The sequence below is a fragment of the Barbatula barbatula genome (assembly GCF_947034865.1).
Source record: "Barbatula barbatula genome assembly, chromosome: 3".
Lineage (NCBI taxonomy): Eukaryota > Metazoa > Chordata > Actinopteri > Cypriniformes > Nemacheilidae > Barbatula > Barbatula barbatula.
The window spans coordinates 14,828,480-14,972,658 of record NC_136764.1 but is presented as its reverse complement, the minus strand read 5'-3'; the positions used below and the strand labels follow the sequence as shown (position 1 = coordinate 14,972,658).

The following is a 144,179-nucleotide window of genomic DNA, read 5'->3' as shown; positions in this document are numbered from 1 at the left end:
TAGACAGAGGTGTGTAAGCAATGTCCAAGATTATAGTGAACACTTGAAAACTTTCAAGATCCCTCATTTCACACCGAGAGTTAAATTGCTGGCGGTTTCATTCTGTTATTTGGTGGGCATACAGGTAAAGAATGTATAAAGATTTCACAAGTCTTGCTCCTGGTGTAAAAAATAAATTAAGTTCTTTGTAAAACATTTGAAGAGTTTAGTTCCAAAAAGAGATATCTTCGGGTTATAACAAGTTAAAAAGTAGAATAAATTACTTTTAACGACTTATAGATATTAAAAAGGGTGGCCAAGGGTTCCTGTTTTATTGTCACATAACACTTTCATGGAAACTTCTCCAGGTTGACATTTTTCACGAGGCTTTGTTCTTCCTTATCATAACAGGAAGGAAATTACAAGTTTTTTATTATTATTTTAAAGTTTAGAGTTTATTTTCAAAAATTATGTTTTTTTATTGTGCATTCCAATTAATATAAATTAAACTGCAGTTGGTTTGTTTTGGTTCAAGCCATAACAACTAAACAAAATACAGCTAACTAACACAATAAAAACATAATAAGAACATGATAACATAGAATAAATTAATCTCTTTTTGGAAATAAATCTTCAAATATTATATATATATCTATAATATTTGAAGATTTATTTCCAAATATATATATACATATACATACATACAGTATATTATGGCTAGCCATTCAGGAAATTAAAGTATTTATTATACTGTATGATTGGTTGAATATATGGAATGAAAGTCTGAATATCCGGAGTGAAAGTCTGAATATATTGAATGAAAATAAAAATATGAAAGTGCAAATTTGATAATACTTAATAATGTAAAACTATTTATTTCGTATTTATTATTGTTATCAGAAAACAATCTTCTGAATTTGATGACTTTTAAATGGCTACCGCGATGAAATAAGCAAACGTGTTGCTTATTGAGTCCAGATGCCAGCATTTTGGCCTGAACACGCTTTTGCCAGCGTGTTTATTAATTCAAATATCTTGAAATTGCTGCTCACTTATTGTTCAACATCTGAACAATAACAAATAGAAACACAAGATGGCTTTGATGACGTCAATTTCATGTATTCATATTTTCATTACATATATTCATACTTTAAATTTACACTATATTTAAGCATTTGGCAGATGCTTTTATCCAAAGCTACTTACATTGCAGTATGCATTTGTTTCTAAGTACAGTATGATGTGCAATGCCCTGGGATCCAACCCATGACTATGGCATTTTTAGTGCCATGCTCTAACCACTGAGCCACAGGAAAGATAATTCTATATATTCTATTTTTATTCCATATTCTAGTTTCATTCCATATATATATTTAACCAATCAAATACATACAGTATATTCATACTTTCATTCAATAAATTCTAGTTTTATTACATATATTCAACCAATCATGTTATAAATTCTTTAATTTCCTGAATATATATATATAAACTTTAGGCGAGACAAAATGAAAACATGATATGTGTTCATGAAAAAGAAATAAGAATCAGATTTTGTTTCTACAATTCTCAACAGGTTACTTTGCTTTAATTCCTTTCAATATAGCCTCGCGTGAAGCCAATTTGAATCCAAAACATTTTGTTTTAAGATATTCACGATGACAAACCCAAGACAGAAACACTGAAAATTCCCATAACATTTCAGACTCAGGTTTCATGTGTTCTGTTATTATAGAATAAACACTCTCATAAGAGCTTTGTTATTCATTATCAAAATTAGAATTGAGACATGAGTTGTAAATCTCTCCTATAACACACTCATTTGTCACAAATGACAATTACAAAATGGAAGACTGTTCATTTTCTCACAGTGATGAGTAGCCAAGAGATACAGTATATACCTACTGCGTCATGGTTCTGCCACAACTTGTTAGGTTTTCTAGTCTTAGGGCAGGATCATGACAGTACCACGTGTTTTGTGTGGAGAGAAACACATTATTGTCGGTCACGACGTGCTTTCTCTCAGGTCTCGTCTTAGGCCCCACCCCTCTTGTTCTTTCGTTAGCTTCCCTTTACTGTTTTATTCCCCACACCTGCCTTGTTAATGATCCTTTGTTAGTCTCCCTATATTTTGCCCGTGTGGTTGCGGTCCTGTGCTGAATTGTTTTGTATTACCTACCTGTGTTCTTGTGTCGATCCCTTGCCTTGGACTGTTAGTTATTATTTGGTCTTGTCATTCTTCCCCTAACATATCGTGACATACTGATCAGTCGAGAAGCTGTATGAGCCTGGCTTCTGGTCCTCATTTCATCATAAAACATTTTTTATGTCAGCCCCTGTATGTCATTTGTCAGACGCTGGTGGAATGTTGCCGAGACACCATTGAATTAAAACAGCCCTAAGCAGGGGATCCAAACATATTATCCAAATCTATTGTCTTTATTCAAACATATGACATTCACTGGTTTTCATGGTTAAATAATTAATACAGAAGAAAGGAGAAAATATGCTTACAGCTTGCTATGGAGGAGATGGTCTAGACCCTGCTTGGCTTTGAGACCATCACCAGTGGCAAAAGTCACAGTTTTATCACAGTATCAGATGAGTTACATAAAGGCCTGGGAAATTTCCTGTGGCTCAGTGGTAAGAGCATGGCACTAGCAACACCAAGGTCATGGGTTCTATCCCAGGGGATTGCACATAGCCAGAAACAAATGTATAGTACAATGCAATGTAAGTTGCTTTGGATAAAAGCGTCTGCCAAATCCGTAAATGCAAATTAGTATTGGAACATGATTCATTTGAATGTTGGTTTAAAAAACCCTAACCACGCCAAGCTGTCGTCAAGAAACAAATGAGCTTTTTAGTAAATAACACCAGAGTACAAAGAATGAAGGAATGGTTCTAGTGAGGCAGCACTATACTCTACCGTGACAAATGTGCATATAAGGACAAAATGAGGATTTACATTTGTTTTGAAACCATTCTGCTTAAATTTTTTGCTGGTAAGTCTTGAAAAAACCCATTAAATGGAATGATCTTTTCCATGTCACTCTTTTAAAGGGTGGGAGACTTGGTGAAGTAATACTATTCAGGCAAGCAGCCCAGGAGAATTTTAAGTGAGCACATTCATTAAGCTGGAAGTTAAAAATGATGGTTAAGAGGCATGTCTGAAAGTAGAAAATACATTTGAAAGGCTACATGTATAAGAATTGTGATGGCTGTGACTACCGTGCATTATGCATGGTCAAGAAATTCAATACCTAATGTATATCACTGTTATGCCTCCATGTAAAGATTTAGTTCAGTCTTTGTTGCTGTGAAGTGGGCTGGGCTTGTGCATGGATCTTAAAAAACAGTCCACACACCCCTGAACTGTGAGAGTTTTGCATAACCCGCAAATCTGTCCAATTGCAAAAATGTTGGTTTGTTTTTATATTGGATTTATTTGTCAATTTCCTCATTTAATTTCAATTTGTTAATTTCCCATGTTCTTCAGATTACTCTTGCAACCATCAGGGATGAGTCAATAAACTCCTTCAGAACAGAGTTCGGCTCTCAAAGACAATAATATTTTAACAGAGCTTCCCTCTTGCTTATCGTTCGTTGAATGGCATTTTTAGCCAGATGGTCAAAAGATCAACTGATATATAGCCACCTCTGATAAAACTTCTATTCTAGTTGCACTGTTGTCTACGGACTCCTGAACTAAATCGCAAGGCAGGATAAGGTCCCGCGTTGCGAGTAATCAGTGCCTGAAATAAACTTTCTCAGGCAGATGTAACTGCTGAAAGCCCAATTAGGTTCACATCAAAGCAGCGTTTTCAATACTTCCCGTTGGCATTTTAGTTGCGCCAGTGCTTTCATCTCATCCTGTGTCCCAACTGGTCTCAGCTCATAGACAGAGTCAGGAAGTCATCGGGAACGCCTGACACGTTAATGTTACAGGGACGTCATGGCTGGCTGCGCTGAGCATACCAGCGGCCCGGGAAGATGATCCAAAGTCTCCACCAGATCTGCTGGAGCCTTCACCACTGAAATCAAAGGCCAAGATGTGTTTCATTTGACATACATTGGAATTCATTATAACAAATCTTTATTCATTCTTTTAGAATATACCAGTAAGGCTGACAGTATATGTAAAATGGCCTTTAGTTTTTGCTAAAAATAAGATATCTGGATTGTTATATATTTATATATACAGTATATTTAAAAAGAAAATTCTATATTTAATATATATATAGTTTTCTTTCCTGGTGACTCTTGTGTTTTTTCAGCTTATAAAAGCAGCAGCTTCCTCTGGTTAGACTAGCAGCAGCAGCCATGAGAAAATGCTGATGTGGAGTGTTTTGGAAAGTGCTCCGGCGTCGCTGTCACACGTCTCCATCCATTAGCCTGGCCGAGCGAGGGGAAATGATGCGGCCCGCCATTCTCTATCCGCGCCGAAGAGAGATTGCGAGGTCGGAGGAGGTGTTAGGGAGCCTTTGCGGTGCAGCGGCAAAGGAAAGCGTCGGCTCCAAGGGGCTTCCCTCCTCCCTGTGGAGCCGTGATAGGCTGGGTGGCAGGAGGGTGGGTCGGAGGATGAGGCTTCAGCCATGGGGGGAGGGCGGCAGCTGCGGCGGGCTCCCTTCTGCCCTCTCTCTGACAGGATCTGGTCAGTGTCCTGCTGCGGAGGGTCACGGCCCAGCTTACGAACACAAACTTATCTCCAGTGCATCTGCCGGGCCGCCTGCGCAGTCAGCCTGTCTCCATAGCAGGCTGCGCTCTCTTTCCTGCAGGGAAGGTGGGGAGATACTTTTTCGTTAAGGAGGGTGACAGAGAAAGAGAGGTCTTGGGGGAGGAAGGGGGGATAGAATGGGAAACCGAGGATCTGGGCCCTGCCAAGTCACTGAGCTACATGGAAAACACAAGCTGCCTCCAGGGTAACAGGCCCACTTTTGAATTTCGACAAATAAAAATAACTCTGCCGACCGGACCCAGCCATTCCTCAAGTGTCGTACGTTTTTTTCTTTCTGACAGACAGAATTCCCAGAAGTGGAGAAAACTCTAGAACCTGGAATGTATTTGAGGGTTGCTAATTCATTCTTGTGTTACATGCGAAGAAACTAAATAATTATATTTGCCCGAGTTATTTATCATTCTTCCCTTCACATATGATGACCTTTGAGCAACCAATAGTGCAGCTCAACTCTTGCACTTCTGGTATCTTTTTTCATCATTTGAGCGCCGTATGATTAAATTCTCATGACCTAATGCATTGTAGAATGCTTTGGAACTGGAGTTAAAGTTTTTTTCTTTCTTCCCCCCCCCCTCATTCTACTCCCACCCTTTCCTCAGCAGAGCAAGGGAACGCTGTCTGTGTCTGCCAGGGAGAAAATGACAACTTCATTAGAAGTGCATGGAGAGTGAGAAAACAAATGATTGTTAGCAGTGCTGATGGAGTGCAGTGAAGCTGGCTAACACAGAGAAGTTCTACCTGCCAAAGTCATGTCTACCTAACCCTAACTCAGAGAGTTAGGAGATGATGTATGGCTAAGAGAGTGCTGTCTGATACTAGGAGCACTGTGAGAGGAATGAAGTAGGCTGTTCTTTTTTAAGTATATTTTCAGGTTTAAATGGCTGGTTTTGGGAAAAATGTTTAGCAACATATGAGCTATATTGGTCATGAAGATCAACAATTAGTCTTGAGATGATACTGATCATATGAAATGTTTATCCTCTTAAAGGTGGAAGAGAGAAAAGGGGCATTTATTTTCACATTTCACATGAACATTTATTCACATTTCTTGTGAAAAGAATTCTGTGTTCTTGGAACCCGTGTGGGGTTTTTTTCTGTGTTGATGTATTTCCTCTTAAAACAGGAATATTCACCCAAAATATTGTATTAAAAGGATGGTTTAACAAAAATAAAATTTCTGTATAAATATCTTTGTTCTGATATTTGAAAGAATACTTGTGACCAAACAGTTTTGAGACCATATTGACCAACATAGTTTTATTTTATTACTTTATATTCTATGTTCTATTGAACACAAATGAGATATTTTGAAGCATGTAGAACTGCAAACCGTTCTGGAGCACTTTTGACTACCATTTTCATTGTTCCTATGGTACACAATGGGGTCCAAGAACTGTTTGTTTACAAGCATTTATCCACATATCGTTCTCTTTTTTCAACCAAACCAAGAAATGTATGCAGGTTTAAACTAGAGAGTGAGTAATTCATGAGGGAATTTAAATGTTTTGGTGAGCTATCCCTTTAAGCAGAGGGAATTCTCATTGAAGACAATTTGAATGTAGAAATCTATAGACCAAAAATGCACAGTGCAAGATGAGTCATCAATATTTCAAGCACTTTTTTTCTGAAAGAGAAATTCTGTACATTTGAAGTGTATACTGTATATGAATGCTTGAATATAAATAACATAATAACTTTTATTTGTTATGTTACGCAGTGATGCTTTATTATATTTAAGAAAAACAAGAATAACTGTCAGACTAAACAGACATGTCTGAAACACTAAAAAAATTTAAATTAAAAGGTTGACTGATTATGAATGACCTAATTTGTGATTATGTTCATAACATTTTCAAAATTAATTCTTGGAATTGTCAAAATTTTCAGAAAGAATCCTGAAAACACTAAACTTCAAAACTAGCACAGATTTGTTCGGCATGTTTCTGATTGTTCCATTAATTTACACATACATTGTAGGGATTAAAATAATCCAGAATACAGTTTTGTATGAACATATTTTTCAGCACATTTGTTGCTGTCACAAGAAAGACATACTGACTTCAGTTGATCTTTTTATAGTGAATAGGTATTATAATCCATTTTGATTTCTTCCTTATTTTTATATATTAATTCGGTCACACTTTATTTTAAGGTCCAATTCTCGCTATTAACAAACCATTAACTACAACTTTTGCCTCAATAAACAACTAATTTGGTGCTCATTAATAGTTAGTATTATAGTTGTTGGTTTAGGTATTGGGTAGGATTTGGGATGTAGAGAATGTGCTTTATAATTACAAATAAACAGCTAATATTCTAATAATATGCAAAGCAACTTGTTAATGGTGAGAATTGCCCCTATAAACAGCCATTAATTCTTGTAAATGTTTTATAGAATTCCTTTCTGTCCACTTATAACATTTAACATAAAATGCAATTCTACTTCACAAAATATTGGTTTTAACATTGATCTAATTCATGACATATGCCATCAACCTTTTCAAGGGTGAATAACCTGGATTTCGCTGTACAGGGCTCAGGAATGCCACAAACAGGGCAGAAAAGGTCATTTGTTTCATGTTTCATGATGTGAAATACAAGTTGGATAAGGCTGAGGATCAGGCTGTGTCAGAAAAGACCACTAAGTACAGACAGTCCTGCATTTCATAAAGCCCCTCGGACAAGACATTGCAGACAGAGCCATAAAATCACTCACTGTTCCTCTCAATCCACAAATCACTCCTATTATTACCAAACACCAAGTACTGTAGGTCTTCCTACATTCCACTTTATTCAACTTTATGATGCTGTATGATGTCACATCAGGTGATCATGACAGTGCAGCATGTGATGCTGAATATAGTGAACACTTGAAATACAGGTCTGTTTAAACATTTTACAATACTGTATAGAGCAATAACTCCAAAAAACTTTGTTTGTATATCTAGGGGTGGTTTAAGCCAGGACTATAATAAATTGGCTACATTTAAGTAATTTTTCACTTACATTTTCACTAACATGATTTGTGCATCTTGAGGCAAAACAATGGCAGTGTCAGTGCAAGCAAATTTCAGTTAAGACATCTCTAACATTTCTTTTAGTCTAGGCCTAGCCTTAAGCCCTGTATGGGAAACGTAAACCACTCCTTAATGTTTACTTTTAGGCATTTATGACATTTTTATCCAAAGCCATCAGTCCTTATTTTCTCTGGAAATCAAACGCATGATTTTGCTGTTGCTAACGCCACGCTCTAGCAGTTGAGGAACACCCACACCAAGTAGTCAGTATAATGGATTTCTTATTGTTCTAACTGCGTATCAGTGGGCTTCGTGAATTATTGTGGCCATTAAACATGACTTGATCTAATTTGGGGAAGCTTTAATAAAAACGTCCAACCACTTCACAGTTTATGACTCATCACGGTGATTTACGTCTCCACGCACACATTAATTGTGTACGCTAAGACTCCTTACCTGCGAACATTACAAAAACTAAGCACAGGGTTTCCAGCACACATTCCCTAAACACTCTTCATTTGTAACAAACTAAGAATTGTGTGCCATGATGACGGGGGAGAGGCAGAAATGAAATACAAGGAGCTCAAGCCCAGCGTACATTCTGTCCTGACTGGCTCCTCACGAGGCCGGTCGGGGCGTGTGCTGCATGGTTTCCACCTCTGTTCGTTCCAGCAGGTACCAGGCACGGTGAGAGGCTTCAGCCCGGCAGCGCTGACCCGAGACGCCCTCAGCCAGTAGTGATGGATTCTCTCCTCCTCCAGCTCTGGGCCAGAACCGTGAGCTGTTATGGGCTGGGCCCACACATTCCTATTCATCAGTAATGTGCAATAAATGCATACATGTGCACAAACACAGAGAGATTAACACAGTGACCTTATGTAAGTTTATACTGCAGAGGCTCTCTAATAAATGGCGCATAGAGAGTATGGGATTTTCATTAGTGGTTTGATACAGACTTTATAGGTTTTTAATACGCTTGTGCAAACTACTGTAATAAAGATTGAGAACAGTTTCATCGGATGCTGGCTCAAAGTTAACTTCCGGTCTGTGTTTGGTTATAAGAATTTATTTTATATTTATTTCATATCAATATTCATTTACGTATTAATAATTTATTGTTATTGTAATTATGTAAACACATAACGTTTGTTTACAGCAATATAGTTTTTTTCCAGAATGCTACATCTATGGAATTTGGGCTGCGATTCCCAAATGCATCGTAAGCCTACAGTACGTTGATCGTAGCTCCTTTGGTGACAATGGTTCTGAGATCTACTTAAGGTTACGATGCTGTTTGCAAAAGTAGCCTTGATCATTTTATCAAGTCACATTTGTCAGTGTTACACAGTAAAGTTTGAAAACAAAAATATTATTGTTATAGCAGCCATAGACAAAATCAGGTTAAGATCTCACAATATCATATAGAGATGTAAATAAATGAATCATTGACACTTCACAGTGTTTGTAGCAACGTCTGGCCGAAAGTTATTTTCTCGTCTGTGTCTGTAGATCGGTCTGGCAAGTAGCTAATAATACAACGGTTTATATTTGAATCAACTTATATTCATATTAATTTCTAGCATATTCATTTTTTTAAATAAACAATTTGTTGAATGGGTTTGTTTAACTTTGTGACATTTAAGTATAGCCAAGAAATGGTTCGTCTAGTAGTAAACCAAAATAATACTGGCTAGACATACTTTTAACTTGCTAGCTACTGTCATTTACTTGTTATTTCTTTTGCTTGTTATCAGAAATGATCTACATCTACTCTGTTCTCTGCAAATGTGTAACGGAAGTTAAGTTAGGGCCAAAAAGCGTGCATGCGCAGTAATGTTCCTTTAAGTTGTTGCTTTGAAACTGTCTATTCACGCCTGTAATAATGATTGACACTCCTTCCAAATGTTAGATCATTTGCAAGACCTATCACAGACATAGATTTTACACATACACCCATCATACAAGACCTTTTACCAGGCTCTTCCTCTTCACATGCTGACTCATAATATGCTTCTTCCTCTAGTCTTGGACCGCTGTACTTGCCCGCTCACTGTATAGGCTGCCATTACAGTAGGCTAAGAGTCTATAGACTGACCTTCCCTCTGAACCTGCTGCTGCAGTTTCACCTCACACTTCCCCCATAAATCCTCCACAATGTTTCCTCTCAGCCACACAAATGTGGCCCCATTTGTGGCCTTTCATTGTTTCATCCAGTTGACCCCATCCTGCCAGGCTTCTTGTTACCTGAAATCAAAATATTCTCCAAACAGTTATTCTGCAAAGGTTCTATGTTTTCTTTCCTTCAGAAGAAGTTTCAATTGAATGTGATGTGTTTTTGTTTTACAAGTGTCATCATGCGTTTACATATTTCAAATGAACGGATGGTAGATGTCGTTTTCTTGAATACTGAGCAAAAGCGGATGCCAAAACGTCTTTTCTAATGGCAATGCATTGGATAAACAACTTAAGCCAACATGACAACTTGCACTTGCGGAGCAAGTGGAATTAAATATGGTTTCATCTTTGTCAAAGTAGCATGTAAACGCACTTGGCCGATCACTTTATTGCAGGACTTTTTTTAACACAGTCAGACAATGAGTGCCAACTTGTGTCTCCCACCCCTGCTAAAGCTCTCTGCCGCTGACTCTCTTCAAATGAATACAAATGAATGTTTTCATTTTGAGCTGAACAGAAAAGTATGTTATCTCAGGCTTGCTTTCCTCTACACAAGAGTAGTGAAAACAAATACTCAAAATCTTTTCAAAAATGCAATCCCATTATGACTAAATTGTTTTAAGGGTGTGCGTAAGAGTGATAGTATGATTATTACAGTCAGTCTGACAGGTTTAATGGTGCGTCAAAGGTCAGAGGTCACAGCTTCACATGTGACACATGATTAATACATTTCTAATATATTTCACTGAGTGAGAATCGTCTCAGTTTGTTTTGATAAATAACACAGATTTTTTTATCGATTCTCTAATTGTGAAATTATTACGTCTTTACTTACAGAATATATTTAATAGATATTTTGAAGATAAATGTGAACATTTAGAGAAACTTGGCAGTTTGCTTTTTAAAATGATAATCTCATTTCTGAGGAATTCTGACTCATGCCAGAAACAGTTCAGACATGTGTGTGTGTATCAAGGGGAAGGGCTAAATAACTGTTGTGCGATCACATTGGGTTTTTAAATATATGGTCATGTTTATCTTGCCACAAAAAAAAAACATTGTGCATGACAGTATTTCTCCACTGCTTGAGTAAATAAACACTTCCATTTTTGTCCTAATTTAAGATGTATTATTCTGTTTTTTTGACCACTGAAGTATCTGACTTTTTCACAAATACAATAATTCTATTTTTTTTTCAAATGTCCATGCATGATTATCAAATGACCTTTTTTACTATTTCGGACTCATCTGAGCCCAAAATGGCTACCATGTGTCTTCAGCTGAAGTGTGCTGATATAAATCTCTCCCGTGTAAGGGCCCAGTCTGACCTGTATGGTTGGCCCTCGTGAGCCTTTGTTTGGCAGACGCCTCTGCTTCTCCTTTCATCCTCCCCTGAGATAAATCCCTTGATGGACCCATCTCGACTCTGGTTGAAAGTGCGGTGTAGCCGGCGTCATACATCACAGAGAAGCTGGCCCGTTTGATGTGGGCCTGTCGTGGCCCACGGGTGGGCTGGAGATGGGCTTCCTCACAGTTCCCCCTTGAAACACGCACATCAATCCTGCGGTCCGACCGCAGATCTCTAGCTTTGCCCTCTTGACCACAGAAAACCAACAACAAGAACATGAGTATCAGTCTGTGTGACGTTGGAGAGCTGATTCCTCACTTGCAGAAGAAGCTATCCGTCACAGCAATGGACTCAGATTAGCTCCTGACAGTATATAAATCACAAGCTAAATTGGTATCTGATAAAAGCCACCTTTACTTTTGAGGTAATTCCACACATTTCTGGAATACATGAGTGACGTTATTGGATTCCTTGTGTTCTCAAGTAGTCCGAAAAAATAAAATATAAAAGATCATGTTTAAAAAAAGATTTAGTCAAGTCAAATGAGTCACATTTTACTCCCTGAAGTCAGCTGATAAATAGCATACAACGGATAATTCACTTTCACTTTCAGTTCCACTAGATTCCATCTCATATTCTTTGCCATCAGAAAACCATCAACTCATCAAAAAATACTATTGCGAATTCATGTCACTTTCCTCCAGCACATAGCAGTAGCCACGCCGCGTGCTTCATGACTCACAATGAGGTGCCAAAATCACTGGGGGTAAGGAAGTCCCACACAAACACAGGAAGTGCTGCATTTCACACGGAGGGACAGAGAGTCTGAGGTCTATGTTGTGTGCCACTGATCTGGAGATGAGATTAACCTGGCTGAGAGTCGCTTCATTGTTGCTGGTGACAGCATAGGCCCTGAATCCGTTGTGAAAATGTTTTATATTTCGATCTATTAAGAGATTACGGAAGTAATAAAACAGCACGAATGTGCAACCAATTGAAACGCTGTCAAATTAAGAGCAAAAGTAGTCCTTGTTTTATTTGCTGTGTGATGTCGAAATACTTTAGCTGTCCAACACAATACTCTTTCAAACGTTTCTTTGCTTTGGTTTTATTTGGAATAAACCACAGTGAAAACTAATATACCATAATCTCACTGTAGTAAATATAGTTTAACCATGATATCTGTAGTAAAACAAGTAATGTAGTAATGCAAATGGTCATTTACACAAAAAAAACACAATTACTACACTTTAAAACAAAACCCTTTTTCATGAGGGAGTGACTGATATGCACATGTTTCTGGCTTTAATTGAAAGAATTTTTTTATTTTTAAATGGTTTCCATATCCATGGAGTTCCTCATCTGAGCATTTGTCATTGCCACAACATAGTTAACTCGTGTTAGAATAATGTCATTGACCCGAGTGCTTCTGACCGTGGAAGGTTATCAGTGTGGAAGAATTCTGACCAGATGACAATGCAAATGGACCACCCACTGTTACTGAAGCACTGATATTGTAGTCCACATTACCTTAACTTAATTCCCTTTACTCCCTATAAGTTAATAGGGGACCATTTAGCAAGTTCAGCACTATAACACCACATGGTGAGTATTTACACTGTAATCAAATGAGCGAATGACAGCAGCGACATAAATGATTTATTCTTACTGAAATACAACCTACATTTATTGGAAGCACCATTCTTCAGCATAATTTTATTATCAGGTGTTTTACATTTATTTACTTTTTTAATTTGCTTTGTTTACCTTTTCTTGATTACGCACTACATAAATAATACACATATTTTCCCCAAAATATATGATATATGGGTGATTTGCAGTTAACTTGAATAACTGCATGATCCTTAAACTGCCTGTATGATAATTAGCCTATACAAGAATCAACCCAGCAAATAAAGTTTTAGATGGTGTATAGCTTGTAATAGATCTCCACTGTCAAGACAATTCACTATTTGCAAACTTCTTCCTCCTACAAGTCCTCCTGTGAGCTCAGAGAACTGACTGAGTAAGAATTCCGGAGTATCTGTTACAAATGGTAAATGAACTTGAATCCTAAACATTTCATCACTTTATATCACCTCCCTCATTGGGTTCATCACAGGAATCTTTCACACACCTAGAAATACTTTCTTAGGCGCCTTGTTTAAACTATAGCGCCATCTGGTGGACATCGAGTAAAATGCTTAGTACAGCATCGGAAATTGTGTATAATTGTAAATGCGAAACACTTCACAGATTGAAAATGCATCTTCAAATACAGTAAACAAAAAGTATTTCATCTCACTTTTATTTTCTATAAATGCGCCCACTACTAATATCTGTAGCGTTAGAAACTCAATACAAAACCATGTATTTCATCCTCATGTGTTCCATGAGTATGTAATTAATTTAATAAACCACTAGATGTCACTATCTCATTGGAATCATTGCGATCAAATATGCAAACTTACAGTACAGTGACAGTTTGTGTTTGTGATATATTGTGGCAGCATGTGAAATTTCATCACTTATTGTCTCGCAATGCTGTTAAGAAGACTGAAAACGAAATGCACTCTAGTTTTATTATATGAGTTTGCTATAGGCCTAACTATAATTCCTACATGCAATTGCGTGATTCGTTTTGTTTTAAATACACTATTAAATGCTAAACATAAGGTACACTAAATCATTTTTTTGAAAAGTTAAAAAGATTTTCACAATCTCCACCTACCCAATTGCAGCGAACCTTTGAGCGACTCGTTGGAGCGTTAAGTTTGGGTAAATTGCCATTTAAATAACTAAAGATGACAACAGCATTCTCCGTGCGTTAAATATTTACTTTTATGTAATTTAAAAATGTCCTGTCCAAGTTGCCCAAAAGGGCGGAACAAGAAAACATTTTTGACTCGGTGTTTCAAAATGTATTGAATGACCTAAGTAGACAGCATAGAAAGGATCACACGTAGTTGCTCTTAACAACTTTCAAACTACGGTTGTATTTCTTTCTGATATACCTACCAGGATCGCATTTTTTTCGGGAATTTAGACGGTATAAAAACTTGAATAAAATGATAAAACAAGATATGACGCTGAACTAACATGCTGACTAGCTAGGCCACTCACTCTGTTTAGCAGCACCGCCTAGTTCTCATGAGTCCCCATTGGTCAGACTAGCGCTTCCACTGCCACAATACTGCACACACGTGACCCTGCTTTTCTGTACACACACAGTAAAACACACAGCTGGCAGTTAAAAGACAACGCCATGACGTTTTGACCAACAATCTTACACCACGTTCACAAAAACACCATGAACCATCTCCGTTGACAAACGCACGTTGTTTGGACCCGCGATGGCGAGCGCGCTGCAGATGAAACACTCCAGTCTGGAGCACACACGGAAGCCCGAGATAGATCCACGGAGGAGGCAAGCCGCACTCTCATTCCTCAGCAACATCTCTCTGGACGGACGACCCGTGGCGGACGACGGGGATATTCGGACGGAGCAGGATGACAGCTCGGTTTTGGAGGCGAGGACTAGACAGAGCCTGGTTTCTGCAGTGGGCCAGCAGCAGCAGCAGCAGTCTTTGGCCGCAGCAGCGAGCCAGGCTCTCATCGGTGCCCGAGCTGCGGGCTTCGTGAGCGCTACCGCTGCTGCTCCTCCTCTTGCGTGCAGTGCGGATGTGGAGGGGGATGCATGCAGCGCTCAGGTGGTCCATTCTGTGTTCAGCTCCCCTTTTTCTGCAGTGCCACCGGCTACGAGGGGGAGACTCCAGACGTTTACTCAGGGAATCCTGCCTGTGTCTTACGCCAGGCAGTCCAGTCAGAACTACTGCTGTCTGGAGGGGGGGCAGATTGCCAACTCAGCCCTGGAGCTGCAGCGATCCAGGTAACATAACGCATTATGATAATGCAGAAATACACTGCCGTTGATATTTTGTAGCACTTAACAAAGAATTGATTCAATTATAATGGACCTTTATCAGAATTAACATAACTTTTTTGCCATTTTGCTTTATTGAAGATTTATTCAAATCGACTTATGGTCATTTATAGTGGAAAGCAGCTGTAAAGTTGTCCTCAGGTTCACTGTTGTCCCTGCAGGGTAACCACGGGTTTAATACATCACATCTATATGTTTAACTAAATTGCACTACCGGAAAGTCTCCAAGTTTTTTATCCAACAACAACAACATTGAAATGAAAAGACAATGTATTTTTGCTTTAAGGGTTTACGTATGCTATGTTAATAATGAAACAACGATTATGCATACATTTTACATTGGTCGTAAGTGTCCAGATATTTTTTGGTGCCACTGTATTTACTGAAGGGATATTACTAAAGTAACATAGAAAAAGTGTTGCTTTTTAAAGTATTTTGTAGACAGAGATACAGTACAGGAAAGACCTGTACAGTTCATTCATTAGAGATGCTATAGAGGATACAAGACATGTGGAGAATACATATAAGCTGTCCAGTGGGGGATTGCCAACTGACTGTAGTGAAACACGATATAAGCTGCCATTGAACTAATGGCCCCATTAGAATCAATAAACACAACCCATGAAAAACTAATCAATAATCTCCATTCAGCCCATCCTGCATCATTCACTAAAATCCTGTGTTACCTGCATTCTGTATGCATGAGTCTGATGATTAGTGTGCGGCTTCCAAGGGCCTCTACAAGTAGTAAATGTCAGCAGCAAATGTCAAGTCTTCTCGAAATCATAAATAAGTTATTTTTATGAAGTTGTAGAACTGTCTTCAGCTGGCATACGTCTTCAAAGTGTGTCCTCTGCAGAAAAATACACTAGTATCTGGAGAGCCACTGAATTATATTAAGCGGGCTCACTCAGTGACAACTGTCTTTAAAACGACATGAGGTGTCAACTGCTGCGTGTTTGCCAGACACATTATTTTCAGTATCAACTACTCAAAGAACCAGCCTAACTACAATATTTTAATCATAGCTAAACAAGCCACATGCATGCTGCCTATAGTTTTAACGGTTACTTTAGAGCCATGCCAAGCCAAATCATGTTAGTGTAAAAGTCCCTGTGTCTCGGTCAGCTCCCTTGCTCCCGAAATCGTAATTCAGTATATGTACACCGCTCCAGGCACTGGTAAGGATGCTGGCTCCCTTCTCATTGGGACACCGTTCACTTATTTTCCTGACGTGACTGATTATACTTAACAGCTGGTATTAATCAACTACCGGCAAATGAGAGAATTGAGTCACAGCCTGAAACTTTCTGTGTAACATACAAAAAACACACACAAACACTGTGTGTACATCTTTTGCATGAATGTGAACATACAAATAAACTACAATTTAAGACATTGAAGGGATAGTTCACCCGAAAATTTAAATTTGAGTTGTTCCAGATGTCTTTAAATTTCTCTGTAAACACAGAGGAAGATATTTGGAAGAATGCTTGTTACCAAACAGTTCCTGGCCACCATTGACTACCATAGGAAAAATTGCTTTATAATTTTTGTTCTTTTGAACACAAATGAAGATATTTTGAAGATTGTCGCAAAACAAACAGTTCTGGGGCACTTTTGACCACAATTGTCATTTTTCCTACTATGGTAGTCAAAGGTTTCCAAGAGATGTTTGGTTACAAGTATTCGTTCAAATATCTTTCTCTGTGTTCAACCAATGAAACAATACAGGTTTGGAACCACTAGACTTGTGAGTCATTGACAGAATTTTCATTTTTGGGTGAATTATCCTATTAAGAGCCACACATCCAAACTGAATGTCAGTTTATCTTTGTTACAGTATTTTCTGGAATAGTGATTCTATTTTTATATATTTATTTTAGTCCCGGGCAATGCTTCCATTGTTTTTGCATTAATCGCATGACTTTTCTACGATTAATCACGATTAATCGCATTGTTAAGCATAAAATTCAAATGTAGTGTATTGTTCACTTTTATTTTAAGAGTGCTGCTATATGAACAAAAGTGCAATAAGATTTGGTTTACAAACAAATTATGTGCTTTTTTAAAACAAAATATTTATCGTAAATCTCAATTTAAACATTAATGTAATCAAATTAAATATAAAACCAAAGCTATCTGCCACTGTCAGGGCATTAAAGTTCTGTCTTGTGTGATAAAGAAAAACAAGTTATAATAATTATTGATTGTATTGCTTATACATAAACTCTCTTTTAAAACTCTCTCAACACAAAGTGTAAGGTGTACTGTATTTAAAGAACATCTTTCCGAACTCAATTATTGTACGCTACTTTTTTCTTTATCTTAACAATTCATATAAGGAGAACAAAATTCCTTTAGTATGAATGAGTGTCTTGGGTCTTTGTGAGGTGAGGGCACTGATAGATAAGCGCATGGCTGAAGGAGCGAAGACGAAATGGAGTGGTTTGTTCTATCAACTCCTTTGTCTGGAAGAGATATATAACTATATGTCCATGTAAGAGTTTGGTACCTTTCTCCATTGGGAGGCTCAGAGATGACAAGTTTTTGTTTGCAAAAGTAAGAAAAAAAGGCCTACAGATCTGTATACTTCGCAAAACGGGTCAGCGTTACGTTAAACCTTAGGGGTTAACAGTAGAAATCAAGCCTGTGCTGATTTTAGTGTTAATACTGTATGTAGAATAGGCTGTAATGTCAAATATGCTCACACACCTTAAATGTGACATAACTATTTTGTTGATCTTAAACTGAACTGTCATTCTTACCTGCAGATTACCGTAAATGCACAACACAAACAGGCACGCACACACATACTTTCTATTAAACAGTGTTGGACTTGTTCTAAATGGGCAGCTGCTGGAAGCAAACACAGGTTCCAGGCAGGATGCCCGGTCTGTACCCTGACTACTGTTCCCCTCCTTCCTCTCTACTCCCTGCCTCTGACCTCCACATCCTCCCTGAGACTCCCTCCTTGCCCGCCTGCCACTTTCCACCAGGAAGATCAAAACCTTCAGATGAGCTGCCAACAGCAAGAGAGAGTTGAGACTGTGAAGAGCAAGGGTGTCTCTTGTGTGCTGACACGTGCCTCTAGACCAACACATACAGCCTACTGTATGGTCTACCTTCATTTGGGCAGCCCAAACAATAGCATTAGTAGGTGTAATTGTTAAAAACTAACGGGTGGCTTTACATCTTTTTAAATTGCCTGTGTCTTTTTGGTGCCGACCTAATCTTGCCTTGCAATCGAATCACTCCTACGAGACAGCTAAAATAGAGTATGAGGTCATGGACAAGAAATGTTGGAGCATTAATGGAGAGAGAAACAGGAAAGAATGGGAAGTTGTCAACACAATGTTTATTAGCTTTGGTGTTTACAACAGCAGTATTGTAAACTACGTAGGCTATTTCTTTTAGCTATATATCGTGCAATTCTTATGCTCAGTTTCCTCTAAGAATTGCGGTTTAATGCCGCAACACCCGAAAGCCTTAGGGCGCTCTCGTGCAGAAACTCTGAATATGGGACACAGAAGAAGAACGATTTACACACTCACACAGAAGCTGTGCCTCATTTCGTGAGGTTGCGTCCTTGTGTCCTGCGGATGAGGTATACGGAGAATCCTCAACTTAGAATTAAATGAGACGTCCTTCGTAGGACATACTGGCAAAAATGGAAACAGGAAACACCACTTTGCTATGAGAATACATTTTACTCATAGACCTGTCAGAACATTATACATGATTTTAAGAGGTCAAAAGTTGGTAACTTTCTCCCCTAAACAATGGCAAAAGAGTTAAACAAATAAACAATTGTTTGACTTACTGTTTTAAAATGTTTAAAAATCATTAAACGTTTGTAAACCTAATTATTACATATGGGTGCTAAGATAAAAAAACGTCACACAAATTGTAAACTGTTAACATTTAAACACCATATATTTAATTGAACGAAAGGATACACCCCGGGAGTCCTCAAAATATTTGTGAAAGTAGGTTGCATCAGAAGGGTACATACGAAGTGTCCTACCTGCTTTTATGAAACGAGACAGCCTCGATGACGTAACAGGCTTCCAATGAGACTAGACTCGATTTAGACATGTATAATTAGTATGAATCGCAATATATATGGCCCAGCCCATTGTATTATATTTCTCTGCCAATGAGAGTAGGTCCAAAACAAGCCATAAATTCAAGCTTTGGTTGTTGGTGAGCAACAGCCTGGAACAGAATATGCGAGTGGAGATCCTATATAATCACTCTGTAATGTAAGTTATAGGGAAAGTTCTGTTATCATTTACTCACCCTCTTGTGATTTCAAACATGTTTGAAATCAACACAGGACACAAAAGAAGATATTTTGAAGAATGTTGACAACCAAAAAGGGCTGGCACCCATCCATATGGATGTTTTTTTGTTTAAATGTCATGTTTTATTTTGTGGCGTTTTACCTTTATTTGGACAGCTGTTGTGTAGAGAAGACAGGAAGTGAGCTGGGACTCGAACTCGGGTCGCCCGGAGCGCAACAGCTCTATATGTCGGAGCACGTTACTGCAAGGCTATCGGCTCCGACATCCATATGGATGGTTAAGAAACTACAAGAACATGAGGAAATCCTGACAGAATTTACATTTTTGGGTTAACAATCACTTTAAAAGAGAAAACCACAACGCACTGCTGTAATAGCCTTCCTGATAATATTCGAGGGTCAGACACACTCTCCCAATTTAAATCTAGATTAAAGACACATTTTTTTCAGCCAAGCATTCACTTAATGCAAAATAAAAAACCAGGAGACTGCATTTATTAGATATTATTTACTAGAATAATCTTGCTTGTTCTATAAACACCATGCACTGTGCTGTGTTAGGGCTGCTCGAATCTGACAAAAATTATTATCGCGGTTATTTTGGACAATATTGAGAAACCGATTATTTAACACGATTATTCATTAACCTTTAAAACAACATAGGAAAAAAACTTTGCTTTTAAACTTTGAATTCAACTGAAAAATTAATGTAAAGAATAAGCACTGCTGAACCACTGTAAAGGAAAGGGTGCGCTGTGGATTTATACTACAAGAAAAGAGAGGATGCTTGCAAAATGGAATGCGGCAAAATAATCGATTATTTTGTTTTTGTAATTGATGAAGGCCAAAATGGACGATTACGATTAATGTTCAATTAATTGCACAGCCCTATGCTGTGTTGTACCTTTTTACTTTTGTAAGTTTTTCTTATTTTTTCCGGTAAAGCTGCTTTGGTACAATGAACATTGTGAAAAGCGCTATACAGTTTAAATAAAATTTTATCGAATTATTACATAATTAACATAATCTTCATTGTATGAAAGCTACAATGTTCTTCTTTTTCCCGATTATTTATTATTTGAAGTCTAGCTTTATTCCCAACCAAACCAAGTTTCTTCTTGGGCCATTGTTGAATCTGTTTGTGTTCCATAACTAGAGAAACAAGAAGTGCTTTGGATGGTTCAGGTATTTTCCCTCTCCATCATGTGGATAGCTGGCGTTACTGAGAGATTGCGTTAACATTCTATCCCAGTGAATGAGTCGGGATAAGGTATTAAACCAAACCTTAAAACCAGTCTCGGATGTTGGGAAATTGCAACCAGGCAAATTTCAGACGGAGCATGATAAAAAAGCAGAGGGCTGCCAAAACCTTGTGTCTCTGTGCTGGGTCCTGAGAGTTTTCAAGAACAAAGGAATTTTGCAGGATTAGATCCAGTCAGACACATAAAACAATGAACAGTGCTATTTTAAGAACTGTTGTAAGGAAAATGCTGTTGTGTAATAATAGTAAGCAGATGTGGTGTTTAACCACCAGTTTAGGCTTAAAAGAAAATGAAATGCAAGCATATTCCATTCAGATTCTGCTACCAGAAGTGAATATCATACATGAATTGAGCACATATATAAGACACATTTAAAGTACCAGTGTATGACATTTCCTTGGAACCAGCGGCTCACTCCACCCCTACGAGGCACTACGGCGGCTGACACAGAATTAAGATGTCATCACGTTTTTGCTTCTTTGCCGAAAGAGATTACTATTTCACAAAATATGCCCAGAGCAGTTTGTTTGTTCAGGGCTACTATAGAGCGTTTAATTGGATGTGCACGTGCCTGAACTTGTAACTTCCGGTTTGTGTTTGGCTCGTTTCTAATAATATAACTATTTGTATTTTATTTGTATTAATGTCAATATATATTTGTAGTTATTTGTCTTGGTTTCTTTAATTGTTATCAGAAATAATCTATTGTTTGTGAATGTGTACCAGAAGTTAAGATGTGGTCACAAAAGTGCTCATGCGCAGTAACGTTTTTTTAGGTTATTCAGATTAAACCGACTATGGAAACAATATGGTAAATTCCATGTATGGGGACCCACGGTGTATTTAGATAGAAATAGTCCATTCAAAGGTAATAAACACATAATGCTTCATTATGTAAGGTCTTTATAAACTGTTTCATCCTAACAATAAATCATTTCTTTATTTAATACAATTATTATTTTATTATTAATTAAATAATAATATAAATTTATATTAACTATTTATATTATTAGACATTAGCCGAACACATACCCAGTCATGCGCGCACACGTCCAATGAAACAGTCTATACACCTCTGAACACATAGTTATGTATATTATATATATATATATATACACAATTTCTGTAAATAGATCCTCCAAAGAATTACACACACAGCATCTTTAACTTCTCGTTTTTCAAAGCCGTTCATTGCTAAGTGCTCAAAACACGTCTGTGCTTTGACTATCAGAAGGTATTTCCAAGTCTTACTGAATCTTAAGAGTAAATGCGAGCCCTTTAAAAACGTGTGTGTTGATGTTTTGACTAAATAAGTTTGGTCAGGAGTCAGGACTGTTTAGGACATTGTTTTGCTTAGCATTCAAATGGTGTAATTCATAATCGTTCAGAATACACAGGCCTGTTCTTCATTTACTCCTCTAAGATCAAAGTCTCATGCGTCTTTGAAATTGAAATGTTCTTAAAGTTGAAAGGGGTCTTGTGATGTTAAAAGACCATAACAAAAGTACAAGCTTATGTTGTGTTTTGTGCTGTGAGTGTGACTTCTAGGAGTTTATCAACATACTACAACCTCTGTTCAAGTATGCAAATGCAAAACTCCTGCAAATACAGTCCAGTTAATACTTAATGCTACATACTTTCAAAATGCAACAAGTAAAATCTCATGTGCATGTAAGTTCAGTTTGTTTTATTCTTTAATGTAGCTAATGAAGTCCTTCAGTTTGTGATATTTGTTTGTGGGTAGAATGTGCTAAAGAAGTTGACGCTCTCTGGTGTCATTGTGCAAAGCAAGTGAGGTGAATCTGACATTTGTTGCTGCTTGACTTCTCATAACACACTGTAAAAGACAATAATACCCTGTGGGAGTCAAGGTTCATCTGTGTTTCTTTTTGCCCTCCTCTTTAAGGGGCACCGTTCACAGATAGGTGTCTTGATTTTCCACCTCACCTGTTCAGGTTCTCTGGAAGCTTTGGGGGTATTACTCTTTATTACACTTATAGAAAGCTTTTGTCTCTGTAACATGCCGTTCTCATTGAATTTTTATCGCGTACCATGATGCACTGCTAGTGTGTGGCGTACCTTCACATTAGAGAAAGGTGATGGCAAGTCCATGTCCTTTCAAAAGCTCAAATGAGAAGTTGTTGTTTCCAAGATAATAACTGTTTAACATTTGCTGAATTTATCATTGCATACTACCTGCTAAAAGATTATACTTGCACAGTAGGGAGCTCATAGTCCCTTTCCAAACATAACTCACATCTTTGCAATAGAACCAGGGTTTTACCTGTTTTTGTGAAGAGCTATACACCTGAAAAGCAAATATAAGGAACCTGAGAACTGAGAAGAAAAAGGCTATGTTAGCATCTCGAAATAGATAATAGTGCAGCTTATGAGGCTTTCTGTCAAACTCCCTGGTGTATTGTACGTATCAGCGGCATAATGTAGGTTGCTCATTACCCCAACTTTCAACAAGGAATGTGTTATGTGAAAGTGTAACTGAAATCCTTGCCGTAGCCGTGACTTATCCTCTTACAGGGGCTTTATTCTGGAACATTCTGTGTGTGATCTCATGTTACATCAGGAAAACGGCAAAGTTGAGCAGTTGTTCTGTAACAGGTTCAGTAATGATGGAAACCTAGATTTGAATGTAATACTTTAAACTGCAGATGTCTGTGCTGTGTTTAGAAATGCTCCTATTCATAACAACAAGTTAACATGGAAAGTATTGGAAAAGAGTTCCAATGTGATTCATAAGTTATGTATTGTAAGTAATGTTTGTGGCAGCATGGTGATCATCAGTTAGTGTAGAGGTTTAACACTTGTTAGACTAAGAAAAAGTAGTTTTTGTCAAGTCTATATATAAATAAAAAGCTATAATCCATTTTTAATGAACAGCTAATGTACACAGACATATGTTAGGTTTGTAGTTCAGTAAATAGGTATACTTAAAGATGAGGTAATACACGCAGTTTCTGCCAATCTTCTATTAATCCACACCTGTCAACATTTGGGTACCAAAATCTGGGAGTCCCGTGATGAGGTGGAGGTTGGAGGGTGTTGCAGGGGGTTGTACATTGCAAATTGGGCTCTAGGGTTCTTCCAATTGACACTACCCTGTGTATCGAGAATAGCAAATGTTTTGGCCAGATCTAATTCCTAAGACGATAGTTGGTGGTTGGTCAATTGATGTTGGTCGATTAATGTTGCAAATTAATATTACAAAACGCCTTGCGCATTTCTTTGCAAAAGAGAGATTGTAATGCATGTGACTCTGGCTTTTCCTCATGCCAGAGAGAGTTTACAATGTGCAGGGTTTAAGTGAGAGAGCTTGTAAGCGTGGCTCTGGCTTTTTCTTGCAGGAACGACATCGACTTGAAAGTCCAGTCAGTAATATCTAGCGGCAAGTTTGCGAATTGCATCCAACCGCTCACTCCACCCCTCCCTTTCAAACTCTATGACGGTTGACAGAACAAGGAGAATTTACATGCAAGGGGACCCGTGGTGTATGTAGATAGAAATAGCTCATTCTAAGGTCATGAAAACATAACGCTTTATTGTGTAAGCTCTTTATACTCCTCTGAAGACATAGCTATTTATATTGTATTGTATTTCTATCAACAGATCATCCCAAAAATGATACACAGGAGCTTTATAGAAATAGTTTATTTTCTCTCATTTAAAAGCGACATTGATGGCAGTGCTCTTTCAGACGCTGGATGATGCGTGGGCATGCTTTTCCGGGAGAATTGTCCAATAAGGGACTAAGTACCTTCTCTGGATCTGTTTCACATTGGTGGAATGATCTACCTGCTTAATTCGGTTGCCATCTTTAATAAACGCCTGAAAACGCATCTCTTCCGTCAACACGTCTCTGATTGATTTATCCTAATTCTTTTCCCTTACTTTCTTCTTATTAAAAAAAAATTACTAACCTCACTATTCTTAGCTTTGTATATTGTGCTTTAATGGACTAGTTTTTGATGCACTTATGTATTTTGTTGCCTATGTTGTTATAATTGGTTCCAATGTTTCCTCATCTGTAAAGCGACTGCTAAATGACTAAATGTAAATGTAAGAACCCTTGAACGAACCCTGCCTGGGTGAATTGAGCACAGAAATACGTCATACGGTCAACTAGTCTTTTGATAAGTTGACCAAGTTTAACAGTGTAAAGAAGTCAGACTGTAAAATGCCATGTTACCTCCGTTTTAAGTGATTTTTATCACTGAATCAGCAGCACATGATATTAAAGTGATAGTTCACCAAAAAACAAAATTCACTCACCCAAAGTTGGTAGCCGACAGCAACGGCCCCCATTGACTTCTATTGTATGGACACAAAACCAATGCAACTGAATGGGTGTCAGTAAACAACATTCTTCAAAATACTGTATCTTCTTTTGTGTTATGTGGAAAAAAGTCATACAGGTTTTGAATGACCAGATGGTGAGTAAATGATGACAGAATTTTTATTTTTGGATGAACTATCACTTAAAGTATTATTAATGGATTATAATATGCCAAATGAAATACAAGAAATACAACATGAGATTATTATTAGATTGTTGCAACAACATGACAGTTTATTCTTTTGATGTTATTATACAGACGGAGACTAATATCCCAGAGGTCTTCACTGGAAACTTTGGAGGATATTGAGGAGAACGCTCCTCTACGCAGGTATGGACCATACGTGCTTCATTTTGAAACTTCCTATCTCCTGCATGCATCCTGTGCATGCATCCTTAAACTACCACTTCCCTAACTTCTTCCATTGTCCCTCCTTCTCCTCAACTTCACCTCACTGTATATCTTGTTATTGCTAAACCCCGTTTCGATATGTAATTTTGAAGGATAACAAACAAGAAACTAATAAAATAGATAAAGAATAACATAACTACTGAAATATTTTCATAAGCTTTTGCACTGTCCTATTGAATGTTTCTCTGAAGAACAGTGTTGATGCTATTGTCTTTCATCTAGATGCCGAACCTTATCTGGTTCACCCCGACCAAAGAGTTTCAAGAAGGTCCACTTCATCAAAAACATAAGGCAACACGATATGCGCAATGGAAGGTATGTTTACATCTACGCAACAACCCACACGTAGACATCTCCCAGAGAGCATCAGCCGCATGTATCAAGTGTTTAACAGAAAGACTCCCACTGATTTCATTTCAAGATAATCCTCTTAGTTTAATTTCTGATTATTAAATTAGTTTTTTTATGAGTAATTCCTCGTTTTGCTGTCATTTTTCATAGTGTTCTTCAATGTAACTTGAACTTATTTGGATAGGGTTGCAATAAAACAAATGCCATAAAATAGTGCAAAAGTATAAATGAGTGGCTTTTATTTCTTTAAGTCATTTGTCTTCGTGTTACATTTTTATCCCAATCTCACTCCCAAAATGTTGATTTATGTAGAAGATTCACTTTCTGAATGAAACTAAAACATTTGGATGTGCTATTGGTGGTTTTTATTGTTACTATTATTTAGCCATTTTCTTTGATCATTAGAGGTTTGTTAGAAGTTCTCTTTTGAGGCATTGTGAATGAGTGGGCTAGAAAACATGCCTAGTTGATGGAAAAATGCATAAATCTGGAATTCCCAAAATTGTTTTGTCATTGTTTGTAAAGAATCTGCCGTGAAAAGGCAGAACGGATGAGGCTGTTTAGCTGTTTTCGTTTTCCAGCAATATTATTTACTCTTATGCTTTTGATAAATTTAGCTCCTGATGAGCTGCTGCAAAAATATGGACACTTGGCGATAGTGAATTCTTTGATGTTTGGTTTTGACCTTAGGTAGATTTTTGATGTACTTCAAAGAATGTTTTTCAAGTCTGTTTATCTTTATTCTTCTTTTCTTTTTTCTTATCTGTGTTGAGTATTCTTTCAAACACATTCCCACAGTAAAGACTGACATACTATTTCATATTCATCAATTACTGTGTTAAATCTCTCCATCTTTGCCTTTGGTCCTGACCTCTACATTGACATAGTTCACTTAAATTAGTTTATTTATCATTTTGTCTTTATAGGATAGTCCTTATCAGTGGCAGAAGATCCTTCTATAGTGTTTTTTCTGTCCTGCCCTATCGAGATTGTAGCCAAACGGGGTATGTATTCTTCAGCATCCAATTTTTGCATCCCTTCACTTTCCTCATATCCCCTATTTTATGGTTAGAAACAATTATTCAAATATTTAAGTCATTTTAGGAATAATTAGGAAATAATGGATTTTAGATAACATCAATTTCTAGAAAGTGAGCAAAATGGCCATTAATTATCTACCTATTATTATTATCAGACGTTTTGAGACCGTATGCACGGATCATTAGAGTCAGTATTTGTATAGGTGTCCATTTTTTGGGAAAAGGTGGGTGTGTCTCAATTCTTTGACTTGTCCAGCATGTTATGGCATGTATTGCACCCTTAACTTTATTGCCTGGATTTATTTAAGAACAGCATAGCTTTGTCGTGAGTCTGCAGCTGTGCAGCTTATTTTCTTAAGGTGTTTTCTTGTTTAACTCACTGTATCTTTCAATCTGATGACATTTTCTAAATGGGCATTCGCTTACCTGAGCATTGTCTTGCTTTCTGCCAGTTTAACACAATCTGTGCTTTTAAAGTAATCCCTCAGCATGTACACTATTGAAGAACATGGCATTTTCACTTATATTAAAAAGGCAAAAGAGAAATTAAACTGCTTTAAGTATATTAGCAGAGACTTGTGGCTTTTGGCTTGTTTTTTAAACAATGGCAATTGAAGTTTCAAATCTCGGTCAATGAATTTATTATAGACATTGCAGATTGTGAGGTAGGGTTTGGATAGGACCTTGGGCCTTGTTGTATCTGAATTTTATTTATATATTGTTATTAATGAATGACTGCAGATAAAGGAATTTGTGCATTATTTTTTAAATCACAAGAAGCAATTCATTAGAAAAATCTTTAGGGTCAAAAAGAGTGTGTATACGGTGCCCTGTACTGCATATTAACCGCACAAGGGTTTAACTTGGCCAAAAAACACATGGATACTACACTTTTACTACAGATATGAATAGAAACCCTAAATCTTAGTGTAGTGCAGAAACTATATTTCTTAAATTTACAAAAACATTTGGTTTACATTCATAGAAATCCTTTGTTTATTTCAAAGATTGAAATCCCATGCTATCAATGTGTTCTCAGACCTTTGGACCCCACTGTATAAAGTGTTATATAAATTAGTTTGCCCAGTTATGCAGACAGTGATGAACGCCGAATGGTAAGATACAGCAGGATTTTCCTGCTGTACAGACATCCTGTTGTTTTCCCGATTCAGTGCTAACGTACTGAAACACACACGTACAGTTTATGTAAACAAACACGGAGTGTCTGGGTAAGGTTATCTTATAATTAGTTGTGTGATGGCCAAGACTGTATCTAGTATACTGTGGCTGTAGCAGTAGCCACTGTAAAACAGAAAACTTTGTTTTGTCTTTATATTTATTTATTTACAAAACTAAGCACATACTTGTTCATTCTTGCTTAACGCTGTTCTATTCACTGAACTGTTGAATGTGCATCGTAACTGCATTCTTAGCATTTTGGTGCTTTGCTAAAACATCTCACAGATAGATTGTGCTGCAGTTGAGGGTCATTGCTGAATCTCTTTCGTCTAATAAGACTATTCTTGTATCCGCTGTAATAAGTTATTTATCAGTAAGTTTTTACAATTAACTAGTTCAAATAATGTTGCAGTATAACATTTTCCTTGTTAGATGTACATTTAACTAATTTCTTCTCCCTAGTAATCACTATAAACTGATGCACTAAGCTAGATATTGTCGATGTAGTTCTGCTTCATAAAAGCACAACAATTCAAACACTTTTAAATGTATAATGTAGTGGTGAAAATATGGCTTCTTCAAGCTGCTAACATTTTTTAGCTTTCCATTTGATATCCTTCCTGTTATTTAAGAAATAGAAATAGAAGGAATTCCACATATTTACAAGTTGATTATGGCTGGTCAGTTAGTTGACCCTATTAAGAAGATCAAAATCTTGACATAGGTCTGAACTGTTGATTTTCTCTATGGGGAAAAAATATAGTTTATTCATCTATTTATCCATCCACCATACAAATTATTGTGTTATGATATTAGTTTTTCTTCCATATTTTGTGTTGTGCAATTTTGTACCATAGTTTCATCCTTTGAAATGTAATTTACATCCTTTTATTAATTGGGGATTTGGTAAGTAATTCTGATAACTGTTAAGTATTTTTTAATTTAATTGAATACAATGAATATATAATAACTTATTCATATAAATTAATACTAAATTTGTATAGTATATCCAAACACAGACCGGAAGTTAATGTTGGGCCATCGCATGCATCCGATGAAACCATCTATATAACGCAAAATAAATTATATTCATGGAATATATGTGTACAGTTTATTGAAATAAGCTGTAAATCTGTAAACTAAGAAAATAATTTTCAATTAATTGAAAAGGCATTTAGAAGAGGTGCAGCATGTTGGGAGGAAGAACTGTTGTCTGTGACAGGCTGAGATCTGAGGTGTTGTCTTGCCCCTGCAGGGATGTGAAGGCAGAAAGCGGACGCCAACGACACCCATCAGGCGGCATGAGTGCCAAAGAGCTGGTGATCGGCCTGGAGGGTGTAGAATTGGGTGCAGATGGAAAGGTGACTGAGCAAATGCTTTTGTCGCTTTGTTTAGTTTGTGTCTTTAACTGCCATTACAGATACTGCTTTTAATTACAATATCTGTTTTATTTCCACCTTTTCTATTCATTTTTACTTAACCTTTAGTATATGAGCAATTCATGGCTTTGTTTATATTGCATCAGTAATGTTGATGTGTGAATATACAATATATCTCTCTGTATGTCTCTTTAGACTGTTTCGTACACACAGTTCCTGTATCCAACCAATGTCCTGGGTCGTCGAAACACCATTGACTCCACATCGTCCTTCTCACAGTCCCGTAATGCCAGTCACCGAAGCCTCAGTTTGGCACGTGCCAACAGTACCCAGAGTAGCCTTGATACAGGTCCGTCTACAACTTCTGTCAGAGCCTTTTCATTTTCAAATTTTCCCTAATATGCCTTGACAAGGGGCTTGTTGTTTGTTTTTTATGAAGATTTTGGTAAGACTTGAGTTTAATAAGGCCACATTTCTGGGGAGGGCTTCCTGTCTGCTTCGACAAGGTCATGCGATTGATACAAAGGATTAAAAGTGTCATAGCAAAATAAGCTTTTTCTGGGAATACATTTGTGTATAAAAACATTGCTGTTCCAGACATGTTGCATTGTATTTTATCAGTGTACTTGTTTACAGGGAATGAACTGGGAGATTTCAGGGAGTACGACCCAAAACTTCTGGATGACCCACAATGGCCATGTGGAAAGCACAAAAGAGTTCTTATCTTTCCCTCATACATGGTGAGTTATCGCGTAGTATAAAGCAGATTTATGTTTGGTTTGTCCCTACTGTGTACTCCGAGGACATCTCTATTGCTCAGGTGCCTTTTTAATACAGCAACTCAAAAGACTTATTTTTTAAGTGTAGTGGTTACATTATCTCATTTGTTTTATTTAGGACAATTGAAAATAGTTACACATTGTTTTACAATTGTTGACATTTTTGTCAATGTATGCGTTAATTAATGTGATATATGTATGATTAAAACCTACATTCCTGATATGCTGCCGTTTGCCTTTTGGACAAATAATTTTGTCTAATAAATTCCACTAAAGGTTTAGTTTTGTGGCTTTCACTTCATTTTTTGATGGTTTAATCCAACCTGAGCGGGCATTAAAAGCAAATATTGTAACAGTATGTCCCCGGACAATACTGTTGGCCACAACTGTAATTCTAAGTACTTGGGTACTTTTATAAAAAGGATGGGGCGTGTTTGTTTGAACTCACAGAATTATTTGACTGTTACTGCAGTGTGAACAGTATGATCTTCAATTGTTAGTAATGTACATTCGGAGAAATACGAGAATGGTCACCTGGAAATAGTTGTCTTGCTTCCTAACACTCTACATGAGAATGGCTCTGAACCGTGCTGCATAATTTAGCTTTTTTGCATTGTTTTATATCTGTACATTTTGTCATTATTTTCCTTATTCTATTGTTGGCATCTGCATTCAAATAGCAGCAAGTGATTTTATCATGTTTACGTAATGGGAGTCACTCTGTTCACTTACTATTTCCCAGCTCTGGTTTTGTTTTTGTACTGTGGATCAGACACATACTTCACACACATACAAACAATTCCGTTCTGGCTTGTTTTTAACCTCCCCTTCCTTGAATGTATTATTTAATGCCCAAGACAGTTGCTGTTGTGTTCTAACAATAAAACGTCACAAGCAGGAACGGATACAGGAATAAAAATGGAAATTTCATGTCTGTGACCTGTTTCTGTATAGTGAAAGCTCTATTGGCATGTGCTTTGACAGCAAGCAAATGATTCAGAATGGCCTCAATGTGACTTTGACCCGTGTTATGTCTGTCACTCATATGTGAAGGTGATGACCAGTCTCAGTGAATATCCACCATGTCTGTTTCTTCACAGACCACGGTCATTGAGTACGTAAAGCCATCTGACCTCAAGAAGGACATGAATGAGACTTTTAAGGAGAAGTTCCCTCACATTCGGCTTACGCTGAGCAAGATAAGAAGGTAAGGATGTTTGTATCAACAAACAAAGTCTAATCTTCCTCATATCTGTCTGATTATTGCTTAACGTTGATAAATTAGTGTACATGTTTAGCCTTATACACACTTTGAACAGGGTGTATTCCAATGTTGACCTAATTCGAAAAAAGTTTATAATATACAGGTACAAAAAAAGGTTTTGAATTTACCATTTACAGATACGCGAACAAGTACAGTTATAATTTTTCCTAATGAAAACATTGTTTTTTACTTGCATTTGTTTGCACTCAATTTGAATTGTAAAAACTTGACAAAATAACAAAAAAATTGCAATGTTTTCAGATCTTGAATACTGCAATGCTACTTGTTATTTATATATAAATAAATATATATTTTTGACAATTTTCTAACATTGCATTTAAGTACAAAACACTTATTGCTTGTTCTTTGGCCAAGGAAAACCAACCATAATGATATCAAAATAAAAATGCTTCATTTACCACCAGGCAAAAATCATCTGATAGGATAGAAAATTAACCTCTCTCTCCAACAAGCCACACGATCTGAGGTATCAAATGAGGTGTCTAGTCTGGACCATAACATTACCAAAGGTTAATGTAAATGTATTGCCTATGTTGTTATAATTGCTTCCAATGTTTCCTGTGTCTGCTAAATGACTAAATGTAAATGTAATACTTTAGGGGTTAGGGGCTTGTTCAGATCACTAACCTGTGTGTACTGTATGAGTACTGTATGAGCAATGTCAGTAATGCTATCTCTTGGCAAGAGGTAAAGTATTGGCTGAAACACTTGTTTCTGATTCTTATATTGACTCACTGTCCTTACTGGCACAAACATAATAAAGACATGAAGTAGACATTAAAAGTGTGTACAGTATTGCATAATATAAGTTATATGGTTATATTATATGGTTTATAACTCAATTCAATGTATTAATATAGCGCTTTTCACAATGTGCACAGGAGAAAATAAGAAAGACAGAAAAACAAAAGCGTTATATATAAATAAATGCATTATACCTTTTTCATAGTCTCAAGAGGGAGGTCCGTAAGCTAGCTATGGAGGAGTGTGGATACGAGGAGTCCACGGTGGCCATGGCTTTCGTTTACTTTGAGAAGCTGGTGTTGCAGGGTAAACTCCACAAACAGAACCGTAAGCTCTGCACAGGGGCCTGCGTCTTGCTTGCAGCCAAGATCGGGGGAGACTTAAAGAAACACGAAGTCAAGATTCTCATTGATGTGAGTTAATTTTAATACACTGACTCTCCCACCCCATACTTTTGATGATTTCAATTTAACAGACACTTTCAAGACATTTTTATTGTTCAGCTTTTTACTCCAGTTGGGTAAAAAGGGACAGTGAGCTTTCTTTAATAGTTCATTGTGTGTATTTTTAGATGTTTCAGTGTTGTGTAATGTCGTGGAGGGCTGTTACGTAATCAGATGCTGTGATCTCTTTCCATCCAGAAACTGGAGGAGAGGTTTAGGGTGAACCGACGAGAGCTGATCGCCTTCGAGTTCCCCGTTCTGGTGGCCCTGGAGTTCAACCTGCACCTCCCTGAGCATGAGGTCATGCCCCATTATAGACGCCTCCTGCAAAACTCCTAGCAAAAGCCCCCCATCAGGGGAGTCCTCCTCTCCTGATCGTTTTATTCTGAGATCTCCTTGGCCCTATGCACATCACCAACATCCACGATCATCTGCAGATGTAGGAATGAAGACACTATTCCACTGTTTCCAAAAACATCTTTTTATTGACCATTTGATTTTACCTCAAAAAGCTACTTTCTGAAGGGAGTAACATTTGAGATTATTTTAAATGTTTTAGTCTTTTGTTTAATTTGGCTGTTCGTAGGGTTATGCTATGGTGCAATTGCATTTTAAACCTGTATGCTGTTTTTTGTTTCAGTAGAACATAAAAAGGAGATTTTTTTAAGATCTTCACACAGACCTTTGCTTCCAGAGGCTTCATGAAATCACACGCTCCAAAAAGAACAAAAGATTATGTGAAGCCACCATAAATTCTAATACTTGTTAGACCATGTTACTCCTGAAGATGTTGGGTACTTTTTCTTTTTGGAGTATGACAAATGTGGTCTCTGTGATTTGACTGAAAAGAGCATTTTTTAAATATCTTTTTTTTGTATTCTAGAGAAACAAAAACAGCATATAATTTAGAAATTTGTTGTGTTGTGCTCAACCATGCACAGTACCTGACTACTTGTATTCTGAACAAATTTTAGCTGTTTGAGTTTGCCGTTATGTCCACAGATTACAGTATTCCTGTATTTTCCCATTCGGAATGTTCGCATCGTCCTTCATCTCTGCCAAGTTTGAGTCGTTTCTCTGCACTTGATCTCTTGGTTGAAAGCCTTAAAGAGTCGAATGATCTTAAACCTTTACTCGTACGTACTACAAGTGCACTTTTGGGTATGGTGGACCTGTATGGCACCTAAAGAAGCTCTAGGTGGAGGGGTCTTCATCTCATTCCTTCATTTACATTCATTTTACCAGCATTCCCTCTTTTACCATCACTACCACTGAAAACGTGTCGTAGGGAGTAACAGTGGCGTCTTTGGTGGTTTTATACAATACTTAAGGGGCAGGTTGACGTCCCCCTGATGTTTTTCTACTCTTGTGTGTTGATTTTGCCAATGTGGTGGTGTGGCTTGCTGCACTCTTGGATTAATGTGTTGGTGCTCTATGTTAGAGTGTATTCTGAGCACATTCGTAGTGCTGCACTATATGAAGCAACATCAGGTCATATGGCTGATAATAAATGCTTACTGTGTTGCCTAACTGGGAACAGCAGAGTGGAAAGGTCATCTTTGTGACTAATACGCTACGGTGTTGACTAATGCATGCACACCAAAGCAGTGTTTAAAATGACTTTCAAATCATAATTTCTTTGATTTGATTATTTTAAATCGGTTTGAATCAGTTTCTGTTTGACTTTTTTGTATCACAGTTGCTGGTACAGATGTTTGTGTAAGCTGGATTTCTTTCACAGCACAGTCTGTGTTAATACGTTCGCCTGTCTTTTCTTTAAGAAATGTGTGTTAAGTGTGTTATGTTCACTATGCACTACTCAGTTCCACAAATCAGTTTCAAGCAACCGTTATAGACAGAAGCTTCTGAACTTCTCAATGACAAGGAAATAAACACTTTTAGATTAACAATGGAAAACTCGCATTGTCACCTGCATTGTAAGATAAATAATGCGTAGACTTATAATTGACTTTGTGGCAAAGTTATTGCAAATAAGATTTGGCCTTTTGAAATGCACTTTCGGATTTGTTAGCAAGATACATGGATGCCCAAAACCGATGAAACGTTTGTAAAATGCAAAACCATTTTTGTAAATATGCTGCTTTGCTTGTTCAATTAAAAAAAGACTTTATTGTGAGACTGATAATTTTGGAAGTCTTAACTACATTACATATTCTTATTAATTCTCATATTATAGATTTTATCTGTGGCCTTATATTTTAACATTATACCTGTACTAGTTGAACTGCAGAAAAAACATCAGCATCATAATGTGTCATCTGATCAAATATGTAATCATCTTACATTTTAATGAGCTGTCATGAGTTACAGGCTTAATAAAACAAAATTGAAACCCTTCCAAGTACTTCCTGGAACCTGCTTATACCGTTGTGGAAACTGGTTCTACAGATTCATAAGGAAGATCAGGTTGTTCCCCAACTATTACTTACCTCCCAGTTGGTAACCAATATTACCTCCCGGTTGCTAGAAGAATAGATGAATAAGCAGTTGCTTTACACTAAAGCCAAAGTCACAGGTACACAAATAGTTGGGTAAACACATCCACTCGGTTATGGAGAGACCTAGAAAATGTACAGATAGAGACCTAGCCTCTTTTCTCACAAATCTGCACTACAATAAAAGTTTCTCACAACACTTTCCCAATTTCAGTAATTTGTCTTGACCTGGTGAAGAAACGCAACAGTGCACGTTTTTCATGTTCTGTCTGGTTCTTAAGACACACCCTTAACAGTTGACTTGTATTTCTATCCTCACGTTTTGATAAATGTCACTGATATGGTGGGCATAATTCATGAGTGCAAAATGTAGAATAATTCTAATTCTGCTTAAAACAAGTTTGTTTTGTTTGAACCCAACCACTGTGTATCACGATTGGCAACATAATGTTGATACATAGGCCCACTGTATTTTCAAGATTATAGGCCAGTTATTTGACAGGTTAGCAAAGTTTTTTATCAGCAGTTAATGTCTGTGGACAACTGACATGTCTCGATTAGCGAAAGGCGTGTGATTTGTTGGTATTCAATCTAGTCTATAAATGCCACATCTATGTCACAAAGATCTTCATTTTTCAAATTCAATAACATGCTTCATCCATACCTGTTTTCACACCTTCCAAGAAAAAATGAACCCTTACTTGTCATGTTTCAAACCTTAGAGTTACTTATTTAAGTAAAATAGATACATTTGTCATAATAATAACTTTAGAGCAGCAGTCAAAACATCACACAGGCCCTGAAACTGCTCCCTTGGCTCGGATGCAATCGAGAGAAAGGCTTTTGAACAGAGAGAAAATTCTGACACAGTTCCAAGGTAAACAAGGCCAAGTAACAGCAGCGCCACGCTGCGCTGAAAACAAACATGCGGGCCTGACCGTGGACAAAGTGCACGTAGCTTAGACCTCCACATTCACTGACTAATTCCCCCTTCAGTTCGCAATAAAAGCTCTTTCCTGAACTGAAATTCCTGAATTTATCTGGACGCACACCGGCCGTCCTCATTGTGGAAAACTCTGCGTAATTCGTCCTGTTGCTTTTGAACCTGTTGGAATTTTGGCTGAGGTGGCTCTCTTGCTCCAGCGACTGAGTGTTGCCCACTTGGTTCTGCTCCATGTGCCTTTATGAGGCGGTTTGTAAACAAGGAAGTTGTTGAAGCCATTTTGAATGGACCTAATTGAACGTGGCATTGTGCGGTTTGGCTAGAGGTGGCTCTGAATGAAATGACACACTCCCTTCCAAGCACTGCCGATGAATCTGATCCCGTCCTCCGACACTTGAGATGAGCTTATTTTATTCGCTATCTAATTCCTTGCACTCCTCTCTGGACCTGTTCTCCTGTCAAATGACCCCAGTAACTGTAAAGCAGTGACACAAAAGACGACACTGAATTCCCGACACTTATTTAGTAATGGTCATCTGAAATCGATTGGCTTGCACGTTACATGTGGCTGATTCGATATCAATTGAAGAGGCTTCTAGAAGAGGAAAACAAAGAAACACACTGCATGTTTGCTGTTTGATTTTCGATTAAGGAACAGCGGGGTAAGATGAGCCATTTTTTACTTATGTGGTCCTCAAGATGAAAGGCAAAGAGGCATAAATGCAATAAAATAAGCTTTTGAAATTTCAGGATGTTTCCTGTCAATCTAAACAAATAAAACACATCTATGATATATGGTTTTAAAAATATGTCGTCTTATAAAGAAGTGCTCCTGTGGCTCAGTTTGCCCCATGTTAGGGGTAATTTGATCCGATTCAGGAGGTAAGTTGAACCATATGGAAATATACTGAGCATGTTTTTGAAGCTAACTTAAACAAAAGACTTACCAAATAAACTTTACATTTCAATATCTTTCTGTTTGCATTTCTGAAATAGCTTGTCTTGTAAAACACCAAAGTTATAACCTTGTGAGAGCATAAATTCCTCTATTTTCAATCAACAAACTCTTTGTGTCTGTTTTTGTAGATTCTTGGCATTATACCTTGCTTTTTAATGCCAAACATGTTAGGCCATTTGTGACTTAAGTTGGAAAGATATGCAGTATACTGTATGAGTAAAATGCTTTTCTTAATCAGTGAATATATAAGTGTACTTTTGGTAAACACAGTATATTAAAGTAAACATGAACTAGAAAGTTATGTTATATTTCATTGTAATTATACAGGTTTAAAAATAAGAAACTGATGTTAACTTAAGTGTTGACACTGGCTCAATTTAACCCACAGCATGTGGCTCACTTTACCCCCATAGCGGCCACTTTGGACAAAACTATAGATTACAAATTCAGGCTACTACCATAGTAGGTGTTTTGTTGAACACATAAGAAGATATTTTGTAGAATGAAGGAAAACAAAAAGTTTTGGGCCACTTTTGTCTACCATTGTCATTTTTTCTATAGTCAATGTTCTCTGTGTCAGTCAGAACAAATTTATACAGATTTTGAACAACTTGAGGGTGAGTAAATTATGACAGATTTATTTTGGGGGTAAACTGTCCCTTTAACAGAAAAACATTTGGTATGGCTCTTAAGATTGTTATCTTACAGTAGATGTTCTTGAGAAGATGGGTGTGATTGCTTATCATTGCCTGCAAGAACATTTATATAATCATCCTAGGCAGGAGCGGTGAAAATTTATTTATCTCTTTCAACCCCTGGTGTGCCACCAAAACCAACAACACTCTGTGATGTTATATATTAAAACTGGTGTTTCAATGCCTAAATATGTTGCCAATATCATTCCAGTCTTGGAAGAATTCCAGGCATTTTTAGAGATGCAAGGAAAAAAGGATGAAAGCTTATATGCAACATTCATGTCATGAAATTAAATATCAGATAGTGGGAGGCCAGAGACTCCTACATCCCATTTCATATAAACAAAAACTTCTAATCACTTAGCTTTCTGTGAAAAAATAGACCCACTAAGGTTAACGTAAGCTAAACATCTGATTCTCTATCCACTGATTCTGTCCAGAGAGGGCCCCAGAAAGGACAAGTCAAAGTGCTTACATAAATAAGGAAGCCGTATCTTCAGTGCTGGCCCAAACCAGAGGAAATCAATATTTCATTGTCTCTCCACCACATGGGGCGAGATAGAAACATATTAATAAATGATGAATTGGCAGCTACTATGACAACAGCCCCTGAAGTAGTGAGCTCAGGTCAGACTTGGCAGTTTTGTAGAGAATTACATAAGAATCTTTTATCTGGATAATCATTGTTTTAGTTTGAACATAATTCTGTAGATATAAAGCAGTTTGACGCTCTTGACCGTGTGCATTCCAAAATGATAAGATGTCTTAACCCTAAGATTATCTTTCCACAGGGAAAGTGAGAATTTTAGAAAGTTTTAGCATACAGGTGGTCACAGAATTTTAAAAGGTTGAACTTGACAAAATGTTAACATTAACATTAAAATGCAAATGCTAACACCATCCAGAATCACAGAAGTGAATCTGTGCGACTCCTTTGACCCATAATGTGTGCTTGTGGCGCATATTAAAACAGTGCCTGGCGCCACCGTATGGTTACAACAAAAACAGCAACATTACAAAATCTCATTAGAAAGCGAATTTTTCCTAATAACTCTTCAAATATTTCTTAATTATTAAAAAACATTTCAATGTATAATTAGATTTTATTACAAAAACAATATCCTTAAAATAAAAATTAAACCTGTTATCCATCAAGGAAGCTGTTATAAAACAAACATGCTACAATGCAAATGTATATTTTGAAAGTATATTTGTTCATTTCAATTTTCTTTTTCTCAACTTTTCTATAACCTATTGTTTAATATCAAATCAAAATATCTCCATAAGTATTTATTTTTGTGTATAAATAGGCTACTGTATATGTAGAAACCGTTAATGTGGTAAAATTACGTTCCCCTCACCAAATTGAGGAAACAGACATTTATAAGCATATCTAAAATTACACTGTAAGTAACTTAGATGTGCAAATTCAGAGAATCATTTCTTTTAAGCCAAAACAAAAAACAATATGTCATTGTGAGGTGAGTTTTGGTTTAAAAAAATCTCAGGTCATTTCATTAATTTTAGATCTCCCTTCTTAGCACTTCAATGCTAAATAACACAGCAAAACCCTTTTTTAAGTAAACATTTAAAAACATACACTTTATTATTTGTCCCCTTGTAAAACCATCTATCCCATTTAGTAAATTACCTTAGACAAAGGTGTTTCTACTGCCTGAAAGCCACACTTGAGCCAGCAGGTACACAACTAACAGTTTTTCATTCTTAGCTTAGCATTAATCATCGAGAGATTGTCCACTGCGGCTCATTTCCTTTGACGGTTCCTTCATTATTTGACTTCGACAGTAATTAAATGAAACTAACAATAAAGGAAAAAATGAACAGATAAATAAAAAAGGATTAATCTTACATTACACGTACGCATTCAAACCATACACATTTAGTTTTTGTCTTTTTCATCAGCTATTAAACCACATATCAACAAGACTGTCTGGTAATATGTGGTAAGAGGATATAGTATGCAATTGACGGTTTTGTGCACCCGTGAAAATGACTGCAGGCTCATCCACACACAAACTGTCTTCAACACTGAAAGGGTTTTCAAGTCTGTCCTTTTTTCTGTGTGGAAAAATAAACACACAGCGAGACAGTCCAGATTGAGGAGAAACGATATGGAAAAAGGCTTCTGGCATACCCAAACTGCACAGGGGTCTTGAGTTAGGTCAGTCAGTTAATGTGTTACTAACATATAAAAGGAGGATGCAGCAGTAGCGTTTTTCAAAGTTCAATGTTGTTTAGTTCTTCAGAGCTTTTAGTAGATGAGTCGCTCTCTTTCTGTGCCAATAAGTCTGTTGTGAGCAGCCATAACTTTTGCTTTATTTACAGACGGACCTGTGAATGAAAGATAGCGAGAGGTTAAAGTACATAAATTCAAGCACCATTTTAATGCTTCTTCTTAAATGCACAAATTGCCAGGCTAAATTCATTTGGAAAAATATTCAATGAACTTTATTTGGGTGAGTTATGCCTTCAAGAGGTTTTGTGAATGTTTGATATTGTGACGTACCTGCATAACTGAGTAACACAGGCAGGAAGATGAGACCATGAGCAGCTCCAAGCAGAACCATAGACAGATACATGCGGAAATAGAAGATCTGGAAGATCTGGGATTTGGACAGGGCAAGAATCAAAATCCCACCGAATTTAGTGAGAGTGATTCCGCTGAACACCTGAGGACAGAAACCACAATGGCTAGGTTTCATTATGCTGTCACAGATGATGTAATCTTCACATTCAAGAATTCAATGTTTGTTCTGTGCACCTTAAATATTGTCAATAGTCCCAAAATAAATGTAAACTCAAATTGATACCAAATGCAAATTACTTTTACAATGTTTGCATATTGGTTGGGGTTCCTATTTACTGAAATAAAATGAATGGATGAACAAAATCTTTTGCATTAGGAGGTGTGTCATAAATAATTCTATCTACTGATCAAAACACTGAAAACAAATGAGGGCTTGAAGAGTGTAGTAGTGTGAAGTGGGTGAAAATGTCACTTACAGAGCTACCCATGTGTGCCAATGCCTCCTCTGCCCGCTCCACCCTCGAGCTCTTAGTGCTGACAGAGAAAGCTCTCACGATATGACTGCAGAACTCCACTGATATACCGCAGCTCTGCAAAACACAACACGACATGTCATTCAACTCTGCATTTTAGATTCAAATCATGGCTGCTGTACTGAAAATAATCAATTTCTCCAAAACATAAAAGGAAACTGAATTACTTCATACAAAAATAAACAAAAATAAAAAAGGAATGCTATTATGTAAATAATTATAAACAAATTGTATTTAGTGTACAATGAGTCAATGTTTTGGTCTGGTTTAATAAAACTAAAAATAAATAAATAGTATATAAAACTTAAACTTATAAAAACAAATAGCCGTCCTGGTATTTAACAATACCAGGAAATGTTATTTCTACGGTTCATGAACTTACCATTACAAGGTTGACCAATGACACAGCGTTGAGACTGATATTCCAAAGCCACATGACTCCAAACATGTTGATCAGGATCATTGCAATAGTGAAAGACACCAGTACTGCCGACCAGAGCTCAAAGCCCAACAGCACCGTAGACACCAAAAAGATGGCCAACAGCGACACACCAAGATTAAAGGCAGTGTCTGCAATGATTGTGAGGTACTGCTCGTAGAACACGTAGAACACACTGTTCACAAAGAAAAAACCCACATCAATGCTTGCAGTAAATACAGAAGTAAAAACTTTGTATAAAATTGAACCCAGTGACCAGGATGCGTGTCTTATGTTTATGATATATAAGCACAATTTTAACACCATTTATGGAAGCAGGCTAGTAAAATTGACCTTTCTTGAAATATAAGCAGTTTAGTACAATTGACCTTTGTTGAAATTAAATTTAAAGTTTAGCAAAGCAATCACAAACATATGTTGGTAAAAACACCTGCTCAGCACCTTTCTCAGAACACAGAGTACAGTCAAGTAAATAGCAGGGAAGTTTATTTACACTAGTACAAGCACAGATCTTGGTTGAAACTGTGTGACGCTGTAAAAATCAAGTTAGGCTTACCTGTAGGCGAAGATGCGGTAGCTCTTGTCCTGTGGTCCTACTGCTTGCGTGATGTTGTCTGTAAGTTCTCGTGCCATCCTCATGGCATCAATAAAGTCAGCCGATGTTTTTAAGATGCTGTGATAGGTCATGAAGTAGGTGGCCCCGACATCTGTGTTGTTGTTTTTGAGATCAACAGCAGTGCTGTATGCAGCATGACCACTAAATAAAAAGAAACATAAAAGCCATTGATAACTACCACAATATTAATTTGCTTTTTTTGACTCGGCTCCGACAACATACATGCAGCTCTTTTCACAGACATGAAACCAAATGCTATACAAAGAAATTTATTTATTTTAAAGATTTTGCACCACAAATACAATTTTTTTTTATTGCATGCACATTTTGGCAAATTCAGTGATGTTTTCTTAGTTAAAATCAAGCATAACTGACTCAGGCATTTGTTATTTTGTGTGGAGAGTCAACAGGACACATGATGACCAAGCTTATCAATCAAGATAGCTGAAACTCACCCTTTTCCACACTTGATGTTTGGGTTGTCTGAGAGAAACATGGGGAGGAATCTCATGAATTCAGTACCATTAGGCCTCTGTTTCCCACTGGAGTTCATAGGCCTGCAGTGAATGCAGGTAATATCCACCACTGATGGAGATAAACATTATAACTCAAAGACCAGTCATTAGAAGACAAATAATTGCTGGATACATACAATGTTTTCAGTACGATCAACAGACCCCAAGCTGAAATACTCTGAAAGTTTTTTATTAAACCTCTCTCCATTGAATTTTTTCTAAACATGTTCCAAGAACAGTGCATTCTGCCCTGATTTTGTTAAAACTCAAAGAAACAAAGTGCCCAGCACAAAAAGTGCCCAGCACAAAAGGTCTCGCAGTGGCCCTGTGGAGCGGTGTGGGTCAGGGTTTGTTGATCCACTGGCTAATGGTTTACCTGAAGCGTTACAGAAAGCTCCAGTCGAGTTATAATATCTGCAGCAGGAGGACTGCGGCTTCACCCAGTCGAAATAATCATCCAACCAAGATGATGGAACATTATGGATCTTTGTGCTAAAAATCACAACACCATAGTCATTATATCAATCTTGTATACGGTTGCTGAAAAACTGATAAAACTATCACAAGCAATCTAAACATGACCGATATTTAACAGGAGTGTTTACGTGAAGGTATTGACATAAAATATATATATATATATATATATATATATAGTAAAATGCAAAGAATCTACTTAATATTAAACGACATAAAATATATATATATATTGCAAAATAAAAAGAATCTACGTAATGTTAAACAACACAAGTGAACTCACTAGTTGCTCATTAGAGAGGCGGAGTAAATTTGCTGAACTAAAGAGTTGTTATTGCAGCCCACTCCGCCACACACAGCATTTTGGCCCTCCGTGGTTTTATAGTCGTGTCCATCCTCTACCACAAAGTAAACCGGCGCCCCCGTGTGCAGGTACTCAGTGAGGTTTCCAAAGTAATTTAACACATATGAGTCCTATAAGAAAAATGCAATGTTACTTAATGTAAACAACATTGACTGGACTGCTTTTATTTTTATGTCTGAGAGATCAAATGGCAAGGTTGCGAATTGCAACCAACCGGTCACTCCACCCCTCGCTTTCGAAACACTATGACGGCTAACAGAACATGGCAAATGACATGCAAGGAGACTGGTGGTGTATGTAGATAAAAATAGCTCATTCTAAGGTAATAAAAACATAACGCTTCATTGTGTAAGCTCTTTATACACCTCTGAAGGCATAACTATGTATATTATATTGCAGTTCTTTCATCCCAAAAATGACACACGGGACCTTTAAGGAGTAGAATATACTGCGTTATATAGTAGACTTTTTATAATAATAGAAAAAATATACAATCTGCACAAATGTGTGGCAATGGTATGCAATTCAATGAATTGCTCTCAAACAGCGTTTTACACATACATCAGGCATGGACAGGGTCTGGTCGAGGCCAATCTCCACTTTGTTAATGACAGCTATACTAAAGGAAAGTATTCCCACAAAGACAGCAACCTACAGAAACAAGGACACACAGGAGAAAAGGGTTTATAGTAGATCCAATGGAAGGTCAACAGCACTTTTATTTGCTTGTTCATAAAGTCTTACCACCAGGGGGCGCACCCAATCCTTCAAGATGAAAGGAGCGTATATTTTCTTGAAAAATTGGAACAGACAGCCTTCCGATTTAGCTTGCTGTCCCTCAGGCAACTTCACACAGCAGAAGATATCCACCCGATTAGCCTGTGAAAAACATACATGAATAAACAAACAAATAAATAAATGTGCAACTATTTCATATTTCTTAAATGACAAAGATAGTGGCCGTATAAAACGGGAAGCAAGTTTAGATCTGTTACTTGTGAAAAAGGACACTGTGCAACAGGTCATTTTATAAATAACAATCGCAGCATTTCTCTAGTTTCACTGTTGTGACAAATTACCTCTTGTCTCTTAATGTCCAGACCCAGAAGAGACACAAAGCAACTGATCTGAAGAAGGAAATCGATGAAGACGGCCAGACCGGCAAACAGAGAGAACGTCCTCACTGCAGGCATGGTAGAGAGAGCACCTACAGCACAAACATCAAAGAGGCAGAAATCCAGTTTAACTTTCAATATATTTGAACAGGAAAATGAGAATCACATGAGCCGGATGTCATTCTGTGAATGGCTCTTCTGTCACATACAATACTGTCCCCACAAAGTAAGAAAACATCTGGAGAAAAAATTCTGGAGATAATGACTCAAAGATTAAATGGGGAAGAGAATCCACATGACAGGAAGTAATAGGAATAATTACTTTAGAGAAAAAACATATATAATGGAGCAGATAAGTAAGGAAACAGTTTTGCCCTTCAGAAACAAAATGCTTGACCAATATACCTAAAAAGAAAGCCACAGTCTCAGAGAACGAAGAGAGGAACATGCTGGGTGCCACATCTCCGAGAATACGACCAATCTGTTGATGCAGTTCTTCCTCAGACATCCGGATATCTCTCTGCATAAGCAACCAGAAAACATATTTATTTGACAATGAAAACAATAACACAGCAGCACGCCTAAAGACACTGACAGCAAAACATCTACTGACATCAAATAATCCCAGAAAAAAATCTCACGTCTATCAAATCTAGACCATAAACATCAGAAAAGTGTCTAATTTAAATTATGTAAATAATTGTGTTGGGACTTCCGAACAGACCTGGTATGTCTGTACGATGATGAAGATGTTGTCCACTCCAACAGCCAGTACAAGGAAAGGAATGACCTCGATGATGATGAGTGTGAGGGGGATGCCAATGTAGCTGAAGATACCCAGAGAACATGCCACTGAGCTCAGGACGATCAGGATACCTGCGATACCCAGAGAGATCTTTGAGTCCACCTGTGTCACAAATGCACACATGAAAAAAATTGAACACTGCTGCTGAATATGAAGCTGCAAGAGTGCTGTTCAAGATATTTTAACAAAGAAAACATAAAATACTGTAAAGTATTGTAAGTAAATACAAATGGTCTTGTCTAAGCTACACATACAATTCAGTCAAACTTGTGATTATCAACAAAAATGCCAAAAGCAAATCATTAAAAAAAAAGTATTCCATGTTTTGTGATTTTTTTGTCCCTTTCTATTACCATACGTTTGAGGGTATATATCTTGTGTACTTCTAGGAACAAAAACATTGAAGACTCAATCTTGCGTAACAGTATACACATTTTCTCACTTTTGTGTTTCTTCATCAAGGTCTTACCAGTAGTGTCCGAAAGCTGTTAATGTGGCCCAGAGCCAATGAGATGTAGACAAACATGATGATGTAGCTGATCACGATGGTGGTGACATCACTGCTGCTCTCCCGGTTGATCTCATCCTCAATGCTGCGCTCTGCGCTGAACGAAATGGTCAGGTTTGGGTTGTTGTAGTTCTTCACAAAGTTGAGATACCTGTGGAGTAGTGAGTTCATCAACAAGATCAATAATAATTTTTTGCTTTATGCACCATGTTCATTTATTATAAATTCACCCACATGCAAACAATACTAAGCATATGAATTTATTAAACGTACTCTTTCTCCCACGCGAGAGCTTTGCCTAACTTGTCGGTGTCATTCAGGTAGTTGGTCACAGGAAAGGTGATGACAAGAGCGGTAGCGTTTTTGTATTCAGTGCCTACGTTTTAAAAAATACATTTCATTATAAACACCAACTGCCAAGGAACATGAATAAATGAAAAAAAAACCGTTTCACTTTGAGATGTTTTGTTTCTAGGCTTTATGTTTTAAAGTTAACTCTGTTAAAATAATTTCTTACTCCTGTTTTATGACAAGTTTAATACTACTTGCAAGATATGAAACTACTGTAACAAAAACGACATCTTTATTCTGGTGTTTTAATCTTTATTCTGTTTTTTATTCCGTCCTACTAACCTTCATATCCACCGAGAGCTAACCAGGGGAATACTGGGCCTCCAAAAGTTCCCATGCAGGGGTCATGATTTTTGGGGTCTGTGCTGTCATCCAAAGCTGTAGGCGAACTAGTGTATAAAGCAAAGAGTGTGAACACACCTGTAAAGATTATTAGCAATAAATACAATAGTTCATGAATACAATAATGTAACTGACAAGTGCAAACAAGCACAGTAAGTAATAATACATAAAAATAAGTGAACAAAAAACAAGCTCACCTGACACAATATAGAAAATGAGTGAGGTAATTAGCATAAAGAAAGAAATCATCTTTAAATTCATCGTCCAGGACCTTATGGCTGTTCTGGTAGTAGTTTAACACACTCAAGATGGTACAGTTGTCATTGTAAGGAGACAGAGGAGAGACACAGATGTCTTTAAAGGTCACCGTTTCTCCTTTATATTCAGCTGTTAGATTTGTGATTCCTGTCTGGAGATCCAGCACCTGCAAACACAGCAAAAACATGTATTAATACATCTTTACAGACAAGAAAGAACTAGATCCTCATACCATACTAAACACAGGCTTCCCATTTTAACTGCTGTGATTTTTCCTTGCCCACTCACCTGATGGAGCAGTTCAAAGTTAAAGATGGGGGAGAAGTAGATAATTGATCCAGTCATTGAGTCAAATTGAACTGTATCATTTAACGGAGTGGTGATGATGAGCTGTTCGGTACGGAAAAACGGTCCAAAGTGCTGGTCAAAGTAGTCCTTCTCCTGCCTGGCCCTGCTGCTGGGGGACGACCACAGCTCCACTGGGTTGGTGGTAATTTGCATGTAGACCAGACCAGCCGAGCAGGCCGACACAAACACGACACTTGTCAGGATCACTGTCAGTGGGTGACGCACACACAAAGAACCCCAGCTGCTGAAGAGCATGCGGAGAGCGTTCTCAAAACGCTCGCCCAATGTCTCACAGCATGTAGCTTCACCTGGAAAACAAAAAGACAGGCTGTTCAGACAAACAGAGCAACCACAGACACACTGTTTTTTATGGGAACAAAACTACAAAAAGTTGGAACAGAAGAAAGTTTTTAATAAAAGAGTTAAATTCAAGTACCTAAAATCTCTGTGCCAACTGCATTCAAGGAGAGGGGTTGGTTACTGTCTAGAATTGGGGCATATTCAGATATGACCGTCTTCTTTCTGTAATAAGATAAAGCACAACAAAGCGACTTTTTGATTTGTTTTAAGCAGTGTGAATGAAATGATCTGTTTGACTGAATCTGCAACCTCTATATTTTTATACAGACATTTTGCCACCTAATTTCCAGACGGATTAATAGAGGAGACTGTCATAGTAAGTTGAAATGGAATTGATACTGAACCAATCTCGATTTTCAAGATAATGTTTTATGTAAACAACTGCAGTGGATGTTCCCCTTTTTTTGACGCATACCTCACAGATTTCCTTTACTATGACTTACTGTAATTCATATCTTACCTGTAACACCACATGCACAGAATTACTCCAAAGAATAGGAGGATGAAGGCTATATAGAAACACCACATAATAACAGCCATGGCATCCAACCCAAGGATGGTCCAGGGTGGAGGGATAGGGGGCGGGACAGGGTTTGGGCCACATGCTTTACTGCAGTCCTGACATGAGCAGGGCCCGGAGCCATCTTCCAGAGACTCGGTGCAGTTAAATGTCCTGTTGTTCATGGGAGTCATGTCCACCGCAGGTACATCTCCTGGCCAAAAGACAAATATACATATATAAAATAATTAAATATTTTAAATGTCAAAATATATTACAGATTTATATATTTATACTTTATATATATATTACATGTTGCAAATAAAGTTAATTCAATTGACATATAGGTGAATACAAAAGCCTTAAATATAAATAGGCATTTTAAAGATTATAAAGGCATGGGTAATTAATAACATAACTGCCATTTAGAAAGTATTAAAATAATATATCTTCATTCAATGTTGAGGACTAAACAAGTTCTCAAATGTCCAAATATAACCCAGCAAGCTCTTGTGATTGTTCATGCTACTTGCAAACATTTCCAAAGGCTACTATAACAATCTCAGCACGCACTTTGTTTGTTTAAGTTTGTGTGTATACCTTGGAAAAAAGGGTCAATAGCAAAGGGAACCTGGCCATTGTGGATATCGAACATGTACTGGATCCAGTTGTCGGGTGTGCACTGACTGGCGTCTTTCCCACACAGCAGACTTAAAGCTTTGACATTACTGGAAGGAGCCTGAACATCACTGCAGGCATTATACATGGCTGTAAAGAAACAAAAATGTAATAAAACTATACTTTAATTTATATCATAAATCTATCAAGTATATTAAAGCATCCACCGATTAAAATACATGCAATGCGTTAAGTAACATGAACGAACAAAAATGTTTACCTTACATTTTAATGTTTTTTTACTATTGTTCATGTCAGTTCATTTTGCAATACAACTTTTGATTTTAAGAATCTAGTAATAAATGCTTAAATACATTTGTAAATGCTTAACTTGAACAGATGAACATGAACTAAGATGAATAAATGCTGTGAAAGTATTGTTCATAGTTACGTAACAGTGGATTGACTAATGTTAACAACCTTATTGCAAAGGGAACAGATAAGGTAATCAATATAATATACTATACTTTAAAAATACAAAGAATGTATTCGGTATGAGAGGAACTAAATGGAACGTCATAATTTCAGATAATCGGTTATGTCAAAACAGTGTCATTATAATTTGAAGCATTTCTACATTTGTTATCAGCGTTCCTATTCCTTACCATTTGCAAAGGTCTGGCTGATGTAATAGGACAGTTTGACCACATTGGTTGTGTTTTTCCCCGTGTCATCTGGTTCTGTTTTGAAATCAGTAGCATTGAGAAACAGGCTCTGTCGAGGACTGCAGGTGAGCTCACAGAACAGGGTCATGAAGTTAAAGAAGCACGCTGGACACCTGAAACAATATTGGAGCGGATGTTACATTACTGCCATAAAACAGGGGATTCACATTTGTAGGATGTGACGGACCAGTATGGGTCCTAGTTCTCATTCCATTTAATATTCAGCCTCATATTGTATGTTTTTCATTTACATTTTACCCACATGTTTTAATGAAAAGCAACATACAATTAATTGTATACATTTGGGAATCAGACCAATGTGTTGTGCTTCACTTTGAGCTACTTTACAAGAGTGCAGTGTATGTTTGCCATACCTGGACAAGTACTGAAGAGGGATCTGAATATTGCCCTTTAATGTCTTGAGCTGCTGTGTGTCACAGCAGACGCTGTTATCTCCATAGATGTAATTTGGGCATAGTTCCTGTACACATTGTGAGAATGACACACTATTACGAACATGATTGGAAGTGGATAGTTCACCCAAAAACGAAATTCTGTCATTTTCTCACACCAGATTTTTCCAAACCGTTTTTTTTTTATAAATGTCTTTGCACTGCTAAACACAGAGAAAGATATTTGGAAGAATGTGTAATAGATACATATTAAGCAATGCATCTTACATTTGAAGCATAATCTTTGATCCGATACAATTGTATGATTCTTGTTTGATGAATATAAAAATGTGCTAAAGGATACAAAAGTAACCGGTGGAAAATATTTAAAAAAATAGGAAAAAGAAATATACAGGTCTATTTTATTTATAATAAAATATGTTTTTATTATAGTAATTCTCATCATTTATTAAACAAAATATTGATAACCATTTGTTTTTGTATGACTTTTTACATCTCTGTTACATGAAAGATATCAGGGATATTGATTTATCACTCATCTCTGTGGCCTAGAGCCTGTAAACCTTTAAATGAAACTGAAAATGCGAGGTGTGGTGATATTCTTTGTTTAGGCAATCTGAAGTTGTGTTTGTTGTAAGAGAACACTAAAAGCATATCTTAGAGGTGGGGTTTTGGAAAGTGTATTACATCAGAACCAATCAGATTTGGAATCTGTATAGTCTGATTAAACACTGGACCAATAGTGTGACTTTGGGGTGGGAATACCTGCTTTTCCAGGCAAAGGTAAACAGGGGGAGTGTTTGAAACTTCTATACTTTTGAGTACAGAACACATGAAGCGTGAGGGTCACACATGACAGCTCTCTATACATACTGTACTGATTGAACAGACTCAAATCTCAGTTTGAAAAAGACGATTCAATCAATGTGATCAATGTGTGATTTGACATTCAAGATGTGAAGAAGAATTCAAAGAGAAAAGGTAAAACTGTTCGAAGTAGTGAAATCTAAAGCGGAGTACTAATGCATTTCCTAAATAACACATAAAATGTCATGAATGGAACAATTCTCTTACCATTAATAGTGCTTGCCCATCCTCGGGTAAAGGTTTAGGAGGGCCAGTGTAATTGCAGTTGTACTTTTTCCCCAAGACTTCAGTAGAGTTACCACATTCTCCATACCAGATACAGTGCTGGCCATACACCTGCAGAGAAACACATAAGCTCACGCTAGTCACAAACTTCTATCTTTCATTAAAGCAATCTCACATCCCCAATTGTCCTGGATAGCTGCCTGCCACGAAAAACACGTAACCACATAGGTTTAAAATTATATATTCGTTTCCTTCCCTTTCTCTAATTTTATTTTTGATTATCTGCAAGAAAACCCTCTAATGATGCTTCACACAAAAAAACAAGGGCAACTACAAAGATGCCAAAATTGTGTGGGGCGGTTACATGCTGTTATCTGTTTAGAAAAAATCAAACAGAAGTATAGATCTGTGTGCCTCACTTATCTTACGAGCGTCCCAGTGAAACCAGAGAAGTGTGCATTCCTCAGCTATTTCATCATTTTTGCAGTCATGTGTCTAGACTCTACAAGCACACATGCTGAATTTGGGAGAACTGCGTCTCCACCCAAGCCGGTGGGGTGAGCGTTCAGGTGATCCAATCAAATTTAACTGACGTTTTTTGCATCGACACCTTTGACATCTGAGACCATAGTTATGTAAAGGGACTATCACGCATTTGTTTTGTTGAAAACAAAAAAACTAATTTGACAGGCTGGGCAAGTACATGTGACTGAAGCTTACAAACAGGAAACTCAGGGACAGTGGAGTCATCATTTTTAGCCATATACTTTTCCCATCCAGTGTGTTGAGTGGGTGGATACAAGGTTATTACTAATAATGTATTAATGTGAGGTTGGGCCCATGAAATTTGTAAGAGAATTTCAGTCCTGGCCATTCATATAAGAAACTCTGTCTGTCCTTAGCAACGATTCAAGATGTTTAAACACAATATAAAACTGGTTGGATTTTCCTTCTGTACCAATACATTTCCTTTGCAATCAAGAAATTATTGAGATTCACGTTCATAAACGGTAGTTATACAGGTCAAATCATTACAGGATTATACACCATTGTTTACAAATACGAATGGATTTACGGTTTCTAACCAAACTAAGCAGAGAAGAGAATGTGCAAAGCATTCTTAAAGAAATAGTTCATCCAACACAATAAGATTTTCTGTCATCGTTTATTTACTTTCCTATTGATCAGAACTTGTATATTTATACAATAGTTTTTCTGCATTTATGAAGCACTGTGGTCCTGTGAGGCATGACATTTCGTTCCACTGTTTGTCCCCACATGAAAGCTCAACTTGAACTTGAACAATACGACAAAGGGTTTTTGGTTTGGAATCCATACAATGGAAGTCATCAAATGTTGTCCGTTAACCAACTTTTGGGTTCTACAGAAATTAGAAAGTCATCAAGGCTTGGAATGACATGACGGTGAGTCGATGGAAGAGATTTCATTTTTAACATTTCTAAAAACTAGACAGATTTATATCTGATGAAACTGACCACTTTCTGGCTATTAGCATCAGTCATAACCGTATCTATGGAGCACCTATTAGCCGGGGTACCATCTAAAGTTGCGAATTTAGCTTACGCACAAAATTGGAATATCGCATAAAACATTAGCGAATAAGCACAGTTTCCATCCAACTAGTCAACTTCCTAATAATCTGCCACTAAATATCAGTAATAAAAGTAAAAGAAGCCACCGAATATAATACTTTTCACATATAATAATACTTGCGAAAGCAGGCGATTACGAAACACAATATATGCTGTGCTTTTGTTAATGCCTGCTGTTTGGGAAACGCAGTCGTGACAGTTCTAAGAGGCAATTACAGAAATACTTTGACAACTTTGATCAGGCATTTAAGCACCATAACAACATTTCTGATGCTGTGTAACAAGATCAGCACTCTGTTAGGTTGTGCCGTCTCATTGTGCCGAACGTCCCTTTTTGGAGGAATTTATTTGGCAAATGCATTTTCATCTCCCATTATTCGTATGAACCCCTTTTTCTCAAAAATGTCAAACCACCTCAAGCGAATTAAGGTTTTTTTAATTCCAAATTTGGCGTTTCCGAAACCACCCTAAATGTTTCAATACTAACAAATTACCACAGTAAGCGTCTCAAACATGTTTTAAGTCAAAACTTATTTTACCATACAGAACCCCAAAGGATGTTCAAAGGATATCATACAGAGATGATCACATTTTGAAGTCTTTGTCAAGCTCTACGTGGTCAGTTGTGGCCTGGGGGTTAGAGTGTTGGGCTTTGGATAAAAGCGTCTGCCAAATGAATAAATGTAAATGTCTACGGGCTGAGTAAGCACAATAAAGTTCTGCTGATGACACAGTAGGTATACAAGAGGAAGCAGCAAAGGAGTTTTCTGTTATCGCCTGGTTACCAAACACTTGCGATGTGTGTCAGTTTGCTGCAAAGAAGGAATCTCAATGTGACTCACTATCATCAGAATGAGTCAAAAACATTTGACCAAACACAGTCAACAGAAGAGAAGTGACACTCATGTGACACAAACACATATATTAAGAAAACAGCATCAAATGTTAGACAACATGAGATTGTATTAGATCGTGTCCCCATAAATTAACAGGTTAGCGAGTTTAAAACGTAATTTCATTGGCGGGATCTAAATGAAAGGAAGATTACATGGTTAATCCCCCTTTCTGCGCCTATTTTTGGTCAACACGGAAAGAGTGGATGTAAATAAAAGTTTAGTGAGGTGCCTTGCAAGACATCCTATAAACCAAAGGACTATCCAGGCAGACAGCTCTCTATATTACGAGATGTCGCAATGGAAAACGCACTCGAATAAGGTTCGTCTTAACATAACTTGGAAACAGTTGTGGGAAGAAAACTAAGCGTTTTCTACGGCGTTAACGCTGACCTTGCATGTTGGAACATGTGATCCTTTGTAAACATCCAAAGGGTGACAGAGGATTCATATGATAGGCAATTAGTTTCCTCTGTATATAAAGAGCTTAGACAGAGAGAAAGAGGCAAGTTTCACTTCTACACAGATCAAAGATATCCGACGAATAAAAAAACAAGTTTACTCTAAATACACAACTTTTCTTTTGAGATCTGACCAGAATCAGTTGATGTGAACCGATGACTAACGTTGAGTTTGTTGTGCTAGGCTACATCAGTACACACAAACACTCGTTAACGTCACAGCCCTAGTGACACAAATAATAAAGCAGCGATCGACGTACTTACCCAGTGTGATAATAAAATGACGGTACATAAAACGTACAAAACGTGCTTTCTCCCCCGTGGAAACATTGCTCCTCTGACTCCAGAGCTCTTCTCTAGAGTAACGTAAACTCTCATCTGTTGAAGTGAAGCTTTCTTATTTCCTGTTTTCATTCACTGTCCTGCGTTTCTTCTGACTGGGTGTAATTGCTACCACCTACCGGCCCAGAGTGTGTATTACAGCAGCAATAGCGGCAGCACAACACATTACATTACTCGATGTAATGATGACATCTAGCGGTTAAAACTTCGCCTTTAAATAAGCCAGGCTCATGAATATTAATGACGCAACTTGACGTTTTCACAGTAGGCTTAGCTGATTTGTTGTTTATTTGCATGAATAATGATCAACTCTGGATGCGTGACCTTGATTAAATGAATATTCAAAATATTTAATATGTTTACGCATTAAAATAACTTCATTAAAGTAATTATCTGTGTGCGTTGTGGATGTGCGTGTTTGACGTATGTGAGTGATTTTCTCCTCGTGCACAGGACACCTGATTAAAAGATGAATCAATAAATGTCTGTGCTAGGCTGCAAGCAAAACACAGTCGTTCATTCATTCATTCATTATCATATAAACTAGGTTATTTGACATTTTATCACATTCAAGCAGAGCTTGAAGTGATGATGAAACAGTATGATTTAATTCTCCATGATTAGATTACAGGTAAAACATAATACTGATGACACCAGATGCATTTAACAAGTACAGAGTACATTTCGTAAAAAGACATCTTTATTGATATTACTTCATAGAGTAATAATCAATGTCAACAGGACAAAAGGAAAAAGGACTTTGCCACCGTACTGAGGGTACAAAAGCGAGTGCTTGATCAAAGGAACAAAGACGTGATTTTGTGATATCCAACCACATTACTTTGAATTGTAGCCCACAACATGATTCTGTCTAAAGCTCATTTAAGTGGGCGATTACAAAAGTCTAAAGGACGTACAGGTAGGTAAAAAAAAACACAGAAACAAATTTACAAACACAATAAACAGAAATGGAATATATGAGTGACCCTGTAAGTGTTTTTTTTGACAAAAGATAAAATACTCTGTTAGATACAATGACGCAAATGTCAGCCATATATTACAGTTCCGTACATGTACCAGTCGCATGTTGGTCTTTGGACAAGGCAAATTTTTACCATTCACAGGCAGATGGGACATCCTGGTCCCCCCGATAAAAGGGGTCAGCTAAAAATGTGTCTTTACACTGCTGACCCTACCTTTACTATTTTCTCCCAGTATTGCAAATTTATGCAATGACCCTGTCCACAAAATCAACATTTCCAGCAAAAAAACGACAAGTGAAAACTTTTACATTTGACAACAATGTTGTCTTTCATTCACAGCAGAGAGGCTTTAAATAGTCTACGGGTTCAGCTTACACATTTTTAAAATAATGTTTTTTATTACAATTGACAACATTGTTGTAATGCATCTTTTGAAGTGAAAGACAAACATTAATTACAGCTGAAATCTTATTTTTCTTAAAAAGAGTCTTTAAACAGGTGTCCGCGAGTGTGAATTTGTGAATTTCTACTGGCATCAACGTCGGATTTGGGAGCCACGCTTATTCAATCCACATCAGCATCTACGTTTAGCTCAAAAAGACTCAAGGCTATCTGAAAGGTTTTCCAAGGAAATCAAAAGCTTGTCCTGCCCTCGACGGAGGACAAACTACGGTTCATCAACTCAGCCATCTAATTGCCTGTGCTTCTGCTATAAATAGATGTCCTTCCATCTTTAATCTAAAGTGGCTAATTTTAACAGTCCCTCTTCGCCACACTGTGCTAGTGCACTTCCAACCCCATGTATTCAGCATTTTCTGCGGCCGGCAAGTGTCCGTTTTTGTGTGTTTTGAGTTCCAGGGGACAGAAGTCCTGCTGGTAGTCTGGGTTGTTCATGCTGTTCTGTGGATTGAAGCCAAACATGTTGAAGAAGGTCTGGCTGGAGAGGAGCTGGGTGTGGGAGGTGTTGAGATACTCGGGTGGGGCGGCGGCAGGAGAAACAGGGCTCTTGAAGCAGTTGAGATATTCTTCCTCGGTTTCATCTAGCGCAGATGAAGAGTGCTGAAGTGTGCGGGGGGGTCCTGGGTGCTGGTATACAGGGTTGGTCATGTTTGACATCAGCGAGCCATTTTGGTTAATGTATTCTGGGGGAAAAAACAGTTACGTAAACAATCTATTCAGTGCATTTTTAAATTAACATTCGATTCATATGTAAATGTCTATCTACACAGAGATTAAAACAGACCTTCAGGGTATTAGCATAGAAATGAAAATTCAACAAACTTCAAGATGTTTTAAACCCCTATTGTTGAATATGCAGAAGCATGAATAACAATAAAGGGGGAAAGGCTGACAGAATTTTAGGGTGTACGGTTTCTTTAAAGTTATAGTTCAAACAAAAATGAAAATTCTGTCATCATTTATTCACCCTCATGTCATTTCAAACCTGTATGACTTCTTTCTTCCGAGGACACAAATAAAAAAATATTTTGAAGAAAGTTGGCAAGCGAACAGTTGACGACTTTCCTCAAAATATCTTCTTTTGTGTTCTGCGGAATAAAAAGAAAGTCATACAGGTTTGAAATGACAAGAGGGTGAGTAAATGATGACAGATTTTTTATTTTTAGGTGAACTATCACTTTAAGACCATTAATCCACAGAATTATTTTCCAACAGAGGCTTTCATTTCACCACAAATTAACAACTGTCCATTTTCTGTCTTTCTGCTTTCCATCTAGCTTTTTTTCAGGCTGATCATATTTTTCCATTTCTAAGACGTCTTCAGTCTTGGGTCCTAAAATCTGTTTGTTCTCAAACCATACCAACCTGGAGCAGCCTGGAAGTCTCCCTCCTCAAACGGTTCTGTCGGGTCTTGGATGTAGCGGTGGACCAGACTGTTCTCTCTTGCCGCTAAGCCACTCTAAGAACAAGTAAAATATTGAAAGAATTAAAAGTGTGTCACTCCCTTTTACAGAACTTTTATAAGAGTTAAACCGGTCTTCATTTCTGCAATTTAACAAAAGCTTGTTACAGTTCTTGTTGCTCATTTGCAAGAGTACGGCATTAGCAATCCCAAGATCATAGGTTCAATATAATGGGTAGAGTTGGTGTATAGACACCAACTGTTAAAATGTGCTTTGGATAAAAGTACCAGCAATGTAACAATAGGTAACTCACTATAGAAGATGGCAAAACAAAAGTTGGGACAGTTGCATTACAGGTAAAACTGCTTTAGTCTTAATCTTTACAAATGAACACAACATTTATGTATTTAAGAATAAATACAATCTCCAGAAAGCAGAAGCTAACAGGAGTATATAAACAGACTCACAGTCACTCAACATAAAACGTCACCACCACGAAACCTCTGACAAATCTTTTAAACTTTATTAAAAACATGTTCCCTATTAAGAAAGTACTCTGGGCATAAATATCCATCCACACATTTTTCAAGATACTGTGTGATGACCTTTTATGTCCCAGACTGTGTCCGTGTCGGTGTTCCCATTTCCAGGTTTTGCCAAAAATACAAAATCCTCTATAGTTAATGTGAAAGTTATCAGACGTCTGTGGTGTCTCTGTAACTTACCACGTTTTTGCTCTGACAGTTTCCAACGCTGCTGTTGAGACTCTGAAACAAAACAAAAACATCATCAACCTGTGTTTTATTTGAATGACCAAAAAACGGATATCAGTAGCATGATTGAACTTGCATAAGATTGTTCCTCTCAGTTGGTAAAGCATGGCCTTTCCAAATTCATGGGATCAAATCCCAGGAAATGCGTTTACTGATAAAATGTACCAACATGTACTTATAAACTTATCTACCAAACACAAACAACTGTAAACTTATAAATGTTATATGTGGGCTTCTTTTGTTACCCTCAATGGCTGATTCAATTGACAAGTACATTCAATGTTACGTAAGACTCCGGTGGAGCTCAAGGTCTTCGTTCTGCCAAAAACACATTTTAACAAGTGATGCCCGCAAAAGCAATCAGACTTGAAAGGCTGTAGGAGCTTTGCACGCACTTAGCGGCAGGCGTGAGGCCAGGAAAAGCTCGGCGGACTGAGGCCTGAAGAGTCCTTTTGGATAGACAAGCTCAAGTTTCACCATGAGCGGTCATTAATCAGGAGGCAGCTGGGAGGAAGTGGGGGAGAGGATAAAGTTAGGAAGGACAGAGCGAACAGGAAGTGGGCGAAGAGACAGGGACGTAAGAAAAAAGACAGGCCAGGTACGAACGCCTCTGCGATGTGAACTTCCTGTCTTCTTGAGTAAAAGCACAGAACGTTGTCATCAGATCAAGCTCAATGAAGTTACCGCATGACTGTTACCACAGTTAGTATGTATATACTATGACAGATGTTTGAGGATTGGACGAGTGTTGAGTGTTTGTATTTGTGGAAATTTCCAATTTTTTTTCATTGCAGTCTTTCCGAAACCAAATTTGCAGTTTTTCAGGAAATGGAAAAAACAGTGACAACACAGTATTTAATCATTCAAAAAGTACAAAGTTGACAAGCACTCTATAATATTTTTCATTGGTTAGAAATTTGCAAACCCCAGTGACAAACTTAAATTTGATAAATTATAATAATTTATGGTATAAAATAAAAATATGGAGATACAGCATAAGGATTCAGAACAGCAGCGATATTTATAATATTATATATACGTATGGCAAGGCCCAATGTACCATTGCATTAGGTCTACACATACAATCATTTCAATTCGATCAAAGTACAAACATAAGAATAAAGGAAGAACATAGTTTTTGTGTATTGGTATTGTGTAGTGAATTACCACAGAGTGTAGCAGCTGTGTGCGAGAGGTGCTCGGGCTGCTGAAGAAACTGCTGTGATGGGGCACTAAATATTTGTCTGGGTCAAGAGTTTCTTCCAGTTCGCTGCTCATAGAACTGCGGTAGAACTTTGAGTCTGACGGACTGGGTAAGTGCATCCGATCATCACCCTGAGCAGATGGCAGTGATCAGACGTAAGGTCAAAAATACAGTCTGTGCATCAGCTAAAGATGCCTTTCATGCTCTTACCTTAATGACAAGATAGCGGGATGGGTCACGTGCCATTTTGGAGAACTCAGCGATGAGCTCCCTGAAGCGAGGTCTGCTCTCAGCATCAATCATCCAACCTGGATTTAATCATTAAAAAGTTAGTATAAAGCAGATGATGAAAAAGACATTAGGTGTTTTCAATCACCAAATCATGTAACCATCCTCATGTCACTCTTATGCCTTTTTTATAAAGTCAAGTAAGAAGTTCATAAAGGATTTAAAACCTGGTGCCCTTTTACCATCAACTAAAACAGTACCACTACAATCACCTTATATAAACTTACATACAAACACACTAGCTACTTATAAGAACTACTAAATAGTTAAAAAGTATTTTCTTTGGTCGTGTTTCTTCTTGTCTAAGAAACCAATTGAGCCACTGGCGCCCCTCAAAAGAGTAGCATGACGTACTTGATGGTACAGTAGCAAAATGTACAAAACACACAAAGCCTGTGCTTTGTGAATAACAGGCGTGGTACATTTACCACTAAAGTTAATGCAACAATTTTACAGTAATTTAACTGGTTTCATGCATGAAGGTAATTATTGATAAAAGAGTTACACAAGCCACTTTCATTGAACAGCAGGTGTATAACAGAGTTTCACTCCTACATTTGACCATGATCATGTAGACATCAATGGTGCAGATAGGGGGCTGTGGAAGACGTTCTCCTTTCTCAAGCACTTCTGCAATCTCACTAGCAGGAATTCCATCGTAGGGCTTCGTTCCAAAAGTCATCAGCTCCCAGACTGTTACACCTACAGCAGAGTGTCAGACAATGCTTCTTAAATACTGATAACCTCTGCTTAAGATGAGTCAACATGAAACCAGAGTTGACCCCATTTACTTTCTTCATGCACTTCTCTGGGTTTAATGTGAACAATTCACTGGTGCATTTAATACAAAAAATCCATATCCGACCGCCTGCCTTTGTTCTGGGATGTACATTAATAATAACTTTTCACAACTCAATCAAACTTAGTTAAATGTAAAAAATATGCCATTTTACCGAAGTGAAACGCTAAAAATAATTAATTGAACTAATTTTATGTTGACTTCAATGACTACAATGATTGCATGCACTGATCCAAAATGCATTCTTTACCGAAGCTCCAGACGTCACTCTGGTGGGTATATGTCCTGTGCAGGATAGATTCAAGCGCCATCCATTTTATTGGCACCTGAAGCAGAAAGTAAATAGACATTAACTCGTGAAACATCTATAATCTATATTTATATACTAAAACCAAGAAGCCCTTCATTAAGATCACCATTCACAGACAACAGAAAACAACAACAGACCTTCCCACCATCTGCATGATATTCCTTCTCATCAGCATTTAACAGCTTGGCCAGGCCAAAATCAGTGATCTTCACGTGCTGAGGGGTCTTCACCAGAACATTACGAGCTGCCAGGTCCCTATGCACAAGGTGGTGCTCTTCTAAATAGCTCATTCCCTAATACACCAAGAGAGACATTTAAAAGAGTTCAGCAAGCATGAGATAAAGCAACAACAGTATGAATACTCAATTATATTAAGTTAATATGTACAAAAGTCACATTTTGTGAAACTGAAAGTAGCATATGTAATATAGATCAGTTGTGTCTCATTTAAGAAGTGCAGTGATAAGGGAATACATGACATGGGCCATTAGGGAGAAATAAGGACTGTTGTTGGCATGGTAAAAAGTGACTAATGAGAAATCAGCAAAACTCTTTGAAGACAGTTGGGATTATGGTGCACGAATAAGCAGTTTTCTCAGAATGTTAATTCACACCATGTTGCTACAGATGTTAGTCATACTTAAATTCAAATGTTTTTCCTTCAGCAAAAAAAACCAAGAAAGACCTTTCAATCTTCACAGCTATAGATCTGCACATCAGAATTTACAGCATGAATGTATATAAAAAAATAGTCCTGAATGTTTATTTTGTGGTAAGCATTTCCTCTGTGATATATATATTTTTTGTCATATTACCAGTTAGAAAACTAATGACACTAGGTATATCAATCCACTTACAAAATGTCTATTCCTTCCTGTATTATAAATCTGACATCGCATCAATTAGAATTTATGACATTTTCAAAATTTAAAATTTATAATTCAGGTCTGAAACTAAATAAAAGTGAGTAAACAATGACATCATTTTAATTTAATGAAACCATCATTGTTCATCATCACTGAACCGTGTGATAAACAGAAGGGATACGATTCAATTCAAAACATTTAAAAGATCTATCTGTTACCTTAGCAATCTGCACACACCAGTTGAGCAGGTGTTGCGAGCCGATTTTGTCCTTGTTTTCTCTGACGTAGTCGAGCAAGCAGCCGTACGGCATCAGCTGGGTGATGAGCTGAACGGTGGAGGTCAGACAGATGCCGAGCAACCGACACACGTGTGGGTGATCGACACTGGCCATCACATAGGCTTCCTATAGAAGAGGTCAGTTGAGGTCAACATCATTGCCAAAGTCTTACAATCCTTAAGCCCATTGCACATGGAGTCTGAAATTTGCGTCCGAAATTTCTGCACGTTAAAAAATAAATAGGACCTCACGTTGTGTCAATCACATTTACACACTGCATCTGATATTTTCGTCCAGGTTCGATTTTCTTTTTGCATTTTGAGTGGACTCTTTTAAAAATTCAGAGACAACGTACAAACGAGAGCCAAATACGACAAAAACGCATACGAACATTTCGAACTGTAAGTGCAAAGACCTTTACTAAGGTAAAACTAACAAACTGGGTGCTTCAAACACATTCGTAAATATGTGCGGAGACAGAAGCCTGGAATTAAAAAGAAAAGTACTGAAAGCAGAACATAATAATGAAACCCCTGGGTGAAATATTGAGCTCTCCCTGAACAGCCAACAACAACAACCTTCTCCTTTTAAAAAATGAGGGCGGGACTGGCATCTATTTCTAATTAAACTTTAATGTAATTGACTCTTTAATATTCACAAGACTGTGCAGATATTTGTTAGATTTGATTTCGGCATACTGATGTTTAAGAAGTTGCATGTTTACATACTGCAGATTAGATATCTTCAAAGTGACCTTGAGAAACCGACTGTTCAACCACATCCTCACAATCAAAGAAAATATCAGAGGAAATAACATTCTTTGTGTTCGGAACAGAGGACACTTTTGCATTTCAATTGATCAATCTGAACTTTCTGTTTTATATCATATGATGCCTGATATGCACTAATCATTTCAAAGACTTCAACTTTACTGTCTGCATCTGTATTTAGGTTAAAATATTTCTTCTTTCCAAGCCTAATAATACGATACAACTATAAGTGAGACATTCCTAGCTTGATTCCCCCAAACAAAGTAGTTTTGAGATGCTATCAAAACATTTCTGTGTTTGTCAGGATGACCTGACATAGCAACATTGGCTCAACCGATAGTGCGAGTTTGGGGTCGGATTATCCGTTTGGTCAAGCAATAGCTAACGCTGTAGAGTTTAATATGTCTGCAATTCTGTTTGATGAAATCACAAACCTCACCGTCAAGCAATTGTTAACATGTTCAAGCCTCTAATGTACAATCCAGGGTTATAAATAGTTACAATACTGAAAAAACTGCTAAGAGAATTTGTCAAGGATAGACACGTCTGGTGCTAGGTTTTACTGTTGTTAAAACAGTCAAAGAAAAAAGCCAGGTTTTAAGACTCTTCTGTATTGACCATGGCCTAAACCCTGAATAACATCCTGAGTCAGAGCTCTACTACTCACATCCAGGATTTCTTTGTTTGCTTTAGGAGACGTGGCCTCTCGCAAGACCTTAATGGCTACAGGGATCTTCACGTTCTCCCCCTCTGGAACCCACAGACCCTGCAGGAAGAGACACATATTTGTCTTGACATCTCACGCCATCAGCGGATGAATGCTAGTGGGTCACACTGACTAGCTGGATCATCTTAAGATAAAGAGACATTGAGATTAAAGGGTAATGTTTATTGTAATTATACATTCTTGGCGATCAACATGGTGACAATTAAGTATACGGTTCTGTGCAAATTTTGAATAGAACAAAAGGTGAAACAGAAAAGCTAGTGTTTCTGTATGTATTTACATACGCATACCAAGCATGAGGATATTCACCTTATACACAGTACCAAACGCTCCAGAGCCAAGCACTTTGATCTTCTTAAACTCGGTCTCTTTGAGGATGCGCAGCAGGGCCTGGTTGGGGGCTTCTCCACTGGGGGTCAGAGGCTCCACGAGCTGTAGACACAAATACACTGTCTCAAGAAATCACTCCTTACTCAAACACACATCCTGTCCTTGAATGAGCGCAGGCTGACACCGATCACACCAATGACTGATTTCCATCACAGTTTATACTAGACACTGCAAATGTAAACTGTCCTTACCATGTTGACGTCATATGGTTTCATACTTGCCGTGAGGCTGAAGTGTGTATGAGTAACAAAAACGATGGTGCCGTTTGAACAGATTTTGGGTCAGACAATCATATAGTTCAACCACAAACCCATGCTATTGGTTGTTAAGTATTTTTTTTGTGTTGGACATTTTGGTCTTTATTTTACAGAAATGTCAGCCAACCAATGGCTTACTTAGAGTTAAATGTGCATTTTAAGCAGAATCTTGGCATTGCTGATACTGTAGATGTCTTGCAGTCTGACCTCTCTTTCTTGAAGAAGTCTGCGTAAGGTTCTCTTCCTCTTGATGTGGCGTCTGCGCAGTACAACAGCCACTCCAAGAGCCAGGATGACCAAAGCCAGCAGACCTCCAACCACACCAGCGGCGATCATGGACAATCCCGAACTATAGATAAATGCACACTACCGAGTGAACTAAAGCTATGTGGAAAACACTGAGAAGGCCCAAAACTTAACATTATTTACTAATTTACTAATAAAGTTAAAGCTTTTTCCCTTTAGAACGAGAGTTGCACCCTTTCTTCTATTGGTAATTACTTCTATTTATATATTCCATGGAAAACATGACAAAAATACCCAAATATTCCCAATATATACTATTCATCCTCTTTTCTACTTAACCTACAGAAGCTATGATCATGAATACAGTTATACAATTTATTTTGTCCAAGATACACCATATCCTTTAAACTGCAAAGTATTATGGCAATAAATCACTTTTTACCTTTTAAAGTCTTTGCAGTCTTTCAGATCAGGCCCAGTACATCTGCAAAGCAGTGCACAAATCCATCAGTCTATTATACAGTGTTTAAATTATATACAGTATGTAAATTGTACACAGTAAATGACAACTCCATTACGCTAAGATGTCTTCCTCACCCTTGGGTGCAGTTCTCGTGACAGAGCTGGCACACTCGCATCTTGTCAGCATATTTCCAAATGAGTAAGTCTTTCTCTCCCGGTATGCCTTGCGGGCAGCGGGGTACGCAGTGCGGTCCGTCTATATAGTTTGCACACACTGTACATTCGTCAGGTCCCTGGACAAAAAAGAGCTAATAAATACAAATTCTTCGGGTGTTAAATAACATTAAATAAAACTTTTCCAGATTTTTTTAACTGATGTGAATTTAACAGCGATCCATAGGACACTATATATACGGTATGTTCTTAGAAGATGTCAGAACACTTTAAGCAGAATAAGCAGCGTTTTCTGTTATCTTGTTGAGCATGATGCTAAGGCCTGAGGTGTTTTAGTGGTGCAGGTTGTGGGGACTTACAGGGCCCGCGCAGGTCAGGGTTTCATTCATGAGAAGACATTCAGGATCACACTCAATGCATGTCTTATTCACCTCATATTCTCGCGGCTCACTGTAGAGACAGACAAGCATGTTATTCAATGTAGTCTACATCATTCATCAGTGACATATAACCAAACAATCCCTATAATAAAAGCACATATCTCATGGCAGAAGTTGAGATGAAGTATGTTAGCTGTTACAAACTTTTGACCACAGTATGACATGTACAATTTAGTATACATAATCCAGCTCACTCACCCAGCAAACAGGTTACAGGAGGCCACACAATGGCTTTTACGGTTGTGATATTTACAGTCAAAGCACATAGTGGGTCCAGGACCCCAGCAGCCATCAGCTGTGCACATCTCATCACATGTGCTGTTCTGATTTGCTATAACACACATTTATTTATAATTTCAACACAATGACAAGACTTTGAGGTTTCAAATCAACCTTATGAGAAAAGTGTTTCAAAGAAATGACTTTCCAGCACTTGTTAGCTGGATAGTTTATTTACCACAGGAGGCAGAATCGGCATTTGAGGACATTTTGACGGTCTGAGACGACGATTTAAAGAGACGTTTCCAGTGGTCAGGGCTGGTGTAGCAGAGATGTCCGTTCTTAGAGATGGACACATCACCATCACTGATCTCCTTCAGAAACCGCAGGCCCAGGTGTGTAATGGAGGTTTTGGTGACAGCAAAGCTAAACGTACCTCTGTGGGAGCAGAAGGGTGTGAGGGGTTAGGAAGCGACAAGAAAGTGAGCTGTTAATGCATCAAAAACAGAAAACATGTTTCATCACTGAGGAAGACTGACAGGTGAGTTTCTACTGTTCAATAGTTCTTAATAGACTATGTGCTTACTGCTGTTTCATCCGTCCACGGATGATCTCCAGGTTTTCAAAGGGAGTGAGGGACGGCATGTTCTCCGGCCATGTTTGAACCATCAGGTAGCCTTTGGGTTGGAAGAAAGTCAAATAAGTTTGTGGATACTGAAGCTTATCTTCTTGTGATCCACTTTATTAAATTACAAATTGCACAATGTGCTACAAAATGTTAACCATTAAGTTTTGTTAAAAACCACAATTTTCTCACCAGTGATTTCTTTAACAGTTTTAAATACGTTGAGCTTGCCTGGGTCCATTTCTGGAGTTTTAGTATGTGGGTCACTGCAATAAAATGAAGAAATTATGAACAAACCAATATTCCTAAGATTTCACCACAGTCAGGATCAATTGAACCAGATGATGAAAGATTTGGTTCATCTAATTGGTGAGCAGCTGTCAAAATGGGTTGGAAAAAGAAGAACCAAAAAGCCATTTAAATAACTGTTAAGAAGAAAATGCAGTCATGGTCAATGCAGTTCTGAAAAATAACTTTGAGATGAAAAAAAACAGTAAAGTATTCTGAAATAGCTTTGTTTTTATACTTATAGCAAAATACAGTCAGGGGCTCAGACGTGTTACTGTAGATACTGCTTCTCACCCGTTAAAAGTCGTGATGAGTATTGCAACACCTCCGTTGATTTTCGTACAGTTCTCAAAGGAGTTGATATTGCTGGCATTGATTGACAGGACATGGTTCAGGGGCCCCATTCCCAACCCATCACACTCTACATGAACACAAATTAAAAATTAACTGCAACTTCAGCAACTGTAGTTAAAGAATTACCTCTAAAGCCCGTCTTACATACAGTACAGTAAAGGTGTTACGAAAGTTTCAAAAGTAGTTTTTACAAATTTAGTAAATACAAATATTTAGAAAATATACACTGCCAAATATGGTTTACTAGTTTTATATTTGGTTTAAGTCTATTGAAATACCTTTGCAATGCACACACGTGTTTGTCCAATTCGCAAAAAAAGCTTTAAAATTCTGCATCAAATGTTTGGTAACAAAAGAATTTAGTTCTTCAAACATTCTCAACTTTACCTTTTGGACAGAGGCCTTCACACCTTTTACATTTCCGTACTCCACCCTCATCCACCTCAAAGGTGCCAGGGCTACATGTTCTCACACAGGCCCCGTGGTCAGTCACCACATAGTTGTCTGAGTAGTAAGCGTACAGGAAACAGTCAATCTAGAGTCACTTACCACAACTAACAAGCCCAACACAATCTGAGACAACTGATGCTTAAGGCAAATTATCTTGTCTTGGTCCCTGTATAGTTTCTGAGATGATACTTAGAATCCAGAATTGAGCAATGGGTGCAAGTCTCATGATTCTTCTTTGGCTGGATTTACATTTTAACCCTGTTCCCTTAAAATTATAGTTCAACCAAAAACGAAAATTCTGTCATCATTTATTCACCCTCTTGTCATTTCAAACCCGTATGACTTTCTTTAGTACAACACAAAAGAAGATATATTTTGAAGAATGTTGATAACCGAACAATGGTGGTCCCAATTTACAACTATAGACACAAAACCAAAGTCAACGGGTTGTTGCCACTGTTGTTCAGTTAAACATTCTTTAAAATATATTTTGCGTTCTGTAAAAGAAAGAAAAACATACAGGAGGATGAGTAAATGATGACAGAATATTCATTTTGGGGTGAACTATTCCTTATATTAATCTCCAAAATGAAGATATTCCAGAAGGTAGACCTAAAAACTTTCGGTATTATATACAAGACACATATAAAGAGTTTGGTTCCAGAATGAGATAACACTCCTTTTTTCAGAAATCATGTTTTTTATTATGTTAACATGTTTTCATTGTGTTTTATTGATATAAATTGGAATGGACAATAAAAAAACCTGACTGGTCACAAATTTAATGATCTCATTTTGGAACCAAACTCTTCATATATATTTAGAATTGTTATGGTAGAAATGTAGACTACGCAGTTAATATCTAACACAAGGGATAAAATAATCTTAAAATAATAAGGCCTGACTTCAAGCATTATGATCAGCCTTACGTGGACATTTCTTGACACACGTTGCTCCGTAGCTGTACTTCCCGTCTGGGTTGGGAGCGAGCTGATGTGTGTTGGGGTCGTACAGCATGAGCCGTGGACATGCGTCCTTACATTTTCCTTCATCCTGGAAGTCTTTACAAGCCTGTAGCACATAAGCACATAAACAAAATTTCCCACGAGTGCACTAGTCCGATAGTGAAAGCATTTTCATTGCCCTTGAGGTTAGATTTACTGCAGCTGTGTACGCCATTGGCAATGAATGTTTCCCTGTACTATTGTAGACATGCTTTATATCCTGTCCACCATAACAAAAATGGAGATAGTAGTGGTTTAGTGATATAAAGGAATAGTTTACACAAACATGATTGGATTGCTTCTAGCGAGATGAAAATGAAATTGAGAAATATTCAGAAAACTTCCTTATTTTGTGTGTAATTGGGCATTGCATTGAGAAGGCTTTTGAATTACAGTCAAATTCTTCAATGCAAATTAAATTGTCATTTAGGAAGAACACATGAATGTATCTCAAATCTGGTGTACAAAACAATTTACTCACTCATTGTGATTGTGAATAGTGTTACTTGACATACAGTGTGTGTGTGTGTGGTTCTCACCAGACAGTCGGTTGGTTTGGGTCCGGTGCAGCCCGCTGCACAATGCTCATTACAACAGTCAATGGGTTTGGGTCCCTTACATCTTCCAGAACATTGTTCTGCGCAGATCATCCTAGTCACTAGACAGAGAGAGATGAAGGACTTCAGAAATACTAAAAGAACTGTGGTTTTCTACAGCTGGCAAGAGTACAGCAACAACAGACGCCATTGAACAGTAAAACAATTAAATATTATTATTCAATAGCAATATTCAATAGCAGTTAATCCTGAAGGGGAATATTTTAAAAAAACACTTTAAATCTTTAAAGAAGAAATTATTTTTCCTGAAATATGGAGACATTTCACCCTATGCTGTCTCAGGGGTTAAATATTTCGCGATTCATTTTTAATAAGTTTGCAGAGGTGTTAATGTCAGTGCGGTTACATTAACACAAAAATGACCACTGGGAAAAAATGTCAAGTGATGAAATTCTATAAATAGGTCTTCAGTCTATTTGGTTCATTTCATACGTTTTTTAAAAGCTTAAATGCTTTCAATCTTTCAGGGCAAGTTTTGTAGTACTTACTTGTTTGACAGTTTTGGGGGCCTGGAGCCCAACAGGAGCCATTGTAACAGCTCAGGTCACACTTCTTACCTGTGGTAGGTGAGATACCACACTCTTAGTAATGGTAATTGGTTAAATAAGCACTGATTAATATAAACGTAGAGACATACAGCGTTTATAATGACTAGGTCCTGGCTTTTCAATTTTAGGATGACTTTTCATGTTGAGAATGTCAGTCCACTGGATGGTCTCCACGTTACATAAATGATTGTTGCTTGCAAATTTGACTCCACCCTTTAGTATTTCTAAAAGATGAAAAAAAACCTTGTTTATTACATGTATGTTTCAAACTGTACAATTCAATAAACATAATATATAAATATATTCTTGTAAACATGGGACAGGTCTGTTAGTAACATCTTTTATATAACCACATACCAGTTAAGCTTGTCAGTGACAACTGGTTCACCCCTTGTCCACTGCTGATGTTGAAGTTTAATAGGACGGCTAGTGCATATTTTTCATCATAAAGTGTGTGGCCACGGATAATGCGCAGGTTCTCAAGAGGGATGCTCGGAGCTGTGTTGACAGCTATTAGAACAAAGCCACCAACTTCTTGAATGCTCTACGAATTAGAAAAACACAAAATACTATTAAACATTGTATAACACTGTAAATACATTAAATATCGTTGAATGGTCTGCTTAAGTGTGGACATCTAAAGGTAAAACAATATTGGGCTTAAAATTTGTTGTGAATTGCAATACAGTAAAACAGCAAGATTTTCTGTAATTCAACCTGTTCAACCCAAGTGTTTATAATGTTGAGCAACAGTCATACCCTGAGAAAAGACAAGTCATGTTTCTCTGTAATGTACGTAATCTCCAGGTTTTCCAGAACCACTGTGCAGTTACTGTACATCTTCACTAGAATCTGATAATGATCATCCACTGTTCCCAGCAGAGCCAGTTTGTTATTGGCTCCCTGACAAACTAAAATAACACAGAAAAAAGAGAGATTAACAATAAATTCAGGTGCAACCTGAAACCTTCATAAAAAGTACAGTATTTAAAGATAAAACAATCAGAAGCTAAAATATAATGTACATAAATAGATGAAGTAGAAGTGCTGAGAAATATACTGTATGCACTGCAAAAATTCTAATGGTCAACAAAAAATGTGACGTTATATACGGTATAATATAACAAGATTTTTAGGTCAGAATAACGCAAGTTCAAATAGCTTGTGAAGCCATATTTAACCTAAATATTATAAAAAGTGTTCTTTTTATTTCACCATTTCACTTTTTCATCTTTATAAAAAATGGACTCTAAATTAAACTAATTTTGAATATTTTCAAAAAATATAAATGTTATCTCTTCAATAATTGAATGTTTAACACTTTTATAAGATTTTATTATTTATATTTATATAAATAATGTTTAATACTCATCATTTTGTGATGGTCTCTAAGGAGGTTTTGATTGTAATTATTTATTCTTCAATACAATATAGCCCAATTCGAAGAATTATGAATGATGCATATGTAATTTTGAGTGAAACGAAATATTGTATTTGGATTCAACCAGACAATTTCAGTTTACTTATTAAAACAACAAAATGACAATAGTGTCATGATAATAATACTGAACATAGAATTGGTAGAGCATCAAGCCATCCTGATAAATAAAGGGGATTTTGGAACTAATGAATTAGTCAGAGTTTAGTGTAGGTGGGCGTTTGTTTTAAGTGCTGTGAGCGGCAACGGAAAGACTCAGTGGTGGGCCAAGACAAATAGTGCGTGTGGCAGAAAGCTGCTTAAACTGTCTAATCGCAGTACGCCTGTCTGGGAAAAACTATTTGCTGCAAGAATTACATTCCAAATATAAAACTGCCTTTTTGTTAAAACGCTAGAATAATGAATAAGGAATGAAAACACAAAGGCTAATTATGTTCTCTATTGTTTTGTTTAGTGTCCAGAATGCAACCAACACTAGTCATTAGACTCAGAAAACGTCATTACAAAATCATCAAGCACTGATAAATCTATAGCTCTGGTATTTTAGTAGCAGGATACAATAAATCAATATTTATCAGTAATTATCATAATTATCAATATAATCAATATCAATAACCACAATATACAGTATTAAATGTCCTCAAGTCAGATACAGATTCATGTGTAAAACACACACACACACACACACTCGCACAAACAGCTTTTCATGAGTCATTACAAGGTGTCAGTGATTACTGACAAAATGAAAGCGATCAACAACTCCTATAGTGTGTCATAAGATACTCCAATGAGGGAAATGTCTTGGCAGCTTGCACTTATAGATGCTTGATCAGACTGTCAAAGAGCAAATATTTCATTATTGCGTATGTCAACTGGGAATGAAGTAAGAAATAACTTGATCAGTTGAAAATTAGTAAGGAAATTCCTACTGATCTTAATGAAATAGCACTTCAAAATGTTAGACAGGACAAAGATGACTCTGATGAGCCCAAAGTGACAAAATGAGGCTCAAGGTGGCTCATGAATAATAATCTAACATTGACAATGAATTACTCCACTTAATTACAAGTTTTTGTGTATCCAATCAGATTCTCTCTCATTTTTAAATTGCTTTGGGTGTCTTATTATAAATAAATAATTGAATGCAACTGAAAATTTTAGTTTTCCTTGTTGAAAGCTGAGTCCTGAAGCGAAGCCAGTCATGAATCCCTGCACTATGTACAGTTAGTCACAAAAGCTAACATGAAGGTGCAATGTCAATGGCAGAAAGGCTTGTCATGTGGGCGGCAATCCAGATCTTGAATTGACTCTGAGAGGTCAAACAATTCAATGCGTCAAAGTTGTTTGTAATGTTCCAGTGTAAGTGGATAAGCTATACTCCACTTTCTAGATAAACGTATGTTGACATTATTGAGAAGAGCCAACTTGAGTTATGTTTTCTTTTTTTCTATCAGTGGTGCAATGGTAATGAGACACAACAGAACCAAAGAAACCTGTGCACAAGACAAACTATGGCATAGTAGCGCGTGCTGAGGTGTTCACATGCAACAGGAGGCTTTTCACCGAGGATACTGGCTGTTGCAGCGTTGTTAAGTTGCATTCCCTAACGTGTCTGTTCTTGAAAGAGAACCTGTAAACAACTCTTTTCCTGAGCAACAAAAGTCTCAAATCCCAACCTGCTTAGAAGGAATTAAATAGAAAAACAACAAAATTATGAATGAAAGATGTTTTCCTAATTCTTCCAGACAAAACGTGAAAACTGTTTTTTCACCTCCAACATTTATCTAATATAATATAAAATATAAAAGAACATATCACATTAGGTAACACTAACAAAACGGTTAAGGTCAGAAATAGATAAGTGTTTACCTTTAAACCGAGTAATTGCAAGCGAGTTACACATTTCAAAACTGAAACAACGGTTTATTTATTTACTTGCAGAACATGTTTTTCGAACCTGTAGTGAGGTTTTTGTCATTTTAGGTCTCTCAGTTAGACATTTACTTGAATCATCCATGAGATGCGATCACACCCTTCTGCCTCAAGACAGAAAGACAAGGCGAGACATACCTTACTGTTTATAAGTCTCAGACTTGTTCCATTCCTCCTAAACGCAAGTCTTTATAAGAAGAACAGATACAACTTTTTTATATAAGTGAATGTAACTCATATCCTATAGACCCTGTTAATGTAATTTCAAGCCCTATATAGTGCCATTATTTTCCACAGAGGGTGTTTTGACCTATATTCTGCTTGTTGCCCAACAATTAGAGCAACCTGGCTGAAGGCCGATATGTCTGAAGAGCACTTGTGTTATTAGGAACAGCCGAGAAGGAAAAAACGAGGCTAAGAAAATAGGTCCCTTGTTCACTGTCGTCTGCATCGCTCTTAAAGCAATAACACAGGGAGATAGCTCAGAGTAAACCCATCAACCCATCACCCACGCGGCGCACAAGATAAATGCATAAATAGTGCCTTAGCGCCGTTATCTGGGACAGCTGATACAGAGTTACTCATTTCCTGATCAGTATGAAGGGTCTCAGCAGATGACTTCGGTTGAAGGAGGCAAGCCCTCCTGTGTCAAAGCAATGTGTGACGTTACTTGATGTTGCTCAAACTACACATTACAGACATTGTCCAATAATACAGGTTGTACTGTTTTTCTTGTGTACCCTGTGATGAAGAAATGATTAACTAAGTATTTAACGTCACCTCTACGTGTTTTATCAATAAAGGCATATTGGCTCATTTGTGTCTGGCTCAGTGCCATGGCGACAATGGTAAGGTGCGGCCAGATCAGGTTGGCTCAACTCCACTGAGTGAACAGTTTTTCTCCAAACAGCAAATGATGTAACATGTAAGTGTTGCTTCATGCCCCTAGCTGCCGGTGTACAAAAAATTCGTCATAGTTTGTTTAGCTATGTTTTAACAAGTGAGCATGGTTAACCCCAAGTAGAGCCTTAGTCACGTGAATAGTTGCAATATGCGGAAGGTTAAGCCATTTAATGTCTTTTCTAGAAGAGGGTGTGAGCTGATCGTAATTCTTTAGGCTATATTACAAATTTTTGGGTAAGGTTTAATCTTCACAAGTTTTATGTATACAGTACTAAAATGCATTTTATGATTTTAGGTTTTAATTTTGACCAGAACAGTCTCTTAAAAGGGATAATACACCCAAAAATGAAAATGATGCCATCATTTACTCACACTCTTGTCATTTCAAACCTGTATGACTTTCTTCTGCACTAAAGAAGATATTTTGAAGAATGTTGGTGACAAAACAACTTGCACAGGTTATACAATAGAAGTGAATGGGTACTGCCACTGGACAGAATTTTCATTTTTGGGTGGACTGTCACACCCAAATGTATCCGTTGAATGAAAACTGATCCAAGGAACTAGGCCGCATTTAACTGTAAGTCAACATAAATGTAATAAAATATAAGATATCATTTTTCCACCACAAAATGCAGTGTAATTACCTGGAAAGAAATTAGCTGTTCAAATTCTTTTTAAATGAGTTACAGAAAATGAATCCACGATTATGAGGAAATAGCATTGCTAACCAATTTTCTTATGTAATTATATTAGTAATTATTCAATCCCTGGAGAAAACACTGACCTTTTCAGTGTTGCATAAAACCATATATCCATATCACAAATGAAGATATATTTTGGTGATTATTGCTTTCCTTTCATTGCATGTGACCCTGAGGGTTACTTAGAGTAACATGGACATTACTGCATTATTCTGTCAATTTCTTTTGCTAAATTGTCCCTTCAGTATTTTGTGACAGTAAACTTAACACACTTGTTGTAACACTTTTAACATAACATCCTTATGGAGAGAGAAGTGGACCAAAATACATTTTGTCACTGATGTTGTGCGTGTAACCTTTGATGGTGCTATCCGATGGAAACATTAAGGTACACTTTTCGCTGAAGTGTGTTTAATCTCCATTGTAGATGAATTGCAATAAAGAACATACGTTTCTGTCTCCCACGAAAAAAGGCAGATATTATTTTGATATATCATTGCCTTGGATCTGATGTTTAAGGCTTTGAAAATAGAGCCGTTTAAACCTCACAGGGCCTCTATCAGTTTTAATGAGGAAAATAAAGCGCTTCCTCAGGTCTTCCTGTGCATTAAGCCCACACTTCCCTCTCCTGCTAGGAGTGAATTGTTTCAGATTCGTCAGAGGAGGTGTACTCCATAGCAAATGTCGCATTCTAAACAAAGATAGAATCAAAACACAATAAGGATTCTCAGGGTGGAGTTGAAACTAATGTATTCTGTCTCTTTGAAGCTCAGTTCTGCATTTTAAATGGGAGTGGCAGCAATGAATATGTGGGATAAAGATTAAAACTCTGGAGATGTGGGGGTGTTGCAGATTAGGGACCTGAGGAGCCCGCAGGAAGTTGATGGAACGATGCACAACCATCAGAAAACATACACGCACACCACCACTGCTACTACTACAAAAAGTCATGGAAATGAAACAGGGGGAAACAAATTTGCCCTTCTGACATTTCAGTTCTTTGAATGAGGTCGGTCATTGCGTTACTCCAAACCCAGATGCTTGTGTCCTCCAGGGAGGACAGACAGAGCGAAAGGGAGGACTGGAAAGGGTGAATTTGAGAGAACTGGGAAGAAAGACACGTGTTCTGATCATGCCAGATGCTGAACACCCACAGAAAAGTCCTGGGTTTTATTTCACTCAACGTACTTGAAATGCATTATTGGCTTTACTACCAGAAAGTAATACTGTGTTGATTTTATTACACCCACTGTAAAGCTTCTTCTTATGATACATACGAGTATGTGGGTCTTACTGGGTGTAAAATGAGAATAGTTTTTCAAAAAAAATCTAAATTCTTACAACATTTACTCACCCTCAAATCATTCCAGACCCGCGTGACTTTCATTCTTTCATTAAACACATATGTCCTGGCAACTCTTTTAATATAATGAAAGTAAATTAGAACTGGGCCTCTGGGGTGACAAAGAACTATAAAAGAATCATAAAAGCGATTCATGAGAAATTGCTCAAACTCTCTTTTAAACTGTCCTTGAAGTTATTAGAAATAGGGATGCTAAAAAAGTAATGGATTCAGTTTACAAAACCGGTGTAAATGCACTGATTTGATTCTTTACTTCCTCAAATTAATCATCTGGTCACATGGGTTAACAGTCCACTAGCGAAAATTATCCATAAGAATGAAAACGATTCCCAGATAGAACAGGTACGTCTGTAAGATCTGGAGATCTGAAAAACATTTGCTATGTAAAAACATCTGAAAAACGTCTTAGAAAGGGCATATGTTCTAAATCATAAACATCTTACAGACATCTTATATTGGCATTTACATGTCTTCTACATGTCTTCTGACAGCAGATGTCTCAGAAACATATTGCAGATGAGCAAGCAATCAAACAATACGTCTTGCAGAAGTAAATGCTGACATCTAATAGACGTCTTCCAGATGTATGTGTTCTCTCAGCGTTTGAAGCCTGAAATCTCCAATCCAATGCATTGTCACAGCATGAAACACTATTCAAAATGTTGTACTCTATGGGTGAAAGAAATTCAAATAAGTTCGGAACAACATGAGGGTGAGTAAATGCTGACAGAACTTTAATGTTCGAGTGAACTTAAGTACATACACTTGCAAAATTATAAAATGTTGGTCATTTTTTTTATTTATAGAGACAACGGTTATAAATCTGATTAAATGACAACTCTGCATTCTTGGACATTGTTGTGTATTTCTGAAGAAGTACAGAACAATTATTCGAAGCAAAGATGAGGGAATGTACTTCGTCTCGCAAGCACATCTCACTTTCTTTCGTAGAAAGCTCCTAGGAGAGACAAATAAGGACCTAAACAGAGGCAAATGTTTATCTCTCTTGGAAAGGCCTCCCTAACAACTCCGGCTACATCTCCAGTTACACTTTGCAAATCTTTGACTGTGTTTATCCTGAGACCCAGTGCTGGAATGCTTGAGAAAAGGTCGTTTTGAGCACCTATTAGTAACATTAACAGAACGTTAGCATGCTACCATTTAATAAGGCTCTCTTTGCACTTTGCGTGAATGTGATCGAATTGCAGTGAGGACACATCTGCAAGGCTTCACAAAACTGAATTGGCACTAAAGCAATGGCTACAATGCTTCTAACCCGCTTGGAGACCGTGTGAACAAAACGTGCCTATTCATGACACTTAGATCCATTACCCATTGAGTTGCTAATGTGGTAACTGGTGCCTACAATCATGGGGTTTATTCATCATTTAGGAAGGAACTGAGGGAGCCAAGAGCTGATTCATGGCGATGGTTGTCAGTGTCCAAAGATCTGATTTGTCCCTCACTCTGTGATATATTATTCTCAAAAAGTAAACACTGTTTCTCTGTTTTCTGTTCCAACAAAGACATGCTATGCTCACGACAGCCAAGCTAAGATCATTGACTAACTTATAACAATGCATAAACCTCTTTTGTTCCTGCATATAGACTCCGAAACAGAGACGCATCCAAACACAGTTTTTCAATATCAAATGTTATGTGAAACCCAACATTAGTATTTTAAAGCTGTAATTATGACATCAGTCCAGTCATAACCCTAAAACATATGACTAAGAAAAGGACATGACATTTTGATAGAGGCTAGCAGGGCAAATAAGATTAGCAGGGTTTATGCACATCATTGTGAACAGAACATGTGTAACGTCAAATAAGGAAACAAAAAGTTCTATAAAGGTTTTTTATGAGGTTGAGTCAGCTTTTTGGCAAGATGTTGGCTTTATGTCTTGAGATGAACATACTTTAAGTATGAGTGTGACATATAGAACATGCCAATGAATGATAGCTGAAGTATAAACGTTTACTCCCGTGTAATGATATAAATCCTTTCCTGTTATTCACCTTTTTCGCAATGAGCGAAATAACCCCTTATACCTTCCGTATGGGTGTAGGGCTGATGCTTAAGACTTCCGGTTCGCTCCTTGATCCCATTAGCATTACAAAGTTAGCCTGAAAATTATTAAACGGACATTGTAATACTTTTGTGTCATTTAAAACCGCATCAAATCAAAGAGCAGTGTCTAAATTATTTCACAAATACTTTTAAATAGTGGGTATTTCCTGTGTCATTCAATGTGAATACGTATGTTTGAATACAGAGCAACTGTTATAAACGTAAACTTAAATAGTGATGTACTATGCAATAACAATAAAGTAAATTACGAAATAAATGCAGAATGCATAGTCAGAACTGAGACCGAGACGTCTTTAAATGTTATTTATTTTACGCTCTTGTTGTGTCACGTGATAACACTTGTTTTCTGAGCTTTCTTTGGAAGTTATTGTGACAACTTTATTTTTAACCATTAACAGAAATGTCCTCTAACATAGTAACAAATACAAAACGGAAGTGCTTCTGGTTAAACAGGCCTGAATAAGCAAACTGGACAACTAACAATTACTGAATTTGTTTTTGTGTAATTAGTTGATATCACAATTACAGTATCCATGGGAACATATGGGCAAATATGGCTTGTAAAAATTGGTTAAAAGCTAATTTTACATCATCAACAGTCAAACGGTCCATTTTTGTGGACAAGCATACACACCTCCTTTTATAATTGGCAGAGAAAATAGAGGAGGTTACCAGAGGAGAAAGTGAGTGGGCAGCACAGGGCAAAAATGTGGTCCTCTTTCCCTGTTCACCACCAGCCCTTTATTCCGCAATAAAAGAGTCTACACCGCAGGCTGGATAACCCACACATTTCACACATCATTCCAGCCGGAAAGAGCCAGCTGTGTTCGGGAATCCCCATGTTACCCTGAATGTTCCCAAAATTGTCTCCAGAAACAGAGCCGCACACAACGATTCTCAGAGATGAAAGCTAACCACCAAATTCTGCTGATTCACTGCAACACAGAACAACTCAGATCAAGCATACATTATATATGTGAACATCAATGTATATTTGTAAAGTTATGTTTAGTCTACTGCCCTAGATGTGATATTATACTGGATGATGATGTACAGGAGTACATTCTTTGCTATGATGGTTTTAATTAGGAGTATGTAAGTGACCGGGTGTTGATTTAGAGAGCGAGAGTTCACTGGAGCACACGGATGAGTTTCCTGTGCGCTGCTCCCGACAGTTACTCATAATTTACTCATTGTATCAATCTGGGTTTCCCATCAGGGCACACGTGGTTTTGTTCATGCAGATTAACAGTCACTCCCTTCCAAAGACTGACACACAAACTGGACAACTCGCTCTGACCCAAAACTTTCCGGCAGAATGCAGATTTTGTATTGTGCAATAGTGAAAGGGGTCTTAGTGTATTCTTGGCAAAGCTTTTTTAGCGTGAAACCAATCGGTTTCGCCCTATAATCCAAAGGAGCTTGTAACAAGCCATGAATGACACATTAAAGAGTCACGTTTAAAATGCAGATTACCTGCCAAAATATAAATGTGCAACTGATAAAACTGAAGTAATTTCTCTAGTATTTTATGAGAAAAAAAAACAACACAAATTAGATTTATTTTATATTTAAATGACATTTGCTAGACATTTTTAGAATCACATGTATACTAAGAGCAAGTGCAGAGGGTGCTAAAAGTCCTCACATGTTTCACCCATAAAACTTCGGAAGAGACGTCAAAACAAAATCTTATTTTCCATGAATTTTAAAACAATAGTCAGCGATTTCAATATGAACAATATGGATTTTTATCAAATTCACCCAAGACCACATATTGTCTATGCTATTTATTTACGCTATTTTATAGTTCTTTATACTGTATGAGAACAATGATCTCAGGGTTCTAGACTAAGGCCCCAAAACACTCAATGATATAAAAGGAATTGTATACTCCTTATATATAAAAAAAGAGCAAAAAAAAGGAAAGTAGCATACAATCATTTAGTTGGTAAATATATATATTTTTTTTCTGGTGCTACCAAATTAGGGGCTGGTCCCACCACCTGTATTACTTGGTGCCACCTCTTTAATATGTTAGTCTAGAGCCCTGTATCTATTTGTGCATTTTTTCTTTTCATTAACATTTTGGCTGAAACAGAGACAAAAATTTGGTTTATGGAACTGAAAACTCACAAATTTCCTGCACCAAGAAAGATCAAGTGAGCCAAAAAACCCCAATGTTCAAGAACAAGTCTCTCAGGAATATATAGAGCTCAACAATGTCCTTGCTGTCATCAAATCGTCATATTTTCTATAGTGAACACAGAAGACACAGGCCAATACACAGCTATCAAAAAACAATGGGACTGTTTGTTTGACACTACAATCACAGCCCCAAGCAAGTTGTTTTAAGACACCCCCTCATTCTAAACTCAGAAGGAGCAGTCTGTCCCGTGTCATTCGTTTGAGCATAAAAGGAGAAAACTTTGTTGAGTAGTTAAACCACTGAAACACGCCACACTGCCTAAAACTATTTTTGGTTCAAGTTTTTTTATGTCTCACACAAGACAAAATAAATTAAATAATTAGCCATGTTTATTTGTCTTGATGTTTTTCAAACAAAGGACCCTTGCGTGTTGTAACCATACTGCATGAGTGAGGTCGGAGCAGATGTTCGACCGATGTTATGATATTTACTCTAAAGAATGCTCCATGCCTCATCCATTGAATCTGCACTAGCAACAGACACCAAGGTCCAGCACGGCCGATATGCTGTAACGTGCACGTAGGTAAAAAGAATTCTGGAAAGCATGTGATCTGGGTGACTGATTTCTAATGTGTCAAACGTAGTTGACGTTAACGCATAAGCAGGTGTACAAACAGACGGTAAGTCACCTCACAATTATCTATCAAAGTACATTATCATTAAAGTGTTGCATTTTATATACAGCTGGTGGACACATGGAAAGTTTTAATGTAAAAAGAAATCACTCAGGATGTGCGTTTAAAAGCCTTTGTTCAGAACAAAAGGCACTTTTTGATGTCTTTTTTGTGCGGATATTCTCTCACACACACACACACACACACACACACACACACTAACATTGACACACATGATTATTTATTTATTTAGAGGGAGAAAACTTTCTTTGTTACTTACTTGTCTGTCATGATTCTGCCTTCTCTTGTCTTGATTTTCTGGTCTAGGGGCAGAATCATGACAGACCCACGTGTTTTATGTGGAGAGAAACATATCATTGTCAATCAGGACATAATATGCATTCTCTCCAGTCTTGTCATTGGCCCCGCCCCTCTCGTTCCTAGTATAGCTTTCCTCCTGTGTCATTATTACCCACACCTTTAATATTATTAAATAGCTTTTACTTTAATATTTTGAATTTATTAATTTTATTTAAATAATCAGCAACTTTGATATATGCTTTTGTCATTTTATCATTTATTTCTTTATTTTGTATGTTGCTATATAAGATTAATTGATTTTAGTTTTGTTTATTATCATTTTAGTGCTTTAAACTTATAACATTTATTTAGTTTGTTTTCCCAATAATTTTTTATCCAATATTTGATTTGATTTCAAGACGCTTTCAAAGTTTTAATTTCAGTACAGAAAAATAACCTTGCTAATTATACAGTACATTGAAAATGAGTAAGTCAAAATCCAATTCCTGGAAATTGATCCATTGCTAGGTTCAATATTTGACAGAGACTACATCTACCTTCATTTGTTGCTTCCATTCTGAAATCATGGGATAACATGAATCTTCGGGTTTTGCACAAACTTGTGGAGTCCATGTCAGCTCAAGTGCATGCCCCTTAAAGCAAAACCCCGACAATCCTTCAGATAATTCTAAATTTAGCTAAATTGAAAATGTTATGGTGATCATATCATTTGTAAAAACAGAAAACGTCAAAACTGAAGAATTTACACTAGTGGTCCAAAACAATTGGACCCACTGCACTGAATTTTGGTTGACTGAGCTTTAAAATGTTATTACTGCCCAGTACAACACTGGCTTTGTAAGGGAGGGTGGAATACACTCAGGGCCTGCCTTAAATTCTTCTCATAGCTTCGGCTAGCCACTAGGAAAAAAACATCTCTCACATACGTGACCTCTTGACCCTTTAAACATTACCAATCCACTATTTTCGAGAGTTACAGGCAGATGATTCGAATAATGGTTAAAAACTCCCATAAAATAAAACCAGGTTGTATGATATTTAAAGTCTCAAAATGAAATACATAAAACACCTACCCTGGACCATTCAGAAAGTTAATCTGCATCTGGACCCTTTCCAGAACAAAGCTCTAGGGAGATGTTATCAGTATCCTGATGAGACTCCACAACTATCAGTGGAAAATGATAAAATGCTTTGCACTGAAGCAACTCAAAACAGTTTTCAAGTCTATACCCCTCTTTTACTAAGAGCGTTCAGTAGATTAATTAAATAAATGAAAAACTCTAGTGGTATGAGATATTAAATATCTCTGGTTTGTGAGTAAACAAGCAAGGTTATTAGCAATCTTAAATGATCTGCTATCTCAAATACCTCTTGGGGCAAAAAGCTCCCTAGCATACTCATGTGAATTGCTATTGTGACAACCCTTTGTGTGTTATACATTTTTATTGATAGTGCAACAGTAGCTTAGCAGTAGTAGAGTGTTCAAAAAGGCTATATTCATTCATTCTGTTATGATGCTTCCCTCAAAAAAGAGCTCCCACATGAGCTTCACGAATGTCTATCACAGCCCAGCAGAACATCATGAAACACATTTACAGATTGGATATGACTTATGAGAATATGCAGTGAAACTCGGCACAGACAGAGGGGATATAATTGAGTCAGATGCATTACACACGACACCAGGGCCTCGCGCTCTGTACATCAACCTGCTGTATTTCAATAGGCCTATACACTACTCTAAAAGCTTAGGTATGTAAACAAATGCCTCTTTTTGGAGGAAAGTGACTTTTATCACTGTGACTGCGGTGGTAAGGACGCATTAAGTGCGTACTGTAGCTTTTCTCTACTAGAACGAATTTGAAAGCATCTAAACAATGGCGGCTGTTTTGAACCACTGAAATAAACTTTAATGCAAATTCACTTTGGCCACGTTTTCTTTTAAATAACATCACACCCTTTTTCCATTACAACTAAATTATATCAAGGCCTTTAACTTTTTTGCTGGCCTGTTTGTGTATGAAATACTGTTAACAGGTCGGATTGGCAAGCACACAAGCCAAGTTTACTGGCGTTCAAATGATGCTATGGAAGAAAGATCCACAACATAAATGTTTATTATTAGAAATAAATGAATAAGCAGGCCTGTAGTTGAAAATACAGAGCTGTGGCATTTTTCCTTTAGAAATGTGAACAAGATCTTTTCTTGGCCTTTTGGCGCCATTCAATTGTAAATCTGCTATTGCTCTGAAAACACTCCAGTCTTCACTGTTGTGAGCCACCTGACTTTTCTAAAGAGGAATCGTGGTTAAGAAGTACCATGAAATGGCAGCCAAAAAACACTCCCTTCATTTCAGCAAAGACAAAATCCCAATGGATCTTAAACAAATTGGATAGAACCTCATTAGTTCAATCAAGACCAACTAAACTGTTAAAAGGCATTAGAAAAAATGAGGATGTGACCATTAACATTAAAATTACTGTCCTTAGAAAACTAAATTCTCAGAGTGTTGATCTGGATTATTGGATTTTCATTGGTCTATTCCCGGCAATGACATCGTGACATTACTTTGTGACCAAGCTCTGAAGACGTCTGTGGAACGTTTCATTTCTTCGAATTTGGGCAAAAGCTCCAGAAACATCGTAGCCACGTCCTCAAATAACGTTGTGAATTAATCCCATGGAGAAAGTGGTATGCTGGTGTTCAGATAACCAGGACAGTGGTCAGTTGATTAATCAATCTGGTCATTTCTATTTATTATGTTAATATATGCCAACGTTATGACAAGAGTAAAATCTGTTATATTGTCTAAATGTATGCTACTAATCTGACTTTTCACAGCTAAAACTGTAGTTGATGCTTTAGTTTAACTGTAGTTGGCTGGTTCTCTGTTCTGCAAAGAGCCACACACTCGCATCATTTAAACATCAACAGTCATTTACTTTTACCTCGATCACTGCAATGAATGATATATTCATTTAGCAGTTTATACTGTATATACCTTACAGATGTGAGACTAAACAGATATTTTAGTGATTTTCTATCTATTTAAATGGTGCATTTAAATGAACGGATAGGCCTACTGATGTTTATGAATGTGACAGCTTTTGGTGGTTGTATCTAAAAAACGGACATCCCACTAACTTGTGGTAAAACAAGAATACAATGTTAAGCTTAAATATAATGTTTAATCATCTCTGTCAATAAATATCTGCTTTGAAACCTCTATAGCCTATTGTGTTGAAGTGTTTTGTTATTCATGTCATTTACTTCAGTCTCTAAATAAAATGTCTGATGTACAGTGCTGTGTTAAGTTTTATTCATCGTTATACTTTGTATAACATGCATTTGATCATAAAACTGAATCTTTAATGCACAGATTAAATCACAAATTAATTGAATCCTCCATGTGAGGGACGATAAATTTAAATAAAACAGTTTGGTCGTTGGGAAGTACTCGTCACGTCCCAGAAACGTTATTTGGTAAGTGCGGTGACAAATATGGTGTGTTCAATTTACGTCTTCAGGTGGTAATCACCACGTCCCAGAAATTTCCAATGTAAAGTCGTCATGACGTTAAAGTCGCTGGGAAGTTAAGTCGCTGGAACGTTATTTGGTACAGCAAAATGACTTAATGAACAGTCATTATTGCAAATTACTAATTCAATTTATCCAAACACACATGAAAATGTCAAATCTTCATTTTGAGCAGGAAGCTGTACATGTCTTTGCAAAAAATACCCAGAATGATACAATCTCCTGCCACAGAAGATCAACAGATCAAGCATTAGATGACTGATTCTGACTCGTATGCTTGACTCAAAGGTTTGTTCATGAACTGGATTATTGGATTTCAAAGGGGTTACTAAAAAAGAATAATACCCTGCTACAGTCGAAACAAGTAATATCGTGAGCAAGTCTTGTGCATACAAAGCGTTATGCAGATAGCCATGCCAGTAAATCCTGTTTCATAGTTTACACTAAATCTTCGAATAAAGTTGCTTTTGTGTTACAGGTACTTGTTCCCTTGGAAACGTCAATCTAGTCAGATTTGCCAGTGGCCTCAATGGCAAAGTCAACCGTTTTTAACGTTCTTTTTTTTCTATTACCCTTTTATCTTTCACCTCATAAACCCATCTCATATTTACTGTAGAAGAAAGTACAATAGTATCAACATTGTGCTTGTTTTTAAAGGTGCAGTTTTGGATTTATAGCGGCCACTAGCGTTGTATTATAGATTTGCAAAATAATCACTCAGTCCAAACATGATGGTGGCCACAAGAGCAAAAAAATATGTCATCATGTGGGCATTAGAAAGACTGTAGAAAGAGCACAAAAGAAAAGGTCTGTGGATTTTAAGTATAAAAAGAAGGATATAAGTCAGGCAGGAGAAAGGACCTGCGTTAATATTACAAAGACTTTCCAGCAGAGAAGCGCTAGGACCTGCGTCCTCATTTAGATATAATGTAAATCTAACTCATAACTCATAGATATCTATGGAGATACTTTCCAGCAGAGAGAAAGATCGTCTAAAAATCACCAACAATGAGGTTGCTTTGATTCGGATCAGTATGTGAGTAACATTGGTTTTTCTGTTTGTTTGAACCAAGATATGTTGTTGTTTGAAATATTAGCTGTGTGACGGAGCAGTTTTGAGCGTTATAGTTTATCTGCAACCGCTTATATATTGTACTAATATTGAGAGAGCGCGTTGGCTCTAAAACTGGAGAGAGAGAGTTTATCCCATGTTTTACGATGGGATCCGCGCGGATCATCCGTTATCCGTTTCAGAGCTATACCATAGAGGGAGAGGAAGTGGAAACACGTGTTGTAGAGTAGTTTGTCCATTTACGGCTGCTGAACAAAACATAGCAGTGTTATTCAATGCATCTAGGCCATTAAATGTAGATATTTAATCAGCTTATTCTAAGGTATTACAAACATAACAGTACCCCTGTATTACGTTAGGTCTTTACACACCGTTGAAGAAATAGTTTTGTATATTATATTGCATATCTGTCATTTCTACTTGAAAACGGTCTTTGTGGCCACTGCTCACAGGGAAAAAGTCTACATACGAGAATCCAGCTGCTCAGCCCTGAAGTGGTACTTCACCAGCTTCTCATCTTAGGTAATGCTTAACTAATTACATTTGCAGGCACTAATGTTTTCCCCCTACACAATGGTATTTATTTCCTTAAATGTTATTAGAAAGATCTGCTCCTCTGTTGAGAGGATATCACTAAATTAACCGAGGAATTACCATAAGGAAAGCGACACGTCTGGGTTTAGATCCACTTTGCAAATCAACACACGCCGCAAGGCCTTGGATACGAGACATGCCGTCTCACTTTGCCACAACCGTAATGCACCTCCAGACTAAACACAGTCTGCCTAAAACACTAGTCCGCACGAAATAAAAGAAAACAACAGATAAGGTCTGTGCATACCAAGGCTAATCAGGCTATTATTACATACGGCAAAGGTGTCCAAGAGAGGGCTGGGTATGAATGGAGACAGATCTCAATGTAGAATAAATGAGCCATAGACTTTTTGGAATCTGTTCTGTCTGGAGAGTGTTCATGTGAAAACATGCCTAAAGAGGTTTTCTGTATCACTTCTAATATTCTGAATTATGCAGATTCTAGGACATTTGGACGAACAAAACCCCTCAGGAAACTTGGCAATAACACAGAGATCTTAGATATGGATGTGTCAACACCGAGACACAGTGTGCAGTGAAGAATTAGTTCAGCTGTACTGAACGGTAAAAGACTTAAGTAAATAAAAAAAGGAGAGCAATAAATAGGACACAATGAAAGAAAGGAAAAAGCGAAGCTGTTCTCACAAGTTTCAGCTTCAGAGAGCCTAAGGCTGGGAAAACCACATCCGGCAGTGTCTACATTTCAGATGTATAAAACTACAACTCCTATATGAGACACAATCCCAGCAAGTTAATTTAAATAGGATACATTTATCTGAAGATGGTGAGCAAATGGAATTATAAGTGATGTTTGTCAAGATAAATTACAATGTATTATGGTCTGCAAAAAAGATTTTTCATAACAACTGCATTACAGTATTCAATTGCATTATGTGGTTCTGAGTGTGTTGGTGATTTATCCAACAGAATCTCACGAGAGTTTACATGTATTTTACAGATTGGCTAATTTGTTTGAATACCTGCATACTTATTCATACGTTTTAGAACGAATTGTCTTCGCCGGTGATGTTAGGTTTAAACCCATGACAAAAGCAAATTATTTTGAATACATTTGTGTTGTTGAGTGTTTAATTTACTAGAGGGTTAAAATGGCAAGATTTTGCACAATCTTTATTATATGCCTCACTGCTGGTGGAATTATGGCACAGATCTGGTCGAGTTGTGGCTAGGAAGATGTGAATCAGATCTGGGCCGGGAACACTTTCTTAAGTGGGCCACAGGTCAGCAGTTTATTTGGGCCAGATCTGCACCAAAAAGGAAATTTGCTGGCTAGGTTGCCACTCCTGACACAAAATGATACGCAGTAGCTTCTCAAGTAAACAAGATGTTCACAAGCAAAAAACAAGTTTTTTTATGTGACCTAGAAGCCTCGCCCTTTACTCGAGATCAACAATACACTAAACAAAGGGTGTGAATCAAGAGATATTTTACAACTCGGTTGACACACCTCTATGTTTCCACAACAGTGCTCACACAAGAGGTGCAGAGGGTGGGAAATAAAAATCTGTATCGCGTAAGGACATCTGAACCTGTACAGTACAAGTGCTATTATGAAATTTGATCATCCAAAAAGACACAGGAGGTTACTCAGAGCCGAATGTTTCACTGTTCTGCCTTAAACGGAATGTTTTACGAGCATGGTATAAATTATAGTTTGAAAGGCTGGTCAGATGTGGTCGGGTTTAAGAAGAGGTGAGTCAAAATGGTTTCCTCTGCTTTAAAAGCAATACAGTATATGCACACATGTGATGTGTATTTATTGTCCGTTATAAATTCAGACAAATAACATTAGATAAGTTGGATACACTAGGTCAACAAAAAAAACATGCATGTAACGAATACGCATTCTGCACGAGTAAATAACACAAGTTTACACTTTACCATTGCGTGTAATACATACGCAAAAGCCCAATTTTGGGTGCGTATGAGACTCCAAATTCTTCAGTTGCTTTCGGTCGTTTGCCTGGCGTCATAATGAGAGGCGTTCTGTTCTTTGCATTTCTAAAACTGAATGATTTTATAAATACGTATTATTTGTACATTAATAGATATTTCAGAGCACCTAACCCCACTCCTAAACCTAAACTCACCCGCTTCCCAACAACATAAAACACCCAACAAGCAAACAGAGGTCAGCCACAGGTTTTTATTGAAAACATAAACAGACACTAGAAAATACAAACAGGTCGTGTCGCATTCCGAGTCTTCTACAGGCGTACGATATCGTTGTGCGAGCACAGCAGGTTTTAATGGCTGATGACGGCTGCTGCAGCAACTCTTATTATAGAGATGGGGGGTCTTTAATACTTCCAAATGGAGAACCGGTAACGGCTAACAAACCCCATTGACATCCATTAAAAAACAAGCATCCGCTCTCCTTTCCTGCGTTCCTTTGAAGCCAGGGCGTTAGTATTATCCATTACGCTTTTTTGCCTAATTGTTGCAGGCTTTCCTTTTAAAGGTGCTTTGGATGCATTCCCATCCTCTCTTTCGTTTAAAAATACGCTTAAGCGTAACGCAATGGTGCGACCAGTCACGAGACACACGAGAGCCTCAGAATACTCGGAGTAATTGCATTTTTGGAGTAAACAGCATCTAGCATGCTTGTTATGTGTTGTGTTTAATATTGTATAATACACAAACTACTAGGTTTAGGGTTGGGGTCGGGTTATGTGCTAAAACGCGTCTAAATCGCGCTTACAAAATAATAGGCCAACACCTGCACAAAATACGATGTCCGATTAAAACAACACTCACTACACGTCATGATGGCAAAATTACACCACAATATACAATTTAGTCGCATGCACCTGCTCTTCAGCGAAGCTAATGGGAAACAACATTGGCGTATCATAGGCAAGCAAAACTGGGACTTTGGTATATATATATATATATATATTACACGCAATCAGAAAGCATAAAGTTGTGTTATTTATACGCAGATTGATGAGACCGGGTTCAGTAGACGCACTAAAACGTCAACAGATACTGTATGAGGGGGGCTGTGTCTAGCGACTTTGCAATGCAACAGGACAACTGGCATTGTTTGCTCAATTACTAAGTCAAATATTTGAGTAACTGTTATATAGTACTGCAATATAAAGACACTATTTACAGGATAGACACTGCCTGGTTTATGTGTTTGTTCAAATGTTCCTGGCTTTCCATGCAATTTAACCTAAAGTTCGCAGTTCCAATAGTGAATTCCAATCTAAGTGATATCCTGTAATGAATGAAAATATGGAAGCACGTGACTGAACATAAAGAATCATATTACAAATAAAACAAAGGAATTATGTTGTTTTTTTCTATTGGTGATGAAAAATCCTGTGGGATCTGCAGAGAGTTCTGCTTCTCATAATAAGCCACACCCTAATGAGATGTGAGGAACCAAAAGGAAAGTTATTTTCCAGCGTGAATTCCAAGGTCTCTTTCCACCAAAGGTGCTCGCTTGATCTGCTTTGATGGAAATGCTACAAACTACTCCATGACGTGCAGGTACAAGCACCATTTCAGGACACATTCATGAGTTTCCAAACACAGTCTTCCCATGGAGGGGCCGATGTCACACGGCTCGGAGCAGAATTAGCATGCATAGTAACGTAAAAGATGTCCTTCCAGAACTGGATGTCCAAATTGGCTGTTTTTCAGAAAATTGAGTTGCCAAGTACTTTTTCATACACTTTATTGGTTAGATATTTACAAAACCCAGTGACAAACATAAAGGCTGACTTATAATGATTTATAAAAAAAAATTAATAAATGGGACTGCTTGATTATGACAAAACCTTTAAACCTACACAACTAACATACTGACCGATTTTGACCATAAATTTACTATATTTAAATGTTAACCTATGCATAACTATAAGAATGCTTTACATAAATACTGTACATGTGCAAAGAGAAACATCGTAAGTCAAGCAGCTTGCTGGGTAACATTGTAAGATGATTTGTAGCCCATGAGCATGTAAACATACGTATATTTGAGGAGATAGTCATGTTTCATTTTTGCTTTTTTATGTGGTGTTTGTAATCCCAGTACAGTCCTATACTCTTGGAGTTGGAACAAAAACAAAGACAAAGAAAGAAAGATGCAAGGCAGTCTGCACACAGTCAATCACATTGTTTAACTTTAAATAGATTTTGGCCATTTCAAACCCATTAACAGTCATTGCAATCAGCATACAATCAAACTGTCAGGGCCACGAAACAAATAAAAATGACAAAATCAGAGAACAAGAAACGTCTGTCACACAGCACAACAGTCATGTGGAAAAACATTCAAAGCTCAAAAGTTCTGCTAAAACCTGCAGTCAGCTGGAAGAACACCCGCATTGTTCTCCGCCAAAGGAAGAAAGGGTCACTCCAACAAATGAAGCAGTGATTTTCTTGCCAGCTCTAGGTAACTGCGCAACAGTTTATCAAAGCAGGAGGTCTGTCATTTTTCCGGCAAACTCATTTGACTTCTCCGCAGCTCTCAAAGCACCAACAGTTTCAGCAGATGTGGTTCTAGGAAAGACAATCATCGGGAGAGACATCAAGCGCCAGAAACAACCAGCATTCCGAAGCCCCCATAGTAACGAACGATTTTTACCAATCTGTCTCCCGGGAACAGTGTCTCCACAGCCAGAAGTGAGCTCTGGTAACTTATCTCGAAAGAGCGTTCAGCACAAATGAAATGGAGGAGGAAGTATGCAGGTATTAAAGGCAGGAAATTGATGCTGGGTATTAGGCCTCGCTGAGAGAAATCACAGCTGGCCGCCTGGAAATCTACTCATGGGGCCATGCAAAGCGTGTGCAAACGTGTGGGAACTCAATGAGAGAAGGGTATGAGACAGCAAATCGGAGCGGGGAAGAAACCATGATGCTTTGTGGAGCTTTGCATATCATTATGTCACTTTGCTGCGTAAACAATCACACAATGAAGGAAGTAATGTAAACAACACTGAGATGCTGGCAAGAGTTCATGGTCCCGGCCACGTGGGGCTGGTGACCTGTGTTTATTCAGTGGGAGGGGTGTTTATGAAATTTGCTAAAAAGTCAGCAAGCAAAGCTTTTGCAAATGAAACTCATATACATTTGTTGCTGAGAAGACACTTTTGACACTTTGTCGAGGCAAGGTCAATAATTATATCTGGATAAATAGAAAGTTAAAGTTATACAGACATGGACCTGTTTTGCGGGATCAAAGCATTCCTTTGCCATCATTTTTATTTGGAGAAAAGTTATTATTTAGCCCCCAGAGTGTAAATTGTCTTCAGTGTTAAAGCTGCACGACACCAGCAAACCAAAGCCTTACACTGTTCCCATGCCTATTAACTGAACAAGATGTTCCGGTGGATCCACATGCAGCATACAACTGTTATTTACATTTATTTTTATCTGGTACAAAATGCGATGACATTATGCCTGACAGCTTCACACAACAGTCCTTCATTTAATGTCCCGATTTAGTTTCCTGCGGTGGGCACAGAAGGTGTAACGAGAAAAAAAGAATCGTCAAATCTCGACTTCACCTCACATTAGGGAGAAAAACAGTTGATGTATTTCTCAAGACCACTGGCAAAACAAACCATAATCCCCACAGAGAACGATGATGGTCTTCCGCCATTACTGTAGAAATTGAGAATGATCACTTTTCAAAGGCGGATATGCGACTGCAATAACATTTTTATCTGATTATCGTGCACTTTTGTCTGCTAAATGACAGATCAGTGAGGTTATTTATTGTAAGAACACGTTAAAATGGCATGCCTGAGGAATGTCTCGTCTATGTTTTGCTAATCAGGTTACCCCATTTAAAGCCATCATTTTGCCAATGAAGCTTTCTTTGTTCATTTTATAAGGTATTAATGTTTGCAAGGTCATAAGGGCTTTTTCTCCGGAGAGAATATGATAGGTGTGTTACATGAATCATGGCACAACACCCATAAGACCACAAAACGAATCCAACAGTCACAATTTACTGTATATCCCAGTCATCCTCAATTGGTGGACCGCGGACCGGATCCGGATCTTTGCTTTGTTTCATCCGGACCACGAGACACTAATAAACCATTTAAAAACCACTGTATATACGCATGAAGTGAAAATTCCACAAGAATTTCACAAGCAAAGGTATTAAACTTAATTTAGAAAGAAATCCAGAAGGCCAAGAATGAGTAAATGAGCCATTTACTCATTCTTACTCCTAAAAGGGTTTCTATGCCTTAGAGGGGTGTCTGAGATAAGCAACGGTCCAGCACAGGATGACGGTTTTGTTTAGCTGTTTTGAAATATTTGGAAGACCTGTCTTTTGGCTCACAAACACTGGTGACTTGTTATTATTGGATGGGCCCTGACTCAACAAGCAGACATGTCATGAGATATCTACAAACATACCATTTCATAGATAAAAAGTGACACACTGAGGTATCACAGAATTTCAAAGATGAACCAAAAGATGTATTTCATATTTAAACCCTGGAAGGCAACTGTGCATTAGCTTCTTTTTAAAGTTTCTTTAACATTAATGCCTGAACATTTTCTGCTGTAGTGCTGACATTTAAACATTTTAGATGAAAAAATCACTTGGGCACAGCCAAGAATTTAATCTCAGCAAGGAACGAAAGCGCATTAGGAAATACTGCTGTAACTTGTACCTATGTTGGAATAAATTCAAAAGAGTTTAAAGTAAGGAGAAGCATATACTCTTCCATGGTTTGACCAGAGACTGGCTATGCACTCGCAGTGAGTAAAGCAGCCATTTACTTTATAAAAAGCAAGATAAAACAACAATTGGGCAAACACTCACAAGCATGCTGACTAGGGCTGTCAACTTTAGTCGTTTAGTCGACTAATCGGTCGATGCCGTCTTGGTCGACTGACATTCTCATTGGTCGACCAGTTGCCTATTTTTTTTAGCCTATGTTTCATCCCCAACTTTAAATACTTTAATTTCGGCTATTTAAAAAAAATCACTTAATTTTCAAAGAATTGTATTATTATTATAGTTGTATGTATTATTGATGTCTTTTCGTTGTTGTTTTATTAATGTTCTATGACGATTGTTTAATAAATGTTCAATCAAAATGCAAAACATCGCGTCTTTTTTTTTTTTTTTTTTTTTTTTTTTTTTTTAAGTCGACTGATCGCTGCGCAGGACAGGACTTTGGTCGACTAAGCATTTCTTTGGTTGACTACAGCCCTAATGCTGACAAACCCCATTCCAGCCACTTTACTACTTCAACCAGCCAAAGCCCTAGCCCAGACCCAACAAAGACAGCACGTTTGGACGTTTTAACTCTGAATCACCTATGAGCCATTCAGATGTAAATTATTAGTGTCCATAAAAGACCTGTGAGTTTCTCTCACAGTCAGAAAAGACTCATCTTACTACCTAATACAGATAAACCCTAAACACAAATGATTTAGGACAATTCAACATCTAACAAAATGTGACCAAAACACGACATAACTGTAAATTCTAATAATGTTATCTTTATTTTCAGCCCATCTCATGAACCATTTTAATTTTATTTAAGTAAATAAAATTCATAAAAAAGAGAACACTTTTATTGTTAAGTATCAACATACTGGCTCTTAGTAGTACAGGTGACTGAATGAAAGAGATATGTCAATGTTCAACAAATCAGGACCGACACAACAAAATATTTATTTGTGAATATATTTCATTAATCTATTTAATAACTAGATATTTATTAACCATGACTGTTATCAAAATTTGTATTTATTTGATAAATATTAAACAATATATATAATTGAAGCATCGGAATCTGGGCCATTCTAATTTAAACCACACATCAAATTTATTTATCTACAATTCAACATTCTATGAGACTAAGCTGTTTCAGTCTTATGGAAGATAGTAATATAACAGATAGTTTCAGCATTCATCTGACCTTCAGGAGGGCACAAAAGGGAGACTAAAGACATTGTATGGCGTCAGGATAGTCCTCACTGATACTCTAGTAAAATCGTTATTGGAGGGCTGCAAAACACAATTTACAATCACGCCATATAAACCGTGGGAGAATATCAGAACTTAACATTCTTTTTACCGCAGAAGTTATTCTGTAATTTTGATATGCACCATAAGCAAATATTGTACACAGCCATGCAAAGCCCATTTGGTGTCCAGGGAAGCACCTAAAAAGACTGATGGCTTAACAATCAGATAATTAAAGATTTTATATGGTGATTCCTCTCTTGGCAATCTAACAGTAAACTTGAATCCAAACGAGGAAGCAGACTGTAATAAACTGATCTGTGGACCATCTGTCCGTATTGGCACAATCATCTGTTTACACACATGGACACCCCGGAGATGATGTGAATTATATTCAGAGTGGAGTAAAAACACAGTTTGACAAATGTCATACCTGTAATATCACAGACACTGACAATGCGGAATCACTACACGGTTCTATATCAAAGCAGTCATTATTACAATGAGCCGTGGAACTAGACATATAAGGACAGTGCCAAATTTAACCAGTGTGTTCAAACCGTAAGCTAGCAAAATAAAAATAAAGCAGGTTTCAACTGTGTAAAAGATCTAATTGGAAGTTTAGCTGTAGGTGTTAGGAATGTGTACTGTCATGTGCGCTTTAAAACTACAGTTTGGGACTATTTCTACCTGATCTGAAATTATTTTAGTAAAGATGCTGTGTAACATTATGCAATAAGATGATGCAAACCAGAAGCAGTCAAATAATTGCATTTCATAAATCACATCCTTATTTAAAGTTATGAAACTCAGGTTTGTAACTGTAAGGGTAACACTTAAGAAGGGTTGGTCCAAAACCATCACCACTGTATCCCTAAACACTGACTAAACTGATCTCAGATTGCTCCAAAGAATTACCTTAAAAATATCTACTTTGGATAAGGAAATGGGCTGCGTTTCCCAGAGGAATCGTAAGACCGTTGATCGTAGCTCCATAGAAGACAATGGTCTTACGATGCTTTGGGGAAACGCAGATCAGTATTCCTTAAAGTTTTCAGTGGGACTGTAAGCAAACTTCCGCTCTGTTCCCAGGCTGCTTCTAAAGCGCACATCTTTATAAAGCATATGTGCGAAATTCCGATCACTAATATATGAGATCAGTCTTCAATGAACAAAGCGAAAGATTTAACCCAGTACACCGTATGCCGTTTCACAACAACATTACCTTTCTTATCCGGCGTTTCACACAGGCTCCACGAAAGCAGTAAGGTAAAGCAGAATCCAATCTCAGTTGACCGTGCCATGTCTTATGTTTGAAACCTTTCGATCTTCACTCCATAGTTAATAGATCTTCTTTTATGTGGTTTCAGAATGGCCGGAGATCTTCTTTTCTCGTCTTCTTAAGAAACGTCGTTCGGCTTGGCTGAAAACTTTGACAGCTCCTCCTCCGCGCTCGCAAATCTCAGCAGTGAAACAGTGTAGCACTCATTCCTGGATTGTGCGCTGCGCTCCTGACGTCAGCAGCTGGGAGGATCGTGTATAGTCAGTAAGGTGGGACAGTGTATTGCAGGTAATCGTCCTCGTGTACTAACAGATGCAATGGAATGTTAAACGTTCCTCTTAAACAGACAAGAAAACACTTTAAAACTATAAGAATATAATAAGAAAGCATATTTGATGACTTGTTTAAAAAGCTCATTGTCTTTTTTCCACAAAAAAATCACATTAGTAATATTTAGTAATAAGTGTGCCAAAGCAAAGCTTTCAACAGTGAAACAAACCGCTGAACTCAAATTTGCAGAGAAACCAAAATCTGCCGATAAAAGCTTCTTATCTGCCATAGGTTTCCATGTAGCCGGACCCATTTTTTTGCTACATTAATGTGTAGACCTTAATTTGTGTTTTTTGTGTGTCTTAATTGTGTCTTAATTATGTTTAATTCAAACGTTTTTTATGAAAGGCGATCCACAGTTGATACTTAAATGAAAAACAGATGAAAAATCTACTTTGTCCAATGAGCTAAACAGGAAACAGTGAAAACATGATTATACACCTTTCTACAGTACCTGCATGATTTCTAAAAATGACTTTTAATAGATTAACGTAGTACGGTTGATTAAATAAATCAAATGAATAGATGTTACAGCATGATGCACATTTTAAGATACCACATTTGAAGAAACTTAGTACAGTTAAAAAATATTGTACGTTTAGTTAAATTATAACTTCATTTTTTCACATGGATTACTATTGGATTAAAATTATGATAAATGTTAGGGTTAACATTCTTAGATAGTAAATCTTGAGGTCCCGGATCATATCAGTTTGTAAATCTTTCTTTTCTGTGGTGAATTGTCCATTGAGAGCTGACCATAGAAATGCTGCATTCTGCCACAGTAGCCAGACAGTGGTTTCGAGATGGAAAGCATCCAGAGTGTTTGGGTCCCCAAAGGTCAACAAAGATCAACTCCTCACAAAGAATACAGTGTTGCCTTCTCTAACTGCAATTTGTCCTGTGTAAACTGACCTTGTACCCTTTTTATGAAATTTGTTTCTTAACTACTTTCAAATGTAAGATCTTATTTGTTTAAAAAAAATATTCTTAATTTCTTAAAACCAAAAAGATTGCACTTGGAAAGGTAAAAATCCAACAAATTACCTTAGAAAATACATGATCACTAATAATCAGTCAATCTCACAATATAATGTGCCTAAACCACAAATATTATTACCAATATTTTGTTATATTGCAAAAGGTGAGATTGCATACAATCCACAAGCTGTGAAAAACTTGTATCCTGATTTCTAAACAATGCAACACATGCTACTGTAACTGCTTTTATGTTTTAGTGTAATAGGCAACCGAAATGGACATTATATTGTTATTTGGAACAAGAAGTAATGGATTCCACACTTGCTTTGAGTCTAAAGTTTGGCAGTATTGTTGTCTGCCTATATATTTGTTTAGGTCATGTTATATGTTTTACATAAAGGGCATCACCTGGAAAGCAGCAATGGCTGTCATCATTTAATCAGATTTTTCAAAGAGTAAACGGAGAATCCAAATAATGTCCCCTGCTAGACAGATTGGGGACAGAAATAAAAGATGATATGTTTCCGCTCATTTGATGAGCTTATATTGCATTATAGTTAGAATGCTTTTGTTAATGGTTTCTACACAGGATATGAGGGTTAGTTGGGTTTTGACTTGTGACTGATGAAAATGACAAGTCATTAATATGAAAACAATTTTATTATAAAACATTGGCTAAGCATGGAGGGGGATGGGGGTAGCTGAGATCTACTAACAAGATCTTAATAAGATTGCCACCAACCTGTCACTGGAAAATTCAAGTGTTACTGTCAGCAAACAAAGCTGACAGAAAATATGTAAAAATAGACTAAACATGTTAACACTTTACATTAAGGTACCCTTTATAAAGCATTTATAAATGTGTAAATTCATGATAAATAAGTAATGTACAAATGCATTATGAAGCAGTTATCACAGCCAGAATAAAAAGAGGGATTCTAACAAAATACCTACCAAACAGTGAGCCATGTTTAACTCACGTGTTATAAATGGTTAATAAATGTATTTATTCATCATTTACTTGACTCGAAAACAGATTCATTATCATCATGATGTTTTTTTGCAATATTGAACCTGTCTTGCACCATTCTCTTTTGAGCATTTCTAAATCAATTATTAAGTAAATTCAACTATATATAATTCTCTGTAGTCAGACAATCAGAGTGTTGTGTTTCTTTCTTAAATGAAAGATAAACAGATATTGGAAAAGCAAATTTAATCAGAGGCATATGTGTATTTTTCTCGACTTGCTTATATTAATCCCTCGTGTGGAGATAGATTGAATGAAGCAGAGCCACTCCCCATGATACACCACATGACCCTGTGCACAGTTCTTACTTGCATTTCAAACACATAGATCTGCGGACATAAGGTGATTTATTTTCATTTGCACAGCACACACATACGTATTCACACGTACACACAAATACAGGGGTCAAGACTGAGTTCAAGTATGCCATCTGGGTGCACACAAGTTATTAACAACCCCATTCTCTTTATGTTATTATCATTTTTAATAACTCTCACAAAGGTAAAGAGGGACTTAACAGCACATGTTATGGGGTTTAGAATCTTTTGGGGCTGAAGATACTTTTTGCAGGTATCTTGTGATGCAAGGATGCAATTAAGTTGTTTTTTGATGCAGAAGGGCAAATGCATGATTCTGCCATCCATGAGGGTCTTACCCGCCTTTTGTCTGCATTGATCTCACACGACAGCTACCAGCTGGCCAGTGAAGGAGCCCATCCAAATCAAAAAAGGGTAAAAGACTTTGGTGGACAGATGGACAAAAGACAGCCCTTGTTATGAGGTCAAATAGAAGGTTATTTGACTGTACAGACCCGGCATATTTATTTTAACATTCATGGTGTAAGGCTTTGAGGCCAATGTCTTTTTTATCAGTTGTCTTTCTCCTTGAAAACAGTCACTTACATTAGGTTTCAATATACTTTGTCATATTCTGCAGTAGCTGTTTGTTTAACATCCAAAAAAATTACACTTTCACATAAAATTTCAGTAAGGCAAGGATGAAAGTACATTTTAATAATATGTTCAAAAAATAGGTGCTAGTTCTCCCGTTTTTCATGTTTTTATGTGTTGCTCATTCAGTTTGCTATTTCAATATTTTGTCTTCTCTCCTTGCTGTTTGCTGTTTCATGAACGAATTTGTGTTTATACTTATTTACAGTTTTAATTTAGCGTAAACACTGCCAAAAATTCACTTCTTACTTTTGTTATTTTGTCTTGTTTTGCAGAAAACAAATATAAAAATGAAGTTCGTTTATGCTTAAAATAAGTAAAAATATCTGCCAGTGGGTAGCAAAATAAAACTTAAGTTTAACCTCATTATTAAAGGTCTTGTGTATAAATTTTGCAGCATCTAGAGGTAATGTTACGAATTGCAGCTCCTCCCCCTCTTTGAAGCACTACGGTGTCTGACGCAGATGATTTCGTCGCGTTTTCACTTGATAATGGTATTTAAGAACCATGCTCTGTAGAGCAGTTTGTCTGTTTAGGGCAGATTTTGCTTGTCTGCAGCTTTTTGCCTTAAGAAGTGTTTAAAAGATGACTCACTCAAGCACCTGCCATGACAAATATTTTACCCCTCAATCACAAGGACAATACATTGAACCACAGCGCAACAGAAACTTCTGTACGCTCAACCATTCTCTACACAATCCACTCAAATGAAATGTTGTGTAACTGTTCTGCTCTAATTGTGATTTTCGGTGTGTCTGTGTGATGCTGTGTTGAGATGGCTTATATTGTTAACTGAGCAATAAAAGAGCTTGAGGCATCGCAAATACTGAAAACAGAAATAATTAGACTTAATTAAGGAAAGGAGTATGTCTGTAGCATTCCACACCAGCTGTTTTTCCCCAAGGCTGTCCGCACCTGTTAATAATGAAGATGAGGATATTGGTGACATTATTGCACAATAGTTTGTTTAAAGTCAAAACAAAATCAAAATAGACCCTGCTTACTTTCTTAATGCTCTTTCCTGGTCTTATTGTGAGTGATTCATTAGTGCATGGCTATCCAAACAAAGAAAATAAAAGGTTGATTTCGTAATCTTTGATATGAAATGAAAACACCTGTTCTTCTTCCGTAACAACCTTTCCACTTCGGTCATAATATTGGCTTTTGGATAATGCAAACCAATAGCCAAATAGTTGTAAACTTATCTGTTATATAACAGACACTTTTACCATCAACTCAACAGATCAATTTAAGTTCTGTTCTTTATTTAAGATACAGATTCACTTGTGAAATACATCACAGTATATGGAAGCCAAATGTGTTTTCATACTCAATTCACTGTGAGTTTATAGTCTAAAGGGTATGATAAAGAAACAATTGTCTGATACATTCCCATGTTCTAATACTTTCAGTGGATAAATTAAAATGCAGACGGCTCCATATAACTCTTAAAGTCAAGCACACATCAAGTTTAGCAGAGAAATGGTAAATAAATGTAATGCTTATTCTCTTTCCCAACAGAGGTATTCTTTCTTCATCTGCTCTCTGTTGTGAAGTTTATGTTGCGGCACATCAGACCGTTGCCAAGGCACACTTGTCATAGCACGCACTTCACCATGACTCCTCTCCTGGTTAAACAATAAATACTGTAAATCTATTTAAATGCATGATTGATATGTGGTTGTAGAAGGTCACAACTTTTACTTTTAAAAGTATATATTTTCCATAGTAGATTTTATACAGGCACAAAAAAATGAAGCCACTCATTTTAGCTTTTCTGAATGTACTATTTATAGTGTTTAAGGAAAAAGATTTTTTACATTCTGTGAACTACTGACAACATTTCTCCCATATTCCAAATAAAATAATGTGCTTATATGCATTTTTTGCAGAAAATGTAAATGGAACAAACTGGTCAAAATAACAAAAAAGAAAACAAGTTTTGATTAGACTACACAATACTGATGTTTTACATGTAGTTTAGGATCACTTCGAAAATGAAAATATGATGGAATAAGCTAGATTTTAGTCACAACCTTAATGCGTCTTTGCACTCTCTGTCTTTCACATTGTGGCTGAGTGGCTTTATGTCATTTCTGAGGTTTGTTTCTGTTTCAATTCAACATACATTGGATTGAAATATACATTACATGCAGAAAATAATGATTAAAGATAAAACTAGAATTTTTTTTCCTTTTCTATGTGCAGATAATGGCACCCAATTTCATAAACGTTTGCTGAGGGGACAGAGGTGCTTAAAATAATCTAAATATTTTTTTTCAGGTCAAGCGTTAGTAATTTGCCATTCTAAATATTTGGTTGACATTGTGTATACTGATAACAGATACTGCAGGTATTCAAAGCATACAACTTGAAAACGTTTCTTCTTGCCTGAGAACCTTTAGGTGGAGCTATAATGCTGCAGAATTTCTCAGACTAGGTCCAACCACTGTGCTCATCATTTCTCTTGTGCAAACAGATTTACTTCTTGGATCTAAAGTACAGTGCTGTGCAAATGATTACACCCAGACTTTGTTATAAATTACACTAAAACCTTACACTAAAACATGTGCTTTTAGTGGACCTAAATAAACCCTAATAGGTCACAACAACACTGGATAAAGATGAACACATTAGGCTGCAAAACAAAAGGGTAACACTTACAATAAGGTGCCATTTGTTAACAATTAATTTATGCGTTAGCTAACATGAACTAACAATGAACAATGCTTCCACAGCATTTAATAATATTCATTCATGTTCAATTCAGCATTAACTAATACATTATTCAAGTCAAACGTTTTCACTGTTAACATTAGTTAATGGTCCATGAACTAACATGAATAACTGTATTGACATGAACTAACATTAGCAAGCTTTAATAAATGCTGAAAACTAAACTATTCGTTGTTAGCTAGTGTTAGCTTATGCATTTACTAATGTTAACTAATAGCTCCTTATTTTAAAGTGTTACCCACAAAATATACCAACAGATATAAATAACGCTTTAAAAAACAATAGGTTAGAAGTGTATCTATAGAAAATACAAGGTAGTTTAACAAAATGAGGCAGTTAAACCAAATGAAAGCTTTAAAAGGCTCTCACAACGCACTGCATTTGCCTGAGTCAGGACATCATCTTAAAATATTATCATTCAATTCACAGCACATTCCAAATGGCTGAGCGCAGCAGAGATGAGTATCATCATAATTCTTTTTTAAATCATCTGATCAAGCTAAATTGCAGTGTGCACCGCATGACACAAGCTTTCAGTGTGTGAAAAAGAAAACCTTGAGCTTATTTTTAATTGAGCGCTATTAATACCCACCAAAACTACAAACACTTATTTATCCTCACTCTTTAATGTGTGAAGCAGATTAATTTATTTTCACATAAATTAACTTTCAAAGACACTACTCTCTATTATTGATTGGTTTGTGCTCCTTTACTGTAGGTATTGCTGTATGTTACATCTAAAAGCTGACATTTCCAAATTATAATGTTCCTTATAGAAGGAGGATGGGTAAAAAGTAAAATGTTTTACATTTGTATGTGTCTTTAATATATATGTTTTCATTCATGTAACAGATTGTGTTAGTTTACATGAGAGGTATGATGTCTATAGTTGGTCACAAACACACGAACGCACGCATTCTTTTGAAGAATCTGTAAATAATCTGTAAATGCCTTAATGTAGTGAACCACCCCCATCTTGTGGTGGGCATCAACGTTCACTGTCAGACGAACATAATACCTTAAACTGACTAATTTAAAATTTTCTTTGTTTTTATGTTCATATTTTTAGCACAATATTAATGGAAAAACGACAAATGTATGGACATTGATTAATAACACAACTGTGGCAAAGACAATTCTGTCATCGTTTTTAATGAAACCCACAAAAGCATCAACATTATTATTGTATTCTTATTAAACAAAAGGATGCTGAAATCTGATAGACTGCTGATGACCCACTTAAGAATTAACTCGTGTTTTCCAAAGGTTATATTAAGCGTTTTATTGTCCCGCCCACCTAAAACCAATTTTAACTCCTTCATTGATCTCAGATTGAGAGCCGCAGAAAGAAGAATGGGTGTAGAATGAATGATGCCTACTTGTCAACAAGCGTCAGCGCTTCGGAGGCAGGGCGCATGCGCAGTGCTTATGCTATGGATGCTGCTCAATATAGAAAAGCAACCTGCCTTTCGCTAAGGTAACGCTTAGAGCAAAGGAAATGCCTCGATTTAATGTCTCTGATAGAATGTGGATCGCCACAAAACTGACAAAATGTGCGGACGCCGATGTTTCTCCGCGCTCCGATGGTTTCATCTTTGGTCCACAATGCCACTTGCTTAACTGACATACGAAGACGGAGACGAAAATAGCCGACAGAGTCAATATCAAACCAACCCACAAATATGAACATTACGTTTTTAAACAAACGATGGCTGGACTGTACGTGTGCAGTGCTGTTCTGGCTGCATACGGCGATGTGGATGTGGTGTTCGGCAGCCGAAGAGCATCATTTCAGCGTTGAGGTAAGACTGGCCCGGCATCCACATCTGCATCTTTTGCTTTAATGATGGACATGAATAGGCATGTATTGACGATAAGCCTTTTGTCTTTTACTAACATCTAAAGCAACGTGATACTGTATTTGGCTGGCAGATCATAAATAAAACAAATGGCACATTGCACATTGAATCGCTTGGTGCATCTACACCATGTGCAGTCTGAATATGTGTTGTTGTACAGCTAACTATTCTAATCAATTCTATTCTGTATGCAGAGTCTTCAGAGGAATTTAATATTTTATTCTAATTTATGCTTGCTTTCCATTTTGTCATTATTAGTACTTTATAAACATCAATGAATGCAGTTGCAATTTATTTTAATACACTCCAGCTATAGAACATATATTCTATTCCGATATGTTTTTAACCTGAAGACTGATGGGAGAGAATTGTTATTCAGAATAGAAATTCAAACATAATTTCTCCTTTAATTAATGCACACTAATGCACAGTTTAATGCAAGATCTAATGCAGATCCCCACAACGCACGTTAACAGACCTCAGACATAAGCATAAAAGACATGGACAATCAGAGCGATTGCTCTTTCCTCTGGTCCAAACCCATAAAATCAGCCTTGAGATAACAATCGCACACTTCTGCCTGGCCACGCAATGATCAGCGGACTGATAAGAGGAACAAAACTTTGATTTCCACAGCAAAGCTCAGCTTCTGATTCTTGCAATAATGCAAAGCATATAAAGATTATGTAAGTTGCTAAGCAACTCTCCCCGAAAACTCCTTTGGGCCAAAACGGGTGCAAATGTGATGTTTAGTGATGCTGGCAGCGCTGGTTGACATTGAGAGAATGTGTCACCCGCTCGGTTCTGTTTGGCCGGGAGACGAGTGAGTTGTCGAGGCCGTTGTGCCAGTGGACATAGCATTGTCATGATAATATTGATGTTTCTGGGTGGAACAGGCTGTGAGGTCCCAAACTGAAACCATCAGAATGCTGATTGTGTAGTCTTCACAATAGACTTTCTTAGTAACCTCTTTCGTTCTGGACTCACAGCCACCCATGTAGCTCTGTAGTGGTTTCATCTTGCTGGCAGGGCTGCAGTGGTTGGCAGCAGTTGTGAGTTGAGTGCACAGGTCAGTGGTCTTTGGGGAAAAAAGAGATGTGTGTGTGGATGTGTGCGATGAGTAATGGCTGCTTGAAGGTTGGACCTCTGAGAGCTCAAGGTTCAAGAATTTAGCAGTGAAATCAAGATTGGGCCGTAAGGGCTTTAATTACCCCTGTCTTCCGCATGCGGGTGAAAAAGTGCTTAGCTGTGTGCTAAACCAGTAACAACATTTTATGTATATCCGGCTCTATATGTTAAAAATGGAAAGTCAGTGGTTGTTGCTATGTGCTGTTGACCAGTGAGCTATTGTAATACATCAGTTTTTTATAGCCTTTACACTCAAGCTGTACATTTTCAAAACTCTTATTAGAAAAATCTAAAATGATATCACTAGTAACACAACTATTTCTTCATAAAACTGATTTTATCAACAAGCTTTTATTAGCTGTATTTCCTTACACATAATCACTGTTTTAAACAAATAATTATGGTGAATTTTTTTGCATTTAGTACATTTTAGAAATACTTCTAGATTGTTGAATCAAATAAAAATCCATACTGCCTGTAATATCTCTCCATATCTCTCCAGTGTGTTGTCGAAAGGTGTGATCAATGAATATATAATATGACAACACCATATGGTTATTTCTGACAGCAGAGGAGAGTATACTGTCCATTCTGTAAATCCATGTTTCCCCATTTTTTATAATGGCGTATCCTACAAACAAACATCTTTTTGCGTATCTTTATGGATTAATTGACTACAGAAACAAAAATTGTATTAAGTAAATTTAGCATTTATTGTACAGTACTGTATAGTAATATTAAAAACATGCAACACCTCGAGTGTGAGTGTGCATGAAATGGATTTATTGGAGAGTCTCAGTGTTTTAAAAAAAAAGTTTATGTCTGTGTTTATTCTTAATCCTATCAGGTTAAGAACTCACTTTCACAAACATAGTAACAACAAATGGCAGTAATGCCAGTTAAGAAAGCTCTACACAGCCTTTTGTAGAAATGTAAATGTAAATACGTTTCATTAGCACATATTGAACAGTGTTTTCCAGTCAGTTCATTCAATGGAATCCGAGCACACCGTCCTCGAGCTGAATTGTGGGATTGACAGCTAGCAGCTACAGAGGAAACAGTCTCGCATGCCCCACAGCTACAAAGTTCCGGCATTGTGAGCGGCAATTTGGCAGATTTCTCCTGCCACAGTGGAAACATGCCGTAGGACTCTTTCTCCAGAAATATATTGAACGTCTCATGCTAAACCGGTGTTAACTAACAGCGATATGTATGGCTTGTTGTTTTCATTTTTGCTATTTTATTCTTCTTTAATAATCTGTGAGAAAAAAAAACTTTAGTTTATTAACCTGTATATGTGACAGACATTGATTATGTTAATCTGTGGTCCTTTGAATGCATTTTGAGCAAAAAGTATACCCAAGCTTACTACTGTATCGTGAAGTACTTGCAGTAATATGTTCAGTGATAGACTATAGTCTTCCTACTATGTCTTAACAACAGTCATACTGTAAACTACCTTTTCTGTCAAGGATTTGGGTGATTTGCAGCTGATTTTTAGGTTTATCATATTGACCTCTGTAAATTAAAGGCCCAAAAATCTTCTGATGTGTTTGATGTATTTACATGCTCTCTTCCTCCTTCCTTGATGTCATCCATGCCTGGATGTTTGACCGGGCTCATATCCACCTCATTGACCTCTGTTCTCCTCTTTGCCGACATTGACAAACTGCAAATGCTCATGCACATACTGTACTTTTGAATGTACATTACATGATAAACAGTTTTGTACCAAAACCAAAAGGTTGATTATTTAAATGAATGTGAACAGAAGCAAATGAAAACAAAAATTTGAGCTGCATTGTGACTTCAACTGAAAGATATTATTAGACTTAAAGCTAAATATGATACTACATTCATTGAAATGGTCATGATCAGAATCTAATATATGCTAGATGGTTTCATCGGATGCACACGCCTGGCCCAAGTTACTCTCCGGTCTGTGTTTGGTTATAATATTAAAATTTATTTTGTATTTAATTTATATTATTAATTTATATCAATATTTTATTGTATATTTATTTTATCAAATTACATTCAAACTTCTCAACAGGGATTCTTTGCGGCGACCTACCGAAAGTAAAGGTTGGGCCACATAATGTTTGTTTATGTTAACTGTCTATATATGTATCTGAATCTGGGGGGTATTGCACAAAAGTAGAATTAAGAAAGCAAGAATAACTGAAAAGGCGGGAGCCAGGTGTAGATAGCTGGGATGAGTGAACGTTCACGGCATTCTTTTATTGCCCACGGGACTATTAATCGATCACAGAATCAGTGATGCAAAAATGAATAAAATCTGTAATGTAATATACAACATTTTTGGGTGAAACAATTCACACTGAAAAACACTCACAAAATGTTAAATAGAAAATGAGTATATGCAAGTACAAAACAAGTAAATCTGAGTAACTTTATTACTTCTATTGTATTTTCTCAAAGATATCAAGTATATATTAAAAGTAAAAAAAATTAATTAATGACATATATTTTTTCATTAAGTAAACGCAAGTTATATAAAGTATGTAAATTGGCGTGGCTTTCCAACCCAAGACTTCACCATAGCAGAGGAGCTGAGCTGGCCCTGGAGTTGAATAAAGGGAAGCCAGGGATAGAAGGCATCCAGGGAGGGACAGCCACTGACTCTGGCCCAGCAAGAGAAACTGGCCTCTTCATACAAGGTACGTTATTGCCGGACTACTGCACATGGAAAAGTGGATGTCCCTCCCTGGATGCCTTCTATCACTGGCTTTACAATTCTTACAACTAGCAGAGTAAAAATTCTGGCACACTCATGATGTCCAAGTAGCCTGAAAAAATGTGGGTGGCTTACATAGTATCTTTGGTAAATTCTACTGGCTCATGGACAGGGCCACTTTGCCTCTAAATTTGTGATAAGGCAGTCAGTATCACAAATCATCTGTAACAATAACATGTAGCCTATTAAGGTCATTTAATGCAAAAAATAAATGTATGTAGCCGACAGTAACCATAAATCAATCTTACCTGAGTATTAACACTTTCTCGTCTACGACATCATCCAACAAAGGGCATGCCACCATGAAGAGGAAACATTTGAATCGGACTTCTGTCTATACAGATACGTCTTGAACTTGTCACAGACTTAAATGAAACCACCTTTGCTACATTATCAGTCATTTCTTATGCGCTCTACAATTAAGATTATAGTTTATCATGTATTTATCAAACCTCTGACATCAGTATGAACAGAACTCTTCCTAATCTCAGTGAAATAACAGGAGGCTCACGAGGAATGACAGTAAAGTTATATCTATTATTTTAATGCAGGAAAATTATGCAACATATTTACTGAACACCATGGGGAGATTGTAAAACACATTAACTTCTAGTAGGATTGACAGCGGAATAGACAGATAAATCACTAGGATTAATTTTAGCCTGGTTGTTAGCTGCAAAGAATAGAACTTCTTAGCAACTCCTGCTTTCATGCAACAGAGTCAAGGCCAAATTCATCAAATCAAGGCTTAATCCCATATTTATGCAATACTGCTCTGCATGATGTCATCAGGTTTACTATACGTGATAGCTTACTTTTAAAGTTATTATGTTTATGGCAACAATTTACAGTTGTATCTTGTGATTTAACCCAGTAGGCAACCTCTTAGCAATCACCCATAACAACCTAGCAACCCTTTAGCAACACCCTAGAAATGAAACAATATGCAAATATGACACAGAAACCGTAGCATCTAACACCAAAAGGGGCAAAAACAATCATGTGGGTCTCAGAGGCCGTTTAAAAACTGTAAACTTTTTATGCGTTTTAAATAAAAAAAAGTGAAAGTGCCCTTTTTTTCAGTTAAGGTGAACCATACCTGAAATGTGACCTCTGCATTTAACCCATCCAGAGAGTAGTGAACGCACGCACAGCAAGTCGTGAACACACGTACACCCGGAGCAGTACACCTGCCGGCCCTGGCAACTTTCTGGTCACGCGTCAGACTCTCAAACCATTAGGCCACGAATGCCCACTCACTTAGATGTTTGTTTACACGAAAAAGTCGTTTTGTTTGAAAACGGTCAGAGTACAAGTTTGTAAACTATGCCATTATCGTTTAAGTGTAAACTCTGAAGGCGCCGTTTCCAAAAACGATGACGTCATACGCATGCGTATTACACGTTCAGTCTGTAGGCATGCACGAGTATTTCCCGAACAATAATGCCGGCCTCCAGGTTACATGTTTGTGCCGTGTGAAATACTATAATAAATACTTACTATACTTTTTCCAGCAAAAAGTAGATTAACTGCACCGCTGATGTCCAAGCACGTACGGTTTCTTTACAGCACAACAGTGCTATCCCCTGGCCTGGCATGAATAATACGTCGTTTTCATTTGGTTTCCTGGATCCATGTAAATGCAGATCGTTTTGATAACGCTGTCGTGTGAACATGAAACTTTAAAAAAACACAAAGGAAAAACGTTTCCATTTTTATCGTGTAAACGTACTCTCAAACATGTTTATGCATTGCTCATGGTGCAAACCCCGCCTACGTGCTAGCACCTGATTAAAGCATAAGTGGATAAAAGGAGGTGTTTTTCTCAGCAGTGAGAGGCAGAGAGATCAAGGGAAATGTAGGAGGGATTAGTTTCTGTATCCCTCGTTGGGTTAGTGTGCTCATGGTAGTTGGTGTGTTGAAGTATATACCCGTTGAAGAGCTCTGAGGCTTTCCTCCCTGCAATTGGTCAGTTCTGACAGCCTGGCCAACATAATCTCTTTAGCGCTCTCAGAATGGATGTAGAGCAGCTTTTTATAAACAATTAATTGTTTGCCTGGAAACAGTAGCGTATTGTGGACGCAAGTGCATTTTAACATACTGAATGCTGTAATTGACTTCATTGATTGGCTTTTGCTGCAAGATGCAAATGAGAGACGTGAGAGAGAAATAGGGAGAGTGAGAATGAGCAAGAGAACAAATGAGAAAATTCTGCAGCGGAAAAGAGAAGACAGACATGCGGGAATAGATTTAGATGCACCAGTTATGCTTACATATTACAGCATATAGTAGCATTTCAGGAATTCATAAAATATCATCTTGCTTTCCAATAAAAATATTCAAACATCCTTAAACAAGATAAATTACTTTAAAAATCGTGAAAGATTTCTGATTTTATCTGATTGTCTCCACCGGTAAATTCTTTTTATTTACAAATCTTGTGGCCCAGTCAGGTAAACATGAGATTGGTTAATGAAACAGAATTTTAGTTTTTGTTTAAACCTTTTAGGACAAAACAGTTATTCAAAATGATAATTATGAAATAGTTTTTTGCAGTGTATTTTAAGCACACACATTTTCAATTTGACAAAGCACACAGTCTCATTTCTGTCTCAATGAAACTGTCATTAGCTGTCAGAATCTGATGTTTAAATTTCACATGTTAGTGGTTACACTTCTGAGTCTCCGGAAGGATGTTTTCATCATCATCACGTCATGTTCATTTTTTCTTCTGTCTCCGCCATCTGCTTGAAATGTGGCAGCAGGTCCTGTGTGAAGATGATTTTCATGTTGTCATGGTGAGGTGAGATTGTGACACGATGCACACTAGTACCTAATGACTAAGCACTTTGAACATCAAGAAATCTGAAAAGCAGAGAGTCTTTTAAACAAAATGTTTAAAATGTCTGCTGCATGCACATAGTGTACATTATGTAAATAACAAGCAGCAACCCTGAGATCTCTCTCGTGAAGCTAACACAAAAGTGACTTAAACTACAATTCATCGACTGGCCACTAGAGACTGGCTCCAAAAGAGCAGAATCTTATTGAGTCCCAGGTTAAAATGGGCAACTTTACATGTTTACAGCCCGATACAAAAAGTTCTTTTGGTCCATATAGCTAATTTTACCCTTCATGGCAACTGTAAAGAGGGGTTATTTTTCATAACTCACCTCTTTAACTGAGAGGCCGTTTACACGTGACCGTTTACAACTGACCGTTTAAAACTGATAACTTGGCTGTCCGTTTACATGGAAACTGCATTTAAGGGGACTGCAAAAATGGGTTGAAAACAAAAATTGGAAAACAGGTCTCAAAGTTAAAATTTTTGACAATATGGCGGCTTCCTGTACCATGAGCTCTTTCTGCTCTACTATGTTTTAACATTTCCTTAGCAAAATGTGGATTTGCTGCACCAAAAAGACCAGCGGAGACACACTGTTTCCACACGGCAGACTTTACACACATATACGTCGACCAACGGTATTAAAAAGCACTTTTGGCTTGAAGAATTAAATGAATTTAAATCTTTTCTAAAAAGTTGGTTACTTTCCTACCTGCTATTGTGAAACGAGACAGCCTCGATGACCTAGCAGGCTTCAAATGAGACCTTCGGAAACGAGACACAGCCAATCTATGTTCCTGTTTCTTTACACAACAACATCGCCATCCAATGGCTTGGAGTTCATACTACACTTTTTATCAGTTTTCCTGGATATTGATTATCTGGGAGTGACGCGCTGCTAAGATGGCGACAGCCGACTCCGCCCACTTCAAGCTTCAAAACAGCTCCTCAGACACCTACAGGTGAAATCACGGACACTACGTCCATGTTTGATACAGTCTATGGTAAATAATCCTGAAAGTATACTCAAATATAAAAGCAAATATAGCTGTTAATGCAGGGAATAACCCATAACACAGTCTTCAATACATTCTCATTTTAATTCTGTTTTATGTCATACACAGAGACACCTTTAAATAAACCCATTTGTAGGTGGAAGTCATTCTTAGGTTGATTTGTAGTGGGTTTTTCTTTTAGGGAATTTGGGGAAAATCTGTTTTTTCTATTCAGTTTGTTAACAGTGTGCACAAATTACTTAAAGGGACAGTTCACCCAAAAATAAAAATCCTGTCATAATTTACTCACCCTCGAATTGTTCCAAATCTGTATAAATGTATTTTTTCTGATTCTTTGTAACCATTGAAAAAACTACAATGGTAGTCAAAAGTGCCCCAGAACAGTTTGCTTTTCTTCATTCTTCAAAATATCTTCTCTTGGACAAAGACATTTATGAAGCAATTTTTCTTACTATGGTCAATGGTGGCCAGGAACTGTTTGGTTACATTCTTCCAAATATCTTTCTTTGTGTTCATCAGAACAAAAAATATTATACAGACAACTTAAGGGTGAGCAAATGAAGACAGAAATATAAATTTTTGGATGAATGGTTCCCTTCAGCAGTAAATAAAATATAGTAACCTAATGGGTTTTCAAATAGATTTCGTAATTTTCTCCTGTATTTTAATACTAGATGTATATCTGAAAGATATTGTAACCCCCGCTTGTGACAAGGAAAGCTAACAATGTGTTTATCATCTACATTATGGACCAGAATTCTCTACGGTTCAGAAGACACCAGAATTCTTGCCAGGCGAAGCACACACACACATATGATTGTAACTGTCTTATTTATGAAGAATATGAATTAATTGGGTTTTCAATGAGGCACAATTATTATTTAAATGACAGCATATAAGGATTATAAAACAGGAAGAAATAAAATGCAAGGAATACAAAACAAAATATGAATTGGTTTAACAGCAATGAAATAAAATTCTGATGTACTTGTAGGAAAACTTAAGACAATAAGTCAAATCTCACTTCCACATTTCACATCTGCAAGTTCAGTAACGGATCAATAATCACAAAAACCCAACATTTCTAATATAATTGAACACTTTAAACGATATATATATATATATATATGAATGTGAACACCAGTGTCCTTTGTGGGCAAAGATCAATGTCCAAAAGCGTCTCGTCCTTTAAATGTTCCAGTAACAAAAAGGAAAAAATATTTCAAACCTTCAGAATCCAAATGAAACGATTCGTTGGGGTGACGAAATGAATATGTCCAAAGAACAAAAGATCACGTGTCTCGGTTGTCTCGTGGGTGACTCGCCATCTTTACTCGATTACACCATCAAAGTGTTTCAGACCCATGCGGTCCACAGGTGACGTTAAGCAAATCCAGAATCTATTATTTCAGATTATAAAACTGGCCTGCGTATAAACACAGGATAACATTCAAAATCAATACACATTAACAATTAAAGTTACACATACTTCGTCAACAACGTGAACATTCACCCAATATTGGAACAAAAATAAATATCTTAGCTCACCGATTCCCTCGTGTATCACGTGCTTTAATCTCCCTCAGAGTCACGGAGAATGACTCAATCATGGGCCTATTCTTCCGAATTTAAATTCTGCCGTGAAAAACTAGGTATTTAGGAATAACCAGCGATTTAGCTGCTTCGCAGCTTCTTGCGCACGTTTTTTCTGTTTCTCTTTCCAGACGCTTCCGCGGGGCGGAGTCAACTCGACCTAGACTGTTTCTATTGGCTGCTCACCTGCGCTGCAGCTAAGGGCTTAAAGTGAAATGTGTTTAATTGCAACTCATTTCGTCTTGGTTCTTGTCGTTAATAAACCATATCTGTATGGAATATATTACATTATCATTTTTCCCATTCCATTCCTACTTTTATTAGTTAGGTGTAAATTCACTGACCAAAACTAACTCAGGCTACAAAGGTTTTTGAGCCTAGGTTACACTCTCCCCCCTTAAAAGTATGCAAGTCTCTTTGCATATCGCTGGTCTTTACATGCTCTTGTGACGTAGGATCACTTAAGCGGGGATACTCCTGAAGGGACTCTGAGAAGGCATCATTTAAGCCTTGGAGAAGGGACTGGACTATGGTTATCAAAGGATTTCCTAATTTAGGGTAAGTAAAGATTTTGGGCTTCTCTTTAGTCCTAAGAGACCTTCTTAACTCATCCTGTTGATGTGCTCCACACTCAGGGACCTCTGTATCCATTCCAGTATTCTCTGCACCATCCAATTCCTCTTCAACTGAACTGGATTCGGGCATGGGGAACTCATCTTGACTTGGATTTTCCACTTCCGAAACAGTCGAATGAGTTAAATTGACAGTTTCTTCCCTTTCAGGTGGGACTCCAGGATTCGCGGGTAAGTCTTCAGCAGGGACACACGGTTTGTGCATTTCCCTTGGAAATCCTGAGTTCAGGGTTTGGGTAAGAGTTTCTTTCCCATGTTGCAGCACCTCGGAGGTATGGATCAAGAAAGGCTCACTTATACCAAATTGAGGCCCCGGATAGTAAACCTCCTCTTCCGAATCGGGAGTATCTTCCTCGGGATCTTCACGGACTGTTTTGCTGCGGGTCTTGCGCTTAGGAGCTGGACTTTGTGACTCGTGTTGGCTGACATCAGAGGAAAGATTTCCACAAGGCAGCAGCAGATCACGGTGTAATGTCCGAATAGGTCCCGTCTGGGACTCAGGGCATACCTTGTATACAGGCAAGTCACCGTGTTGGCATACTACCACATAAACTGTTCCCTCCCATTTATCAGCAAGTTTATTTTTCCCTCTTAGTTTGACGTTCCTCACGAGAACTCTGTCGCCTTTGCTCAATTCTGATGCTGTTACATGTCTGTCATAGCGAGCTTTATTTTTCTCTGCCATCTTTTTGGAATTTGTTACTGCAATTCGAAAACTTTCTTCGAGGCTCGACTTGAGGTTTTTCACATACTCACAGTGTGTCACATCCATCTTACCCTTCAGTGGTAATCCAAACGCTAAATCCACTGGCATTCTTGGTTGTCTCCCGAACATTAATTCGTAAGGACTAAATCCGGTAGTTTCGTTTCTGGTACAGTTATACGCATGTACCAGTGGTTTAACAAACTCTTTCCAGTGACTTTTCTTTTTAGTTTCCAAGGTTCCCAGCATATTCAGCAGGGTTCTGTTGAATCTTTCAACTGGGTTTCCTCTTGGATGGTAGGGGGTTGTTCTGACCTTCTGCACCCCAGCAATATCACACAGCTCTCTGATCAGGTGTGACTCAAAATCCGGGCCCCGGTCGCTGTGGAGGCGTTCGGGATAACCGTAATGACATATAAACTGCTCCCACAGACACTTCGCAACGGTCTTTGCTTTCTGATTGGGGGTGGGGATAGCTAGGGCATACTTGGTAAAATGGTCAGTTATTACCAACACATCCTTGGTGTTGCTACGGTCAGGTTCAATAGTAAGGAAATCCATACATACAAGTTGCAAGGGACGATTTGTTAAGATATTCACCAACGGTGCAGCCTTTTCAGGTAGGGCCTTTCTCCGCATGCACCTGTCACACGTTCTGATCTTATGCTCTATGTCTGAAGCCATCTTGGGCCAATAGAATCTGGCTCGTGCCAAATCTAGAGTACGGTCAATGCCCATATGACCAAGGTCGTCGTGTAGATGTTTGAGGACGTCCGAATGGAGCTTCTCAGGTAAGACCAACTGATATCTGTCCCTATCAGCTACGTTCCTCCTACGGTACAAGACTCCATCATGGAACTCTAACCGATCCTTCTCCCTAAGGAGGTAAGGTAACCTTGGAAGAGCATTTCGGAGGGTTCTTGGAGGAGATTCTCCTGTCTGAATTTGGGTAATAACTTCCTTAATGCAGGGATCGTCCAATTGAGCCTTTCGGATCTCTGCCGGAGATAGTTGGGGAATAGTTGGTAGGCCTTCATACTGACCTTCTTGAGAGTAAGCATCAGGTACTGCAGATGTCTGCATTGTCAAAGAACCAATGAAAGTAATAGGCAGATCGTGTGAGAACTCAGACCATTGAGTGAGCCGGCTATCGCAGATGGCTCGAACTACATCACTATCGATCACTTGTTCATCAGTCTCTGCAGTCAGGCGTTCAACCAGAGAGAGTATTCGACTCTGCTCATCGCGAGAAGCATCGTCTGTAGGAAGGTCTGAATGAGGCCGCCGAGACAACCCATCAGCGTCAACATTTTGCTTCCCACACCTGTACTGCAGTTTGAAATTGTAAGTGGAGAGTGTTGCTAACCACCTGTAACCTACTGCGTCAAGCTTAGCAGTGGTAAGAACATAAGTTAGAGGGTTACTGTCTGTCACTACCGTGAAAGTGCTGCCATAAAGGAAATCATGGAATTTCTCAGTTACTGCCCACTTCAACGCTAGGAATTCAAGTTTGTGAGCAGGGTACTTTGACTCACTGGCTGAGAGTCCTCGGCTCGCATAAGCAATTACTCTGGCTTGTCCGCCTTGCTCTTGGTAAAGAGCGGCACCTAACCCTGACGTACTTGCATCAGTATGCAGTATATACGGTGATTTGGGATCTGCAAAGGCCAATACCGGAGCAGTAGTGAGCTCTTCAATGATCTGATCAAATGCCACCTGACAAACAGTTGTCCATCTATCGTTGAAGAAATCCTTGGGGTTTCGGTAATGTCCATTTTCTACTGAATTTTTGCCCTTACGAGTAGGGGGGTAACCTGCAGTTAAATCATTCAAGGGTTTGATTTTCTTGGAAAAATCCTTGACAAAGCGACGGTAATATCCGACAAAGCCTAGGAAGGATCGAAGTTCTTTTAAATTCCTGGGAATCGGCCAGGTTTTGACAGCTGCTACCTTATCGGGATCAGTTCGCACTCCTTGATCAGATACTACATGTCCAAGATAACCAACTGAGGTTTGCGCAAAGATACATTTCTCAGGGGCAAGTTTCAGACCGTATTCTTTAAGCCTGTTAAGAACTCTGAATAGCCTCTCTTCGTGCTCCTCCAAATTCTGGGAGAATACAATTATGTCATCTATAAAGACGAGAACTTCACGAAGGTTTATGTCTGACATGCACTTCTCCATGACTCTCTGAAAGGTACTTGGCGCATTAGTGACTCCCTGAGGCATACGATTAAACTCGTAAAACCCCAAAGGGCACACAAACGCAGTTTTGGCTTTATCTTTTTCCTCGACCTCAATTTGGTAGAACCCCGATCTCAGGTCAAGTACCGAAAACCACTTCGATCCTGTCAAGGCCATAAAGGTGTCTTCGAGTTTTGGGAGGGCATAAGCATCTTTTATGGTCCGCTGATTCAACATCCTGAAATCTATACATAACCTGACATCACCACTTTTCTTCTTTACAACGACGATTGGGGAAGAGTAAGGGGACTCAGATTCTCGTATGACTCCAGCGTCAAGCAATTCCTGGAGATGCTTCTTCACAGCTTCCATGTCCTCTGGATGTATAGGCCTTGGGCGGTGTTTGAAGGGTGTCTCATCAGTGAGGTTGATCCTATGCTTAACCTTTTCGGTGCGTCCAAAGTCTTGAGAGTGTAATGAAAAAACCTCAGGCATCCCTCTTAGTCGGCTAATAAGTCTTTCCTTCCAATCTGATGGAATAGGCGAATCGCCAAAGTTGAACTCAAGAGAAGTTTCTGGGACAGGCTCGGTTTCATTCACACTGTGGGACTGTTTACTGGAGGTCACAGACTGGACGGCCTTTAGCTCGGCCACAATGCACCTGGGAGGAATTGTGATGTCGTGAGTGGTAGGATTGGAGATTACTACAGGTAAGTGACCAAACTTATTCTCACCAAGAGTGACCACACATGTCTTAACGATCAAACCACCTGGCAAAGAAGAAGATGATGGGTGCTCAACTACGACCCATTTGTCAGGGAACACCCCTTGTACAGAAGCTATTCCGCAAAGGATTGCGCTTTGGCCTGCAGGGATCTCTTGGGATCGTTTCTCTGGTAAACGCACCAAGCCAACATTTCCCTCTAGACCTTGCCTGTGACGTAACTCCAGGATACTAAGAATTTTCTTATAGCCATAAGAGGGCGAGAAGTATCTGGGTCTGTACTGAGAAAAATCCTTGTAAAGCTCATCTAAGGTATTTGTGCCTATCAGAACAGATGGCTGAAGAGTGGAAGGAAGATCAGGGATAACAAGAGCTAAAGTGTTCACTTCCGTACTAACTCCAACAAAGTCTCTAGGGAAAGCAATGGTTACTTCAACGTAACCAAGGTAAGGGACATTTTGACCGTTGGCACTCTCAACTTCAAGCAAATTATCTAAGGAGCGAACCTGCTGGTCAGTCAGACATTTATTGTAAAAGGACTCCGTGATGGTGGTGACTTGTGAGCCTGTGTCGAGCAAACAGTCACACATCACTCCTGCTATGCTTACTTGGGCAGTGCATCTAGCACCAATTAGTCCCCTGGGCAAAACTGTTTGTCGAGAGTTTACCTGCGCTCGAGCCATTAAGGATTTACGTGGTTTGGGACACTCTGTTTGGATCTCAGTTCCTGCCTGTCCCGCACCAGGAACTGCCTTCAGTTTAACCGTGACTTGGAGTTGCCATACAGTAAGTCCCACTCCTTCTGCCTCTTTGTGAGTTGCTCTCTTTTCTCTGCTACTAAAGTAGGATTCGGGTCATCTGAACAGGTGCTGGCAATGTGTCCCTCTTCCCCACATCTAAAACAGTAGCCTGGTTTTGGTCTAAGCGGCTGCGATCTGTCTGGAACTTTATCTTTTCCCTTAAGACTACTTGCACTCTGCTTATTTACTGTTTTAACAGCACTCACATTAGGGCTGTGCTTGTCTTTGGATTGTTGTGAGGTTAGTACTGCAAGCTGCTTTTGGAGTTCTGTTATTTGACTTGCCAACTGAGCGGTAACCGAATGTAACTGGGTCACTTCATCTCCTGTGGCTGTTTGAGACTGTACTACGACGCGCTGCTTAGAATTTCCCAGATGTTGTTTCATCCGTACGTTTTTAGAAGCATATTTGCTCTCCTCGGTACGTATCATTGTCATTAACTCCGCAAAGGACGGGGGGGAATTATTTTTCTGCTCCAGCCGCAACTCTAGGAGCAAGGTGCTTTCCCAGCATCCTCTGCAAAACTGTTTAAGCAGATGCTTATTAATGTCTGAGCTAAGCACTCCACCACGGCGCATAGTGGTCTGTAATGCAACATGCAATCGCTGCAAGTAAGCAGAAGGTTTTTCACCTGGGTTCTGGAATGTATTCAGGAACTTGGCGAATAACTCATCACCATCTTCGATGGGAGCGAAAGCAGAATCAAGAAGCTGAATGTAAGACGAAGGCGATGCTGCTGGACTAAGGGATTTTACAATGTCTGCAGCAGGAGACAAAAGACTCTCACAGATCCTGCGCACTCTATTGAAATCTGAGACCGTTGGGTCTCGAAAGAGGAGTTCAGCGCTGGCGCGCCAAGTTTCGTAATCAGCCTCGTTGGGAGGACGGGGAGTTCGTCCAGAGAAAACACGAAGCCGCGATGGTGAATTTCCAGACACAGCCAAATCGCTTGCTCGTACCAGATGCTCTACCACAACTTTCTGTACCGCAGGTGGGCTCAAGTCGGTAACAGTGAGTGATGGGGATTGTGGGCTTGTGGCTAGGGAAACTTGTGGGACAGTATCACATTGCGCAATATTTGTCGGCACTCGAGGTTGCTGGAGAACGGAACCTATACGAGGTAGATCTGTTGGATTATCAAGAACAGAGTCGTCAGCTTCAGCAAGGACGGTCTCAGAGCTCGGCACAACAGCCTCCTGAATGTGAACTAACATGCCCTTCAGAATGTCCTCAAAGCTTTTCCCGCTACGATTTGCTAAGGCTTTGAGCTCTTCGAGGTAAGTTTCGGTTGTGGTTTTTCCAAAGCTCTGAACATAAGAACTCGACAGGGCTGTCACTCGGAAGGAGACATCAGGATTATTTTGTGCTGTCTGGACATAGGGAAATAGTTCCTGAAGAGCTTGCACTGCTAATCCAGAAGTGAATTCAACTATAAAAGACTTCTCTGTCTCTGAGCTAGATTCATTTACTGGGATAACTCTGCTAATTTTACCATACTGTTTCACGAAATCAATTACATCTTCATGTAGTTCTGTTCCAGTTACGCCACTAATTAAAACGGCATTTGGGACTTTCACACACTCTTTCTCTACGATTTCCATTTTGTTGTTTCCCTTTTTTTTCTGTTTAACGACTGTCTAAGACGGCTGGTTCTCTCTGATTGGATTTTTTCTTTTTTCTTTTTTTTATATATATGTGTGTTCCGCCCCGGCTGACTCCTGGTTGGCTCGCCACTAATTGTAACCCCCGCTTGTGACAAGGAAAGCTAACAATGTGTTTATCATCTACATTATGGACCAGAATTCTCTACGGTTCAGAAGACACCAGAATTCTTGCCAGGCGAAGCACACACACACATATGATTGTAACTGTCTTATTTATGAAGAATATGAATTAATTGGGTTTTCAATGAGGCACAATTATTATTTAAATGACAGCATATAAGGATTATAAAACAGGAAGAAATAAAATGCAAGGAATACAAAACAAAATATGAATTGGTTTAACAGCAATGAAATAAAATTCTGATGTACTTGTAGGAAAACTTAAGACAATAAGTCAAATCTCACTTCCACATTTCACATCTGCAAGTTCAGTAACGGATCAATAATCACAAAAACCCAACATTTCTAATATAATTGAACACTTTAAACGATATATATATATATATATATGAATGTGAACACCAGTGTCCTTTGTGGGCAAAGATCAATGTCCAAAAGCGTCTCGTCCTTTAAATGTTCCAGTAACAAAAAGGAAAAAATATTTCAAACCTTCAGAATCCAAATGAAACGATTCGTTGGGGTGACGAAATGAATATGTCCAAAGAACAAAAGATCACGTGTCTCGGTTGTCTCGTGGGTGACTCGCCATCTTTACTCGATTACACCATCAAAGTGTTTCAGACCCATGCGGTCCACAGGTGACGTTAAGCAAATCCAGAATCTATTATTTCAGATTATAAAACTGGCCTGCGTATAAACACAGGATAACATTCAAAATCAATACACATTAACAATTAAAGTTACACATACTTCGTCAACAACGTGAACATTCACCCAATATTGGAACAAAAATAAATATCTTAGCTCACCGATTCCCTCGTGTATCACGTGCTTTAATCTCCCTCAGAGTCACGGAGAATGACTCAATCATGGGCCTATTCTTCCGAATTTAAATTCTGCCGTGAAAAACTAGGTATTTAGGAATAACCAGCGATTTAGCTGCTTCGCAGCTTCTTGCGCACGTTTTTTCTGTTTCTCTTTCCAGACGCTTCCGCGGGGCGGAGTCAACTCGACCTAGACTGTTTCTATTGGCTGCTCACCTGCGCTGCAGCTAAGGGCTTAAAGTGAAATGTGTTTAATTGCAACTCATTTCGTCTTGGTTCTTGTCGTTAATAAACCATATCTGTATGGAATATATTACATTATCATTTTTCCCATTCCATTCCTACTTTTATTAGTTAGGTGTAAATTCACTGACCAAAACTAACTCAGGCTACAAAGGTTTTTGAGCCTAGGTTACAATATGATTTGGCTAAATTGAATGAAATTCCACTGGGTTTAAATGTCGCATCACAGAAAGTATTAATTTGTTTGCTAGATGCTTGCTAAGGCTTGTTGAGCCTGTTTTTCTATTACATTGCCTTATTTATACAAAAACGTGTGTGTTGCAAAGCAATCCTTTTTGACACGCATTGAGTATATTAATATGGAATGATTTTTCTCAATCATTGACATCTTTAATGTGCCCCAGCTTGGCTGAGCTCTGTATTTGTACTTTCACAAGAGTGTGATTACGACACCCAAAGGATGACAAAGTTGCTTCTATCTATGACTCTTTGTCTCCATGGTTACACCCTGCCATATCAAACCCCTGCGGCTCTATAGCACATCTGTGTTTTCTCCATATAAATTAGTAATCAGCTCTTGTGTTTGTTAAAGGCACAGGGGATGATTAGTGTTGGAGAATTGCTTGCACTTAAACCATTGTGGTTATCTCATAAGAACTGCTTAGATATACAAAATATCAACATATATTTAAAAATGTACATACATTTCAGACATTCACATTATTTTTAATTTAGATTTCCCAGATTTTAAATGTGGTCTCAGACTTTTAGACCCTGATGTGTATACAGATTTATATTGATCGAAGTAGTCAAGGCACTAAACGCATTCAGGTTGTCTTTTGTTTATGGTATGTTCTAAAGTATATTGGACTTCAAGTACATTATCTTAAAAGCTCTTTCCAGTATAATTGTTTGGAATGAAATGATCTTGGTAACATACCATCCCTGTAGAATAGAATGTAGGATGCATTCACTTTGCAACATCAGGGAGTTCTCAAATGTGCTTATACTCATACATTAACAGCAGCATTGTCAAATCCTATCTATATCTACGTCCTTAAGTTAGAAATGCTATCATCCTTTAAGAATGGAAGGTCAGTGAGATTTTGGCCATTATTTGGTATGACTTAAGATGTCTATATCTTGCCCATTGTTTGCTCTATGTGTTAGGCTGCGAAATTACATGTATGCCAAGCATTTTATTGTTAACTGTACAATTGTCAAATGTGCTTATGCTTTTTGCTTTCTCTTGCAGGCATGGTTACAGCGGTATGGCTACCTTCATCATACACAACCTAACATGGCTGTTCTGAGATCAGCTCAAACCATGAAGTCTGCAATTGCTGCTATGCAGCGCAAGTATGGACTCAGCATCACAGGGACTTTGGATAAGGACACTATTGAGTGAGTTCTTCTGAGCACACACTTCATTCATACAATTGCAAAAATATATTTCTTTAATAAACTGGATGAAACACATTTACGTCATTATATTTTATTAGATTCTATTTTTGTGTGTTTATGTTTGTTTATTTGTTTGTTGTTTTTTCATTTTTATAAATCACATTTTCCCATCTCAGGACATAAACTATGAGCCACAATTCTAAAAATGTTATACTCAACAAGACACGAATACTGGAAATCTACTTTTAAGAGTTGCGATTCTTTTTTAACTGAAATGTTCAACCCTGTCCCTTGTTGTTTAGCATTATATTTCAGTGCCTCCGAAGATGAAAACTTAATGTTTGACTAATGTATCAGCTCATTTGTAAATGATGAAGCAATAACTCTGTAATGTAGTGTGCAGTGCACGCGGTAACAACAAATGTTTTCAAAACAAATGTTTGTTGTGTTGTGATTTTGGATCACTTTGATATGGTGTCTTTGATATTGGCACGTGATTGTGTGCAATCTGTGGTGTAATTTGAAAACTTCTATCTCTGCAATGTATTGATTTACTTTATTGACTGTACTCTGCAATGAAGAATCACTATAAAATAATAGATTAAAGTCCACCCTGTCTACTTCTATCTAATGAGCAGCAGCTTTGGCTAACCTAGTTTTTTACTATTATCATTTTCCTACAATAAATAAACTCACACCTTTTCCCTTTTAGTTGGATGAAGAAACCCAGATGTGGGGTACCAGACGGGTATGAAAATGTCTCTGGATTGCGAAGGAGGAAGCGTTATGCATTAACTGGACAGAAGTGGCAACGCACATATATCACATACAGGTGAGAGAAAAGACATTTACAGACACAGAGTTGTTTTAGCAATTCCGTTTGGTGATGTAGGTAGTACAGAAATGCCATTTAAATTGTATTAAATAACATTTAAACACGCAATCTTTTTAAAATAAATTATAATATCTTCATAATTAAACTCTACAATAAACTAATCTAAACTGAACAAGCTTTAAAGACAATGCTGTTCTTTCAAAACAATTTGAGCCTACATACAAAGACTATTAGTGTTCTTAAATATGGTACACTTAACTTTAGTCAGTTTAAAAACAATATATACTGTAACTTAAAACTGAACACTGTTGTTCTTATCACTTATGTAGTTAACATTTGAGGGGAATGATGTCACTTCCTGTTCATATGGTCATTGTAGATTATAGAGTCACTATTGAGTTAAGATCAGCACTGAAGTTCAGTTGTTAAAGGATGAAGAACAGTTTACTGAATCCTAAATTGCTGAAACAGGCAGACATCCCCATACAAACTGCTGTCTCTCTGCCATCCTATATCCTGCCCTGCAACGGAGGCACAGCCAAGCATATAATAACCTCCAGCATTCACACTTTAACCTTCAAGAAACATATTTGAATTCCGCTGAGATTACCTTCTAAAAGCCTTGAAGAAAATAGAGTGTTCCCTCGCCTCAATTTAGACTTCCCTGGTTACAGCAGGGAGATCACGAAAATGATTTATTCAAATCCTGCTTTTTTTAATTGATGGGTCCCCTATGCAAATGGCATGTAAATGAATACAGGCTTGGCAGTGAGTGACTGGCCTCTATAGAGAAGAGTCAGCTGAGGCTTTCTGTGCCTCTCGGTCTGTTAGTAGAAGATAAAGACTTCAATGTGGATAGTTCGGCAGAGATGCCAGCCTCAGGGCAGTTAGCAGAGTTCACTTCTTAACTTCTTAGATTACAAAAATTGCCTTTAGTAGCTTTTTTTATCTGAATAGTTCCATAAAAAAAAATAATTTCTGTCATTATTTATTCACCCTTATGTCGTTTCAAACCAGCATGATTATCTTTCTGCATTTACACATCATTCAGAGTACAGTGAACATGGGCTGTTTTTATATTTTCCTATTATATTGTCAAATGTTTTATCCAGAAGCCCTGGTTTTTGATATATTATATAAAACATAGTAATGTACATTTATTATATTAATGAATACAAAAAAATGCATATTGGACCATTAATATTGGAATCAGAATCTAATGCTATACAGTGTTTTGGAGCATGTGAGTTGTTTTAGTATACTTGAATGTAAATATTCTGTACATACTGTATGTACATAGGCAAGTTACATTTCCAACCTTTACCGCGGTGACAAATTATCTGTCTGCAGCAGCCTGGGTATAGATCATTTCTCTTATCCAGTCATGAGAGTGAAATTATAGCACAGGTTATTCATCTGCGTTCAGTATGCCTCATTCATGAAGCATTCGTAAATTCAGAGTAATTTGAATGTAAAACAGACCTCCTCGAAGAGTGAAAAGATAGCACAGGTTATTCATCTGCGTTCAGTGGGCCTCATTCATGAAACATTTGTAAATATATGAGTAAATTCCGAGTAGACCTTCTCGAAAACTTTCCTCCGTATTCACAAATACTTCGTAAACGTCAAATTTCGTAGTAAATTGTGTGTATGTTAATGAATTCTAATCATTCATAAACAAGGCGCATATGCATGCTCCTTCACAATTAGCATAATCCCAGCCTATGAATTACAGCTACGCAAATTACGTATCTAGGAATGCTGGAATCCTCTGGACTTCATTCTCTGGTTTGGCTACATTATATTGCATAAATGCATAAGATACTAAAGGCTATATGCTAACAAAAAAATGATCAATTAAACTGTGTCCACCAAAGTATTTTTAACCAGCTAAAAATTAGGAGCAGGTGTACATTGCTTTCGTACCAACTATCATTTTGAAAATAAGAACATTTTCATGAATTTGAAATTTACGTCAAAACAACATTACGAACGATTTACACAAAAAATCATTCTGCACGTGTTTCATGAGTGAATGCCCAAAGTGCTACAGTACTGTATTTATAAATGAAAAGCCCTCATGTACAAAGCCCCAAAGCATCATGATGCAATACAAAAACAAGCTAATCAACCACAGCAATGATAATACTTCAAATCGCGTTGTTTTATAAATTATGGTTTACATTATATCTGTCTTCACAAGCCTTACGTATTATACCTTCTATCCATCTGTCACAACTTTAGCTTTGCAAGAGATATCAACTATACTGGTAAATAATTCATGTTAACGTTTAAAATTGTTTGTTTTTCAGCATTAAAAATGTCACTCCCAAAGTGGGTGCGCGAGAAACCCACGAGGCCATTCGTCGGGCATTTGACGTATGGCAAGGCGTCACACCATTACGTTTTGAAGCAGTACCGTACAGTGCTCTGGAAAGCGGCAAACGGGATGTGGACATTACCATCATATTTGCCTCTGGCTTTCATGGTGACAGCTCTCCCTTTGACGGAGAGGGAGGCTTCCTGGCACACGCTTATTTCCCAGGACCGGGCATAGGGGGCGACACACACTTCGATTCGGACGAACCCTGGACGCTGGGCAACCCGAACCATGATGGTGAGAGAACGGCAGGTTAGGCCACATTTTCAATTTCAATAATTGACAAATGAAACAAAGTTGCCGTTTCAGCTGGTTATGGAAATGTGAAAAGGTTTGCAACAAACACGAGGAGTTATATCCATACTGGAGGCATTATTCAAAAATAAATTACCTTAGGAAGACGTATTGTGTTGTAGCTCGATAAGACTCATTCAGGCAAATTAGTGCTTCATTTGCATGCTGGAATTTTTATAAATTGCGCCATCTGTAGCTTAATATGACAGTGTGTGTATATGCATACTTGTTACTGTACATGCCAGATGTCAGCTTTGTTATATATGTAGTATTTGCAATACGGTTAGACCCATTCAATGAGAGGTAATCAGATCAGACTGTATACTGCGAGCCACACTTAGAGGCACTCAGCTTTAATTACCTGAGCCCGGCTGGATGCAAGGAGCTTTTTAGATGATCATCTCCCTTCACCGAAATGGCTCGGCCGATGGTAATGAATAGCTCCGACTACGCTCTCCTCTGGTTTTTTTTCTGCTGCCTGCACTCAGGATCCACGGCTGTTTGTTTTGTCGCTGTCTCTGGTGTAACGCGTGCTTGGAATAATACCGTCCCATGGTTACGGGACTCATTAGAATGACCGCAGTCCATATGGATAACTCTGTGCATGGTTTTCTTAACATTAATCTTCCAGAACTGTATGCTTACTGCATTCACACAGTTGTTGCCGTAATCCTCGTGAGGGGTCAGGGAAAAGATAATGATCCCTTACAATGTAATGTAGACGTTAGTCAGTGTGCGACTTTTGGAAAAGCACTGATAAAGTACAGATATTTGAAAATGTACTTCAGGGGAAAAATTCTTCACTATCCTATCCACCTCTGACTCACCGTCATGTTGTGCTGACCTGATATGACATTCTTTACAGTGGAATACAAAAAGAAAAGAGGGTGTATTATTGATGTCCGAATTTGCATTTTTAGCAAGGTTCTTCAGAATCGACTTAGTTTTTCCCTTTTGCAAGAATATATTGCATAATATTTGATATATCCTGTCATTCAAAAGAGGACAGGAAAATGCAATGAATCTGTGCTCTGTATATAGAAAATGTTAAGAAACATCACCAGTTTGAGGTTTAATATTAGCTAATAGTCATTATATGTATTAATAACATTCAGAAACAGATTGAGAAATATTCATTTTCAGAATCAGTATCTGTATTGGCAGATATCACTCTGAATAACCGGCTATCTGTATTACTGGAGAAGTTTAGTATCGTTCCCTAGCAGAAATCCCCAATCTTGGATCATCCATTCACACTTGTATATGTGGATTTTATCAATGTGTCTCTTGTCTTTCATCTGGAGTTGTGATGAACTGAAATGTCATGCAAATTTCTGACAATTTAATACTTCAGTGTGCATACAGGCACATAGTCATAGATGATGTATTGAATGAGTTCTAACGTTTTTTAATGCACAAACAAAAATCAGAAAAAAGAGCAATATGTTTGAATTTTCATGACTGTTATGTTCTGTAGGCAATGACCTGTTTCTAGTAGCGGTACATGAACTTGGTCATGCTTTAGGACTGGAACATTCGAATGATCCTACAGCTATCATGGCTCCGTTCTACCAGTACATGGACACGGACAGCTTCAAATTGCCTCATGATGATCTACAGGGAATACAGAAAATATATGGTGGGTTTCAACTCTTAGTTCTATGATTCATTGTTTCTTTTTTACAAAACTGTTTACTCATAATTGCATTTTATTCCTGTTTGCAGAACAGTTATTTTTAGTGAAGCATGTCTATTACAATTGCTTGGGGTTATGCATTGAACAAATATTAACTATAAAATTAAATGTTAATGCAGAATATCTTAAAGGTTTGAGTCATAGACATGAATTGTATATCAAATCACGCAGTGTGTTAAAACAGGTTTAATAAATATTAAACTTTTTGTTTAAGTATTTCAATCATATTCCTTGTAATCACCTACAATTAAAATAAATAAAATCACAATTTCTTATGCAGGTCCTCCAGATAGAAACCCACAACCAACAAGATTTCTCACAACCGCCACGCCTCCCCGCCTGCACCCTCAGTCTGACCCTCGAAAACATGACCGCCAGGGTCGCCCTCATCGCCCCCCACAGAAGTCAAAACCTTCCCATCCCAACTCCAAACCCAACATCTGTGATGGAGGTTTCAACACTCTGGCACTCCTTCGGCAGGAGCTGTTTGTCTTCAAAGTATGATTAATGAACATTAAAAAAGCTGAGAATTAATTCATATTAATGCTGTGTTGCCTAATGCTGGATTGCTTTCATTAGGATCAGTGGTTCTGGAGGGTACGAGATAATTCTGTGGTGCCTGGATACCCAATGCAAATTAGTTACTTTTGGAGAGGTCTGCCTCCTAAGATCGATGCAGTCTACGAAAACAGTGAAGGGAAGTTTGTCTTCTTCAAAGGTAAGACGTTTTCTTCTTGGTATAGACATTGAAGCATTTAAAGTATTATAAAATGTCAAACCTTTCACCTGTTATTTATTTGTGAGAAGTATTGTTTATTAGAAGATGCTATAACACTTAATGTACATTTTCTCTCTCTAAGGGAACCGGTTTTGGGTGTTTAAAGACACCACTCTTCAACCCACATATCCTCAGGACATTTCTCTTTTTGGCAGTGGAATGCCCACACAGAGCATTGAGACGGCAGTTTGGTGGGAAGATGTGTCCAAAACCTACTTCTTTAAAGGGGATAGGTCAGTTTTATAGTTTCTTGTAGCAGCGTACAGTGGGACATGTGGGAAATCCCTTTACTGTATTGTTCCAGAAATACCTGACACCAGCCTTTCTGTCTTATGCTCTTCCAGGTACTGGAGGTACAGTGAGGATATGAGGACCATGGACCCTGGCTATCCAAAACCCATCACTGTGTGGAAGGGCATCCCAGATTCTCCACAGGGAGCATTTGTGGATAAGGCTAATGGTAAGTTTTGGAGATTTTTATGGTGAGCAGACTTTCAATACTTTTTACCTTTACATTTAATGCGAAACTTATATCACATGACAGCAGCTTTAGCTATAGCTGCACTCAGTTACATAATGCCATTACTATTTTCCCTGTTTATAACATTCCTCTATTGTCTGATATCGATCACAAAATAAACGCAAAATTAGACATAAACAGTTTCAACGAGTTAAATTTCCTAAATCACAACAAATAAGTTCATTTCCTCAGTAATTTTTAATCAAAGTCACTGAATGCAGCAAATCTTTTAAATGAGAGTTGCAGATTAGTCAAAGCAAGAAAATAAACACTGTAGCCGTCAGGCATAAACCTTGTAAGTGGGAAATGTTTTAAATAACACATAATAATATAATGATATAATTTACCAAAATAAGATCATCATAATAGTTATAATAAAAATATGCCGTTAGCATAAGTTCACATCCATGCAGTTATTATATAGAGCAACATTTTGTAGCAAGGACACCATAGGCCTAACAGAAAAAATATTAACAAGATGCCCCACTGCTATTAAAATGAAAGGAATGCAACGCTCAATAAGGCTACTCTGGCAAAGGAAGTCTCTCCTTCCAGTGAAACGAGCCAATCGTCAATCAATATTGACTGACGATTCTTTGGGGGCGGTGCTCTTGTCAGGCGCTTGCCTGCCTGTGTGCATTCCCAGTAGATGAAGCGATCTCAAAAAAGGTGATTTTTAGCACAATTTAAGCTTAGCACCCATTGGTAATGGTATAGTTCATGTCATGTTTAATTATTGATAGGAAAATTTTAAATGTTAAATTGCAATATTTGCAAACGATTTTAAAAATATCTGCCTTTCCCCATTCAAGTAGATAGGACTGTGGACTTGCTATTAAATTATGTTTTATCAACAAAGTTCGGGAGGAGCACATGCAGATAACTAACCCGGCTGGCTTTCCATGACCAATCTCAAAATCAGATAACTAACCGAGTGGCTTTCTATAACCTTCAGAAAACCCCTACAAATAGACAATACACCTTGACCGCATCTCAACATTCTCGCAACATCCCTACTCACCCCAACTCCTCACCATCAGCCTATTTTTACCGCAGCATAACAGCTGGGAACGACCCGGGGGCCTCTCCCCGGACAAGGGGGGGCTGCTCTCTCCCCGGGACAATACATCAATTATGCATAATATCCGTCCCCCATCTGTAGTTATTATATACGAGGCGAACTCGTGAACTGTCCAGAGGCATTTGCAAACATGGCAGCCTAGTGGCACGACTTCCGTTAAAGGACATTGCTTCCACTAAGGGCCCTTTCCGTCCTGAAATACCCTCTGTGGCGTTAACTTTAATTGGAAGAGTAGAAGAGCTTTCTCTGAACTAGTGTTATTTTGCAGGTTTGTGAGTATTGAGTCCTTATCTGCATTTGCAGTAGCTGGTGAACTCAGAAACTCCTTCACTTTGATAATTGGTCTCTCTGTGGCTTTTCCCACAAGCCTCTGAGTTCACACAGGATGTTTCAGGGACCAGCCTGTTCTAGGCAGCATTTGGGTGCGGCATATATCCATTTCCCAACACTGACAACTGGGCTGTTTAATCACTAGAATTTTGCTTTGTTCCTTTTCGTGACGTATGTGTTTGTGTGTTTTCATATGGAATGCACATTGTGTCAATTTACATGTTGACCATAAGAAAACATTTATTTCCCTCACAAGGAACAGTTACATGCTTTGATCGTTTTATTTCTTTAGAATACACCAGTGGTAAAGTACCATGGTATCACCATATTTTTTATGTATTGTAACTAAAACATAGATATGGAAGTACTATACAAATGAAGTACATGCCATTTATGAATGTGGCACTTATCACATACAATCATCTTAAACTGTTTATGCTTTATAAGTGCTTTAGTGTTATCATTTGATACATCACAGTTGGTATCACTATAGATTTTTTTTGTATTTGCGAACAAAAGTGTTATAGCATTACAAACATGAATGTTTAGTTCACATTGCTTAGAAAAAAAGAAAAACAAAGAACATGCTGGCGGTATATATACACAAACAGGACACAGGTAAACAATGATGGCAGGACAACACAAGCAAAACAACAAATGGAAAAAATACAAAATACAAGTTTACAAAATAAAAGACAATACAAACAGTACGTAACATAACTAAACTAAACGCAAACTCTTATTATTCACTTAATTCTTTACCTATATCACTAAATATATATTATACATCAAAGGTTGTAATAGCAAAATTAATAGTGAAGTTTAATGCACAAAACAATATAAGTCTCACAATCTTCTCCTCTCTCATAAGGCTTCACCTACTTCTACAAAGGAAAGGAATATTGGAAGTTCAACAATCAGCGACTGAGAGTGGAACCGGGTTACCCCCGCTCCATTCTTCGGGATTTCATGGGCTGTGATGGGCTACCAGCCGACCCAGACTGGGACTGGATTCCCCCGCAGGAAGAGGACCCGCCACAGTACGACCACGATGATGTGGATATCGTGCTGAAGCTGGAGAGCAGCGGCGGGACAGAGAAAGCGGTGGCCATCGCCATCCCCTGCGTCCTGGCCCTGTGCATGATGGTCCTGCTGTTCACCATCTTTCGCTTCAAGAGGAAGGACACGCAGCGTCACATACTGTACTGCAAGCGCTCAATGCAGGAATGGGTCTGAGACACGGACGTTTTTGCTCACGAAATCGTTTCTTGAACAACCTCTCAGAGGTGTTGAGTGTTTGCGCTGACATAGACAATGTGAACAAATAACGTTCCAACAGGTGGCAATGTGTGGTTTTTGTATGGTTTTGGACCTTCTGACCTTCCTTACAACCATTTTGGTTGTCGAAATCCTCTGCAGGAGTAAACTGTTACTCTACAAACCATACTGTACTCTTCAACTGACTAGAGAATTATATCGTGAGGTGTCACTCAGAAAAAGTTGCTTGTGTTGAAAAACTGATACCCAAACCAAATATGCCCTTAGTGTCCAAAGAGGATCGCTTCATTCACGTGGATATTTTGAGATGACTGGCTTCATGATCATCATTTGAGTTCCATTCAGCTACATTCACGTTAAAAGAAAATACATGATCTGTCTCGGAAATCAGAATGACTGTGTCAAAGTATATATAACATTGGGGCTACCTGCAATATTTTGTCGAATGCCTTAATCACATGCAGAGTTTATTTTTGTGTGTATTAGTGTACGTGCCTGTGTGAATGTTACTCTTTCCTTGATCTTCGGTGGTGTTTTTTGCTCATCATTGCTCTTTTGATTCATGACTGACAGAAAATTGCAGTAAGTTTGCAGTAAGTGCCACTGACTGTTCAAAGGTTTGATTGAAATTCAGATTCAAAATATACACGGCTGCTCTTCACATTTGCGATGCTCCACAATTCAAAACTGAAGCATTGAAATTAGACTTTTTGTCCTTCCAATAAAAATGTAATGCAGTGGTTAAGCAGAAATATGATGTTTAGCAAAAATACCTTATTAATCTTCCTGATGGTCTCAGGAATTAATGGAATATCTAAGAATTATGTAAAAGAAAACTGATATTAGCTTAGTTTGCGATGCAATATTTAGAATAGATTTGCATTAAAGGGCCAGCGCTTGCAATGCAGAAATAGAATAGTTGGTAAAGTCGTAGGTGAGCTTATAGGTTCTGTGTGAATGAAACTCAACTTCAGAACTGCTTTGCTGTCATCATGAAGCACAGCATCTTGTTTTTTCTGTCTGCGGTACATAAGAAAAAACACAGAGTGATGCTGTCATGCAGCGTGACTATAAATGGTAAAATAGAAATACGCCATGCTAATGTCATCTGACTGACAATGACGGTCGTGATGTTTCAGGCAAAATAAATATGGTGTCTGCCTTATTTAAAGCAAGATAGAATGAGCCAATTGAAATGTAGAACTCGTAACTGTCAGTTACAAGTTGATTGTCAACTATTAAAAAAGTTTAAAACGAAGTAATTTTTTAAGAACCAAATCAAATGTTTTAAGAGTTTTTGAAACAGTGCCACCTTGCAAGCACTGACCCAGCGTTTTCCTGATAAAGGCCACGAGTCCTTTATACATGCTGTTATAAGTGTTATAAACTCTGTTGGCATGGGTTTGGGTATAATAGCATTTGTTGCACATCTGCAATCCGAACAATATTCAGCTTATTTCTGTTTAAACATGCTGTTAGCATGATCATTCTCAAGAGAGTGTATCTATCGCTGAATGCTGTTCGATTTTTCTTTTGACTGTCTCTTGGACGTGGAGTATTGTGTTATCGTCTTACGCCTTGTTTTATTATCATGTTTTTATAAACTGATTTCATTTCTACAGCGTATAATGGACTACCGTAACATCAGCATCAACATTCTTCCAGTCGTGAGACGTGCTCATGGATCTTCATGTGTAACCTGTTGTTTTCATCATTTACAGAAGGACCTTCTCAAGCTTCAAGGTCTCTTGAGTATTGGATGTGTATCTGAACATGCTGTATATATCTCATATAGTGTCTTTATTATGGACACGAAAGGGAAATTATGCAGTACACCAATAATAAGATATTACCTATTATATACAAGATATCACATGTGGCGTGTGAATCATTCGTGTGAACTGACATTTTAATTAAATGAACCAGGCAACCATTGATCATCAACATGTAGTTTAAAGCTGAAATCCATGAAATCAGGTTGTTTGGACGATACGATAAAACAATTAAAAATGATTGCTGGCTCAAGCTAAATATTGTCTTTTTAATATCACAATTCTGTTTTGTGAGAAACATGAGGCAAAAATTCATCACACTTTAAAGATTTCCCTTTCGCAATCTCTCATCCTTCTTCTCTTCCTCACCCCGAAAAGCAATCGCTTTAAAATGGTTCATACTCATGCCCTCCATTAAGTGTAGTACTACTGTGTGATGATGAACAGAGAGCGACTGATTTAAATGGGTTTGGAAGTGAGCAGATTGTAGGTGGATGGGTCACTGCATCTCAGAAGAAATAAACACATCATCCGATTTCTAACTGTATACAAACTGTATCAGGAACTCTAGAAAGAAAACCATCACACTCACTGTGGGTGGTGTGATCGTTCATCTAGGCCTGTAACCCTGAAGCAGTTTGCCAAATATAAACTGAGGAGCCTGTGTGTGTGTGTGATTTAAAGTCAGTAAGGCTTTCCTGTAAATCAGTAGAACATGCAACACCAATGTCATGGGTTCAAACCCCATTGGAACTAGGCTACAAACTGACTAAATATAAACACATGTTAGCGTAACACTGAAAGGAAGTGGCAATACAATCACAAGCTTGAATGCAACGCTGTACATTAATACCACATATTTTTATATTAACCAAATGCTTGTCCTTTGGCGGGGACGTTAGACGTCATCACGCATATAAAGCTAACAAATAATGCGATATGGGCACAAATCTCTTAAAACGTAGCTGCGGGTTCATTCGCGGAGTAATTTCTCATCAAGGAACACATTTTTAATAAAGTTTAAAAGAGTTGTCTGAGGCTTGGTGGTGGTGACGTTGATTTAAAGCGACCTTACGTGTAAGTCTGTTGATTTCTGCCGATTGTATTTCAAAGTAACAAATGTGGTGTTCATTTGTAAAGATTATCTTGATAGACAAAACGTGTAAACATTCTAAACCTTTGTTAATCACAGAGCTTATTTTGCTATCTTCCAAAAGTAAATGGGGAAAATGCACAGGCTTTTCGGTCGAGGAAACCAGCGCGGCGCTTACTTCCGGGTTACCTACAAAAATACGTCATCTCTGAGGTACTGTAATCAAATCGCATGCTAAGACTACAAAGACTATCGAGAACGACTACGAAACACAATTTCAAAATAAAAGACATAGCAACAACCAGGAAGAATCGGTTGTATTGTGCATATTATGAGCTTGAATGATTTAACATATGATTGCTTTTCTTGAATAATTGCATTTTGTCAGGTTAGTGAAAAAATAGCCTTTTCCATAGTTCTTTCAATCCATAATAGTGTCTCATCCAAATCCAGCCATGTTATTTCAGACAAATTTCATATAGCGTTCACGTTCTTTTTTATTGTCATGTAGGCCTCTATTTAAATCATTATGCATTTAACACATGCATATGTGGATTTTACACAATGTGTGGATATATGAATATAACACAGATGACAAATATGAATCACAAAATACTTTTTTATATTTGTGATTAGGTTATGTTTTTTTCTGTTCTTTTTCTTGGTCAGTAGTCATCAAGCTCAGACAACATTTTTCATAGCTTTGGTTCACTTGAATTGTCTTTGCCTAGACTAGGTGCTTATAGAATGATTCAGACTTGTGTAAACATATTGTGGTTTCCTTATGAGGGGTCTGGCTGGAAATGATTTTGAAGGGATAGAAGTGGGGACTCCAGTCCATTAGGTCGTTTTCTTCTAGTGGTTCGTCTAGCTCCATTGGTTTTTCATCGCTGTTACTACCAGGCATTTGAGCCGGAAAACGGACAATTGTGGAGGATCCACTTGCAGTTGTCTTGTGGCCTTCATCTTTTTTTATTTCTTTGTCTTTCCTTCCACTACAACTATAACAAAACATCTCCATGTTCAATTGACCACATCTGCATTCATAAACTTAACCTTTTGTATAAAAACCAACCCAATTTTATTTATTTGTATATATTATTATTTTATATTATTTGTATTATTTATATGACATCTTGACTTCATACTGTATATACACCGAAAAGGCATTATTGGCTCTGATTCAAGTCAAGTCAGATTTATTTATATTGAGCTTTTGACAATTTTCTTTGTTACAAAGCAGCTGTACAAGAGAACATTGACTATAAGCTAAACATATAAGGTTATGCAAGTCAAAACACAGGTCAAATATCAGACAGACTATAAATTCCTATATGCAGTGTTAATTAAATAAAACTATTCAATTCCAGCAGCCCCCCGGCCAGGCAAACAGTGCAAATCAGTATGCAAACGGTGGCGAGGAACCCAAAACTTCATTGGAGGAGAAAGAAAATGTGTATATTCAGAATACACAGATATTGTAGCCAAATGGCTGGTGAGTGAAAAAGTCATACATTACATCTTATTTACAAAATGCTTTCTTATTTCTAAGTCATTTTGAACAATTTTATACATCTATATAGTATCATAATATTGAAAGCATTTGTTTCGTTAACATTGCTATTTATAAACATGTGGCAAGACAACATAGAACATAAACGTATTTTTAATATCAAGGATGGATCCCGTAACTTTATTTACACGGGACGTAACATGTGATTCTTAGCAGTAAGCAATGTGAGAAGTCAAATGTTACCGTTACCGAACATCAACAGTTAGTTGCGGTTAAAAATATTACCAGCAGGTGACACCCTACTACTTTAAAACGAACATGAAATAAGTCTGGAAAATGTGTTATGTAAATAGCGGTTATATTTATTGAACAACAATTATCGACTTTTGTTTTCCGTTCTTTTTATATGTAATTATTAAAACATTTTTCAAAATGTTCACATTTTATTTTCTGCATAGGCTATGTTAATCGGTAAAGCCAATTGCTAGACTTATAATAATCTTTGCTTGTAAAGTGTAGTATGTAGGCTAGTATATCCGTATCTGCCCAGTGCAAATCTTATTGTCTGAGGGACACAAGTCAATTCCAAAGAAGTCCTCCATAACATGGCGGAAACTGTGCATGTATAACAATTGTCCATGCACCTCATTGATTTGGCAACAAAAGCTATTGTGAGTTGTGACCAATGTGAGGGTTTCAAAAATTTGTAGGATTCTGTGATTTGATGGAAGCAAATGTCAAACAAAGCCTAAGATTCTGCCATTCTAAAAGTTGACAAATGTAAAAACAAAAGAAAACAGAACAATGATATTTTGGAAAGGTAAGTCGATATTGAAACCCAACAGGATAAAGATCACATAGTTATTTTATAAAATAGTCAGATGGGGATAAAAACGTTATTAGCAATGTACATGTGGGTCGTTTATATAAACTAATACTTTTGTCTTCAGTAGAACCAGATGATGTCGATACATTTTATGGTAACCTGACATTTTTGTCAGTACTTGCCTTGAATGCCATGAAAAACTGACTGTCAACCTATTTCCTATGCTGAAAAATGACACATTGTAAAGCATTTCCCTGCAGGCTGCATGTTTTCTGTTGGTTTTTTATTTGTTCAAATGAATAAAACAAGTCATTTACATTTATCTCTCAAAAGACGCTGTTAACATCTGTCATCAACACAGTGGGTGTTTTATCCTTCTGAGGTTCGAAATTGAGATGCAGTGCACCAAATTCCCATCCACACCTCCTTCCTTGAAAAGCTCAGAGCCCACACTGAGAGAGCAGGGCTCTCAATAAATTACCCAGAGGTCTTGCTGGGAGATTTCAGTGGTGAATAAGGTGATTTCAGTTCTTTTTTATACTCCTCTGATGTCACTCAGCTTTGACTTCAACAGAGTCACATCATCAGCAATAACGAGACACTATAATGTACACGTTAAGTTGGAGGCAACGTCTTGTTGAGTGTAATTTTCTATAGGACTCCAAAAAGTCAGGTGTGTTGATTTAAATTCAGGGTTTTAAGTCATCATGGTCTTTAGATGATCTTTCCTTAAAACCATCCAAGAAGCCAAAGAGTGTTACAAGAGTGTTTGAAGAGGGTCTGTCACTTTTAGTTAAATCAGAATCACACAGGGAAAATGTATCACAGGCCAACATGACAGTTCTAAATCACGGATCGATAGTCAGATTGATTTAACTTTAGCATTATGTGCACTTTGTTGCAGTCCAACAGTTTGGTCAGCTGAGAAAAATGATCCAAGGTAGCCCCTCCCCTGATAATAGGCTATAAATAAAAACAAATCACTGTTGTTTCATAATGTTGTAATAATAGTAGAGAAGGATAGGCCATATTATAAATGCACCACATTAAATAAACACCCGGCACTATTGTCACTTGAATGTACATTTTATTAATAATTAAAAAAACAACACAAAAGTTAAGGGGCTACCGTTCAACAAACGGACGCCGTCGACTCGATCTACGTAAAGGGGCGTGGTCCTACATTGCCGTAAATCTCAAACGCAGTTAAACAGTGCAGACTACGCTCTCTGACAATCATTGCAGCGAACTTCACTGTTTATGTAATTCGTTTGTAAATGAGTTATTCCATTCTGGTCAAATCTACATATAATTAACAAAGTTAATCCTGTCATCATATATCTCGCGATACACACAACATACATAAACATCGCGAGATCTCAGCGCCTTGTTGCTGCTTCTGCAAACTGTATGTTGTTCTTTTCCGCAGCGCAGGTAAAGTTCCTTTCTCTGCATAATTTATTCAAAATGTATTGCGAATCATAGATAATATTTCATCGTGTAAGTTTTAATTAACCGCTGTGCATAAGCGTCAGTTGTAACGTTAAACAAATGCACTTTTCGTGCTATTTTTTCACAGTTCTTGTTCTGCAGCTCAACTTGTTGCTTGCTTTGAGCGCGCGTGCATGTCGTGCAGTCGTTGTTATATAATTATTGTATGTGTTATATAATGAAAACGACATCGCAGTTTTTAAATCGTATGTTCAAGTTGCCAATTGTTTATTAACGCGTATGCATGCATTTTGTGTGTACAGAAACGTAATGAATTTATTTAATCCAAAGTTTGGTACAGTAATGTGTTCGAAGTTCAATAAGGCTCTTTAATAGTCATCCCAAAGTCCAAACCAGCAAGGCTCTTAACCCATTTTATGAGTCATGCAGGATGAGACGTTTTTAGATTAGCCTTAAGTTTTTTTTCCGCGCTACAGGGTGTCCTTCTTTATTTCAAAGGGGAAATTTAATAAGTTTTTCCTCTTAAAACTTATCATACTAGAAATGTCTATAACCTAACCTACCTATATAACAATGAACACTGCAATCCCCCCTTAAAAACAGACCATAATAACCAGGGTTCTAAATTAACTTTTTTGATCACCAGCCAATGTGGCTGGTAACTTTCTAAAGTTACCAGCCAATCAGAATTTCCACTAGCCAATTTTTTTCGGGTGAAAATATGAGTAACACTGAATGCATTTGATCATTTTATTAACAATTTTGGCATGAAAAATACATATAAAGTACAATACATACAACAAAATATACACAGAAAGTGCATACATTTCAAGTTTGGGATTTATCTACAGTATCTATCTTTATATCTATCTACAGTATCTATCTTTCTATCTGTCTTTATATCTATCTACAGTATCTATCTTTCTATCTATCTTTCTGTCTTTATATCTGTCTATATCTATCTACAGTATCTATCTTTATATCTTTCTATCTGTCTTTATATCTATCTACAGTATCTATCTTTATATCTATCTTTCTGTCTTTATATCTGTCTATATCTATCTACAGTATCTATCTTTATATCTTTCTATCTGTCTTTATATCTATCTACAGTATCTATCTTTATATCTTTCTATCTATCTTTCTGTCTTTATATCACTCTCATGGTCCTTTACTGCCTCGACTTTAAAATTAGTAGTTCCTACCACGAAATTGTTCGTTTTGTTTTTTTCTTTCGCGTACATGCGGCAATCCTGACAAAACATGACGACATTTTCGTGATCAAACACAAGCCATTCACGACCCGTCAGCTATTTGGCATTACATTTTCTTTTCTTCGTTTCTCTGTTGATATCCTCATCCCCTGCCTCGTTCCTCTTCTCGCCCCCAGAAGTCTGTCCCAACCACCGCCTCATTTAGTTTAGCTAATCTTAACTTTATACTTTACTTTGCTAGCTAGCTAGCTAGCTATCTAGCTAAACTCCGTCTTATTTCAGTCTGCTCCCTGCTCTGGCTCCGTTCGTTTCCATGGTTTCTCGCGCTGGTTTCACTACAAACTGCGCGCAGCCAATGGGCGTATGAAACGTCACCACGTAGCATTACGAAACAGTGTTCTTGGGAAATGTAGGAAGTACTGTCAGGTGGATAAATGCATAGGATAAATGACCGAGAACAGAGCCTTATGTATCATGCATGTAATGCCTCATGCATTACCGGCCAAACTGGCTAGTAAGTTTTTATTAACACCCGCCAAAATGAATTTTTACCCGCATTTGGCGGGTTGGCGGGTGTTAATTTAGAACCCTGATAATAACTTTGTATATAAACCGACACATTCTGAAATCTCTTTCTTCTGTCTTTCAACAGCCATCTCAACATGTCTGAACAAAGGGGCAAGGTCCAGACGGTGCTGGGTCTGATCGAGCCTGATCATCTAGGCCGCACTATGACCCACGAACACCTCACAATGAGGTTCGAGTGTTGCCACGTTCCCCCGGCGCCAGAAGATGAGGCTCTTGCCACAGCTCCAATTGAGATGAAGAATATTCACTGGTTGCACCAAAATCCATACAGCCACAAGGAGAACCTGCTGTTGAATGAGGAGCTTGAGGCGGTGAAGGAGGAGTTGCTTTGTTATCGTAAAGCAGGGGGAGGCACCATAGTGGAGAATACCACTACAGGCCTTCAACGTAATCTGCCCGTTCTACGCCAGTTAGCCAAGGATACCAGTGTACATGTTATAGCAGGAGCTGGGTACTATGTGGATGCCACACACTCTGATGAGACCAAAAATATGAAGGTTGAGAAGGTTTGTACCGTATATGCAAAGTCTGTATCTTATAACTATATCTCCATATCGTTTATACTGTAAGTTCAAAACAATACAGGTAGTTGCTTTCAGAGTTCTGTATAACTGAAGTAGAAATAAATGATGTAATTCACTGCAGTTGTTGTATGAAATAATTCGTTTGTTCCCCTCAGCTGAAGTTATTTATTAAAACTTGTTTTCTTCAAGCTAACTGACATTATTGTCAGCGAGGTGCTCCACGGAGCAGACGGTACAGACATTCGCTGTGGTGTGATTGGTGAGATCGGTACTAGCTGGCCAATAACAGAGAGTGAGAAGAAGGTCCTGCGGGCCACCGCCCACGCTCAAACTCAGCTCGGCTGCCCAGTCATCATCCACCCCGGGCGGAACAAAGCTGCTCCTGCGGAGGCCATCCGCATTCTGCAAGAAGCAGGTGGAGACATCTCCAAAACAGTCATGTCTCACCTTGACAGGTGAGGAGAGCATCTGCATACAGAAAAAGTTTTCCTGAATGGTCACTATGAGCTGGAGTGCCTTGCATCCATGTAGTTGTCCATGACAGTTGTATTCTTTATTTGATCAATGTATGACAGAACTGTGTGTGAAATCTGGCACCATCAATACTTTTCTTTCTTACATTTTCTTCAGGAGCATATTTGATCATGGCGAGCTGCTGGAGTTTGCCAAGATGGGGAGCTATCTTGAATATGATCTCTTTGGCACAGAAATGCTGAACTACACATTTAATCTTGATGTTGACATGCCCAGTGATAGCCAGAGGGTTCAGATGTAAGTCCCTGACGTTAACAAGCCATCTCTCTCATCGTCTGTTTCTGGTAGTCAAAGCAAATTGTGTAATGCGAAAATATATGAGAATTTTGTTTTTAAAGTTTTAACTTAACTGCCCATTTCTTTTTGTGTAAACCAAATCTATTTTTAATAATATTTGTGTCGTCTTTTCTCAGATTGGCTTTTCTAATCAAGGAAGGTTATGAAGACAGGCTCCTCATCGCTCATGACATCCATACCAAGAATCGTCTCACAAAATATGGCGGTCATGGGTACTCGCACATTCTGAAGAATATTGTCCCCAAAATGCTGTCACGTGGCATCACTCAGAAACAGGTTGACAAAATACTTATTGACAATCCTAAGCACTGGCTAACATTTAAATAAAAATGGTCAACATATGGCTTAACATACCAAAGACACATTTTAGTTTTTCCTGGAACTTAAAATGATAAGAGTAAGTAGAGAAATGTCTCTAGATGACTTTGGTGCAATAATTTTTTAATGATTATTAATCAATTTAAGCGTTAAAGCTTTAAAATTAGGGAAAGAGGGAGGTTTAAACAGTATTTTTATTTTCTTTTAACGTTATTTTTTTAGTTCAGAATCGCTGATTCTGATCCTAAAAGGTCCCTCATCACAAAAAATTTAAAAGTGACATTAAATAATAAAAGAATATTCCATTTAAAATGTTATATATGCATATATGGATATAATGTTATATATCCATTGTTTGCTTTTGATTGATTTAAGGAACGCGTAAAATGGAAATATTCAACTACATTTAGACAAAGAAGTTCAGTTGAATATGTCATATGGTTGCAATAAATTAATTTAACCATACCTTTGTTTTTGATGAAAACATGGTAATGGTGTTTAAATGTTTTTGTAATCTCTTTTTTTAAATAATGATAAAAAGACAATTTGCTATTGGTTTTTTTTGTATTGTGTAGCAGCAACATTTCATAAATGATGATGCAATTGAAATTTGAACAGTTTTTAGTTCTAAAGTGCATACATACGAAAATATGCCTGACTGTAAATCTACTTGCCTTGCACATTCAAGCCTGATGTTTCACAGCACATTAATTAATTGGAAGACATGGATTGTGACAGGTCATTGTAGAGGATAGAGAGATGAGTATTCTCCAGAGCAGGTGGCCGCTCACGGTGACTCCTCTTGTAAAATAATGATACTGTCATTCGCTTTGTGTCTCTGTAACAGTAAGCTAATGTAAAAAGTGTTTTGTGAGTCATCCAGAATAGTCTTTTTTTACATAAAGGCTTTTATAATACATTTTTTTGTACATTTGCATATAAAATCCATTCTCGTTGGATAAGGTGACACCTACAATCTTTAGTAGGTAAAGTAAATAGGTAGAGTGCCTCAGTAAAGCAAGAAAATTAAAAAGAAATTCAGTATTGCAAATACAAGACCAACATGTATTCTAAGTTTGCAGCTTTGTGGTTCAGAAATGTGTCATAGCTTTGGCTTTGTTAATTTCTGTAGTTGCACGTGACTTCTGTAATTTCAGGCATACATATGATAGAATATATTTTATTCACAATTTGTTAGATGACACTGCACAAATCTGACAGTGATACATTAAGACATGTATATAAAACTTAATGCAATTGTGGCTTCAACATGACATTTTGTGTGCAAAGAATAAGAACGTACAAAATCTCGACTATGTTTCATTTTTTTGTAACAGCCTCTCTTGATGTCAGCTGTATCAGTTTACGTTAGGCACGTATGGAATGATGATGTCAAATGATTTTCACTGCTAGTTAATCTCAATAAATCTACTAAAATCACCAGTCTTGTTCAGATGTTTTTAAAATCACAGTGGTTTTCAAAAAAACTAATGTGTGGAGAGACGATGTGTTTCTCCCATGCTGCAAGTGTTGTGATCAATAATTCTAAAGATCAACTTCACTCTGACATTGATGTAAAGTCACAAGTTTGAATGATTTGTGACATAGCAACTGGACACATCTGAAAGCGCAGTCACAGGTATTAATCGGCATAAACCATGAAGCCTGAAAATGTGCTGTATTTGTTGTTGTTTCCGCCGTGTGCTTTTCCACCATCTAGTTTAATGTAGATCTCATCTCCAGACTCCAGGTGTAATATCACGCTGTTGCTGGCGTAGTCGTAGTTCTGATCCGCATCTTGCGCTATTGCACTTGCACGCACCTGCAAGAAATAAGTGATGTTTATGACAAATGAAATGATTACAGTGATAGACGCCCAGATACTGTAAACACTGCCAACAATGTGTTAAAATATGGCTTTCCCTTTAGGTCTCTTTCTGCACTAAGAAGTGTTTTTTGGAATCACACTTTTGAGACAAATGCAGTTGATTTTTGTTCAGTGTACATGCAACTGATTTCACTTTGGAGCATTTTATTAAGGATGAAATGTTCGATATGTTTATACAATGCACCACTAGACGTAAATGATTATAATTTATTAAATGAATAAAAAAATGCAAAACCTAAAACTTACTACCTACCTGATTATTCTTACACAGATCAGCCCACATGCTGGTCCCATCGCCACCTCTCATTAATACGTGATACACGAAAAAGTAGATCCCCGGGATGGAGCAGGTGAATTTACCGGACGTTGGGTCATAGTGGTTGCCCAAGTTGGTGACCACATCATCAAACTTGAGCACCTCGTAGCCCTCGTGTTGCTTCTTAAGTCCCGCGTAAAACGCGATCTTGGGGACAGTGGTGTACGTCGCTGCGTTTATGATGCCCGGCGGTCCGGGTAATCCGGGCTCTCCGATTACCCCCGGTGGACCGGCTGGTCCGGGCGGACCCGGCAGACCTCTCGGGCCGATCTTTCCTGAACGCCCTGTCTCCCCTTTTGCACCCCTGATGAAAGTCGGCGGGGACTGAACTAAACGGTTATCGCTGGGGTTATCCGCCGGTGCTGATGATGGAGACTTGGTTCCATATGGATCGCACACCATGCGACAAGCTCCGAGCATCTCGTACCGCGCATCAGACCCCGCTGTGCTGACCAAGACCGGGATGAGGATGACCAACACCAGCACCATGACAACACCCAGCACGCCCGTGGCGATGACCCGCGCTCTCACGCCCAGCCTCGACAGCACCGGGCGCGCCTCGCTCTGCGATTTATGCGCAATCTTGTACCCGTGCAAGAACGGCAAAAATCCACAAAACAAAAGTTAAACTTTCTCTCAGCTCCCAGTGAGCGATATATTGCTTTTACAAGTAAGATATGATTTCATTTCTTGAAATTAATTCCTCTAAAGTTTTACATGAGACAAACGAGATTCGATCGAAACTGAAGTGTGCGCAAGAGATTGCACAGCATCATTGATATTACACCTGGGGGTGGGAGGGACAGAAAATCGCGCGTGTGTGTGTGTTAGAGAGAGACAGAGAATAAGAGATATCTTTATTAAGATGTTAAGTTTGATTGATTCAGTAATTAAATCAGTTTGGTGACAATGACAAAAAATATGATTCAGGCCATCCATAAACTTGTGATTAAATTGAAGTCTCTTAAAATTACTTTGTGTTTTATTTAATTTAGGGGTCAGAGAGCAAATTGTATTATTTCTTTCGGTTACCATGTTGCATTTGATGCATGGTGTAATATTATGTTTTGATTTGCAATGGAGTGCACATCTTTAGTCTATCCAAGTATTCCTTTGACCATAAATCAACCAGTGAGATGGCAGCATAG

The 144,179-nt window shown here is 37.7% G+C and overlaps 6 protein-coding genes and 2 long non-coding RNA genes across 9 annotated transcripts; 4 read left to right on the top strand and 4 right to left on the bottom strand.

The window, feature by feature from the left end:
- Positions 1-7,467: 7,467 nt before the first annotated feature.
- LOC306892081 lies at positions 7,468-14,124 on the bottom strand. The gene is made up of 3 exons (XR_013786428.1): positions 13,989-14,124; positions 11,238-11,504; positions 7,468-9,978 (listed from the first exon to the last, which is right to left on the bottom strand). It is a non-coding gene; the product is annotated as an uncharacterized lncRNA (long non-coding RNA).
- On the top strand, positions 13,561-35,386 carry cables1 (Cdk5 and Abl enzyme substrate 1). 2 transcript variants are annotated; one of them, XM_079452843.1, is made up of 10 exons: positions 13,561-15,146; positions 25,376-25,447; positions 25,751-25,843; positions 26,806-26,883; positions 29,354-29,459; positions 29,673-29,826; positions 30,114-30,217; positions 31,357-31,463; positions 32,491-32,698; positions 32,927-35,386. In XM_079452843.1, exons 1-10 carry the CDS (start codon positions 14,611-14,613, stop codon positions 33,065-33,067), a joined length of 1,599 nt encoding a protein of 532 aa, XP_079308969.1. In that variant the 5' UTR covers positions 13,561-14,610; the 3' UTR covers positions 33,068-35,386. The 2 variants fall into 2 exon arrangements, with proteins under 2 accessions (XP_079308969.1, XP_079308970.1); XM_079452844.1 differs by lacking the exon at positions 26,806-26,883 and having other exon boundaries at positions 32,927-35,379.
- Positions 35,387-38,855: 3,469 nt separating this feature from the next.
- Positions 38,856-54,202, bottom strand: npc1 (Niemann-Pick disease, type C1). The gene is made up of 25 exons (XM_079452839.1): positions 53,935-54,202; positions 50,686-50,814; positions 49,573-49,679; positions 49,139-49,311; positions 48,456-48,623; positions 47,817-48,069; positions 47,433-47,518; positions 46,937-47,304; positions 46,588-46,814; positions 46,331-46,437; positions 45,971-46,073; positions 45,659-45,848; positions 45,109-45,291; positions 44,790-44,904; positions 44,349-44,476; positions 44,014-44,148; positions 43,831-43,920; positions 43,189-43,379; positions 42,808-42,923; positions 42,372-42,501; positions 41,857-42,057; positions 41,244-41,475; positions 40,805-40,918; positions 40,308-40,470; positions 38,856-40,132 (listed from the first exon to the last, which is right to left on the bottom strand). Exons 1-25 carry the CDS (start codon positions 54,082-54,084, stop codon positions 40,053-40,055), a joined length of 3,939 nt encoding a protein of 1,312 aa, XP_079308965.1. The 5' UTR covers positions 54,085-54,202; the 3' UTR covers positions 38,856-40,052.
- Positions 54,203-54,566: 364 nt separating this feature from the next.
- egfra (epidermal growth factor receptor a (erythroblastic leukemia viral (v-erb-b) oncogene homolog, avian)) lies at positions 54,567-95,168 on the bottom strand. The gene is made up of 28 exons (XM_079452840.1): positions 94,924-95,168; positions 69,706-69,857; positions 69,304-69,490; positions 69,036-69,170; positions 68,887-68,955; positions 68,321-68,439; positions 67,707-67,848; positions 66,715-66,831; positions 66,268-66,394; positions 65,878-65,951; positions 65,647-65,737; positions 65,299-65,498; positions 65,040-65,172; positions 64,761-64,851; positions 64,363-64,520; positions 64,208-64,249; positions 63,727-63,868; positions 63,182-63,304; positions 62,813-62,911; positions 61,316-61,501; positions 60,369-60,524; positions 60,172-60,247; positions 59,678-59,824; positions 59,045-59,142; positions 58,798-58,965; positions 57,583-57,624; positions 56,820-56,913; positions 54,567-56,137 (listed from the first exon to the last, which is right to left on the bottom strand). The coding sequence occupies exons 1-28, from the start codon at positions 95,000-95,002 to the stop codon at positions 55,776-55,778; spliced, it is 3,609 nt and encodes a 1,202-aa protein (XP_079308966.1). The 5' UTR covers positions 95,003-95,168; the 3' UTR covers positions 54,567-55,775.
- LOC306892082 lies at positions 87,207-97,308 on the top strand. The gene is made up of 3 exons (XR_013786429.1): positions 87,207-87,439; positions 89,090-89,245; positions 95,069-97,308. It is a non-coding gene; the product is annotated as an uncharacterized lncRNA (long non-coding RNA).
- Positions 97,309-102,348: 5,040 nt separating this feature from the next.
- On the top strand, positions 102,349-132,724 carry mmp16b (matrix metallopeptidase 16b (membrane-inserted)). Its single transcript, XM_079452842.1, has 10 exons — positions 102,349-102,809; positions 121,356-121,504; positions 122,217-122,336; positions 124,652-124,971; positions 126,491-126,652; positions 126,990-127,207; positions 127,289-127,427; positions 127,570-127,720; positions 127,832-127,947; positions 130,290-132,724. Exons 1-10 carry the CDS (start codon positions 102,690-102,692, stop codon positions 130,652-130,654), a joined length of 1,860 nt encoding a protein of 619 aa, XP_079308968.1. The 5' UTR covers positions 102,349-102,689; the 3' UTR covers positions 130,655-132,724.
- A 4,318-nt stretch (positions 132,725-137,042) lies between these two features.
- Positions 137,043-142,948, top strand: pter (phosphotriesterase related). The gene is made up of 5 exons (XM_079452850.1): positions 137,043-137,334; positions 139,219-139,660; positions 139,868-140,133; positions 140,309-140,449; positions 140,626-142,948. The coding sequence occupies exons 2-5, from the start codon at positions 139,229-139,231 to the stop codon at positions 140,834-140,836; spliced, it is 1,050 nt and encodes a 349-aa protein (XP_079308976.1). The 5' UTR covers positions 137,043-137,334; positions 139,219-139,228; the 3' UTR covers positions 140,837-142,948.
- c1ql3b (complement component 1, q subcomponent-like 3b) lies at positions 142,349-143,785 on the bottom strand. The gene is made up of 2 exons (XM_079452851.1): positions 142,969-143,785; positions 142,349-142,649 (listed from the first exon to the last, which is right to left on the bottom strand). The coding sequence occupies exons 1-2, from the start codon at positions 143,518-143,520 to the stop codon at positions 142,470-142,472; spliced, it is 732 nt and encodes a 243-aa protein (XP_079308977.1). The 5' UTR covers positions 143,521-143,785; the 3' UTR covers positions 142,349-142,469.
- Between the last annotated feature and the right edge of the window lie 394 nt (positions 143,786-144,179).

Excerpts from the sequence above, each read along its gene's own strand:
- cables1 (XM_079452843.1), top strand. The coding sequence starts at position 14,611 with ATGGCGAGCGCGCTGCAGATGAAACACTCCAGTCTGGAGCACACACGG. Across the intron at positions 29,460-29,672 it reads AATTGGGTGCAGATGGAAAG|ACTGTTTCGTACACACAGTT; the intron begins GTGACTGAGCAA and ends ATGTCTCTTTAG. Across the intron at positions 30,218-31,356 it reads TTATCTTTCCCTCATACATG|ACCACGGTCATTGAGTACGT; the intron begins GTGAGTTATCGC and ends GTTTCTTCACAG.
- npc1 (XM_079452839.1), bottom strand. The coding sequence starts at position 54,084 with ATGAAAACAGGAAATAAGAAAGCTTCACTTCAACAGATGAGAGTTTAC. Across the intron at positions 46,074-46,330 it reads AGCTCTCGGTGGATATGAAG|GCACTGAATACAAAAACGCT; the intron begins GTTAGTAGGACG and ends TTTAAAACGTAG. Across the intron at positions 40,133-40,307 it reads TGTGTTACTCAGTTATGCAG|GTCCGTCTGTAAATAAAGCA; the intron begins GTACGTCACAAT and ends TTTCATTCACAG.
- egfra (XM_079452840.1), bottom strand. The coding sequence starts at position 95,002 with ATGGCACGGTCAACTGAGATTGGATTCTGCTTTACCTTACTGCTTTCG. Across the intron at positions 69,858-94,923 it reads TGAAACGCCGGATAAGAAAG|TTTGTCAGGGAGCCAATAAC; the intron begins GTAATGTTGTTG and ends GTGTTATTTTAG. Across the intron at positions 64,250-64,362 it reads CACGAGAACTGCACCCAAGG|ATGTACTGGGCCTGATCTGA; the intron begins GTGAGGAAGACA and ends ACTGCTTTGCAG.
- mmp16b (XM_079452842.1), top strand. The coding sequence starts at position 102,690 with ATGAACATTACGTTTTTAAACAAACGATGGCTGGACTGTACGTGTGCA. Across the intron at positions 127,208-127,288 it reads AGGAGCTGTTTGTCTTCAAA|GATCAGTGGTTCTGGAGGGT; the intron begins GTATGATTAATG and ends TGCTTTCATTAG. Across the intron at positions 127,428-127,569 it reads GAAGTTTGTCTTCTTCAAAG|GGAACCGGTTTTGGGTGTTT; the intron begins GTAAGACGTTTT and ends TCTCTCTCTAAG.
- pter (XM_079452850.1), top strand. The coding sequence starts at position 139,229 with ATGTCTGAACAAAGGGGCAAGGTCCAGACGGTGCTGGGTCTGATCGAG. Across the intron at positions 139,661-139,867 it reads AAAATATGAAGGTTGAGAAG|CTAACTGACATTATTGTCAG; the intron begins GTTTGTACCGTA and ends GTTTTCTTCAAG. Across the intron at positions 140,450-140,625 it reads GATAGCCAGAGGGTTCAGAT|ATTGGCTTTTCTAATCAAGG; the intron begins GTAAGTCCCTGA and ends GTCTTTTCTCAG.
- c1ql3b (XM_079452851.1), bottom strand. The coding sequence starts at position 143,520 with ATGGTGCTGGTGTTGGTCATCCTCATCCCGGTCTTGGTCAGCACAGCG. Across the intron at positions 142,650-142,968 it reads ATCTGTGTAAGAATAATCAG|GTGCGTGCAAGTGCAATAGC; the intron begins GTAGGTAGTAAG and ends TATTTCTTGCAG.